Source organism: Carcharodon carcharias, chromosome 1 (genome assembly GCF_017639515.1).
Source record: "Carcharodon carcharias isolate sCarCar2 chromosome 1, sCarCar2.pri, whole genome shotgun sequence".
Taxonomy (NCBI): Eukaryota; Metazoa; Chordata; class Chondrichthyes; order Lamniformes; family Lamnidae; genus Carcharodon; species Carcharodon carcharias.
Genome location: NC_054467.1, coordinates 116,131,110 through 116,253,005, shown reverse-complemented (window position 1 = coordinate 116,253,005; position 121,896 = coordinate 116,131,110). Strand labels below are relative to the sequence as shown.

The 121,896-nt window shown below is 41.9% G+C and overlaps 1 protein-coding gene and 1 long non-coding RNA gene across 3 annotated transcripts; one reads left to right on the top strand and one right to left on the bottom strand.

The window, feature by feature from the left end:
- Nucleotides 1-15,769: 15,769 nt before the first annotated feature.
- ncapg (non-SMC condensin I complex, subunit G) lies at nucleotides 15,770-96,950 on the bottom strand. Its single transcript, XM_041197658.1, has 22 exons — nucleotides 96,863-96,950; nucleotides 95,725-95,852; nucleotides 85,479-85,685; nucleotides 84,327-84,555; nucleotides 82,281-82,426; nucleotides 80,482-80,566; nucleotides 76,060-76,252; nucleotides 72,847-72,996; nucleotides 71,621-71,761; nucleotides 62,704-62,827; nucleotides 60,088-60,177; nucleotides 47,514-47,693; nucleotides 46,021-46,131; nucleotides 39,239-39,358; nucleotides 36,779-37,018; nucleotides 34,635-34,816; nucleotides 31,804-31,978; nucleotides 27,168-27,335; nucleotides 26,093-26,219; nucleotides 18,287-18,394; nucleotides 17,942-18,023; nucleotides 15,770-16,372 (listed from the first exon to the last, which is right to left on the bottom strand). Exons 2-22 carry the CDS (start codon nucleotides 95,836-95,838, stop codon nucleotides 16,246-16,248), a joined length of 3,099 nt encoding a protein of 1,032 aa, XP_041053592.1. The 5' UTR covers nucleotides 95,839-95,852; nucleotides 96,863-96,950; the 3' UTR covers nucleotides 15,770-16,245.
- Nucleotides 96,951-97,030: 80 nt separating this feature from the next.
- LOC121283271 lies at nucleotides 97,031-102,475 on the top strand. Of its 2 annotated transcripts, none has more exons than XR_005944223.1 (3): nucleotides 97,031-97,153; nucleotides 99,303-99,448; nucleotides 101,908-102,475. It is a non-coding gene; the product is annotated as an uncharacterized LOC121283271 (long non-coding RNA). The 2 variants fall into 2 exon arrangements; XR_005944222.1 differs by having other exon boundaries at nucleotides 99,264-99,448.
- The last annotated feature ends 19,421 nt before the right edge of the window (nucleotides 102,476-121,896 follow it).

The following is a 121,896-nucleotide window of genomic DNA, read 5'->3' as shown; positions in this document are numbered from 1 at the left end:
AGTTGGTTAATAAGGTGGGTTACTTGGGTTTATAAGTACAGGAATAGAATAGAAATATCAAGAGAGCATGCTGGAATTTTATAAATCACTGTTAGAGGTCTCAGCTGAAGTATTGTGGACAGTTCTGGGCATCACATTTCATGAAAAACTTAAAGGCCTTATAGAAAGGACACAGAGGATGTTTACCAGGATATTACCAAGGATGAAAGGTTTTAATTATGAGGAGAGGTTGGAAAAGTTAGAACTGTTCTTGAAACAGAGGAGTTTACGAGAGGACTTAATAGAGGTTTTCAAGTATAGAAATTTGTACCAAGTAGATGGAGAAAGAACTATTTCCTCTGGAAAATGGGTCAGTAACCAGAGGTCTTAGGTTAAAAATCATTGATAAAAGGTCTAGAGAGGAGATGAGAAACTTTTTCAGTGGAGTTGTTGGGATCAAGAATTCTCTCCCTGAAAATGTGATGCAAGCTAATTCCATAAATAGGTTTAAAAGGGAATTGCACAAGTACTTGGCGATAAGTGGCTTACAGGGTTATGGACAAAACAAGGATGTGAGACTAAACAACCGTGGTCTTTCCAAGAGTCAGCACAGACATGACAGACCAAATGGTTTCATTCCATGCTTTTAAGTTTCTGTGACTCCACATGCCCTACTCTTTGCTGTGAGTCTACCCCGTACCTTTTTGAAGTCCGTTTGGAAATCCAAGCATATGACATCCACTGCATTACCCTTGTCTACTCTTTTTCCATTACTTCTGCAAAAAGTTCAATGAGGTTAGTTTAGTTTTATTTACCTTTTAGAATCCATGCTAACTTTTTTTTCTATCCCAAGATGCTGTTCTACTACTACTTTTAGTAGATTCCAGTATCTTCCCTATCATTGACATTAGGCTGATTGGTTCCCAGATTTTGTTCCTTTTCCTTTTTATATTTAGAAACAACATTAGCTATACACCAGTTCTCTGGCCAGTGCCTCTGCTATCTTCTCTCTAGTTTTCTCCTGTATTAGTTTTGCTAGTTTGTAAGTTATTTTCTCCATTTTTATCCTAACTGTGTTAATTCTGTCATTATCTGTGTTTATCTTTTGTTATCTGTGTGTTATGGAGAGTCTTATTCATATTCCTCGATCATTTTATTTTGTAATTTCTCTTTATCTTTCTAAGTTTTTAATTCTCTCCCAAGTCCCAACTACTTTCAGTAGTTCTTGTCTGTTTTTTAAAATTCAATTTTCTCTTTAGGCCTAATTCATCCACAAAGCCCTATAACTAACTTCCTTGTTTTTGGCTTTTAATGAAATGCATTTCTCTTGAATTTTGTTATCATTTTAAAGATTTTGTTGGTTTGCAATGTTTTCTCCCATTTTGCCTCCTTTGGTTCAACCTTCATTTCTTTTTGATTTGCTCTTTTCCAATCCGTTACCTTAGTCTTTGTCTTATGTCATTCAATCCTAATTTTGAACCTTACTATGCTGTGATCACCATATAGTAGTAAGCATCTTTAATGTAGCAAAGGTCTGCCAAGACACTTCACAGAAGTGTACACAGACAAAAAAAATGCTCATGCAAAGAAGGTGATACTAACAAGGCTTAAGTGAAGAAGTTAGTTTTAAGGAGGGCCTTAAAGGAGGAAGGCTTTAAAAGAAAGAGTTGAAGAGGTTTAGGAAAGATGGGCCTGGACAACCAATGGGGCAATTGCCAATGGTGGGGGATGCAAAGAGAGCAGAGTTGGAAGTACACTGTGTTCTTGGAGGATTGTAGGATTTTGAGAGAAGGAAGAGTGAAGCCATGAAGAGAAAAAATGTGAATAAGCCCATTCTGGCTTTGATTTATCATCTTTATTCTCACTAGTGTTCCAGAATATTAAAACTGCAGGATTGCCCTCAAAAGAAAATGCCATATTAACTGCCATATATATCCTAGGGTCAAAAGTCTGTAACTAATACTCAGTATTTCAACCCAAATAGGTTCATAAATTTAGCTTGGCATTCTTATTAATATTATAACTTATTAAAATTGCATTGTATAGATTATTGTAGCAAATACTGCGCATCAGAACATAAGTAATATACTGTGGATGCTGGAAATCCAAAACAAAATGCTGGAAGTATGCAGCAGATCTGGCAGCACCTGAGGAGAGTGAAACAGTTAACATTTCAAGTCAATGACTTTTCATCATAACTGTTGGTGAAAACAAGTTATGTGAAAACTAAGAATGGTGAATTAAGTTCTAAAGGCCTTTACATGTATTTCAACAGACTGATTGATTGTTTTAATAATGACGGTTGGTGAAATAGTAAATTAACGAAAAGTAAAAATTGGAAGAAAATATCAATTCAATCAAATGTAGAAAATAGATCCAAAGTGAACAATGGTTGAGTTTACCTTTCCTTATCATTGTTTAGTTTTAGTGCTTGCAAGGGGAGTGTTAATTTTTCTAGGGCAAGAAAAGAAATATAATTTTACTTGATTTGGAATCTTGTGCTGTGCTTTTTATGAATTTATTCTCCCTTCTGGTTCAGTTGAGTACATCTTTAAACTGTGAAAGCTTCTGAAAAAAAAATGCTACCCTGTTTATCTTGGTGCTACTTTCAGTGTACCTACTACTTTTACCAAAAAAAATTCCTAAAGTCAAGTATTTGAGGAATATGTATGTATGTGCACTGCAAAATATTTTATATTTTAGCAAACATCTTATTTTAAATGTCATTTTCTAAGATGTCTGACTCTGTAAATAATGTTTGATGAAATAAAACAGGCCTGAAACCTGAATTAGCTTTTTAAGTGGCTTATATTTGAGATGGAACATTTGCATAAGCCACTTTCACTCTGGGTGGATTTCACATTATGGCTCCAAATGTCAGAACTAATACTATTAAGGTTTTCTTTGTCAGTATTTATCACTGATTTTGATAATAGCTCAGGGTAATTTTTGGTACAGTTGTTTCAGTCAGGAATTTTATCTTTTCTTTATCCTATGCTAACTGAAAGTACATGTTTAATGCCAAAATATCAGATTTAGCTCTATATTTACCTGTTACTAGTTTCTGCTGACGAATTTAATATCCGAATTGGGTCTGTACTTGCCTGATTTCTTGAAGCAATAGATCATAAATCATTTCTGAATTTTTTGGGATCACCGGGTCTCTAAGGAACATCCTAGATTTCCTCTTGCAACTCCATGGGCTAACATAATTTCATCGGCTCTGATCAGTTTTGCTTGGACCGATCAAGAACTGTGCTGGCCAGTTTTACTTTACTACAACCCCTTATTGGTATTCCATTGCAACAAAAGTACAAGACTATGTATCCCTGAGAAGAAGTCTAGCAACTATGATAGGTGGATAAAAAGGATTTATTTTCAAGGCACTTTGCTAATAATAAACACTGTCCAATTAAATCCACTGGTCAACAAGTATTTATTATGAAGCTGGTTTGTTTTAATGTGCCTAAAAGCTGGAGATCCATTTTATTGAAGTGTTCTATTAAAATACAGACACCAGTACTTTTTGGAGGGTTCTCTCAATCTCCCACTGTAACTTTGGCAAAAATCCCAAATAAACTGGGTAAACTGCCATTTATGCCACCCTCCCATCTGCACTGAAGGCTGCTAAACCAGGAGAAAAGCAGGGAAAATCCTGCAAGTGAAGTTTAAATCCATTTTCACAAAAAATTGCACCTAATTGCAAGTTATTGATACTAACATTTCTTTTCTATCAACATAACAGTAGTGCCAAAAACAATTCTCCAAATCTCCACTTACATAAAATTCAGACAGCAATAATCACCACCTCCCTATGTAAATATGCTATTTTTTTTATTCAACCCAGTATCTGTCTGCCATTCCCTCAGCCTTATGGAGTACTGGTAGTTGTTCAAGTTTATCAAATTTTGCAAAGTCTTAAAAATACAATATTAATTGAGCTTCCATCATCCACCAACATTGTAGCATAACGACCTCTTAGAGATTGGGAAGCAATAGGACATGAGGAAATTTAATCACAAAGATGAAAATTTTAAGTTGGAGGACTAGGAGCCAGTGAAGCCAGCAAAGATAGAGTGATAGGTGGGTGGGACTTGGTGTGGGATAGGCAGAACCTGTGGAGAGAATGAGTTAATGTTTCAGGCCATCAGCCTTTCATCAGAACTGGAAGAAGTTAGAGATGTAACAGGGTTTTTTTTTTAAAAAAAGTACGAAGCTAGGAAAAGGGAGGAGGGATAAAAGGGAAAGTCGTTAAAAGGAAGGAAAGCAGAGTGATTAAATGGCAAAAATTCATAAACAAGAGAAGGAAAATGGAAAGCAATGAAACTGAACAAGGTGAAAGACATGAAAATCACCTTGGATGGTAAAGGAGGTAAGTGTTGAGGGCAGGCTCTGCACACTCATTGATTTCAGAATTTGTGTAAATTTTGGGACTATGGCGAACATGTTTCTACAAGGAAATTTAGATAGTGGATGAATGTGCCAAATTCTGACATAGTTACAGCACAGAAGGGAGGCCATTGGCCCATCATGGCTGTGTTGGCTCACCAAAGGAACAATTCACAGTGTGCTAAAACAAAATTAAAAATACCTGGAAAAACTCAGCAGGTGTGGCAGCATCTGCGGAGAGGAACATAGTTAATGTTCGAGTCCATATGACTTGTCAACAGAACTAAGTGAAAATAGAAAAGAGGTGAAATATAAGCTGGTTTAAGTCGGGGGGGGGGGGGGTGGGGGGAGACAGGTAGAGCTGGATAGAGGGCCAGTGATAGGTGGAGATAGACAAAAGGACAAAGAGGTGTTGACGGTGGTGATATTATCTAAGGAATGTGCTAATTAAGGGTAGAAAGCAGGATAAGCAAGGTACAGATAGCTCTTGTGGTGTGGGATGGGGTGAAGGGAAGGGATCGAAATAGGCTAAAAGGTAGAGATCAAATAATGGATGGAAATACATTTAAAAATAACGGAAATAGATGGGAAAAAGAAAAATATATAAATCATTGGAAAAAAAGGGGGTGGGGATGGAGGAGAGAGTTCATGATCTAAAATTGTTGAACTCAATATTCAGTCCAGGAGGCTGTAAAGTGCCTAGTCGGAAGATGAGGTGCTGTTCCTCCAGTTTGCGTTGAGCTTCACTGGAACAATGCAGCAGGCCAAGGATGGACATGTGGGCATGAGAGCAGGGTGGAGTGTTGAAATGGCAAGCAACAAGGTCTGGGTCATGCTTGCAGACAGACCGAAGGTGTTCTGCAAAGCGGTCACCCAGTCTGCATTTGGTCTCTCCAATGCAGAGGAAACCGCATTGGGAGCAACGAATGCAGTACACTAAATTGAGGGAAGTGCAAGTGAAATGCTGTTTCATTTGAAAGGAATGTTTGGATCCTTGGACGGCGAGGAGAGGGTAAGTAAAGGTTGCATGGGAAGCTGCTGTGGCAGGGGTTGAGGTGTAAGGGGTGATGGAGGAATGGACCAGGGTGTACCGGAGGGAATGATCCCTGCAGAATGCCACCGGGAGTGGGGGGGGGGTGGGGGGGGGGGGGGGGGGGGGGGGGGGGGGGGAGGTTGAAGACGTGTTTGGTGGTAGCATCATGCTGGATTTGACGGAGGATGATCCTTTGAATGCCGAGGCTGGTGGGGTGATAAGTGAGGACAAGGGGGACCCTATCATGTTTCTGGGAGGGAGAGGAAGGTGTGAGGACGGATGCGCGGGAGATGGGCCGGACATGGTTGAGGGCCCTGTCAACGACCATGGGTGGAAAACCTCGGTTAAGGAAGAAGGAAGACATGTCAGAGGAACTGTTTTTGAAAGTGGCATCATCAGAACAGATGCGACGGAGGCAAAGGAACTGAGAGAATGGGATGGAGTCCTTACAGGAAGTGGGATGTGAGGAGCTGTAATCGAGGTAGCTGTGGGAGTTGGTGGGCTTGTAATGAATATTGGTGGACAGTCTATCACCAGAAATTGAGACAGAGAGGTCAAGGAAGGGAAGGGAAGTGTCAGAAATGGACCATGTGAAAATGATGGAGGAGCAGAAATTGGAAGCAAAATTAATAAATTTTTCCAGGTCCAGATGAGAGCATGAAGCAGCACCAAAGCAGTCATCGATGTACTGAAGAAAGAGTTGTGGGAGGGACCCGGAGTAGGACTGGTACAAGGAGTGTTCCATATACGCCATAAAGAGATGGGCATAACTGGGGCCCATGCGCGTACCCATAGCCACACCTTTTTGGAGGAAGTGAGAGGAGTTTAAGGAGAAATTGTTCAGTGTGAGAACACATTCAGCCAGACGGAGGAGAGTAGTGGTGGATGGGGATTGTTTGGGCCTCTGAGGAAGAAGCGGAGAGCCATCAGACCATCCTGGTGGGGGGATGGAGGTGTAGAGGGATTGGACGTCCACGGTGAAGAGGAGGTGGTAGGGGCCAGGGAACTGGAAATTGTTGATATGATGTAGGGTGTCAGAGGAATCACGGATGTAGGTGGGAAGGAACTGGACAAGGGGAGAGAGAATGGAGTCAAGATAGCGAGAAATGAGTTCCGTGGGGAAGGAACAGGCGGACACGATCGGTTTGTGGATTTTGGGTAGGAGGTAGAAGCGGAGCGTCCGAGGTTGGGAGGCTATGAGGTTGGAAGCTGTGGAAGGAAGATTTCCAGAGGAGATGAGGTCAGTAGCAATCCTGGAAACAATGGCTTGATGTTCAGTGGTGGGGTCATGGTCCAGGGAGAGGTAAGAGGAAGTGTCTGAGTTGACGCTCAGCCTCTGCGAGGTAGAGGTCAGTGCGCCAGACAACAACAGCACCGCTCTTGTCAGCGGGTTTGATGACAATGTTGGGGTTAGACCTGAGAGAACGGAGTGCAGCAAGTTCAGAGAGAGACAAGTTAGAGTGGGTGAGAGGAGCAGAGAAATTGAGATTTCACTGAGTGCTATTCACCTGCTTCTCCCACATCTTTAGTTTTCAGATAATAATCCAATTCCCTCTTAAATGTTTCAATTGAACCTGTCTCCACTGCACTCAGGCAATGCATTCCAGATCTTAACCACTTACTGCATGAAAACCTTTGTCCTCATGTCTCCATTGCTTCTTTTGCCAATTACCTTAAATCTGTGCCCTCTTCTTGGTGCTTCCACCAATGGGGACAATTTTTCCTTATCTACCCTGCCTAGACCTCTCATGATTTTGAATGTCTCTATCAAATCTCCTCTCAACCTTATCTTCTCCAAGGAACAGTTCCAACTTGTTCAATCTACATAACTGAAGTTTCTCATCTCTGGAAGCAATCTCATGAATTTTTTCTGCACCCTTGCAAATGCCTTCATACCCTTCCTGAAGTATGGCCCCCAGAATTGGATGCAATACTCCAACTGAGGCCAAACCAGTGTCCTATACAAGTTTGATACAACTTTCTTGCTTTTGTACGCTGTGCCTATATTAGTAAAGCCTGGGATGCTGTATGCTTTATTAACCATTCTCTCAAGCTATCCTGCCCCTTCAATGATTTATGCACAATTACACCCAGGTCCCACTGGTGCTGCATCCCATTTAGAATTGTACCCATTATTTTATATCGTTTCTGTTCTTCCTACCAAAACAAATCACTTCAGACTTCTCTGAATTTTGTCTGCCCATTCCAACCTATGTCCTTTTGAATTTCTACACTATCTTCCTCAGAGTTCACAATACTTACAAGTTTTGTATTCTCTGCAAATTTTGAAATTGTGCCCTGTGCACCAAGACCTAGATCAGTAAAATATATTAGGAAGAGCAGGGGTCCTAACACCAATCCCTGGGGAACTGCACTATAAACATTCCTCTGTCCAAAAAACCTCCATTAAACACTACAGCCAATTTCATATATATGTTGCAACTGTTCCTTTTATTCCATGAGTGCTAACTTTGCCCATAAGTCTCTCGTGTGGGCTCTTTGTCAAATGCCTTTTGAAAATCCATGTACACCACATCAACAGCATTTTCCTCATCAACCCACTCTTTTGCCTCATTAACTAACTTGCTGGAGTTTTTTAAACAGTTTACCCCTAACAAATCCAAGCTGGCTTTCCTTAATTAACCCACATTTGCCCAAGTGACTATTAATTTTATCCTGAATCCTGAATTATTGTTTCTAGAAGCTCCCCCACCACCAGTTAAATTGACCGGCTTGTAGGTGCTGGGCTTATTTTTACACCCATTTTTGAAGAAGGATGTAACATTTGCAAATCTCCAGTTCTGTGGCATCACCCCTGAGCCTAAGGAAGATAGGAAATTATTATGGTAGTGGGCCTATGCAATTTTCTCTCTCAGTATCTTTGGATGCATCTCATCTGGTCCTGGTGCCTCATCAACTTTAAGGGTGGAATTTTACATTCCCCAGCCAGTGGGTTTGAAGGTGGGGGGGCTCATAAAATGTAGCATGTGGCTGCCTCCCACCAAGGTCTTGGGTGGCCTGCCTGTCCTTGGACCAATTGAGGCCCTTAAGTGGCCAATTGGTGAACATAAGTGCCTCATCCCACCACCACCAATCCTGTCACCCCCCACCCCCACCCACTATTTTACCCACAGCAAGGGGAGGCACACCCCAAGATATCAGGCAAGGAATTTACCTTTGGGTTCCCTGTGCCCATCGGAGGCAACCACCCCACCTCCCTCAGGTCATACCTCCCCTATAACATTTACCCCTGCCGGCCTCAAATCCAATTTCCCAAACCCTCTCACTGAGGTCAGCCAGCCAGGCCCTGCCAATACCCCGGACTTACCTTCAGTCCATCCTCCACCAGCTCCTGTTTGCTGGGACTACAGCTAGTCGCCAAGGATGACCACCGCATAGACTGGGCACTGTTAGGACTACAGAACTGCCAGCCATCTAATTATCCCGTCAACTCTCTAAGGCAGCACTTCCTCCCCAGATTAGGGTGGAAGGTTTGCCTTTAACATTTGGCAGGGTGTTAATTGGCTAAATAACTGCAGAGCAGCCGATATCAACAGGAATGTGTCCCCCACCGACCTCTTGCATTTTTATCTTCTGTCTGTTCTGATGAAAGGCCATTGACCTGAAACATTAACTCTGTTTCCCTCCACAGATACTGTCTGACCTGAGTATTTTCAGCACATTTTTGAGTGAATTGTAGATGCTCTATTCATGATTATCCAAAACACATTTAATTCAGGAATTGTACCCCCTGGATTGGAAAACCACTCTAGTATTTAATAAGTGTAGGGGAGATAAATGAATATAAGCCTACCGATCTAACATCCCAAAATGCTAATTAGGACAACACAGGTGTCATCAAAGGTAACGACCAAAATTACCCCTTTTTTAAATGTAGCACAAACAATAAACTCCAAATTATAATTAGAAGCAAACTTGTCAAATTAAATAAAGTATAGGTCCTGACATCAATGACACACTCCGGCCCTTCAGGTGCCTACAGGTTGTGGAAAACCTCAAGCGTACCAGATGACACCATGTGCTCCTCTCTCAGGACATCTAGCTGCAGACAGCCTTGAAAGAGGCAGGCATGGGGCAGGAGGACTCCCTCAGCTGTGCACTACCTGGACCTATCAATGGCTATATTAGCCAGGTGCAAGATTAGCCCCACCAAGAGGTCCTCTGACTCATTCACTCACCTCCACCCTGCATGCCCAAAGATCAGGAGTGTGGGACTAATATGCAGCCGTCAAATAGTGGAAGAGACAATGTAATAGTCTTAACATCACTGTGGGAAACTTAGTAGAATTTGTTGGTAGGGACAGACAGTTCTAGAAAATCTAGTTGAATATTTTGAGGCAATATCTAAAGTGGATATGGAGTTTGTGTATATTATTTATATAGACTTTCAGAAGCCCCAACCCCCCCATAACCCTTGACTCTTTCATTGATCAAAAATCTATCTAAACATCCTTTATGCATTGACACAGCTTCCGCTGCTCTCTGGGGCACAGAATTCCTCAGACTGAAGACCTGAGAGAAATGTATCCTCATCTCAGTCTTAAATGGGAAACCCTTAATTTTTAAACTGTCTTCTAATTCTAGACTCCCCTTCAAGGGGAAACAACCTTTCAGCATCCACCCTGTCAATTCCCTGCAGGATCTTATAAGTTTCAATAAGATCACCTCTGATTCTTCTAAACTCTGAGTATAGGCCCAACCTCTCCTTGTAAGATAACCCCCTTCATCCCATGAATCAGTTGAATGAACCTTCTCTGAACTGCCTGTAATGCAGTTCTTAAGAACCTTTCTTAAGAGACCAAAACTGTACTCAGATCCGGTCTAATTAAGGCCCTGTGCAGCTGTAGCAAAACTTCCCTACTTTTATACTCAATTCCCCCTTGCAATAACTGCCATTAAATTTCATTTTCACAAATTCCATTTGCCTTCCTAATTACTTTGTGCCTGCATACTAACTTTGTGATTCATGTACCAGGTCACCCAGTGAGACCATAAGACTTTAAGACCTAGGAGCAGAAATTAGGCCATTCGGCCCATCGAGTCTGATCCGCCATTCAATCATGGCTGATAAGTTTCTCAACCCCATTCTCCCGCCTTCTCCCCGTAACCTTTGATCCCCTTACCAATCAAGAACCTATCTATCTTGGTCTTAAATACACTCAATGACCTGGCCTCCACAGCCTTCTGTGGCAATGAATTCCATAGATTCACCATTCTCTGGCTAAAGAAGTTTCTCCTCACATAAGATAAAAACAAAAAACTGCGGATGCTGGAAATCCAAAACAAAAACAGAATTACCTGGAAAAACTCAGCAGGTCTGGCAACATCGGCGGAGAAGAAAAGAGTTGACGTTTTGAGTCCTCATGACCCTTCAACAGAACTGATTTCAGTTCTGTTGAAGGGTCATGAGGACTCGAAAGTCAACAAGTTTCTCCTCATCTGTTCTAAAAGGTCTTCCCTTTACTCTGAGGCTGTGCTAGTCTCTCCTACTAATGGAAATATCTTCCCCATGTCCACTCTAACCAGGCCTTTCCGTATTCTAAGTTTCAATCAGATCCCCCCTCATCCTTCTAAACTCCATTGAGTATAGACCCAGAGTCCTCAAATGTTCCTCATATGTAAAGCCTTTCATTCCTGGGATCATTCTCGTGAACCTCTTCTGGACCCTCTCCAGGGCCAGCACAACCTTCCTGAGATGCAGGGCCCAAAACTGCTCACAATATCCTAAATGTGGTCTGACCAGAGCCTTAAAAAGCCTCAGCAGCACATCCCTGCTTTTATATTCTAGTCCTCTCAAAATAAATGCCAACATTGCATTTGCCTTCCTAACTACCGACTCAACCTGCAAGTTAACCTTAAGAGAATCCTGGACTAGGACTCCCAAGTCCCTTTACACTCCAGATTTCTGAATTCTCTACCCATTTAGAAAATAGTCTATGCCTCTATTCTTCCTGCCAAAGTGCATGACCTCACACTTCCCCACCTTGTATTCCATCTACCACTTCTTTGCCCATTCTCCTAACCTGTCCAAATCTTTCTGCAGCCTCCCCGCCTCCTCAATTCTACCTGTCCCTCCACCTATCTTTGTATCATCTGCAAACTTAGCCAGGATGCCCTCAGCTCCTTCATCTCGGTCACTAAAGTATAATGTGAAAAGTTGTGGACCCACCACTGACCCCTGCGGAACTCCACTAGTCACCAGCCGCCATCCTGAGAAGGACCCCCTTATCCCCACTCTCTGCCTCCTGCCAGACAGCCAATCTTCTATCCATGCTAGTACCTTGCCTCTAACACCATGGGCTCTTATCTTATTGAGCAGCCTCTTGTGCGGCACCTTGTCAAAAGCCTTCTGGAAATCCAAGTAGATAACATCCATTGGCTCTCCTTTGTCTAACCTACTCATTACCTCCTCAAAGAATTCTAACAGATTTGTCAGGCATGACCTCCCCTTGATGAAACCATGCTGACTTTGCCCTATTTTACCATGCACTTCCAAGTATTCTGATATCTCATCCTTAATAATGGACTCTAAAATCTTACCAACGACCGAGGTCAGGCTAATTGGCCTGTAATTTCCCGTCTTTTGCCTCACTCCCTTCTTAAACGGGGGAGTTACATTAGCGATTTTCCAGTTCTCTGGGAGCCTCCCTGACTCTAGTGATACCTGAAAGATCACCACTAATGCCTCCACTGTCTCTTCAGCTATCTCCTTCAGAACTCTGGGGTGTAATCCATCTGGTCCAGGTGATTTATCCACCTTCAGACCTTTCAGTTTTCCTAGCATCTTCTCCTTGGTAATGGCCACCATATTCACCTCTGCCCTGCACCCCCCCCCCCCCCCCCCCCCCCCACCACCGACTCTCTTGAACTTTGGGGATGTCACTTGTGTCTTCCATTGTGAAGACTGACGCAAAGTACCTATTCAGTTCCTCCGCCATTTCTTTGTTCCCCACCACAACTTCTCCAGCGTCATTTCCCAGCGGTCCAATGTCCACTTTTGCCTTTCTCTTACCCTTTATATACCAAAAATACTTCTTACAATCTTCTTTTATATTACTGGCTAGTTTACCCTCATATTTAATCTTCTCCCTTATTTCTTTTTTTGTTGTCCTCTGTAGGCTTCCCAATCTCCTGGTTTCCCACTGGTCTTTGCTGCATTGTATGCTTTCTCTTTAGCATTTATGCTGTCCCTGACTTCCCCTTGTCAGCCATGGTTGTCTTGGCCTCCTTTTAGTATGCTTCTTCTTTCTAGGGATGAATTTTTGCTGTCTCCCCCAAATTACTCCCAGAAACTCCTTCCATTGCTGTTCCATTGTCTTTCCTGCTAGGCTCATCTCCCAGTCAATTCTGGCCAGCTCCTCCCTGATGCCTCTGTAGTTGCCTTTATTCAACTGTAATACCGTTACATCTGATTCCAGCTTTTTCCTCTCAAATTGCAGGGTAAATTCTATCATATTATGGTCATTTCCTCCTAAGGGATCCTTCACCTTAAGCTCCTTTATCAAAGCTGCCTCATTACATATCACTAAATCTAGAATTGTAAGTTCAACAGTCTCTTTCCATTCAAATATACTGTTTTTCTATTCTGCCAAAATGGAGAAGTTCATATTTTCCCAAATTATACAACATCTGCAATTTTTTTCCCACTCACTTAACTTATCTATAAATCTTTGCAGATTCTTTATAGCCTTGTGACAACTTATTTTCCTATCAGCAAATTTAGCAACCATATATTTGGTCCCTACAATCTATATGCCTGGCTTGGATGAAAATAGTTGAGGTCCCAGCACTATCCCTTGGCACTTCTTGAGTAACAGCTTGCCAATCCAAAACTGACTCATTTATCCTTACCCTGCTTCCTGTTAGCTAACCAATCCTCTACCCATGCTAATATGTTACCCCTTGCACAAGCTCTTATTTTGTGTAGTAACCTTCAACGTGGCACCTTATCAAATGCTTTTTGGAAATCCAAGTACACCACATCTACAGGTTCTCCTTTATTCACCGTACTTGTTACTTCCTCAAAGAACTGTACTAAATTAGTCAAACACAATTTGACTTTCACAAAATCATTTTAACACTGCCTGATTGTATTATGATTTGCTAAATGTCCGGCTATTATCCCCTTAATAATGAAGTCTAGCATTTTCCCTAAGACAGATATTAGACTAACTGGCCTGTAGTTTCCTGCTTTCTGTCTCCCTTTTGAATCGAGGTGTTTCATTTGCGCGGTTTTAATCTGCTGGGAACTTTCTCGAATCTAAGGAATTTTGGAAGATCACAACCAATGCATCCACTATCTTTGCAGCCACTTATTTTAAGACACTAGGATGCAAGTCATTAGGTCCAGGGGACCTGTCAGCCTTTAATTCTAAGTTTTCTCAGTACCTTTTCCCTCGTGATTTTGATTGTTTCAAGATCCTCCCCCACCTTTTACCCCATTTATCAAGTATTCTTAATTTTTTTTTTTGTCTTCCACCATGAAAACAGACAAAACTGTTCAATGCTTCCGCTCACCCTCAAAAGGGCCAATTCTTATTTAGTTACTCTTCCTTTTTAAATATTTGTAGAAACTTTTACTGTGTTTTTCTCTTTCCTTATTTCTTTGTCATTCTTTGCAGGTTTCTAAAAATCGTCCCATCTTCTGACCTACCCCTAATCTTCACAATATTGTATGCTTTATCTTTCAATTTTGTACTATCCTTACCGCCCTTGAATGGTGTATCCTTCTCAGTCTTTCTTTCTGAACAGAATGCATCTTTGCTGAAGTATGAAATATCTCTAATTGTCTGCCACTGCTTCTGTACTATCCTACCTTTACACCCATTCTCCTTAGTTCACTTTGACTAGCGTTGTCCTTATAAACTTAAATAAAGGAAATTACAAGGGTGACACTCATCTTAGACCCACATTTCTTACCCTCAAACTGAATGTGAAATTCTATCATGTTATGATCACTGTTGCCTAGCATCTTCCTTACTTCTGGAGGGGAGAAGATAAACCTGTGTCATTAGCTATGGGAAATTAAATTGCTCTAATTTGTAAACATTACATCCTTATTTAAATATTCTGATGAATCGTGTTCACAAAATGAGCAAATTACTTGGGTGTCAAGTTTGAGCAAAAAATTGAGAATGGCAAGATTCCAGCAGCAATGAGGAAGGCAAACTCTGCTGATGCTGAATTGTAATTGAACTATTCATTCATTCATTTCACTGCCAATGGTGTCCTGTGGAATGGGCCATGATATTTTACTTGATTCCCACTACAACGAAAGAAAAGTCCACTATAAAGGAATTCCAACCTTCCTTGGTTGTGTGCATGTAAACTGCAAGCTATCAACTATACAATGAAGTTATCTAATTGTAAATTATATCATTTTATTGTGAAAGGGTAATGTAAAAGGGTCCTTCAACTTTCTCCAATCATTACTCCCTGTATTAGCTCAATATTTTGAGTATTTACAACAGGAGAAAACAGCACTGTTACTTCAATACTCAAGTTAATCACACTTGATGTTGTTCTGCTCCTCATTTATCAGCATTTTATTCCAGTCAGAAGAGAGTTTTCATGAAGGTTGACTTCAAGGAAATGAGAAGTCTGAAGATTTGATAGGGCAATTATACATCATTAATATTAAGCTGTAGAGTACAAACTACTATTTTTACTTCCCTAAAATAAGCTTAAATAAATGTTTTTGGACATACTAAATGCATGTTTTTGACATTTCTTCTTACTAAATTGACAAGAGATGAAATAAAATCGTCACATGAATTTCTTCACCCAGCATGACTGCTGAATAAAAATGATGGTTTAGACTGGCTTATATAAAACAGGATGTGTGCCACTTGATCATGGGGTACAGCCTGTTTTAACAGAACAGGGAAGTTGTATTTAAAAGGCTCAAAAACATTTTGTAATTTTGCATATGCTAATAAAGATTAAAGTGCAAAAACCCCATTACAATTGTAAGTAAGAAAAATGTTGAAAGTTAATTTGTAACAACATTTTGAGAAAAAATTGCAAGTTGCAGACACTATTACATTATCAAACTTATCACCTATGATGAAGCCACTTACTATCATGGCTGTTTTCTAGTTATGTGGTAAGGAATTTATTTTAATTTTTTTTTAAAACTGGTAATATTCTGGTAGTTTTAGAATTTTTCATTCAAGCCTTAAGAACTTAAGGAAGAGAAATATTGGCCTTAAAATTAGAGGCCAGACAAGCCATAACTGACCTACTGCCCTAATATCAGAGTTTGATGTCACAGAAATTTCCTAGTTCTGGAGTACCCAAACAGTTGTAAGAACTGGATATTAAGTTGTCATAAATTACCAATATAGCTCAGATTAATATACCTTTATTGCTTTAATGGGTATCCAATGGAAAGATTTTTTTTCTTAAAGTTAAGTAACGTTATTTTAAAAATATACATTAGGATGCACCATTATCCATAGCCTAAACATGCACTAACATATCCAGTAATCATTCTTAGCTCCCAGATCAACTGAAGCATATACTTCACAAGAAGCACAACATTGCTACTGAATCTATTGCTATTATTATTTTAACTTGCTGCTCAAGGTATAAAATAAGTAGCATCTTCAGGATACACATCTGCATCAGCATAACAAAGATGTTCATGCCTTCCAAGAAATATTATCATGGTAAGCTACAAAGCTAAAAAGAATATGTTTCTAAATGTAGTAGCATCTCAGTTTTACACTATGATCTCACAAAACCTGAGAATTGAGAAATCACACAATAGTGCTTCTTGGAAACTATGTAATAGTACGAGTATTTGAAATATCGTTTTTGGACTAATCTTCTTCCTTGTTCAATAATCGAGAGAGATTCATTTTTGTTTTCTCCAGTGCTGCCGTTTTTGCTCTTCTTGAAGGTCTTGTCGGTACTGAAGGCGCTGGAGTTGCAAAGTCTTGGCTATCACTAACATAAAATCATGACATTAATTAAAATAAAGTTTAAATAGCAGCAAACTTATTGCACTTCAACACATGAGCCACTACACTTATTTGAGAAAGATTATGCACAAAACTCAGGATTTTCCATTTTCTTCATAAAAAAAGAATTATACAGCCAGCAATTAATTTTCTAAAATCCTAATGCATCTCCTGCACTGATGGATACAAACTGAAAAATAATTGAGTGCATGCATGGATAAATGTAATTGAGGTTAGAATTAACACACATGTTTAAGTTGCTCTTTGGGAGGGAGGGGCAAGGGGCAAGAGGCGCAGAGGTCTGTGAAATGGAACAAAGTGGAGACACCTGTCAACCAAGGTGGTGTGGGTGGGGGGGGTGGTTGATTCCTTGGGCAGGAAAAAAGGAAGGCATATTGGTAGAGCAGATACAACAAAGATGGAGAAACCGAGAGGGGGCCTTACAGGACATGGGATGGGAGGAAGTATGGTCAAGATTGCAGTGGGCTTAAAGTTAGTAGCCTATTGCCAGAACTGGAGACAGAGCAGTCAAGGCAGGGAAGAGTCAGAGTTGGATCATGTGAAGGCAAGGGAAGGGTGGAAATTTCTTCCCTTCCTCTGCTCTTTTCTCTATGATAAAGTTTCCTTTACCTAAACTTTCACCCTGCCAGCCCCCAGAGTCAACGGATTATCCACCATCATTTCAGCCAATACTAGCAAGATGTCACAACCAACAGATCTTCCCTTCTTTCCCCTTTTTCACTATTCCAAAGGGACTATTCTTTTCACAACACCCTGGTCCACTCCTCAATCACCCCAAATGTCCACTCCCATTCATGCAAGCACAGAAGATGCAACACTTGCCCTTTTACCTCCTCTCATTGTTGAATGCTCCAAACACTCCTATTGGTGAAATAGTAATTTACTTGTATTTCTTTCAATTTAATATAACGTATTCACTGCTCAGAATGGGATCACTCACGATATGGTCTCCTCTACATTGGGGAGAATAAACACAGATTGGGCAACAGCTTTCTGGAACACCTCAATTCACTGTGATCCTGAGCTTCCAATCACCTGCTGTTTTAATTCTCCACCCTACCTGACCTTTCTGTCCTCAGGCTCCAACAATGTTCCAATGAAGCTCAACGCAAGCTCAAGGAACCTCACCTCATCTTTCAATTAGGCACTTTACATAAGCATCAAGTTCAAAACAATTTCAGATCATAACCTCTGCTCCCAACATTTTTTTTGGACATGAAACCTCAGAACAGGAATTAGATTGCGAATGTTCCCTAAATGTCAGGTGCTGACCTGTGCTTCAGTGTACATCTGGACAAATCTTTGTTAATTCTTTCACAGCATGCTCCCTAACGTGTATTGTACATTTAAGGCTTACAGGATTTCTTGAGCGAGTGGGACGAAGGCTTGAAATACCAAACCCAGAAAGAAATGTCATTTCCATTTCTGGCTGAAATGTTTGAATTGCTTTCAGAGGGATCACAAATTACAGTATTTATGGATAGTATGTACGGTAAAATCATTCTGATAGACAATCCATTGATACTATACTTGCCTTTCATCAGAGGATTGTGCTGCTCTCCTAGTCCTTCTGCTTTTGGTTACAGACTTGGCAGTTGACAAACCTTTTCCTTGTTCTAAAAGAGAGCACAGTATACACAAGTCTCACTTCAGGTGGTTACAAGGCAACATCTGGATCGATAAAATCCACTCCAACATAAAATTCCATTGCAACATTCCAATAATACAGAATCTAAAAAAATCTGAAAAGTTGTTAACTTAGTTCTGCATTTATCAAAAGGCTGAATGGCCCCTTTCTGCACTGTATGATTCAATAATCCTACATGGGACTTGCTGCCTTCTAACATCCATGGCATTTCACAGAGTAAATAAAAATTACCCTTTCTGTTGGTCTTCTTCATTTCTTTCCCTCCTTTACCATTTACTGTTTCATTATTTTGTTGATCTGAAACATCTACATTCCCAATGATTTGGGATATATCTTCATCTGGAAAGAGAAAAGGCACAATATTTACAGAGCTCCTTTGATCCTTTCAATGCTGTAAACATTCAAAAATTATTCTTTTAAAGAAGTGAATTGCTTGTCAATGTAGAATTAAACATATTTTCAATAGCAGTTATTGACTAGAAGTGAAATTTTGCAAGATATCGAATTAGTGGTCTCTAAGTTTGCAGAAGACGCATTCATGCTTTCTGATTCTCAACATATAAAATTATAGATTTTTCTTAATAAACATTAACACTTTTAAATGAACAAAATATCAAATCATTTAGAAAATTAAGTAGCATTTTCACAAGGAACATGAGGGCCAACTTTAACTGTTTACACAGCAGAAACACAGTAATGGAGCAGTTAAATGGTATGAGCGATTTGCCAGTACCAATCTTGCTGCCTTCATACAGATCTCAGTACTGCCCCAGACCTCTTAAGAAAACATTATTCTCCTGCCTTGGGCTTCTTTCTTTCCAACCCTTCTCCCAATTACTTACCCACATACTACAAACTATTCCTTTGGGTCTCAGGAGACAGCCTCTTGCTGACGACAGAGCACATCCACACACTGGTCAGCTACCACTTCCTGCCAGGTTTGGACAAGAAACCAATCTCCCATGTTTCAATGTTGTGGAGATCTGATAAGTTTGTCATCTGCCTCAAACCCTGCCTGCACAACTTCCATTCCCGGAAAAAATCACCCCTTTATTTTTAAACTTGGTTTGTGTTTCAATTTCTAAAGAATATTGAGTGTACGTTGGATAAACGTCATGAATATTACAAAACAATCGTTTATTTTTGAAGCTACTATGGTGGCGTGGAAAGGAAGACTGGTTTGACAGACCATTGAGCTAAATAGTACAAAGGAACCACATTAATTGTATGAGAGACTCCCATATACTTCAATGAGTTTACCAGAAAGTAGCTGAGACTCTCAGACTAAGTGGTCACAGGTTCCACATCTGTGCTGAGTGAGTTAACCTCAGTCAAGGCAACAGAAGCAGTGCTACAAATGGCTTCAGCAACTTGCGTTTGCAAGGCATTCCTGATTGCAATCACATGATTACTGTAAAAGTGTATCAGGGACAACTGAGTTTATCTACTCGCCCTGCATGGTCAAAAAGCCAAATAACATTCACCAACATAGCCCACAGGAATAATAGCAACTTGGAGGCGGTATCAGAAGTCACTTGTTGCATGCTGAGCCAATGGAGAGCATAGGAGGGCTAAATGTTGAGAAAAGGCAAAGAAAGCAATATAATTTAATAATTACCAAAATAGAAAACAGGAATTACTGAAATAGGAACCTTTTAGCGTTATAATATCCCATGGATTTTTTTTCTTTCATGTGATGTGGGCATTTATTGCCCATCCCTAACTGCCCTTGTTCAAAGGGCATTTTTAGAAAATCAACCACATTGCTGGAGTCACATGTCGGTCAGCAGATTTCCTTCCCTAAAGGACATTTGTGAACCAGTTGAGTTTTTACAACAATTGGCAATGGTTTCATAATGATTAAACTTTTAATTCCAGATTTTTTATTGAATTCAAATTTCACCATCTGCTGTAGTGGGATTTGAACCCAGGTTCAACCCTGGGTCTCTGGAATACTGGTCCAGTGACAATACCACTTTGCCACCACCTCCTGCATCACAGAAGCATTAACAAACAAAATTTGACATAGCCACAAAAGGAGATATTAGGACAAATGAAGAGGTATGTCTTAAGGAGCATCTTAAAGGAGGAGAGAGAGGTATAAGCAGTCTTTAAGTATTTTTAAAGGCAGAGTAGATAGATTCTTGGTAAGCAACGAGTGAATGGTTATCGGGGGTAGGCAGGAATATGGAGTTAAGGTTACAGTCTGATCAGCCATGATCTTATTGAGTGGCGAGGCACGCTCGAAGGGCCAAGTGGCCTACTCCTGTTCCCAGTTTATATATTTATACGGAGAGGATTGGGGGGGAATGCCAGAGTTATCATAGGTGACTGAAAGCATGGCTGCTAATTGTGAAACAAGTGTAATCAAGTTTCAAAGAACATTTGACAAGATTTTGCAACAGCAATTATGGCGCTAAGCGAAAGTATGACACTGTATAACAATAACAGAGCAAAATCTGGTAATGACAATATGCAAACCAAAAAGAAAATAAATGATACTGTTATTATAGATACATTTAAATAGTGTTATATTCATGTGACTATGGTAAAGAGAAGGGGATTAGGCTTGATTAGAACATGGGATTAGTTGATATGTCGACTCTGATTGGCCGAGGCATTGCCATGGAGAAAGCAACAGGGAACAGTAGGCTCAAGCTCCGGGTAATTCAAAAAAGGTGCAAGGCTTGCCCATATTGCAGAAAGACATTCTGCCTCCCACAGAATTGAGCAACATTGCGTTTGAATTTAAGTGGGTGGTACGCCAGATATGTCAGCTGTACATCCCAACAATTAGCTGATCGAATCAAACAGCACGTTCTTTCGGTTGTTCATAATAGGCATAGTACAGACCGTACTGAACCAGCCCATGCTTGTAAATCCAAAGCAAAACATCAATTGTTAGGTTTGATTCTGCAATTTGACAACATTTGCCAAACAATCCTGGGTGCACTTATGGTAATACTAACAACTAATTTAAGATAATTAGTCGAGCTCATAACGTGGCACATTTATGCTTGCCAGAAGTGACATACATTCATTCATAGGAACCCATCCTCTGAAAACAAAAGGAATAGCAAAAACCATGAGTAGTCCTTACGTTGGCGCTACTGGAAATGAGGAAGGCATCAGCAGATTGGAAAACTGTGCCAGTTAAAAAAGGCACTAAATCAAAAAAGATCCCATTTGTCTTGCATGTGAACCAATGAAATGATGAACAGAAGACAATTAATTGGTCCCATAAGCCTTTTCTAGTCACAATGCAGTGTTCTTTCCCACCTGCAGACATGTATTCTTCCAGGAAAGGCAAATAAAAACACTAAGCCAACTGATTAAAAAATTTCTGGGCAATTCCTGTCTGACCTTAAAGGCAATCAAAAATGTTATCACAATGAACATGAGGTATATACCTTTTGCAGGTAATGAATTAGCTATTGCAAGAAACCCAACCAGCTCCTTCTTGAACTGCTGTAGCCAATCTGCACTCGACATGTGAGCCAACGCATTCCAAAAGTCAATAAATCTCTGTATGCCAAAAAAAAAATCCTGACATCTAATCTATTTTTATGCTAAAACGGTTAAGATGAATGAAACCTAATTTTCCCTAACCTATTTAATTCAATCAATCCAGATACAGTTTAGGCTCTTAATCATTTTAAATATTTCAATTAAAAAAAGAGGGGAGACTGTGGCTTGGTGATATGGTCACTGGATTGGTAATCCAAAGTAATGCTCTTGGGACCTGGATTCGAATCAGATGGTGGCCTGATTAAGAGTCTCATGATAACCATGAAACCACTGTCAATTGTCATAAAAACCCATCTGGATCACTAATGCCTAAGGAAATCTGCCATCCTTACCTGGTCTAGCCTATATGTCACTCCAGACCCACAATTTCTAGTTGACTCCTAAACATCCTCTGAAATGGCCTAGCAAGCCACTCAGTTGCATCAAACTGCTAAAAAGACTAAAAAGAATGGAACCACCCGGCATTGACTTAGGCACTGGAAACAACAACAGCAAACTCAGCCCCTGCAAAGTCCTCCTTACTAACATCTGGGGGCTTGTGCCAAAATCAGGAGAGCTGTCTCACAGACTAGTCAAGCAACAGCCTGACATAGGTCATCCTCATGAAATCATACCTTACAGATAATGTTCCAGATTCCACCATCCCTGGGTATGTCCTGTCCCACTGGCAGTACAGACCTAGCAAAGGTGGTGAGGTGGCGGCACAGTGGTATACATTCAGGAGGAAGTGCCCTGGGAGCCCTCAACATCGACTTCGGACCTCTTGAAGTCTCATCATACCAGCTCAAACATACACGTACCCCCCACCCCACTCATATTATGAGTCAGTACTCCACCAGTTGAACACCACTTGGAGGAAACACTGAGGGTGGCAAGGGCACAGAATGTACTCTGGGTGGGGGACTTCAATGTCCTTCACTAAGGATGACTCAGTAGTACCACTACAGACTGAGCCCTAAAGGACATAGCTGGGATACTGGGTCTGTGGCACGTGGTGAGGGAACCAACAAAAGGGAAAAACAGACTTGAACTCATCCTCACCAAACTGCCTGCCAAAGATGCATCTGTCCATGACAGTATCGGTAGGAGTGACCAATGCATAGTTGTTGTGGAGACAAAGTCCCAGCTTTACATTGAGGATACCCTCCATTGTATTTTGTGGCACACAACCGTGCTAAATGGGATAGAATTTGAACAGCTCTAGCAACTCAAGACTGGGCAACCATGAGGTGCTGTGGCCCATTATTAGCAGCAGAACTGTACTCAAACACAAACTGAAACCTCATGGCCTGGCATATCCCCAATTCTACCATTACCATCAAGCCAGAGGATCAAAGCTGGTTCAATGATGAGTACAGGAGGGCATGCCAGGAGCAGCACCAGGCATACCTAAAAATGGGGTGTCAACCTGGTGAAGCTACAAAACAGGACTACTTGTGTGCCAAACAGCATAAGCAGTAAGTGAGAGAGCTGAGCGATTCCACAACCAATGGACCAAATCCAAGCTCTGAAGTCCTGCCACATTCAGTTGTGAATGATGGTGGACGATTAAACAACTCACTAGAGGTGGGAGCTCCACAAATATCCCCATCCTGAATGATGATCCACGTCAGTGCAAAACATAAGACTGAAGTATTGGCTATAGTCTTCAGCCAGAAGTGCCGAGTGGATGATCCATCTTGTCCACCTCCAGAAATCCCCAGTCTTCAGTCAATTTGATTCACTCCACATGATATCAAGAAACGGCTGAAGAAACTACTGGATATGGAAAGGCTATGGGCCGTGACAATATTCTGGCAATAGCAGTGAAGACTTATGCTCCAGAACTTGCCATACCCCTAGCCAAGCTATTTGAATACAGCTACAACACTGGCATCTACCTGGCCATGTTGTAAATTGCCCAAAAATGCCCTGTACACAAAAAAGGACAAATCCAACCCGTCTAATTAACGCCCCATCAGTCAACTCTCCATCATCAGTAAAGTAATGGAAAGTAAAGTGCTATCAAGTGGCACTTGCTTAGCAATAACCTGCTCATTGACGCCTAGTTTGGGTTCCGCCAGGGTCACTCAGCTCCTGACCTCATTACAGCCTTGGTTCAAACATGGACATAAGAACTGAACTCCCAAGGTGAGGTGAGAGTGACAGCCCATGACATTAAGGCAACATTTGACTGAGTGTGGCATCAAGAAGCACCAGCAAAACTGGAGTCAATCGGATTCGGGGGAAAACTCTCTGCTTGTTGAAGTCATACCGAGCACAAAGGGAGATGGTTGTGGTTGTTGGGGATCAATCATCTCAGTTCCAGGACGTCACTGCTGGAGTTCCTCAGCAGAGTGTCCTCGGCCCAACCATTTTCAGTTGCTTCATAAATGACCTTCCTTCCATCATAAGGTCAGAAGTGGAGATGTTCGCTGATAATTGCACAATGTTCAGCACCATTCGCCGACGACTCAGAAATTGAAGCAGTCCATTCCAAATGCAGCAAGACCTGGACAAAATCCAGGCTTGAGCTGACAGTGGCAAGTAACATTTGTGGCACACAAGTTTTTTTTTATTCATTCACGGGATGTGGGCTTCGCTGGCTAGGCCAGCATTTATTAATATTCTTCAATATTCTCCATTCTTCCATCTTTTGCAACATTGCAGTCATAACACTTGGTTTCTTGATCCTTTTTTCTCATAAAAATCCTCTTCTATTTGCTCCTCCTCCCTTGACAGAGTCTTTAATCTGTTTCCGTTGCTGATTGGTATCCTTATCTTTTCTAGCTAGTGCTTTGTTTACTTCATTTACAACTTTCAGTCTCTCTAGATTCCACCGTTTTCTGCATATTCTACCTTGGGTCTTCTTCAATTGGAATACTGTTTCCATTTTCACAAGATTATAATTCAAATCTGCCCCAGCTCCCAGTTTAACTTTTGAGTTCTTAACACTCTTCCTGTATCTTTGCCTCACCATTATACAGTCCAGCTGAAATCTTCCTGTATAGCCAAACATTTTCCATGTATATCATCATCTTTTATGATGCTTAAACTATATATTTGTTAAGAGTCCTGTTCTTCTGTAAAAATTTACCAGTTTTTGGCCTCGCGTATCTTTATCCAAGTCCGTAGGATCCTACTTCTTTGTCATCTCTTCCTTCTCCAACAATATTGTTCCAATCTCCCATAACAGTCACATAGCTTTTTCCACTCTCCTGTTTGATTAGTTTTTCAATTCTCTCATATTTCATCAACTTCCACATCTGGGTGTTCTCTCTTGTGGGCGTATAGGCCTGAATGGTGGTAATGTCCACTGGTTGTTCCTTTAGTTTATCTAGCACCAGCCTATCTGAATCACATTTTACTTTACTCACACAGTTAGCATCTTCCTCATCTAGTACTAATGCTACTCCCTGTTCCCGCTTTTCTCCTCCTGCGTATATCATTCTCATTTCATCACTCAAAGTCGCCTTCTCCAGTCCACTGTACTTCACATAACCCTAGGATGTTTAATTTATGCTTTTCCATTTCTTGCTTTATGTTCTCTAGCTTTTCTTCCTCATTCGTTGTTTGTATACTCCACATTTATATTCTTCTGATACTTTCATTGCTCTTGTCTACGCTGTTGGTGTTGGTGTTTATTTGTGTTGATGCCTTCCAGAGCCGTTTTGACTGTTTTCATTGGTGATTTTCCATTGCCTTTCACTGTGGTGCCCGTTTGGTTGCCGACAACTCAAGCATTGTGACAGTAGTACTAGGTTACAATGATACCAGTAGCAGACCTCAAGACTGACCTGACTGAATGTCAACTAGAAAGGTGTAAATGTCTGCTACCTTTAACTTGGCACCTATTTTCTCATACATCATTGTTTTTCTACATCAAAGGTGCAACATAAATTAATGTTTTTATTGCCTCCATTTTGTCAACATCCTTTCTGTTGCCAATACATTTTATGCTACTTTCATTCATTTCTGAGGGAATCTTGGCATTGAAAACCATAGTACAACAGAATGATGTCTGCATGTTCAGACACAACTGTAACTGCGTCACAGCCAAATTGGGATGCCATGTGATACATGGAAGATTTGAGTAGCTGCTTCTCCATGCTTGTGCTTCGGGTTCATCACTTCCTTGGTACAGCTTTCAGTGACCTTATCATAGGCATCCATCGCCACAATCAACAAAGCAAACAATTTCATTAAGCTTTCCATGTCCTATAGTGCCACAACTCTCCAACCAAAATTATGAAGACACTTTGTTACACAGGTTTACAAGGAATTTTCTAAATTGTTGAACTTTACCATTTGGAATGAGGTTCTGAGTTAGACATCTAGTTCCAATCTTTGAACATGAACAGTCAACCCAAGCAGTGTGGAAACTTAAAATTTTGTTGCCTTAATTCACCTTAAGATGCTCATTGCATCATCATAGCTGTGAGGTGCATGGAAAGGAAATATAGAGGTTGGAAGTGATATCATTACCATGCACCATCAATAAAGACATTTTATTTGTGAAGTAAGCCATACCTTTGTCATTTTCATTTGTTCTCTCTGTTGCAGTGTCATATCTACTCTTCTCATTTTCTCCTGATCCTCCAATTAAATGGATCATAATTTTCTCAATGACTCGCTGATTTACTTTGTTTTTTAATTCCTACAAAGGAGATCAGTTCAAGATATAAATATTCAAGATATAAATTCAAAATGTAATTTCACATTATTCAAAGATCCTAATTGTAAACAAAGTTCTAATTCTAGTATATCAAAAATAAATAGTCCATTTACCAAAAGTCAATACATACATAATGCTTGAATGAGTTTTATTTTTTGAAACATGTGTGCTTAAGTTTAGAAAATAAAAATGTCTTCATATAAGTATTGTCAGATGGGATAAATAATGCTACTACATTTTTTAAAGTACTTTGGAAATGAGCAGAAATATTGACACCTAGCAGTTGCAGATTAATATTAATTTACTAATTTTTAAATAGGGTCATTGTTGGAAGGTGGGCAGGAGGAGAAAAAGAGGGAGTACTTTCAAGGAAAATGTTACCCTTTCCCTAGAAAGAAAATAGTGTTGCTAAAGTGAAGAGCCAATTCATTTTTTAAAAAATAAAACTATCTTCCCAGAGCAGATATTCCCAAGGAGCAGGTCTCAAAGCACTTTAAGAAGACTTCACAACATATTCATTTAAAGGAATACAACAAGCAAATATTGTGTGTTGCAAAACAGGCAAAGGAACAAGGTAACTAATCAGGATGAGGGTTTGAAAGTCAGTGGGCTAAAGGAAGCTCACCAAACATAAAATGTGAAAACTTAAGAGGCAATATCCTTGAGTGATTTTCTCTAATCACAGGGAGAAAATTCCTGCTTGCATTTACCAGTACTATGTTTAAGAATGGATGGCAATGTCAATTATTCTCCTTCATTGAAGATTTGAGCTAGTTCTTACACCAAAACACAGAAAAGAGCAATTTTACTAGTCTATATTCACTCATTCAGAATCACATTCCATCAAACTCCAAAACAAAATCAGCAAATACCAAGACAAACTATCCAATTCTTTCAGGTTATAATCATGCAAAAGATCATCAACATAACCTTAATGTTATCTAGGAGAACACACAACTCTTCTGTGCACGGTGATGTTCCTGTAGAAAGTTCAAGCAATCCCAGAGTTTTGACCAAAATACGGATGTCTGGTGAGTCTGGATCCTTCAATATTTCATTGCAGATCTTCACAGCCAGGCTGTCATGCACTGTAAACATCTATACAAATAAAGCAACATTTTGGGTAGCAATGGTACAAAGACAGGAGTTATACACATGTCCCGCATTTATTTTTATTCATTCACGGGATGTGGGCATTGTTGGCAAGGTCAGCATTTATTGCCAGTCCCTAATTTGCCCCCAAGGTGTTGATGGTGGTGAGTCCAAATTTACTTTTAGGTTCCCACATTATCTGTGTGCCTGTGTTTAATCTTGTGTAGTTAAATTAACTGCTGATAGAACATGCACAACAGCAATATGGTTCAACTTTCTCACATTTTCACCTGTTGTAGTGAACAATATGTTTATTCCACCCGTGGTGCCCCTACATCGATTCAACTATTCCTTTCCACATATCCTGGAGGAATATGTATACACTCGCAAATAAGGTCTTGCCATCCATAAACTTATGCAAGAGTGTACTGACATTGGCATTTTCTCTCCCTGTCTGCAGCTTATGACACTGTTGACCACAACCATTCTTTTCTAACTCCTCTCCTCTGTTGTCCAGCTCAGTGAGGTTTTCTTCCTTAGTCTCATTTTCATCTATCAAATTATGGTCAGCAATAACCCCCAAGCTCTCAGCATTACCTTCAGGGTCCCCCAAAAACATATCCTTGGTCCTCTACTCTTCATCTACATGCTGCCCAATTAGTGGCACCGAGCACCTTCAAGAAGTAAGAATTGTCTGTCTGACACCACAGCAAAGGCAGGCAGCAGTCATGTAGAGGCCTGCCACTTCTTTGCCAAAGACAGCAGGCAGCTCCTCAAAGGGATAGCAGGCGAAATGCATGAGACTGTGGGTGACTGGGCCAAACTGAGGTAATGGGTGCAGTCCAGCGCAGATTACTCAAGGGCCCAATAATTTTCAACATTTAATGAAAACTTTCCTTTGCCCCAAAGCAAACCTGACAGCTGTGCAACAACATGCAGCAGACTGTTTCGGTACACCATATCACCAATCAAAATCGTGGTGCCGATCTCCCCAGCCCATTAACACACTCCTGCAGAAGCTTAATGGGCTGTTAATTGCACTTTGAAAATTCCAGATTGTCCGAGAGGCGTTGAGATCCCAAGACAACGTCAAAGATTGCGATTTTTAACATTGAGCCTGCACTGAGTCCAGACTCTGCCAGCATTTGAAAATCCAGCCCCTGATATCAGTTTCTTCACATACACTCCTGACAACTAGCTCCACTCCTCCCTTTGTTTTCAGAGTGTTGGCCCTCCAGATAAACATTGGGAAGACTGAAGCCAACAACTTCAGCTCCCACTACAAGCTCTATTCTTCTGTCAATATCCCAATGATCGAGTCCTCTACATTGAAGAATTTCTTTGGGCTCTTCACAACACTTGCACACTGCTAACAAGGTGGAGGTGCTCAGAGAGAGGATCAATGGGTTTGTTAAACATGACCACTTTTCCACAAAAGGCGCAGACTCCCCTTCAGGATATCCTCTAATATATGTTTCCTACCTCGGGTGTCAGGCTCATTGGCTGCCATGCAAAGCACTATCTTAGAATTATTTTTAAACTTTGGTGCCATCTTTGTTGTTCCCAACTCCAGGAGCAATATTCCTGTTACCAAGTGTTCACGAAAAAGAACCTTGGTTTTAAATGGAAAAATACAAAAGCAAGTAGAGTAGTTTGACAGCAACATATATTTTTTCATTCTCTGAAACAATTGCATAATTTGCTAAACATTATTTCTTTTATATCTTCACATATTGATGTGAGTCAAACAGATTAAACCAAGTTTATTTATAGCTTGAAAAACTCAGCAGGTCTCACAGCATCTGCAGAGAGGAGCACAGTTAACGTTTCGAGTCCGTATGACTCTTCAACAGAACTAGGGAAAAATAGAAAACAGGTGAAATATAAGCTGGTTTAAGGGGGTGGTGGGACAAGTAGAGCTGGATAGAGGGCCAGTGATAGGTGGAGATTGCCAAAAGATGTTATAGACAAAAGGACAAAGAGGTGTTGACGGTGGCGATATTATCTAAGGAATGTGTTAACAGGTGACATTAAGGGTAGAAAGCAGGATGAACAAGGTACAGATAGCCCTAGTGGGGGTGGGGTGGGGGGAAGGGGTCGAAATAGGCTAAAAGGTAGAGATAAAACAATGGATGGAAATACATTTAAAAATAATGGAAATAGATGGGAAAAGAAAAATCTCTATAAAAATTATTGGAAAAAAGGGGAATCGGAAAGGGGGTGGGGATGGAGGAGAGAGTTCATGATCTAAAATTGTTGAACGCAATATTCAGTCTAGAAGCCTGTAAAGTGCCTAGTCAGAAGATGAGGTGCTGTTCCTCCAGTTTGCGTTGAGCTTCACTGGAACATTGCATTATATTTCACCTCTTTTCTATTTTTCCTTAGTTCTGTTAAAGAGTCATATGCACTCGAAACCTTAACTGTGTTCCTCGCCGCAGATGCTGTCGGACCTGCTGAGATTTTCCAGGTTTTTTTTGTTTTGGATTTCCAGCATCCGCAGTTTTTTGCTTTTATTTATAGCTTGTTCTTTGTCAAGGAATTTAGAGACTCAGTATTGTATGACAGAAATGTAATCCTCTTGTCACTGACAGGATGCAACTTGTCCAGTTATTTGATTTTTTAAATTTATTTAAAGAGGCAAATTGTTTCAAGGTTTGATTATAACTGTGTGCAGCAGTGTTAGAAACAGAACAAGACATATACGATACAATGAATGCTCACTGCAAAAAACACAACATAAGCCTATCAAACTCTAGAAGTTAGAAACATGTCAAAAATTACAATGATTAATCCAGCAACTATTAAAGGAGTGAAAGGTAACAAAATCCCCAAAAATAAAATAAACAAAAGTTACATTCTAAAATATGCATCATAAAAATCAAAACAATATGGAAAGTAAGAGAGAACCAAAAGAAGATTCAGAAGCATGATTGAATTACAGCTAGTGACCAAAAGCTACAAGTCAAACCCTGATGGCAAGCCTAACTCCAGAACATCAAATACAAATTACATTCAACACAGAGGATAAGGCTACTGCAGAGAGAGAGAGAGAGAGAGAGCACTGTCCAAACCTGCTTTGGCAATCTCATAATAGTTTATTTTGCAATATGGGCAGACCAAGTTTCTAATACATATTAGAACAGATTTTTTCTAAAGTTGCAATAACTCATCTTTACAAGAGTGTCCTATAACGGCACTAACCATAAGCACTACAGTAAAAGTCTCTCATTAAATATAGATGATTTTTAAGAGGGGAAAGAAAACATTAGCATCCTATTTTAATTAACTTTGACGAGACACTTAAGCCTAAATTATATCCAAAACAACTCTTATAAAAACTTTAGACACTAATATTAAGTCATTCCACTGTACATATGAACAACTTCTGTAAGCAAACACATAATGGAAATAGTAATGGTTAACAGTCCCGACTGAGTTCAAATCCCAACATTGGAAGCTGTGCGATTGAGTTCAATAATTCTGCTTGTGTGTGTTTTGGTATCAGAAAGCTGCTGGAACCATGTTAAAAACCCAACTGTTTCACTAGTATCATTCATGTAAAGGAACTCGAGGCCCATATGCAACCAGTCCACATTATGTGGTTGAGTTTTAATGGCCTCTTGAAGTACAAACCATTCAGCTACACAAACAACTGCTTTAGCAAATAAGGACAGTTAACTTAGCCTTGTCAGTACTGCCCACATTCTGAGAACAGAAGTTACAGACTAAAAAGTTACAAGCTCTAAGTGGAATTAATAGAAAGTCAGTTCACCACAAATCCAAAAATCTCAAATTTGAATATGTTTCCAATTTCCTAATGACAGGAATTATATTACGTGCTCTTCAACACTTGTTAAAAGCATGCCTGTGTTTCCTCTGACCTGATGTATAGAAAGAATGTACTGCCCCTCATGGCTAACAATTTACCATTCATTGCTACAGAATATATGGAGTAATTCAGATTACCATTATGCACACATGATCTTTGGGAGGGACAGAACACTCCACCTGCAAACCTGTAATTCAATGCTCAAATTTGAGACACACTAAATTATAAACACACAAAAATAAATCAATAGATAAAATAGCAACAATTCAAATTAAGTACACCCAGTACTTAGTCTGGTACTTTAAACAGTTTTCATATCAAAATACCTAAACAATTCAGAATTCTAGTATCTTTTTGTTTCCCTTTTTCCCACTCTCTGGAGTGCTTTTCCTGTTATATTAATGCACACCTGTTAATTTTGACACCACTGTGTTGGAGGCAGGGTAGGATTTACAGTAGAGTTTATATGCTCAGCAAACAGTCTATGTAAACAGATTCACTACAAACTACAGCAAACGTAACTCATGATCAAAACCACAAATTGTTCAAGAATGGAGGAATAGAAATACATTTTGCTCTAAGTAAACCAAGTACTATTTTGTTTGGAAGAATTGCCCAATCTACATAAAATTTGGTGTTGCATACCTGATAGTCCTGTATCTGTTTGTTTTGGTGATTAACTTCACTGGCTCGGGTCAAATCCACAAAAAGCTCTGCTACATTAAGTGCATTAACTTCAGCTAAAGGAGAAGAAGCTGGTGCATGGAACAGGGTCCTCAAAGTAGGCAGGAACGCTTCCTGAAAACATTCTTGATTTCTCCTATGAGAGAGGTTTTGCACAATATTAAACATCAATTCAATTTTGTTTGTTCAACAACACTTGCTTTCTCAATCATTACTTTCAACAGGTTTTAAGCAAACAGGTTTTTAAAGGCAGGGAAAGGGTAGAAGCTGCGAGGAAATAACAAAGAAGGTTTATAAAAGGGTGGAAGGCAAAAATGATTAAATGAACAGCAGAATCATTATCAGAAGCTGCTGTATGAAAAAAATGGGAGCTGTGGATATCATCTGAAATTATTGAACTCAATGTCAAGTCGAGAAAATTGTAAAGTGTCTAATTGAAAGGTGAGGTGGCTGTTACTTGAGCTTCACTGGGATAATGTAAGAGGCAGGGTACAGAATGGTAACAGTAGAAGTAGACGAAAAATTAAAATACGGCAACCAACCAGAATCTCTCAGTCATGCTTGTGAAATGAACAGAGGTATTCAGCAAAATGATCAACCAATCTGTATTTGGTCTCTTATTGTTAGCAACGAATACTGTATAATAACTTTAGAAGAAGTAGCTTTAAATGGACATTTTATTTGGAAGGAGTGTACGGGGCCTTGGATAGTGGGAGGGGTGGAAATGAAGTAGCAGGCTTTGCATCTCCTGTGCTTGCATGAGAAGATGCTGTGGTAAGGCGAGCAGGTGTTGGGGGTGCTAGAAGAGTGGAGGTAATAGAAGAATGGACTAGTGTCACAGAGGGAAAGTTCATTTGGAATGCTGACAGGGGAGAGGAAGAGGTGTATGGTGGTGGCATCCCGCTAAGAAACGATGGAAGATGATGTGTTGAATGTGGAGGCACTGGTGAAGGTGAAGACAAGGGGAACACTATTATTGCTCTAGCAATAAGGGTAAGAGGTGAGAATAGACATGTGCAAAGTGAGATGGACACTGTTGAGGACCCCGTCAACCATAGTGGAGGAAAATTCTCAGGTGAGGGAAAAGACAGACATATTGGATGCATTGGTGTCAAAGGTGACATTGTCAGAACAAATGCAACAGAGATGAAGAAACTGGGGGAATGGAAAAGATTCTTTACAGAAAGCAGATGGATGAAGAGCAATCGGGTAATCAGTGGGCTTATAAGTAGACAGCCTATTGCCAGAAATGTAGAAAGAAAAGTTGAAGAAGGGAAGGGAACAGTGCAAATGGGCCATGTGAAGGCCTGTCAGTACATTCCTGTTTGAGGATCTTGGGATGGAGGTAGGACTGGGCTTTTTGTGGTTGAAGGACTAAGAGGGTGAAGGCAGGAGGGGTATGGGAGGAGTTGTAAGTGGTGAAGATCGCCAGAGGAGATGAGCTCAGAGATAGTTTGGAAAATGAAGAAACAAAAATAGAAAATGCTGGAAAAACTTAGCAGGTCTAACAGCATCTGTAGAGAGAAAATCAGAGTTAACGTTTCAGGACTGTATGACTCTTCCTCAGAGCTATAGAGAAGTAAGAATATGATGAAATTTATACTGTTTAAGGGGGGGGTAGAGGTGAAGCCAGATAGAAGGCCAGCGATAGGTGGGGGCAAAGGAGAGATTGACAAAGATGTCATGAACAAAAGGACAAAGGGGTGTTAATGGTAATGGTATTGGCTAAAGGAGGTGCTGATGGTGGCATTAAGGTAAGAAAGCAGAATGTGTTAATAGCAGGGCAAGGGTAAGCACTCTGGAAAGAACAACATGAACAAATGACAAATGGCCCTTGTGGGGGTGGGGTGGGGGGAGGGAATGGTGTGGCGAGGGGGAGAGAGAGAATCAAAAATAGGGTAAAAGGCGGAGATAAAACAATGAATAAAAATGAAATAAAAATAAGTGGATTAAAAATAAAAAATAATATTGAAAAAAGGGGATAAAAAAAAAAGAGGTGAGGATGGAGGAGTGTTCATGGTCTGAAGTTGTTGAATTCAATTTTAAGTCTGGAAGGCTGTGAAATGCCTAATGGGAAGATGAGGTGCTGTTCCTCCAGTTTGCGTTGGGCTTCACTGGAACATTGCAGCAGGCCAAGGACGGACATGTGGACATGAGAGCAGGATGGTGTGTTGAAATGGTAAGCGACAGGAAGGTCTGGTCATGCTTGCGGACAAACCAAAGGTGTTCCGCAAAGTGATCACCAAGTCTGCATTTGGTCTCTCCATTGTAAAGGGGGCCACATTGGGAGCAGCGAAAATGATGACTTGACATTCAGTGGTAGAGCAGGTAGAGGTGGTGGTGTTGGAGATTAGCGTTCAGCCTCCATGAGGTAGCAATCAGTTCACCAAACAATGGCATTGCCCTTGTCAACAGGTTTAATGACAATTTTAGGGTTGGACCAAAAAGAATAGCATGCTGCAAGTTCAAGTACAGTTAGGTTGAGTGAATGAGGCGAGTAGACAAATTGAGACAGGTGATGCTACACTGAGTTCCAAATGAGAAATATATCTAGAGGACGGTAAAAGGCCAGAAAGAGAAGACTAGGTAGAATGAGAATAGTGAAGTTGAGAGAAAGGGTCCACTGTGCAGGGGAGGAAGATTCCTGACCAAAGCAGTGAGCACGAGGCATGGGTGACAGAAGAAAGTTCAACATAATGCCATGTTCAGAATACATTCAGGTGAGGGCTTTTAGCTTTGGCAACTATGGCAAAACCTGTATTTTCAACTTATAGAGCAGATAAAGTACAAACCTGTTCATAAATGCATACAGAGGAAAGAAAACGCCTAGGCAATGTCGAAGGAAAGTGTCCTCTTCAGTCACAGGATTGTACCATAACAAAATAAGCCTGGTAAGAATTTTGGGACTAGAAAGTCTTCCAGAAAAAAGCAGTTTAGCAAGGCCTTCAGCAGCTACAGTCCTGAGGTCCATTATCTGAAAATAAGTAAATTTTATTAGCATATAAAAATTATAAACACTAGCGAGAGGGGACAAGAGGCAAATGAGGGGGGATTTGCCAGAGAGAGGTAGAGAGGGTATACAGAAGAGAAGAATAGGGAAGGGGAGGAGCAATGCTGCCTTTTTGAGTTGTGACCTTGGGTTGTTCTGCCAGGCAATGAAGTTCAGAATTCCTGTTTCAGGTCACATATTTGAGTGTCATATTTGTCGAGCCAGTCCTGGTGACAATGATTCTACCCAATGGTCTGGGCAGGTGAGTCGAGTACAGCTGACTTTATTTGATCCCTCTCTGCTCTGGAATTGAGTTGGATGTATGAAGATTTATATACCATATCAACTCACACCTGAACAACCAAATATTCTACCTCCCATATAGCTTGGAGGAAAGGCTGAAATAGGTGCTTCCCATACCTTGGCAGCCATCTCTCTCAAAAAGCCACCAATGAGATCCAACTGGATCAGCTGCGCCAGCTCAACCTTATACAAACTATTGCAGCAAGTGTTCGACGACAAAGATTTCCAAGTCAACAAAAGTCCAGGTGAACAGAACAATTGCCATCAACACACTCCTATACTGCAGTGAGATCTGGACACATCACTGACACAAAAGTGCACTAGAGGAGTTTCATCAACAGTGTCTCTGTCACATCCTCTGGATTCAATGGGAGGATCTTCAATCAAACATTAGTATCCTTCTTGAAGCCAGCTCCACATGCATTTAGGCAAAACTCCTGCAAAATCAACTTTGATGGACTGGACTCTGTCCAGATGATTCTCACCTGCCAGGTCCTGTTTTCTCAACTCTCAAATGGTTACCACTCAGGGGAGGACAAAGAAAATGCTTCAAAGACAATCTGAAGCTCTCTTTGAAGCATGGCAGCATTGACCTTAATGATTGATTGGTAGCAAGTTCCTCCCATTCAGAATGGCAACAACTTCGCCATCAAGCTGCCTCGCCCCTTTTTTGTCCCAACATCTTATCGATGAGGCAGAGCAGCAACAGAGAAGGAAAGAAAAGAAAGTAAATCTTGCACTCCACATAGAAGTCATCCTCTGATGATGACGAGACTTGACTGTTCCAATTCTCTCCTGGCAGACCTCTCTTCCTTCACTCTCCACAAATTTCAGTACAATACTGCTTCACACATTCTATCTCATGCTAAGTCTCACTCGCCTATTGCCTTGTCTCTGCTGACTACATTATCCCAGCCCCTTAAATTTAATTCTTCAATTTAAACATTCTTATCCTGTTATAAATCCCATCTCTATAATATCCTTCAGCCCTCAACCCCCTTCTCCAAACACTTCACTTCATTCCTCTTACTCTAGCATTTTAAGCACTCACTATCACCTATTCTTCATTCTACCACTGGTGGCCACCTAGGCGCCACATTCTATAGCTCCCTTCCTAAACATTCCTCTCTGCCTCCACCACTGATCCTTCTTTAAAACACACTGTTTTAGCCAAGCTTTTAGACACAAAAGGTGTGTCAAAAATGTGACAGCAAGAAGAGGCTCAGTTGAGGAGTGCACACAGAAGTTATATTTTGTATGTATATAAGAACATAAAAAATAGGAACAGTAGACAACCATTTGGCCCCTCGAGCCTGCTCTGCCGTTCAATAAGATCATGGCTTGTCCTGTGTATCGATTTCCACGTTCCCATTTAACCCAGAAAATCTTTGATTCTCTTGCCTAATAAGAATGTATCTACCTCTGCCTCCATCACCTTCTGAGGCAGGGAATTCCAAAGTTGCACAACTCAGAGAAAAAAGTCCTCCTCAGCTCTGTCCTAGAAGGGCAATCTCTAATTTTAAAATAAAAAATTTCACTCCACCATGATTAGCAACACACCACCTCTCCTGCCACTATGACAATCCCACGCCAAATACACAGAGGTGACCAAAGGGACTTCAAAAAGCCACTAGTAATTCATACCTCATTGTCTAAGTATCCCAACAGCAGTGTAAGGATACTGTTGACCGTATCAGTTTCCAGAACAGGCTCCTTTAGTTCCTCATCTTTTGATTTCTCAAGCTCACTCTCCAATTCTTCATTTTGTATTTCCTGGGATTTATGAGGACTGGGTTTAAAAGCCTCAATCCCAAACACCTGCAGAATGTCAAATATTGCCCGCAATGCACTGATTTTCACATTGACCATATCAAGTTGAGCAATCTATAATACAAAGGAAAGTAACATCATTATTTGTTCAGATCATTTGGACAGATTGTCCTGTCCCAACATGCAGCAAAACCACATCGGGTGAGCAGAAAAAGAGGCAGGACCGGATTCTGGAATTTCCATCCCTATTTACATCGCTGGAAACTTTTAGCAGCACGGGAAACAGGGCAGGTTGTGAGCCCTCACACCAGCATTCTCGACCTTGCTGGCTCCATTGCCAGGAGGACGTTTTAGAACCCCGATATTTTTGATGGAATTGGGCTGGCTTCTGCAGGCAACATGGTTTACATCAGCTCAGGGGTGTCATGAACCATGGGAGAATTCTAGTCTGCAATAGGGAACGGTTCAAAAGATGTCCACAATTTCACATACCATAATGTAACGCTATTGTATGATAAGTTAAACATGTTTTTAATTTAGTGATTGATGATAGTGCTACGTTCTTATAAGACAAGTGACCATTAAGTTCTCCAGCATTGTGAAAGTGGAGAAGTGTTCAAATGCATTAGGGTACACTATTGAAAGGATAAAGTGCTCTTCTGAGTTGAAGAGTAGTGATATTTAGATTTAACTAGCCCTCTGTGATTTAATATTTTCATCGAATGACAGCTCAGACATCTGTTCCATTCCTTTAAAGCTTTAACAGATGGCTGAGCTTGCAATTGAATCCCATTATGAATGCTTGTCTGAGCTCCAAACCCTTCTAATGGATTCAGCTCAGCAAGGGTTGTTGACACAGCTGTCAAGGGGGCTCTCAGTTTGTTTATCTTGACAGTTAATGACCACTTAATAAGATTATGTTTTTTGAAATGGTTTGTGTATCTTATTTATAAACATCCCAAATACTTCCCAATGTTATGATTGGGATCAAGAGTTCTTTATGATAGTGGGTGAGCGGGCTTGGGCTGAGAGTCTGGGAATGGGAAGATATGCAGGGGAAATGGGGAGGGGGTGAGGGGAGGTTGAGGAGTTGAGGATTGGTGGGCCTCACTACTGAACTGGACTGATGTCCCAGCAAACAGAGGTGGGCCTTCTCATCCGTTCACCTCAGCATCCGCCTCTGCTCTGCCTGGTGAGGTGGCAGCCCCAACTCCAGCCCGCCTCTGACTCTGTGTGGTGAAAACAAGGTGGACAGGCAGGTACACTCAGCAGGCTCAATCATAATGGCAGGAAATGACCCAACTCTCAATTTCCACCTCAAAGGGGAAAATCCAGTCCAATATCTTTAAATTCAAATCTGTCCTTTGATCATGACCTAGCCAGTGGTCATGATATGAGTTTCAATTATCTTCTTCCTGATTATTTAGGCAAGAATTTTCACTTTGGGCATAATCGTCTATCAGAGTGTAATTTGCAATAGTTTTGAAAACCATTTTTTCAGTTTCTCCTCAAACCTACTTGCATTTAAGCAAACAAATCACTCCCCACTCCCCCGTCCACTGCTGACATGCTCACGGGTCTGAATCTTAAAGCACCACCAGGGACAAGAATGAAAGGGCCCAAAAATACTGGCACTGGCTGGCATGCTGATTTCCTAATGCCAACCATTTTAGCAAAAGCAGGATTGGATCTGCAGGGCAACATGTCCCATGCAGAGGGTAGCCAATAAGGTTCGTCAAGAGCAATTAAGTGCAAATAAATGAGGCCAAATGCAGGAACCATTTTTTAATTGAAGTTCTAAAAAATGTTGGTGAGAGGGTGTCTACATATTGAAGCACCCGCTCTGTTACTTATCTGCCATCCCAGCCTGCTGCTCCTCTAGCTGGAAGACCTCTGATTGACCCTCCAGCTCCGAGAGCCCCCGGGTTCCTTGTCCATTTAAGCGTGACCAGTCTCCATAGCAATTAAAAGGGCCTCAAATTCAAAGGAAGCCATGCGTCGCTTTATAACCACCAGTACCTTCCCACAGAGTTTTTTTTCGGGTAAACCAAAATGCCACCATCAACAGATGACCCTGCTACCCCCAAACCTCATCCCATTTTTCTCTAAGACCTGTCTCCACCACAGTAACAGCAACATCCCAGAAATCCACAAGTGTCAATGCATATTCCTTTTTATTAAAAGTCTTTTCCAAAGTTAAAATGGAAGAACATACAGTACCTAATGGGACAATCTTATCTGTTGATCCACATTACATTGGATGAAATTCAGGAAATCACAAACAGAAAATTGAAGTGTAAGGTTGATTCAATTATAGACCAGTCTACTAATTACCTGTAACAACAGTGGCAGATGCTGAATCGCAAAATCTTTGTTGTGCAATGCAGATGAACCCAAACACAAGACTGCCATGTTTCTTACTGCAGGATTAACACTTGCAATGCTTGGTAGTATCTAAAATTGTAGAAGGGCATATTTTAGAAAGAAAATAGAAGCGAAATACAATCTTACAAAATAATAAGTTACATTATGCAAAGTATCTACATAGGACTAAGGAGCAGGAGTAGGCCATTCAGCCCTTTGAGCCTACCCCACCATTCAATAAGATCATGGCTGATCTGGTTGTGGTCTCAACTCCACCTTCCTGTCTGCACCCATAACCTTGACTTCCTGTCTAACAAAATTGTAAAGACTCAGCCTCCACTACCAGAGAAGAGAATTCCGCATTTAATCTCTATCTAAAGAGAAAGACCTCTTATTCTTAAACTATGTTCCTGAGTTCTAGTTTCCCCCAGAAGAGGAAATATCCTCCCGATATCCACCCTCAAGATCTTGTATATTTCAATGCCTCTCATTCTTCTAATCGCCAATGGGTCTAGGCCTAACCTGTTCAACCTTTCCTCATAAGATAAGCCCTTCATCCCAGGAATGAGTCGACTAAACCTTCTATAAAAAACTGCTTCTAAAGCAAATAGATCTTTTTTCAAATAAGGTGACCAAAACTGTACACAGTACTCCAGAAGTGGTCTCACCAAGGCCCTGTACAGCTGCAGTAGCCTCATCCACATCCTGAGCTCATCCTCACCAACCTGCCTGCTGCAGATGCATCTGTCTCTGACAGTATCGGTAGGAGTGACCACCGCACAGTCGTTATGGAGATGAAGTCCCGCCTTTACATTGAGGATATCCTCTATCGTGTTATGTGGCACCACCACTGTGCTAAATGGGATAGATTTTGAACAGATCTAGAAACTCAAGAATGGGCATCCATGAGGCACTGTGGGCCATCAGCAGAATTATACTCAAACACAATCTGTAACCTCATGGCTCTGCATATTCCCAACTCTACCATTACCATCAAGTCAGGGTATCAACCCTGGTTCAATGAAGAGTGCAGGAGGGCACCAGGAGCAGCATCAGGCATACCTAAAAATGAGGTGTCAACCTGGTGAAGCTATAACGCAGGACTACTTGCGTGCCAAACAGCATAAGCAGCAAGTGATAGACATGGCTAAACGATCCCAAAACCAACGGATCAGATCTAAGCTTTGCAGTCGTGCCACATCCAGTCGTGAATGGTGGTGGACAATTAAACAACTCACTGGAGGAGGCTGCTCCACAATATCCCCATCCTCAACAATGGAGGAGCCCAGCACATCAGTGCAAAAGATAAAACTGAAGCATTTGGAGCCGAAGGGGAAAGATCCAGCTGTCGTGCTTCACGTGAGTAACAACAACATAGGTAGGACTAAGATAGAGATTCTATTAAAGAAGTGTGAGCAGCTATGAGCTAAATTAAAAAGCAGAATCACAAAAGTAATAATCTCTGGATTACTACCAGTGCCAGTAGAAAATTGGCACAGAGGGTAAATAAGATCATAGAGTGAATAAGATCAGAGAATTGAATGAGTGGCTCAAAAATTGGCGTGGAAAAAATGGGTTTCGATTCATGGGGCAGCTGCAACAGCATTGGGAAAATAGGAGCTGTATTGTTGGGACACGTTTCATCTGAACCACACTGAGACCAGTGTCCTGGCAAATCATTTAACTAGGCTGTAGAGAGAGAGTTTTAAACTAAATAGTGGGAGGGCTCACATGAGAGGAAATTTAATAAGTTAAAGAGAAAAGACAAGGCAATAGTGCAGGATAATGTTACAGGTAATGATTGTCATCGTGTTGTAGGAAGGGACAGAGAGTACAGACATAAGAGTGCACTAGCAAATAAAAGTCAGAGTGGACCAAGGCAGTAAATAGACAAAATTGAAGGCTCTTTATCTGAATGCTCACAGCATTTGTAACAAAATGGATGAACTGATAGCAGAAATAGAAATAAATAAGATATGATAGCCATTACAGAGACAGGGTTGCAAGGTGGCAAAGGCTGAGGCCTTAATATTCATTTTGGAAGGACAAGGAGAAATCAAAAGAAAGTGGGGTCACTCTGTTAATAAAGGATGAGATCAGTACAATAGTGAGAAATGACCATGGTTCAGAAGATCAAGATGTAGAATCAGTTTGGGTGGAGATGAGAAATAGCAAAGGAAAGAAGTCACTAGTGGGAGTAGTTTATAGGTGCCCTAACAGTAGTTACACAATAGGTCAGAGTATACAACAAGAAATAATGGGGGCTTCCAAGGAAGGTACTGCAATAATCTTCAAACAATATGTTCTGAAACTCACCAGGGACCAGGCTATTTTGGATCTGGTAATGTATAACGAGACTGGATTAATTAACTACCTCATAGTAAAGGGTCTTCTAGACAAGAGTGGTCATAACATGGCAGAATTTCACATTCAGTTTGACAGTAAGAAATGTGCATCCATAACTAGTGTTTAAAGTTAAATAAAGGCAATCACAAGCGTACAAAGACTGAGTTGGCTAAAGTGGACTGAGTAAATAGGTTAAAAGCCAAGGCAGTAGAGAAGTGGCCACAACATTTAGGGAGATATTTCATAATTCTAAACAAAGATATATTCCACTGAGGAAGACAGACCAACAGAAAGATGCACCATCGGCAGCTAACTGAGGAGGTTAAGGGTGTTATCAAATCTTAAAATGTGTACGATGCTGTGAAGATTATTAGTAGGCCAGGAGATTGGGAAAGTTTTAGAAGCCAGAAAAGGGTGATGACAAAAAAAGGGAGAATTTGGAGTATGAATGAAAATTAGCAAGAAATACAAAGACAGACAGTAAAAGCTTCCACAGGTATAGAAGAAAAAGAGTAGCTAAAGTGAGCATTGGTCCCCTAGGAGGGTGAGATTGTGGGATTAATAATGGGAAACAAGGAAATGGCAGAAGCTTTGAACAAGTATGCTGTATCTGTCTTCACAGTAGAACATACAAAAAGCATCCCACGAATACTTGAAAATCAAGAGGCAAAAGGGAGGGACGCCCTTCAATCACTCACTAAAGAAAATATAATAGGAATACTAATGGGACTAATGGCTGAGACGTCCCTTTGACCAGATGGCCTGCATCCAAGTGTTTTAAAAGAAGTGGCTGCAAAGATAGTTGATACATTAGTTGTAATCTTCCAGAATTTTCGGAAAATCACAAATGTAACACCTCTGTTTACGACAGACAACAGCTAGAATGCAGGAAACTATAGGCTAGTTAACCTAATGTCTGTCATTGGGAAAATGCTAGAATCCATTCTTAAAGAGGTAGGAACAGGACATTTAGAAAATCATAATACAATCAGATAAAGTCAACGTGGCTTTGAAAAAGGGAAATAGTGATCAACAAATTTATTAGGTGGTCTTAGAGGATGTAACAAACACAGTAGATAAAGAGGAACCAGTAGATAGTGTATTTGGGTTTCTAAAAGGCATCCAATAAGGCGTCACATAAAAGATTATTACAAAATTTATGGACTTTGGTGTGTTGGAAGTGATAACTGAGCATGGATAGAGGATTGGCTAACTAACATGAAAGCAGAGAGTCAGGCCAACTGGATCATTTTCAGGAGGGTAAACTATAACCAGTGGAGCACCACAAGGATCAGTGCCAGGGCCTTAACTATGATCAATGTTAATGACTTAGATGAAGGGATATTGTATCATCAGCAAGTTTGCCTGCAATACAAAGATAGTTTTGAGGAGGATACAGAGTCGGCAAAAGGATTGAGCAGGTAAAAAATTGGCAGATGGAGCATAATGTGGGAAAATGTGAACTTGTCCACTTCAGCAGGAAGAATAGAAAACAGAATATTATTTAAATGAAGAGAGACTGAAGAATGCTGCTGTATAGAGGGATCGGGATGTCCTTGTGCATTAATCAGAAAACGTTAGCATGAAGGTACAACAAGTAATTAGGAAGGCAAACAGAATGTTGGCCTTTATTGCAAGGAGGATGGTGTATAAAAGTAGGAAAGTTTTGTTACAGCTGTAAAGGGCATTGGATAGACCACACCTAGAGTATTTTGTGCAGTTTCGGTCACCTTACTTAAGGAGGAAAATGCTTACATCGGAGACAGTTCAGAGAAGGTTCGTGAGGCTGATTCCTGGCTTGAAGGGTTGTGTTATGAGGAAAGACTGAGCAGATTAGGCCTATACTCATTGGAGTTTAGAAGAATGAAGGTGCTTTTGTTGAAACATACAAGATTCTGAGGGGGTTTGACAGGTTAGATGATGAGAGGTTGTTTCCCCTCGTGGGGGAATCTAGACCAAGAGGGCTCAGTTTCAGAATATGGGATCTCCCATTTAAGATGGAGACGAGGAAGAATTTCTTCTTGAAGGTCCTTCGCATTTAGAATTCTTTTCTCCAGAAAGCAGTGAAGGCTGGGTCATTGAATATATTCAAGGCTGAGTTAGACATATTTTTGATTGACAAGAGTCAAAGGCTATGGGGAACAGGAAGAAAAGTGGAGTCAAGGCCACAATCAGATCTTGTTGAATGGCAGATCAGACTCGAGGGGCCTAATGGCCTATTCCTGCTCCTCTTTATGTCCTTTTGGCATGTGACTACTCAAGTGCAAGGATGGGATAAGCTTCTTTTCATAGCAGCAACGAAAATCCAAAGTTGACATTTTTTTGGAAGATAAGGGCCTATGGAGAGGTGCCAGGAAATAGGATTGCATGAAAGATGCTCCGTGTGCACCCACTTTCACACACGACTGCACACAGGTAAAAGTAGCTCTGCTGCAGCTACAACAACAGGCCTCAATGGCTTAACTAACTTGTGAATGCTTGTCGCATCATATGCTGAATGGTGTTTCAGAAGCATCATCTCAAGTATCATCCAGCTGGGCCTGTCATCGCAGCAAGTCATGCTTTGCATGGTCTTTTTTTAAAAAAGAAACCATGCCAGAGTGATCAAAACTAGTATTGGCTGCAGCTAACAAGAAACAGGATATCACCAATCATTTCTTAAAAACTCCAGGAAACCTGAAGGACTAAAGAACTTGTATTTATACATCTCAGAACATCCCAAAGCATTCCACAGATAATACTTTTAAATGTATTTGTTCCGTAGGCTATTGCAGCAAACAATTTCCAAACAGCAAGGTCCCACAAACAAAGATAAAGATTAATGACCAGCTGATGTGTTTTATTCTTGGTGTTAGTTAAGGGAAAATATTAACAATGACTATGAGAAAACTCCCGGCTCTTCTTTAAAAGAGAAAAAAAAAACTTGCATTTATCCACCATTTCATGAAAAACTGAGCTAAGAACGAAACTCAGAAAAGTGTTATAGGATGTTTTACACCCACGGGCATCAGTTTAACATCCAATCCAACATGCAGCACTATTTCAGCACTGTAATGAAGAGTCCATACCACATATATTCTAAGTACTGAAGCTGGACCTTCTGATTCAAGTGGGTAAGAGGAGCAAGGCCTGTCTGGCAAAGATCTTGATCTTCTCACTCAAAAAGAAAGTAGCCATTGCTGAAGTCTGGAATCTGTCACAACTTCCAATGCTTTTGGAGCTTTTAAAACTAATGGGGCAAAACTTTATACTTTACTGGTCTGATGAATAATTTACTATAATCGAAGTAAATGAAAATTTATTTAACTCAGGTGGTTCCCAAACCGTGCGTCGCGATCCCAAATGGAGTCACAGAAACAGTGAATAGGGTCAGGAGAAATAAAATCACAGTTATCTCCCAACCCCTTGTATTGACCTGGCAATGGGAAGTAACCAAACACAAGACAAACTTCTGATTGGCTGTGGCATCTCTAATCAGAGTATGGTGTGATATAACTGCATGTTTACATAAATACATCGAAGGTTTCCCAGAGCATTGGCGATGGAGGTGGACACTGATCTAGTGACTGGCAGCAGCCTGGAGAGCCCAGGAATTTCATCACATAGTCATTTAAATATGAAAATTTATGTTGGTGTATAATACATGAATAATTACAGAGTGAATATTACAATGCTGCTTTATTTATGTGTTACTTCAATAATACCTCATCTGGGCCACCGATGAAATTTGATGCCACTCAAACACTCCAGAGTTCTCAGTTGCCAGATCACTATTACATTTTTGTGCATACCTTGGAGAATTCCTTTTAAAAGGAATGAGCTTCTGAATTGTAAAAAAAAGTTGAGCAAACATAGCAAAAATAATCCCAAAATTGTGACAAACTCTTACCAGAGAACTGTGATTGCTACTGATGGAGGTCACAAGCATCAAGGAACTAAATACAGCCATGTAGGGGGCTCTGATGGGAAGAGGAAGGTAAAGCAATGGTACTTCTGGATGAAATTTCAAAAAAAGACAGATGTCTTGCTGGCAATGCAGTCTTTGAAGTCTAGGCAGTCTAGTGACTAGGTTTTCTTGTTTAAATTTTCAGATTTGAAAAGTGCTATTGCTGAATAAATTCTAAACCAGATACCAAGATACCAAAAGTTGCTGGTATCAATAATTTAGAAGATTAATGGGAACATGGAGGCAAGTTTTGCATATGCCCCCAACGCCCTCCCACCAAACTCCCAGTCTCCATGCAGTATACAATGTGGCTCACAAAGACAAACGGTTGGGCACCTCAAAGAAAACAAAATATGCTTCCTATTATGTAATTGAAATCTTAGCTATTTCATTTACATAGACATAAGTTTATAAACTAGGTTACAGTAAAGAAGCCAAGTAGTAAATGTGAAAGCCATACCAAAGCTTCTGTTATTCCATTCAGAGTTGGGCTCATTCCCTTTGTAATAGCCATCTGTTTGAGAAGCTCAGAGCACATGATCAGACATTTTAACATAGTTTCAGGATCATCCTTTTATATTGAAAAGAGAAAATGCAAGAGAAAATATATTATTCACTGAAAAGTCAAAAGATAAGCCAACAAATCAAATTTGATGGGAAACTGTCACCGTACTGTAAATATTAATAAACTTATTCACCTCTATTTTCACTGTATTTAGGGGAGACTGTGGCATAGTGGTAACGTCACCAGACTAGAAATCTAGAGGCCCAAATTAATGTGCTGGGGACAGGTTGAAATCCCACCACTGTATTTGGGGGAAATTTAAAATTCAATTAATAAATCTGGAATTGAAAGTATTGACTGTGACCTTGAAACTAGAATCAGTTGTTGTAAAAACACATTTGGTTCCTTCAGGAGGAAATCTGCTATCCTTCTCTGGTCTGACCTACATTTGACTCCAGACCCACAACAATGTGGTTGACTCTTAACTGCCCTCTAAAATCTCCTAGCAAGCACTCAGTTATACCAAACCACCACAGAAAAGTCATACCAGATGAACTGCAGTGATTCAAGGCAGCAGCACACCAACAGCACCTTCTCAAGGGCGGTTAGCATTGGTCAACAAATGCTGCCCATCCCAGCAACATCCATACCCCATGAAAGAATGAAAAAATTGTCAAACATATAACTTAGCTTAACTAGTTGAACACTATTTTTATAAGCCATTCATTATTATGACTATGTTTTGGTCCTTTTAGAAAAATAAGATGATTTTTTCAATGGTCATAAAACAGCTTTACAGAACTTGACAATGTAGCAGATCACAAGGTTTTCACCTATGAAATCTGACTTTCAAACTAGCCCAGTGATAGGATGGAAGTACCTCTCTGCTGACTGCAAGAGTGGAAAATGCTTGGGTTTGATACCACAAAACAAAAACTGCTCAATGTAGTATTAAGTTTGTAGTTCCTTTTATAATGGCCAGAAATAGCTGGTGCAGAAACTGGAAAGTTCATGTTAGTGCAATGATTGGTGGTGCAGTGAGGGGTAGGAAGAGCACATTAACAATGGGGTACAGTAGCAGTTTTACTCTGTAAACAGCTAGTTCTACATCCGACCTTAAAATGCTTAACACAAGGCACCTGAAATGCAAAAGTGTTCCATTCTAAGCACTGGCATGATCACAGCCCTAAAGAGTATTTTTTTTTTCAATTAACAAATTGTAGATAGTTTTAGGATTAAATATAATGCAGAAATTTATTCCCAACCATATTTGAATATGTGGGTTGGGGTAAGCACGATAAAAATATAGTGTAGTTTACTATATAATTAGACAGTAACTCATGCTAAAGTATTCAAAACTATATTGTATACTGGTATTTATACCTACTTAATCTTCACAATTATTATAGTTCATTACTAAAATTTTCTTTACCTTTAAAAATAATTACCTTTTCAGTGCAAACTTCTTTGAATTCTGGTTGTTCAGTTGTTTTTATCATCTCAATTTTGCAATTTTCTAATTCTTCAATTTTCTGCTTCAGTTCTGAAGCATGAATGAAGTCCTGCCGAGCTATACTTTCCTCCAGTGCTTGCTTTGCTTCAATCAGTCGAACTTTGATACTGGCAAGCTACAAAGCAAAAAAGGTAGAACAGAAAATGCTTGTATGCAATTCAATAATCCCTCAGTATTCACATTACTGTAGTGAGAGCTAATAAGTATTTCTCTCGACAAAACTCTTTTAACTACTCTGTTTAATGTAAAGTACCCCTTTAGCCTTCAATTCCAATGTGCTGAAATTGCAATAGTATTTAAAGGAGGCCTAATAATTATTAAGTTTGTAATATGAAAATCAGGTGAAGTTAAAATATTATAAACATTGAGAGAAATACATTCCGAAGCAAACTTGATTATACAGAATTTAATCAGCATACAGAACCATAAAAGTAAAAGCTACCATATACAAGATGCAGTAACTCTCCAAAACTTCTTAGAAAGCACCTTCCACTTCTATCACCCAGGAGGACATGGGGACACCAGCTGCATATTCCCCTTCAAGGCACACACCATCCCGACTTTCATCTCACCATTACTTCACTGATCCTGGTTCAAAATCCTGAAACTCCCTAATACTGTAGATGTACCTGCACCAGATGGACTGCAGAAATTCAAGGCGACAGCTCACCATCTCATGCAACAAATGTTGGCACTGCCAGTGACGCCCACATCTCATGAATGAATTAAAAAATGATTCAGCCCATATTTGTAATGAAACTTTGCTGGAACAAACCAAAACTAATCTCATTGTTTTGTTCTCTCTTCTCAACCTCTTATTTACCTCCACTTCAAATCTTTATCCTCTTCTTTTAAAAGACACAATAGTCTCTGCCCCAGTCACTCCTTGCAAAGCATTCAATGTTATAACAACCCCAAGTAAAGACATTTCTCCTACTCGCTTAGTGACCATTTTAAATTGATGCTCTGAAATTCACTGACATTCCAAAAGAAACAGTCTTTCCCTGCTCATCTTATAAAATAGTTTATCGCTTTACAAACTTCTATCCTCTTCATCTTTTCTGCTCAGTTGAAATAATCCAGCATCTTAAGTCTACCTTCATATAGTTTTCCATCTCTAGAATCATCTGATAAATCAACGTTGTACATTCTCTGTGATTTTAATGTCCTTTCTATACTGAGTCACAAAACTGTATACAGTACTCTACTGTGGACTAACCTCATCATGATTTCTTTATTTTTATACACACCCATTTATTAAAACCGTAAGGCCTTTCTTGTGACTTCATCTCTTTGCTTACCTTTACTTGCAGCATCGTTCTATTAAGTGCATACTCCATTTCTCTTTATTAAATTGTATCTGCCACCTGCCTGCCCATTTGTTAACCTGATTAAATCCTCCCGAATCTTTCTCGAACCACTTAGACAAACCATCTATTTTTGTCTTGTGAGAAAATTTCAACTGTTCTCCCTACGCAAAGTCCAAATCATGTACATAAACATCAAGAACAAAAGTGGATCAAGCATCAACCCAAGTTACACTACTTCCAATTCTTCTCCAATCTAGACAATACCTATTCACTCCCTTTGTTTCCTGTCCAACCAGCTGTTCATCAATGTTTCCAGAATTGCTCTTACACTATGCACCAGAATTTTTGTAAATAAGTCAGTTGAGAGATAGATCATGAAATGCCGTTGGAAAAATCCACTGTCTAAAGGATACAAATAGTCATTCGGTAGTACAGAACTTGAGTATTGCTGAAAAAAAGACATGTCTAAACTGTTAGGCTTGCACTTATCAGGACACTTGCAAGAATACCAATATAAGGGGGAAAACGATTTATACTATGTGTGAAGAGACTGCTGATTGGTTGGCAAGTGACATTATCACTGGTGCTTTCTCCATGGCAATGACTGACAGTTAACTGCCAAGCATTGTTTGAAACTTAAACCAGGCAGTTTGACCCTGGTTGGTCAAGGCATTGCTCTGAGGAATCCATCAGCAATTGGCTATCACTTATTGTGTTTAGCTGAAACAGGTGCAACGTATGACACATTCTTTCTGTCTGCAAGAACAGGGCCCTGTGTATTAATATATGTAGCTTCCAGCACATGCAAATGCACCACACTGCGAGCCTGACTGACAATCTTAAATTGGTTGTCTGAGTAATTCTTAGCACATTGAGGTTTATTTAGCAAATGTTGACCAATGGTGGAATCACATCTAATGTTGGACACTGTTTTGAGTTTTGCAAGCATGGGCTGGTTGGGTATGGTCTGTATCCTGCCCATTACAAACAGCGGCTGGGACATGCTGTTTGATACGACCCTCCAGTTTTTGGAACATACAGCCTGCATACCTAGCATCACACTGGCACTGAAATTCATATACCACGTTACTCATTTGTGTGATAGGCAGAAGGTCCTTTTGGCTCGACGGCAGCATCCCGTTAATGGCGAATACCACTTGCGTTGCTAATCTTTTCACATGCAGTATAAATTGTTGTTTCCCCCCTTATATTGGTATCGTTGCAATAAGTGCAAGATGAAAAGCTTAGACATGTCTCTTTTTTCAGCAATACTCAAGTTCTGTACTACCAACAACTATAAGACAGAAGTACAACAAAGACCAAACAACATAGTTCAACTTATAGGTAAATTAAGAACAGGTAAGCTATTTTTGAATTTCTCCAAGTATGTATTAAACCCAACATTGTGCCAGTTTTCATTTCCAAATGTTTCGATAATGCTAAACTGAGACACAGTCCCAAGATCGAGCTAGTGTTTACGTGAGATGATTGAACAGATTGGTAATAGAGTTGCTAAATTTACACTGTGACCTACATTGCGCTTGGTCTGAGAAGAGCAAATTTCTTTCATTTTTTTGATTTGATCCGTTTATGCCTCTATATTGCTTCAATACGTAACCGCACCATAATAGTCCCGTTTAAAACATGTCCACACCATAAACTCACTTAAGCAGCAGTTTGGCAACACAATTAATGAGGCCACCAGACAGGTAATAAATCTCTCTGACCATGTACTCTCAGTAAGCAAGGAGTTTATTGTTGCGCATGCTTTCAATTTTGGTGTGCCTTCATCCCAAGTCAAACAGGAAGAGGTATTAGCTAAGTTTGACCTCTTCTACTCCCAACTATTCCCCCACAAACCAGAGTCCACTGAAGATGCTGAATCGTTGAAAGTGCACCTAGCCGATGTAGAGCATGCATATTACAAGATTCTGAACGACCTGTTCGACTTTCACATGCAACTCAAATGTCATACCTCATTGAGAGGCCTTAAGACCAACTCAGACATACACATCAGTAAACCTGACAAAGGTTCGAGAATAGTCATCCTTAACAAGTGTGACTATATCAACAAAATGCATTTAATGACTGGTCCAAATTTGTATCCATTGGACCTGCCGCTCCACATGATTGGACACACTTGTTTGAAAGCAAGCTTTAAAAAAACGCTTGCTGGACTTGTACAAGAACCATGAGCTACCCCGTGATATATATGACAGGGTTAGTCCTCACAGTTCGCTACGTCTGCATATGTATGAGCTACTCAAGACACACAAAACTGATGCCCGTCTACACTCCAATTTGCCTATGCCCAGTTCTGCACACTATGAATTGGCCAAATGGTTGGGCAAATTGTTACAACCAGTTTTGACAAAGTTTTGCACATACATGATGAAGAACTCTTTCACATTTGCGAAGGCCATACAGGACTAGCATATCGACAGCAATGCTGTGTCCATGTGCTCATTTGATATTTCTAGCCTATTCACCAATGTTCTACTTAAGGAAGCCATAGGCAGTTGCGCTGCAGCTCTATATATATATCATGGCGATCTAGGCCTGCCACCATTGTGTCAATCAGTATTCAATGAACTTATGAACTCGTCAACTCGTTCAGTTTTAATGACATCATGTATGCCCAAATAGATGGTGTTGCCATGGGATCCCCTCTAGGCCCAATTCTCGCCAACATTTTTGTGGAGTTCCATGAGAAACATGTCTTCAATGGAATGACACCTAACCTCCTACCCCTCGCATATTTCCGACATATGGATGAAACATTTGCTATATTTAAATCTGGAGCCTCATGTAACAATTTCCTTACACGTGAAATGGAGCATTCAAATGAAATCCCCTTCTTTGATATACTAGTTGAGAAATCTGCCAGGGGTTCTCTACCACGATCTACCACAAGCCTACCTTCATTGGTCAATAAACGCATTGGAATTCTTACTGTTCCATACGCTATAAGATTGGTCTTATCGGCAACCTTGTAAATAGGGCCCGAAGCTATTTGCTCGCCATGCAAGCCTGATGCTGAAATAGAGCACGTCAAAGACATCCTGCAGGATAATAACTACCCTGATCAGATCATTTCATGTTGTATATCATGCGAACTCATGAATGAGCCTAAGGCCGCCACTTTTGGCCCTGAAAAGTGTCCAGTCTATCTCAGATTATCCTAGAAGGGCAAAGTATCTCAAAAATTTGAACAGGTGAACTGTTTCATGCTGCTACTATGCAGTAGCAACACGAGTGATATTCGCCACTAATAGGATGCTGCCATCAAGCCAAAAAGTCATCCTGCCTATCACGCAAATGAGTAATGTGGTTATATGAATTTTAGTGCCAGTGTGATGCTAGGTATTTAGCCGTACATCCCAAAGACTGGCAGATTGTATCAAATGGCATGTCCCAACTGCGACCTAACCAGCCCGTGCTTGCAAAACTCAAAACACAGTGTCCAACATTAGATGTGATTCCGTGATTGAGGATTATTTAAAAAATGTTGACCAATGTGTTAAGAATTATGCTGACAACCAATTTAAGATTGTCAGACGAACTCGCAGTGTAGCACACTTGCATGTTCTGGAAGCTACATATATTCACACACAGGGCCCTGTTCTTTGCAGACATAAAGAACATGTACAGATATTGCATCTTTGTTAGCTAAACAAAAAAAGTGACTCATTCTTCAGGGCAATGCCTTGACCAGTCAATCTCCCTGGTTTAAGTTTCAAACAATTCTTGGCAGTTAACTGTCAGTCACCATCACTGGTGCCATGGCAACGCCACTTGCCAACCAATCATCACTCTTTGACATAGAGTATAAATTGTTGCTACCCCCTTCTACTGGTATTCTTGCAAGAGCCCTGGTGAGTGCAAGACGAAAAGCTTAGACATGTCACTTTTTCCAGCAAAATCCATATCCGTTACACTTGCTATATTACGGGCAGAATTTTCCTGTTGGCATGCAAGGTCAGGCCCTGCACGCACGTGTGTAAAATGATACGCGGTGATGTTGGGCGTGTGTCCCGACGTCACCGCGTGCCATCACAACATTTTGTTATTAATGGGCCACTTAAGGCCCTTGACGCGCCAATCAACCGCGATTTTTCAGTGCCCGTGCAATCTAAGGGTTGGCACACAGGTGCAACGGGCAGGCAGGTAGGGCACATTTGTATAAAACTCATCCACGGGCGGGATAAGAGGGCTTAGTGAGGTCGCAAGTGTGCTTTGTCAAATATTGATGTTTCAAAGTTTCTGATACTTGCCTGGGTGATCTGCAAGACTTGAAAACTCATACCAGCTGCTTGGTCTGGACTCACAACATTCAGGTCAGCACTCTGCAGTGAGGGATCTTTTTTGGGCCTGCATGTTTCAGGAAGCCTTCCCTTAGCCTGGGAATGGGAGCTGAACTCTCCACTGGAGGCACCTCCTCTGAGGAAGGGAGGGCTAGAAGGGGGTGGAGGCCAGGAGTGCAATGCAGCCTCCAGGGGAGCCACCATTGGGAGGTCAGGCACAGGCACAAGGAGTGCAGGGCCAGGGCCAAGAGGTAGTCCAAGGCAGAAGGGGCTGCAGAAGACGCCACTATCCTGCTGCCAGGGTATACAGGCGGCGAAGCAGCTATCTCAATATGTCTGAGGTGCAGTGCCAAAGGAGGCTCCGTCTCTCAAGGGAGACAGTCAACTATATTTGTCAGATGATTGGGCCTGATATCTCTGCGAATTTTGTGGTGCACACCCCATGCCAGTGGGTCTAAAGGTCACAGCTGCCCTCAACTTCTATGCCTCTGGCTCCTTCCAGGGCTCGGTGGGTGATCTTTGCGGTGTCTCCCAATCAGCTTTCCACACTTGTGTCAAGCAGGTTACAGACGCTCTATTCAGGCATGCAATGACCTTCATCCTCTACTGTTGGGACCAGGCAAGCCAGACACAGCGAGCCTGAGGCTTCGTGGCTATTGCTGGCTTACCACATGTCCAAGGTGCAATAGACTGCACACGTGTGGCCATCAAGACGCCAGCAGGTGAGCCTGGTGCCTTCATCAACAGGTAGGGCTTCCACTCTACGAACGTGCAGATAGTATGTGATCACAGGATGGCGATTCTACAAGTCTGTGCAAGGTACTCAGGCAGTCCCACGATGCCTATGCCCTCAGACACTACCAGGCACCAGGGTTCTTCAGTGCCCCAACCCGGCTTGATGGATGGCTGCTGGGTGACAAGGGCTATCTCCTCAGAAGGTGGCTCATGACGCCTCTCCGCCATCCAAGAACAGAAGCTGAGCAGCGGTACAATAGGAGCCATGCCTCCACGAGGGCTGTGGTGGAGAGAGCCATCGGTCTTCTCAAGATGCGCTTCCAATGCATGGACCGCTCAGGTGGCGCCCTCAGTACCCCCCAGACACCCCCCAGTGTGTCACTGATAGTGGTTGCACGCTGCGCTCTCCACAATCTTGTGTTGGAAAGGGGGGGACACTGTGGGCAATGAAGACGTAGATGCGTTGACTGCAGATGCACACGATGAGTCCAGCAGTGAGTCCGAGGATCAGCATGCACAGGGAAATGCTGAGGGGGTAGGTGCTGACCCGGGCATTCTCCAGGGAGGTAGGGGCACCCGGGAGGCTTTAATCCAATGAGCCTTCAGCTAGCGCACCACATATGGACCTCCAGCACAAGCCTGGGCTGTATGCTCCATATTCGAAACGTAAGTGCCTGGTTAGGAACATTAATTGAGGTCTCTGTTAATAAAGCTGAATGTCCCACAAACACACATTACATTATTGGAAATCATCCGCCTGCAAAACAAAAGAAGCAACCTCAGCCATGGTGACATGTCTGAATTTATTTTTGCAACCTAAGAAGCTTAATGAAATAAAATGGAAAAGGTGTTAAAAATCACAGCAACTTAAAAACCTCATTGCTGGCCAGTACAAAAGCACCAGTGATAAACCTGTGGTGTGCCTAAGGTCCCTTATGTTTATGCTATCGGGTGCTACATCTTGGTGTTGACGCCTCGCTGGGAGTGGCATCTACGACAGCCTGCTGACTCTGCTGTCCTGTTGGTCTCGATGATCTTGGTGGTCATCCTCTGGCCCGTGGAACCTGTGCTGGCCCCACCTGGGAGGGAGCTGCCAGTTCCACAGCAGGCATCTCCCCAGTCATCGCCACCTGACCGGAATGAACAGTCACTGGCAGAGGGGCGGAGGAGCTGCCTGCCTTGTCTGGAGCACCCTGGGAGGAGCCCGCAGAAATGACAGGCAACTGCTGCGCCGTGAGGGTGCTTCAGACCTCTCTGCTCACCGTGGATGGATGGGCACCGAGCTGGGAAACTTGGTGCCCAGACCATCTCCCATGCTAGCACTGACCAGCTGAGGTCAATGCCGTTGTGAGGGCTTTCTGGTCCGAGCGCATCCCCAGGAAGCCCTGATGGGTCTCCTGGAGAAGCCTTTCCACAAGAGTCGGCACTCTTTCCACAGAGGGCGCATGGTGCTCGGACATAAGGCTCATTGTTTCAGCGATAGTCCGGGTAGACTCCTCCACCATGGACATCAAGCCAAGCATAGCCTCATGTATCTCTCTCAGATAATCCCGCACGCCCGGCCACATTTCCTGTGCTTTCTGCGTCACGGACGACTCCAAAGGCACACCATCAGGCACCGACTGAGCATGTGCCTGGTTCCCTGCAGTCCTCCAACTGCTGGTGCCATGGCCACTCCCTGTCTCTGCCAGCTCCTCCAGCGACTGTGAAGTGCCCTCACCGCTGTGCCCCGGGACACTAGCCGATGTTCTAATTCCCACCAAGGTGCTAGTATCTACGCTGGTGCCTGCCTGGCAGAGATGGTGTGATGCTAGTGAGATGTCAGGGCCCTCAGGTGTGAGAGGGGGCCTCTGCTGCTCCTCCTCCCAGCCCTGCTCCGCTGATGCTGAAAGGAAGAACAAGGACATTGGATCAGTTAACATAGAGATAAGGTCAACGTGCATCCCTGTCCCACGGATCATTATGCACTCATCCTTCCATAAGCAATGGTCAAGTCATGTTGCAAACTTCAATCACTGAACATTCAGCACTGCCATGGCTGCTCGGAGAACACTGGTGACCTCACTGCTGGGCAAACATACCTGCCCGTGGCACCCAGCCTTACCGACACTGGTGGACCTGGGCGCAAAGCCTCCTGCTCAAAACAGCTGAGAACAGCTAACTGTACCAGCCTTTCGCCAGTCCTCACCTACTCGACTGCAGCTTGTGCATTCTTCTTCTGAAAAAGAGAGAAGAGCATTGATTAGTGCTAATTGTACCTGGTCTCTCCTCACGGCCGGCCCACCCCAACCAGTGTGGTTCATTACAGGGCTCCAGTGTCTTCTCACCCCGCTGCTCTTGAATACTCACACAAAGATGCTAGGTCTGTCCCCACCACCCTGGCCAAATACTACCTACATCACATCAGGCACTACACGGTCTAACCTTCCATAGCAAAGAGTGCAAGCACATGGAGCGCAGAGGACAACAGATCGATCAGTGCCACACCACCTTGAAGCTCCCCTCCCATATCATCACCCTGACTTTGAAATGCCCTGGAGTTGTAGCTCTGCGCCTAGGTGCAGCTCCTCCAGGTTGCCCCAAAAACAGTAATGTGGGTCACAGTGTACCACTTGTTGCGGGGGCAGAATCCATCTCTTCACCACCCTCTCAGGGTGACCTCGGCATGGGCAATATCTGCTGGCCCATGCATTGAAGGACAGATGCCGTCAATGATTCAATGCAGTCACTACACTCAGACTTTGTTTGGGGTGGGGGGGGGGCCTACCTGCTGGGTTAAGTGACCAATGCCATCATAGTACTCACCCTTCTTGAGCGCAACAGGTCGTTGAAGCACTTGCGACACTGGATCCAGGTGCACCGCACCACGTCGCAGGAGCTCACCACCTCCAATACCTTCTCCCAGGCACGTTTGGTCATGTGGGGGGGGCCTCCTCCTCCCGTCCTGGGGTACCAGGACCTCCCGCCATGCTGCCACCTCTTCAAGGAGGACATGAAGGCAATCTTCGGAAAAACAAGGGATACAGTGCCCCCCTGCCCTACCCTCCTGTCCGGCCTGCTCACCAGCAATGGAAGCCTTTCCACTGGCCATAATTCGCAGCCTTAGAAAGGTTGCAACAACTTTTTAAAACAAACTGCCAGGTCGCCATTGGACCCGGCGGTCATTGCAAATCTGCTGTCGCCCGCTGCGATTCACGCTGGGTGGGCCTTAATTGGCTCGCTCGAGTAAAATGGCAGCTCGGACCCGATCGCAGACGGCGATCGGGTCTGCGCGCGCTCCGCTACCCCCTCCCAGCCAGCCAGAAAATTCAGCCCTATATATCTAACAATAAAAATAGAAAATGCTAGAAATACTCAGCAGGTCTGGCAATATCTGTGGCATGAGAAACTGAGATAATGTTTAGATCTGTAACCTTTTATCAGCTGATACTCATTACCTCAAATTATTGCGGATTCTAAAAGCTTGCCCACAACCAACAGGTCTATAGTTTAGCCTTTGTGAGATTTTAACTTTATAGGGAGCTCAGCTCAGTGTCATTTGACAAGTCTTTTCTACCCCAAGTTTAATACTTGCGTGCAGCAGGAGGTTTTTGTTTCCTGTAAGAGTCTAGTGCTAGTTGGAGTCTGGGCTAATACAATCTACATTTATACTTTCCAGAATATGATCACCTAAGAGGCAATGCTAAACAGTCCATGACATGGGAATCATGCAGAAAGAGACAATATGATAATATCAAGATGCAGCAATGGGAGCTAGGATTTATAGGTGCAAAGAACCAGAGTTGTTGGAACTATTCAATTGATATTCAACATTGGACAAGTATCAGGTGGACAGTGACTCAGAGCAGGATAGTTTGGGGCAACTGTGCCAGGAGGAAGCAGGGAACTTTCCAAAAGGGCAATAGGATGGAGCAGAAGAATAGGAGGGAGTCACAGTATTGAGGGAATCTATAATCAGGTGTACAGATCATCTTTTTACCTCCACCATTGAATGAGGGGAGGTTATGTCTTTACCCAGGTTAGTCGATAAACAATATCTAAAAGAAAATGGACAAGTTTCATTGAAACTGGATAGGGTATATACCAAGGAAGAACTGATTAATTATTGGCCAAGATGTGGGTTGGATGCTGGAATTGTTTTAAAGGATCCATTAACATTGGGAGATAGGGTGAGTTGACCTTTTTTTAAAGAATGTTGTGGATTGTTTTTATTTGGAATATTGTTAATTATTTTGGAATGTTGTGGTTTGTCTCAGCTGCTCTGATACATTTTGACAGCCGTGATGAATTGTAAGCAGAGTTTTCAGAGCACATTATTGGTTGCTGATTGGCCTGAAGGCTCCTCAGTGACATGGAAACTCTTAATAAAAATATTTCTTTTTTCAGCTTTGTAGTTACAGAGCATCAGCCAAGCAGGATATAGCCTCAAAGAAAAGTTGTGTAATTGTAATAACATTAACACAGCATGGTAGAGATATGCACTCTACTAAGTTCCCTCTTCACTTGTTGCAGATGTAACCAGAAGTCCCAAATGCTGTCTCGATGGTGCCAGGGTGAAGGGAGTTACAGAATAGGAAGAAACCCTTCTGGAAAGAGAGGAGGAATAATGTCAGATCGTGGTCCGCACAGAAAGTAGTGACACTGACAGAACTTGAGCTTGTGTAGAGGGAGTTTAAGAAGTTGGGCATTAGACTGAAAAGCAAGATCTCAAAAACTGGTCATCTCAGGATGGCTTCTTGTGCCATGTATTAAGCTGATTAAGGTAATAAAGATTGAGAACATGTGGTGACAGGGCTGGAGTCAAACAAAATAGTTTACATTCCTGGGACACTGCAGTGACTTCTGGGAAAAGGATAGGTTGTACCAAACAGACAGCATTCAACAGAAATGAAATTGCACCAATGTCCTTGCAAAAAGGGTAAATAATGCAGTCGTAGAAGCATTTAACTTGATAATACAGGGTGCAGGGAAAGTCTGGGTTTTCAACAGGTGACAGAAAGCAGGAACAACAAAGCTATTGGGAAGAGTAGACAGTAGTTTAGCAAAATGAAATAATTAGGAAATACTAATCAAAGAAGAAAGGGAAAGAAACAGCCATGAGGTAGTGCAATTTTAAAGTAACAGGTCAACCAATCAACAGTGGAAAATCTTCAACAAGATGCATAGAGTATAGAATAGGGCGAAAAGGGTCGCAAAGAATAAATTTCCATTGATAGAGACTAAAACTTGAAAAACAAAGTATATAATAAACTAAGTGTAAACAATAATAAAATCAAAAGGTCATCAACTTGAAGCATTACTGCCATTACTGAGCAATTACAGCATTTTCTGCTTTTATTTTATACACCAAAGTTGTTTGCTGAAAAAACCTTCCCCTCAAAACCCTGTAGTTACTATGGCAATGATGCTTCCAAATAGCAATATGGTAGACAATTATTATTGTTCTGTTTTTGAATTGAGTGACCTTCTAGACCACCTTGTAAGGACAGAGTCAATTACATCTTGTGATTGCAGGATTGACTGGATGGGAGCGCAGCTTGAAATTTCGGCAGTTCATAATCATTTTCTTTTACCAAGTCACAACTGCAAGATTTAACGAATTCAATTTCACAAGTTGTCATCAAGGGATCTGAACTCATGGCTAGATTGGCATCATAACCATTAAGCTACAGTACCCAATCTTTATTTCTCTGCTCTTATACAATTACTTAGACAAATACTGTTGAATCAGAAATAATTTCGCTCAAATTAAGTTTTACTTTGCCCTTTTGCAGCCGACCACCACTAGCCTAATTCTTCATTATCATTTCCTAACCATTATGGACTTAACCATAATGTGAGGACTGTTCTAAACCCTCTTCCTGGTTCAAAATCGATTTCCCTTATGTCTATTTGATTAAGTGTCTTGGGATATTTCGTTACAATTAAAAGGCATGATACAAGCGGTCGTTTCAAAAGCAATTAAAACAAACTAATCCTCCAAAAATTATAACTAGCAAATAAATCAGTTCTTATCCAGCTTTCAAATCTTGCACATCATTATTTAATTTGTAACTAAGTGGAGTCTAGTGCATAAAAATCTTCAAGGTTCTTGCTCTGGTTTTTAAATAATAATTCATGTCACCAAATCATGTATAGCCATAATCATAAATATTTATACCTCAACTTGTCTCTTCCTTTGTTCATCAGCATTTTTTGGTACTTCAACGTGAACAATTGGCTCTCGGACATCTGATATTATTTCTGCAACCTGCGGTATTAAATCAAATAACAATTTAAACTCAATTGTATATAGTCGCACAATAGTCAGGTTTAATTCTGAATGTCTGTATATACTATCTTGATGAGAGATTTTACCACACACATCTCTGTAATTGACAGGTTACTCCTCTATCATTGGCATTCACCAAATGGCTACTTAAAAGTGTGCAAGAGCAGCCTGGGATCACTCCCTCTGAATTTCCATCTTTCCCATTGGGCTAATTTACTTCCTGCGGCTCTGGAATTCACCACTTAGACCAAGAACTCACTGTTTATCCAAATCAACAAAACAGGTAAGAGGTATTACAAATTATCTGGGATAACACTGGAAGCTGTAGCCATTCAAAACTGTCCATTTTACAACAATCTTTACCAAGTATCTTAGGTGATAAAACTGATTTTTAGAATCCCCACTCAAATATATTTGTTCATGATCTTAGTTGTCATCTTAACATTCCAGTCCATAAATTGAAAATTTTGTAGCTTCATAAATATAACAAATTGCCTAAACCTACACAATTTGGCTTCAGTATACTCTTCATTTGTTGAATGCAATTTTGTCCTCACATACAAATACACAAGCTATTATCCAAGTAGGAAAAATTGCTTGAGCCTTGTGTAATTCTTACAAAACAAATCTTATAAGTGGGGAGTTCTTTCAAATCTATTATTTTCATGTTTGTGTATATAGTAGAGTCCACAAAAGTAGTGAGCCTTTAAATCCTCAACTTTTTTCACCAGAGATTCATTGGTCTGTTCTTGGCTGGAAAATTCTCAGAGTTGCCACTTGAAAGTCATTGTAACTGCTCTAGATACCCCCCACATATGTGGTTTCTAATGCACTTCCAAAGCTTTGTCATCCCAGGAAATTGGAGCTGCTGTGTTCATGCAAGCAGTGAGCCTTCAGCATCATGAGGATACCTGGGATACTGACCTCAGAAGACGTATTATAGATAAGCAATGGAATGCAAACTGCTGTTCTGTCACATAGACATAAGGAAAGATAGCACTCAGCTGCACATCTATTACCACTCATTTTTTTGTCTCACTACACTGCCTGTCCAAATCATTCCAACATTTACCACCGAATAAAGAAGCTCTAATAAATCTGATTTAAATTTACTTTTTGTTATTTAAGTCTGATTCTACTTTCCCATAGTTTTATTTATAAACTTCTGATCACTTTCTAAAAAGAGATTTACTCATTCTCATGACATGGTTTCCTACAGTGTACTTACTATAGTACAATTTCACAATACCTGAAGATAAATGCAGTGAGGATCATAAAGCTGCAATAGGTTACAGCAGTAATAGGAACTAATGGAGACTATCTCCTCAACAGTTAGCCATTGGGCTGGGTCATAGGAAAAGCCCCTAGAACTACTGGGTATTTCCCAGTTCCAATGTATTCAAGCCATACTCTAACGGCCAGATATCATATATAAGGGTAGACTTCAGCTTAATTGTCAAAAGTGCTAGAACAGGTAGATAAGATAATCTTCTTGTTGCCGAAGCAAGGTGACTTTTAAGTGCAAGGAGTTCCTTGCCCTCATAATGGTAGATTGTGGACTGCTTAGTTGGGCCTGAGATTCCTTCACTGGCCTCCAAAGGACCTGTCCAGAGGAATGGAAATTTGGGCAATATCAGGAACAACATTTGGGCAATATCAACAGTGTGCCCCTATTGACAGGTCTGCAGTACTGACCTGCCATGGTTGGCTGGAATTTTCTAAAGTTTTGCACAGTATTATGCACGATGCAGGAGTCTGAGCTGAGTCTGAACCTCTCATTCAGCTATAGATGAAAGCAGTGAACATAGATTATAGTCTAAAAGTGGATTTTCAAAGTTGTATGCTCAGGAGCCACACTTTTGAAGGTTGACAGTATTGAGTTGTGAGCTGCAGCGTGTCTCTGGGGCGACCTGTAGAAGGCCACTTCTAACAAGGTTGCTTTGCATTGGAATTTCCAGAGCGCGGGGTTTTGTATGAAGTGACAGGCATGGAGATAGCAGAAGTAATCATAGAATGGGATCAGAAATTTGTCAGTCAAAGCTACAATCCAGCTGTATGGAGCAGCTTGCCCAGCCCTGTGATGTCCCTATCATTTCGCAGGCTAGGGCAGAACCAGAGTGTGCCTTTGTGGCCACATTTCTTCCAGTACTCATCAATCCAGCCTAGTGATGCTCCAGTGGGTTACTACTTTGCCACAGTGGGAAGAGCGCAGACAGGCCAATTGGCACCTTCGGTGTTGCACACACTTTCTTACTGACAATCTGACTGGCACCCAAGACACTTGATTACAGTCTTTACATGTGTTTTGAAATTAGGCAATTACGCTGGCTGGTCTCACAACTCACAAAAGGTCCAAGACAAAACAAAGGGAGCTGCCCAGGTTGAAAATGTGTGGTAGAATTTTTTTTTAAACTAATAGAGACAAACTCATGACAAAACTCACCATGTTAAAAGAGGCATTCATTTTGACAATTAAAAACCATCATAGCAAAACTGCACACTTACCAGCCGAATCCTTCGTTCATCATCCTTCTGGATGCACAGCAATTGTTCCATCAGTAATGCAATAAGGGAACTTGGAGTGTTGGGCAAGATCAGAATTTCTTGCAACACTGAGACCAAGCACTTCCTAATAAATTGGACCACATAATTAGAATAAATAATAATAAGTACCAAAGTGGAGACCACCACCTCAGTTGGGTTGCCTTTTCTCTTTTGCTGCTTCAATTATTTCATTGATGGTAAGAGTCGTGATACAGCTCCACAGGCCATGACTTCAGATTGTGTGTTTGACAACGTACCACATAACGGGCACGTTAGCAAAATTGAAGCCCGTGGGATTAAAGAGGCATTGGTAATGTGGGTATACAATTAGCCAAGGGACAGAAAGCAGAGAACTTTGCTGATGGTTGTTTATCAAATTGGAGGCAAGTTATAATGCAGTCTGCGGGGAGCATTTGCTCCACTGTTCTTTTTGATATATATTAACAACCTGGACGTGAGTATACAGGGCATAATTTCAAAGCTTGTCAATGACACTAAACTCTGAAATATAGGTTAGTGAAATACACATACACATGGCATACATACTTGAGAAATTTGCAGTGATAATTCTTTGGACCAAAGAATTAAAGGCAGTAAATGGTACAATTTTAAACGGGAACAGAGAAAGGGGGATGTCTGCATTCTAATCTTTGAAGGGTGCAGGACAAGTTGCGACGGCTATTAAAAAGGCTTATGGAATCCTTGGATTTACGAATAGAGGAATAGAGTACAGAAGCAAAAAAGTTGTGCTAAATCTTTATAAAACCCTGTTTAGTCCAGGATTGGAGCATTGTAGCCAATTCTAGGCACCGCTCTTTAGGAAAGGCCTTGGAAAGGGTGCAGAGATGATTTAATAGAAGGGTACCATGGATGAGAATTTCAGCTATGTAGGGAGACAAGAGAAACTGGTATTGTTATTCTTGAAACACAGAAAAAGTTAAGGGGAGATTTTCTAGAGGTGTTCAAAATCATAAGGGTTTTGACAAGAGTAAAGAAGGAGAGTCAATAACTAGAGAACATAGATATACTTGAATATTGCTGAAAAAAAGACATGCTGTTGAAGCTTTTCATCTCGCATTCATCAGGATAGAAGCAAGAATGCCAAATTTCAAAGGGAACAATTTATACTGCATGAGAAAAATGTACTGATTGGTTTACAAGTCGGCTGATTGGTTGAGACATTGCCATGGCGAATGCATCAAGCAGCTATTGTTCCTCATGCTTCTGCTTAATCAAAAAAGTCTGGACATATTCCTTTTGCATGCAAAAGACAGGTCCATGCATACGAATATGGGGCTTCTAGCAAGCATAAGTGAGCTACATTGCAAGCCTCACAGATAATCTTAAATGGTTGCTGGTGTAATTCTTAGCATAGTCAAGATTTGTTCAGCAAGTGTTGCCCAATTGTGAAATCACATCTAATGTCAGGCATTATGTTCCGAATTTTACAAGCACAAGTTGGTCAAGTACGATCGGTGCTCTGCCTATCGTGACCAGCTGAAGGGATGTGCTGTTTGATATGATCCGTTGGGTTGTACGGCCTATGTATCTGGCATTGCACTAGCACTGAAATTCATATACCACTGTACTCATTTGTGTGGGTGACAGAACGTCTTTTTGGCCTGATGGCAGCACCCTATTAGTGGAAAACCCCACTTGTGTTGTCACTGCATAGTAGCAGTGTCAAACATCTGGCTTCACCTGTTGCTCACATTTTTGAGATACTTTACCCTTCCAGAGGTAAGCGACTGGCAGATTGTATCAAACAGCACATCTCTTCAGCTGTTCACAACAGGCAGAGTACTGACTGTACTCAACCAACCCATGTTTGCAAAATTCATAACAATGTCCAACAGGTACAAAAACTCAACAGAGGTCGAGTGAACCAAACATGGCAAAGAGAGAAGTTAGACAAGAGAAGTTAAACATTGTATTAGATCAAAGGAAAAGGCTTATAAAGTTGCCAAAAAAAGTAGTAAGCCTGAGGATTGGGAGCATTTTAGAATTCAGCAAAGGAGGACCAAGAAACTCAGAATAAGAGGTAGGTCATTTGGGACTGAGATGAGGAGGAATTTCTTCACTCAGAAGGTGGTGAATCTTTGGAATTCTCTATCCCAGGGGGCCATGGAGGTTCAGTCATTGAATATATGAAAGGCAGAAATCGATAAATTTCGAGATGTAAAAAATAAGAGCAGGAATTGGTCATTTGATTCTGAGTCTGCTCCGCCATTCAATATGATCATGGCTGATCCTCTATCTTGATGCCATTCTCTCATTTTCTCTTCATACCCCTTGATACCTTTAGAGTCTAGAAATCTATTTCCTTCTTAAATATACTCAGTGACTTGGCCTCCACAGACTTCGGTGGTAGAGAATTCCACAGGTTCACCACCTCCCCAAGTGAAGATATTTCTCCTCATCTCAGTCCTAAATGGCCTACCCTTATCCTGAGACTGTGACCCCTTATTCTAGACACCACTTACAGCCAGAGGAAACAGCATCCCTGCATCCAGTCTGTCCAGCCCTGTCAGAATTTTATATATCCCAATGAGGTCCCCTCGCATTCTTCTAAATCCCATCGAAAAAAGGCCTAGTTGACCCAATCTCTCTTCATATGACAATCCTTCTATTCCAGGAATCAGTCTGGTGAACATTCGCTGCACTCCCTCTATGGCAAGTATATCCTTTTTAGGCAGGGAGACCAAAGCTGCACACAATGTTCCAGGTGTGGTCTCACCAAGGCCCTGCATAGTAATGCAGTAAGACATCTTTGCTCCTGTATACAAATCCTCCTGTAATGAAGGCCAACAAAGCATTTGCCTTCCTAAGTTCTTGTTGCACCTGCATGCTTGCTTTCAGGGACTGGTATACAAGGACACCCAGGTCCCTTTGTACATCAACATTTCCCAATATATCACCATTTAAATAATACTCTGCCATTCTGTTTTTCCTGCCAAAGTGGATAACTTCACACTTATCCATGTTGTACTGCATCTGCCATGTATTTGCCCATCAGTCAACTTGTCTAAATCACCTTGAAGCTTCTTTACATCCTCCTCACCGCTCACATTCCCACCTAGTTTTGTGTCGTCAACAAACTGGGAAATATTACATTTGGTTCCCATATCCAAATCATTGATGTATATTGTGAATAGCTGGGGCCCAAGTACTGATCCCTGCGGTACCCCACTAGTCATTGCCTGCCACTCCAAAGAAGACCCATTTATTCCTACTCTCTGTTTCCTGTCTGTTAACCAATTCTCAAACCATGCCAATATATTAGCCCCGATCCCATGTGCTTTAATTTTGCACACTAACCTTTTATGTGGGACTTTATCCTTCTGAAAATCCAAATACACCAATTCCACTGCTTTTCCCTTATCTATTCTACTAGTTATGTCCTCAAAAAACTCCAGCAGGTTTGTCAAACATGATTTCCATTTCATAAATCCATGCTGGCTTATTCTAATCCCGTTGATATTTTCTAAGTGTCCTGATATCACATCCTTTATAATAGGCTCTAGCATTTTCCGTACTACTGATGTTAGGCTAATTGGTCTGTAATTCCTCGTTCTCTCTCTCCCTCCCTCCTTTTATAAATGGTGAGGTTACGTTTGCCAGCCTCTAATCTGCAAGTACTGTTCCAGAATCTACAGAATATTGGAGGATGACAACCAACACATCAACTATTTGCATGGCTGCCTCCTTTAGTACCCTGGGATGTGGATTATCAGGCACTGGGGATTTATCGACTTTCAGTCCCATTAATTTCTCCAGCACTATTGTTTTACTAATGCTAATTTCCTTCAATTCCTCCTTCTCATTAGACTCTTGGTTCCCTAGCATTTCTAGGAAGTTATTTGTGTCTTCTTCTGTGAAGACAGAACTAAAGTAGTTCTTTAATTGCCTGCCATTTCCTCGTTCGCCATTATAAATTCTCCCGTTTTGGACTTTAAAGGAACCTACATTTGCCTTCACTAATCCTTTTCTTTTTACACACTTTATTAAAAATATCAAGGGACATGGAGATAGTGCGGGGAAACAGCATTGGAGGTAGAACATCAGCCATGATCTAGTTGGGTGGCAAAGCAGGCTCAAGGGGCCGAATGGAATACTCCTGCTTCTATTTCCTATGTCCCTAACATTAGATGCAATTTCACGATTGTTCAGCAAGTGCTGCCCAATCCTAAGTGTGCTAAAAATTTCACTAATAACCAATTTATGGTTATCAGCCAGGCTCGCAATTTGGCTCACTTACGCTTGTTAGAAGTTCTATATATCTATGCGCAAGGACCTGTCCCCTGCAGATAAAAGAAATATGTCCAGACATTGCACTTTTTTTTGAATAAACAAAAGCGTGAATGACATTGGCCCCCGATGCATTCATCATGGCAATGTCTCAAATAATATCAACTGAATGCATGCAGCATTTGTAATAAGATAGATGAGTTGACGGCACAAATAGAAATAAAAAAATTTGACTCGATAGCTATTACAGAGATGTGGTTGCAGGGTGACCAAGACCGGGGACTCGATATTCAGGGGTATTCGACATTCCAGAAAAAGAGGCAAAAAGGAGAAGGAGGTGGGGTAGCTTTATAAAGGAAGCTATCAGTGCAGTGGTGGGTAGTGATATAGGTACAATAGATCATGATGTGTAATCAGTTTGGGTGGAAATAAGGAATAGCAAGGGGAAGAAGTCACAGGTGGAAGTCGTCTATAGACCCCCAAAGAGTTGCCTCACTGTAGGACAAAGTATAAATCAGGAAACAATGGAGGTGTATAAGAAGGGTACTACAATTGTCATGGGTGATTTTAATCTGCATATTGATTGGACAAATCAGCTTGGCAGGGGTAACATGGAAGACGAATTTGTACAGTGCATCAGGGATTGTTCCTTAGAGCAATACGTTGCAGAACATACCCAGGAACAGGCTATTTTAGACCTAGTAATGTGTAATGAGGTGGCATTGAGAGATATTGTAGTTAAGGATCCTCTAGGGGATCGCGATCACAATATGGTAGAATTTCAAATTCAGCTTGAGGGCAAGCAACTCAGGTCTCAAACCAGTGTCCTCAACTTAAATAAGGGCAATTACAGAGGTATGAAGAAAGAGTTGTCTAAAGCAGGCTAGGAAAATAGACTAACGGGAAGGTGAGCGGATGAGCAGTGGCAGACATTTAAGCAGAAATTTCATAATGCTCAACAAAATTTTATCCCAGTTAAAAAGGACTCGACGAGAAGGATGAACTACTCATGGTTAACAAAAGGTGGTCAAGGAGAGTATCCAATCAAAAACGAAGTCATATAAAGCAGTGAAAACTAGTGGTAGGCCGGAGGATTGGGAATTTTTTTTTTTAAACAAACCAGCAGCAGATGACTAAAAAACTAATAAAGAGGGAGAAAATTGATTACAAATGTAAATTGGCAAGAAATATAAAAACAAACAGCAAGAGTTTCCACGGGTGTATAAAAAGAGAATAGCTAACGTGAGCGTGGGACCCTTGAAGGATGCAACTGGAGAATTGATAATGAAGAACAGGGAAATGGCAGATAATTTAAACCAATATTTTGCATTGGTCTTCACAGTAGGGGACACTATAAACATCTCAAAGATATCAGATAAGCAAGGAGATAATGGGAGGAAAGATCTTGTAACAGTCTCTATCACAAGGGACAAAGTATTTGACAAACTAATGGGACTAAAGGCAGACAAGTTGCCAGGACCTGACAGCCAGCATACAAGGGTATTAAAGGAAATGGCTGCAGAGATAGTGGAGGCATTGGTCAAAATATTCCAGAACTCACTAGATTCTGGGAGGGTCTCATTGGACTGGTAAAACGCTAATGTGCCACCCCTGTTCAAGAAGGGAGGGAAACAAAAAACAGAAAACTATAGGCCAGTCAGCCTAACATCTGTTGTTTGGAATATGCTAGAGTTCATTATTAAGGAAGAAATAGCAGGACATTTGGAAAAGTTCAATGTAATCAAACAGTGTCAACATGGTTTTGTGAAAGGGAAATCATGTTCGACAAATCTGCTAGAGTTCTTTGAGGATAAGCAGAGTTGACAAAGGGGAACTAGTAGATGTGGTGTATTTGGATTTCCAGAAGGCATTCAATAAGGTACCACATAAAAGGTTATTGCATAAGATAGGAGCTCATGGTATTAGCATGGATTGAGGATTGGTTAACATACAGAAGACGGAGAGTCGGGATAAAGGGGTCTTTTTTCAGGTTGGAAAGACGTAACTAATGGAGTGCCACAATGAGCAGTCCTAGGGTCTCAATTATTTACTATTTATATTAATGACTTGGTAGAGGGGGAACAGTGTAATGTATCCAAATTTACTGACGTACAAAAACAGATGGGAATGCATGTTGTGATGAGGACATAAGGAATCTGCAAAGGGATATAAGTAGGTTGAGAGAGTGGACAAAAGCTTGGCAGATGGAGTTTAATGTGGAAATGTGCGAGATCATGCACTTTGGTAGCAAGAATCAAAGGGCAGACTATTATTTAAATGGAGAGAGACTCCAAAAAAGTGCACCATAGAGGGATCTGGGTGTTTTTGTGCATGAAACACAAAAAGTTAGCATGCAGGTGCAGCAAGTAATTAAGGCGGCAAATGGAATTTTAGCCTGTATTGCTAAGGGGTTGGAGTTTAAAAATAGGGAAGTCTTGTTACAAGAGAATAGGATGTTGGTGAGGCCGCATCTGGAGTACTATGTAGAGTTTTGGTCCCCGTATTTAAGAAAGGATAACTGGCATTGGAGGCAGTTTCAAAGAGATTCACTAGCTGATTCCTGGGACCAAGGGGTTGACTTATCAAGAATGGCTAACAGGTTAGCCCTTTATTCACTAGAATTTAGAAGAATGATGGGTGATCTTATTGAAACATACAAGATTCTGAGGGGGCTTGACAGGGTAGATGTTGACAACATGTTTCCACTAGTGGGGAAATCTCGAACTAGAGGACTTAGTTACAGAATAAGGGGACACTTTTAAAACTGAGATGTGAAGGAATTTCTTCTCTCAGAGGGTTATGAATGTCTGGAATTCTCTACTCCAGAGAGCTGTGGAGGCTAGATCACAAAGTATTTAAAGAGGAAGCAGATAGATTTTTGAAATAGCGGAGAGTTGAGGGCTATGAGGAGCTGGCATGAAAGAGGAATTGAAGCCTGGGGCAGATTAGCCATGATCTCATTGAATGGCAGGGCAGGTTTGCGGGGGCCAAATGCCCCACTCCTGCTATTTCTTATGTTCTTAAGTAATCAGCCAACTTGCCAACTAATCAGCATCCTTTTCTCATGCACTATAAATTGTTGTTCCCTTTCAAATTTGGCACCTTGCTTCTGTCCTGATGAATGCAGCATGAAAAGCTTCAACATGTCTCTTTTTCCTCAGCAATACTCAAGTTCTGTCATTCCAAACCACACAGATATACAATATGACTTAAGAATCAGCAGTAACATGAAGAAACCTTTTCTTTAAAAATGTAGTGAGTTGTTAGCATCTGGAATGCATTGCATGAAAGGGTGGTCAAAGTAGATTCAATAATAACTTTCAAAAGGAAGTTGGATAAACATTTGAATTAAGTTTCTGCTCCATTCTATTTCCAATGCTGAAGTAAAATTATTGAAACACAAACTGTATAAATGAAAATACTTCACAGGCATGCATCCAACTTTGATTAAAGCAAAAAACTGCGGATGCTGGAAATCCAAAACAAAAATAATAAAAATACTTGGAAAAACTCAGCAGGTCTGGCAGCATCTGCGGAGAGGAACACAGTTAACATGGTCCATCACCCCTTACACCTCAACCCCCTCCCACAGCATCTTCCCATGCAACCGCAGAAGGTGTAACACCTGCCCCTTTACTTCCCCTCTCCTCACCGTCCAAGGGCTCAAACACTCCTTTCAAGTGAAGCAGAATTTCACTTGTACTTCCCTCAATTTAGTCTACTGCATTCGTTGCTCCCAATGTGGTTTCCTCTACATTGGAGAGACCAAACGTAGACTGGGTGACCGCTTTGCAGAACACCTTTGGTCTGTCCGCAAGCATGACCCAGACCTCCCTGTCGCTTGCAATTTCAACACTCCACCCTGCTCTCATGCCCACATGTCTGTCCTTGGCCTGCTGCATTGCTCCAGTAAAGCTCAACGCAAACTGGAGGAACAGCACCTGATCTTCCGACTAGGCACCTTACAGCCTTCCGGACTGAATATTGTGTTCAACAATTTTAGATTGTGAACTCACTCCTCCATTCCCTCCCCCTTTCCAACCCCTCCCTTTTTTTCCCAATAATTTGTATTGATTTTTCTTTTCCCACCTATTTAAATTATTTTTAAATGTATTTCCATCCATTGTTTTATCTCTACCTTTTAGCCTATTTCGATTCCTTCACCCCACCCCCACTAGAGTTATCTGTACCTTGCTTGTCCTGCTTTCTACCCTTAATTAGCACATTCCTTAGATAATATCACCACCTTCAACCCTCCTTGTCCTTTTGTCTATGACATCTTTTGGCTATCTCCACCTATCACTGACCCTCTATCCAGCTCTACTTGTCCCACCCCCCCCCACTTAACCCAGCTTATATTTCATCTCTCTTCTATTTTTGCTTAGTTCTGATGAAGAGTCATACGGACTCGAAACGTTAACTGTGTTCCTCTCCGCAGATGCAGCCAGACCTGCTGAGTTTTTCCAGGTATTTTTATTTTTGTTATCCAACTTTGATTGGTTAATAGTTCTAGAAGTTATTTGAAGTTATTTCACGACATATTTAATCAGTTACATAGCAAAACTTTCAACTTAACTATCAAGTGATCCATACGTCTTTATCTGGAAACTCAAATGATAACAAAATTTACCTGCCACCCTCTTCTGACATATCCAGGCAACCAACAAGAATGACCAGCTGCTGGCCTATGAATTCTTTCTTCATTACTTCCTCAATTTGCGTAAAGTCAGCTCTCTGTGATTCTTTCAGAATAGGAAGGTTTTTCAAGTAACTAATTGCAGAAGGAATGACATTGTAAGGTAACTGTAGATTTTAGCTTTGTCTTCCCTCCAATTACTAAAATAATAAAAATGTTCTACATATAGGCATTGCTAGACAGTGGATGATCTAATTCATCTTCTCCATTCCTGCTAGTTGCATAATTGTGTTGCTGACAAAGCAGACAATCTCTATCAATTAGTCCACAATACAGCCAAAGATGAGACAAGTAGATTTCCCAGTGGAAGAAAGCTTGGGGAACCATTTATTCAAAATCACCTGTTCCTCCCAGCTTATTACATTTACTTCTCAAAATACTCATGTACTATATCCTAAACTATTATTTTCTGAAAGAAATCTATCAAACTTGAATTTGAATGAATCAAGACTATCTCATTTCATTGTCTGTCTAGACAGCCGACTCATAGATTGACCACTCATTGAAATAACATTTCCACAAATTAGTTTTGAATTTATCTCCTTTCAAGCCCAGGTTGCATCCTCTACTTCTGCTGCTCTGAATAAGGAGAAACAACTCATCATAGTCTACATTATGAAATCTCTTTAGGATAATGGACAGCATATCACTTTGCAATATTCTTTTGCAGTGAGAACCTTCCCAATTTATGATAGTTTCTCATAATTCAATCCCTCCATCCTCTCAAATCATCGTTTACTTTCTTCTGTATTGTTTCAATAGTTACAATAGCTTTTTGTACTGTGGCAACCAGAACTGTACAATATCCCAAGTTCCAAGAGACCAATATTTTATAAATTAGGATTACTTTACTTCAGCTCAATATTGACATCTCAACGTCTGATTTACTTTAATCACCGTCATCGAATGTTGTTGTGGTAAACGCCTAAATTTCTTGCTTTCCACGTACATTATTTTCTATAAAAACCGCCCAAGTAAAATGTTTTGCTTGTTTAAACAACTGTGGTTATAGGACAACTAAGTAGTGAGAAAGATGGCAGCATAAATCAGATCAGACATGGGATAATTTTAAGAAAACTTTACACAAGACAAAATAGTTTATAAATTATTGAAGGCCGACAGTACCTTAGTTAAAATTTACAGTGAATTCTAACAGGTACCTCAAGAGATATTCAGCATAAATGGCTGTTTCCGGTAAAAGTTTTTCCAAGGCTTCTTCCCTTTCATCTCCCATTGATTTTATGTATTTGCAGAGACATCTCCAGTACAGAGCATTCTCACAAGTTAGATTTTCAACTGATATCACCTTTCTGAAAGATAGTGCAAGATTTTCATAAGCCAGCTCAATACATGGCATTAAAAAGTTAGAATTGTGTCTCATTTGTTAACATAGGCCATTACAGTCATTTAGCACACAGCCTATCAGACTTCATCTGAGTGTTAAGTTCAGATCTGGCCTTGGAAGAGGTACAGCACAGATTTACCAAAATTATACTGGGACTTAATAGGTTAAATTGAGAGAACCGGTTGCATAAACTTAGCTTGTATTCCCTCAAGTTTACATGGTTGAAGGTTGATTGAGTTGAGACGTTTATAACAATAGGATTTGATACAGTAGCTACAGGAAAGCTAATTCCTCTTAATGGGAGAATCAATTTTAAAATAAGCAGAGCTAGGTCATTAGGAGTGAAATCAGGAAACACATTTTTCCACACACAGAGGAACAGAAAGGTGAAATTCTCTCCCCAAAACGCTGTGAATGCAGGTCAAGTACAATTTACAAGGCCAAGATCAGCATGCAAGGGTATCAAGGGTTATGGATCAAAGGCAGGCTAAGTGGAGCCAAGATACATATCAACCATGATCTCATTGAATGATAGAAAAGCACGAGGGGCTGATGGCCCCATTAGCTTCCTAAGTACAGCACAGTTTCACAGTAGTGAGATAAATGGCTGCATGAGCCGTTTTTGGTGAGGTTGGTTGAAGGAGGACCCTATTCCTCTTTAAATAGTGACAAGATATATAACATTCAAATGAATGGCTGACAGGGTCTCAGTTTAATCTCTCATTCGAAGGGGAGTTCCACCTGCAACACAGCGCTCCCTCATTACTGGAGTGTTAGTGTAGAAAATACACTGAAGTCCTGCAGCGGCTGAAATTAACTATCTTCTGACTCAGTGGAGTTCAATTCTTTTGTCCATGCTTGAACCAAGGGTTTAATGAGGTCAGGAGCTGAGTGACCCTGGTGGAACCCAAACTGAGAGTCAGCGAGCAGGTTATTGCTAATTAGGTGCCGCTTAATGGCACTGTTGATGACTCCTTCCATCACTTTATTGATGATGGAGAGTAGACTGATGGTACGGGAATTGGTTGAGTTGGATTTGTCCTGCTTTTTGTGTAGAGGACATACCAGGGCAATTTTCCACATGGCCGGGTAGAAGCCGGTGTTATTGCTGCACTGGAACAGCTTGGCTAGGGGTGCAGCAAGTTCTGGAGCACAGGTCTTCAGTACTATTTCTAGAATATTGTCAGGGCCCATAGCCTTACAATATCCAGTGCCATCAGCAGTTTCGTGATATCACGTGGAGTGAACTGAATTGGCTAAAGACTGGCATGTGTGACGCTGGGGACCTCTGGAGGTGGCCGAGATGGATCATCCACTCGGCACTTCTGGATGAAGATTGTTGTGAATGTTTCAGCCTTATCTTTTGCATTGATGTGCTGGGCTTCTCCATCATTGAGAATGGGAATATTTGTGGAGCTTCCTCCTCCAATGAGTTGTTTAATTGTCCACTACCATTCACGACAGGACTGGCAGGACTGCAGAGTTTAGATTTGATCCGTTGGTTGTGGAATCACTTAGCTCTGTCTATCATTTACTACTTATGCTGTTTGGCATGCAAGTAGCCCTCTGTTGTAGCTTCACCAAGTTGACACCTCATTTTTAGGTGTGCCTGATGCTGCTCCTGGCATCCACTCCTGCACTCTTCATTGAAGCAGGGTTGATACCATTACCACCAAGCAAGGAATAGTGGGGAATATGCCGGGCCATGAGCTTACAGATTGTGGTCAAGTACAATTCTGCTGTTGCTGATGGATGACCAGTGTTGAGTTGCTAGGTCTGTTCGAAATCTATCCCATTTAGCACAGTGGTAGTGCCACACACCACAATGGAGGAAATCTTCAATGTGAAAATGGGACTTCGTCTCCACAAGGTCTATGCAGTGGTCACTCCTACCGATACTGTCATGGACAGATACAACTGCGACAGGCAGGTTGATGAGGTGAGGTCAAGTATATTTTTCCCTCTTGTTGGTTCCCTCACCAAGTCTAGCAGCTATGTCCTTTAGGACTTGGCCAGCTTGCTCTGTGGCGGTGCTACCGAGCCACTCTTGGTGATGGACATTGAAGTCCCCCATCCAGAGTACATGCTGTAACTTTGCCACCCTCAGTGCTGCCTCTGTGGTGTTCAGCATGGAGGAATACCGATTCATCAGCTGAAGTGGGGCGGTAGGTGACAATCAGCAGGTTTCCTTGCCCATGTTTGACCTGATGCCATGAGACTTCATGGGGTCTAGAGTCGTTGCTGAGGACTCCCAGGGCAACTACCTCCCAACTGTATAACACTGTGCTGCCATTTCTGCTGGGTTTGTCCTGTTCCACAAGGATGGTGATGGTGGTGTCTGGGACGTTGTCTGTAAGGTTCGATTCCATGAGATGACTATGTCAGGCGGTTGCTTGACTAGCCTGTGAGGCAGCTGTCCCAATTTTGGCACAAGTTCCCAGGTGTTAGTAGGGAGGACTTTGCAAGGTCGACAGGGCTGGGTTTGCCATTGTCATTTCCAGTGCCTAGGTTGATGTCAAGTGGTCTGTCTGGTTTCATTCCTTTTTATTGACTTTTTAGAGTCAACCACATTACTGCGGATCTGGAGTCATATGTAGGTGAGGATAGCAGATTTCCTTTCCTAAAGGACATTAGAAAATTGAGTTCAAATTCCACATTATTGAATTCAGATTCCACCATCTGCCATGGTGGGATTCAAACCCGGATCCCAAGACCATTACCCAGAGTCTCTGGGTTACCAGTCCAGTGACAATACTACTATGCCACCGCCTCCCCCATGTACTCCAGGTGAAACTAAACAAGGTTCAAGTTTAGCATAACTTCTCTATTTTCAAGTTCTATCTCTCAAGAAATAAACCTTCATGGTTGGCTTGCTTTTGTTATGGCTATATTGGCATGGGTTGTAACATTTAGTGATTTGTGTAATTGTATTTCCAGATCTGTTTGTTCAACAACAGTCAGCAGCCCTCAAAAATTAGGAAGAATTAAACTATTTTCAGTAGCTATCAAAGCAAAAAGACTAACATACCCATTATTTAGATTTTGACAGTTTTCAACCAGGTCTTCAACAGGGGTTTGGGCAAACAAGGCGTTAAGTGCAGATTCGGCCACAGTAACACAATTTTCCACATCCAAACGATGAAGCAAGTCTAAAACATTGCCCTCCATTACGCGAAGCCAAGCTTGCAACAACTTTTTCTGTACCACTTCTTTTACAGAATCTATAAATTAAAAGTAGCAAGAATAAAACCACCACATTATTGAAAAGTACATAAACTCTATTATACATCGCTCTGCACAAGAATAAAATAAGCCAACATGGCACCAAAAATCAAATATGTAGGTAGTTGCTAAATAAGCTTATTCTCAAAGGTAAAAATAACAATAAACTTGCATTTATATATGACCCTTTAAGCTGGTAAAATGTCCTAAGGCACTCCAGGAACGTTGCCAAACAAAATTTGTCACTAAGCCACATAAATAGATACTAGGACAAGAAAAGTAAGTTTTAAGAGGAGTCCTAAAGGAGGTGGCAGTGTGATTTAGGGAAGAACTCCAGAGGTTAGAACCGAGACAGCTGTTTGGCAATGAAGCAGCATCTAAAATCAGTTATGTGCAAGAGGGCAGAATTGGAGAGCACACAGTACTACATTGAATCCTGGTTCCTCAAAGCCTTAGACTTAAAATTCTCATTCCATTGCTGAAATCTTTCCAGGGTCTCACACCACCCTATCTTTGTAACCTCCTGGGGCTGCTACTGTTTCTGTTTTACTTTTTTTAAATGTTCCTGCCTTGCTGCTCTTCTCCCAAGCCCTCGCTGGTGAGAGCACTTGGGAAAAAAAACATGATTGTAGCAGCCCCAGCTTGGCACTTCTGCATCATCGGGACTCACACTTCCACAACTTTGGAGCTCCAGCTTTGGATCAGATCTGGATCTTCGAACACAGGTCCAGGAGAGGGAAGCAACAAGAGGGTGAGTCAGGTGGTGGGAGCTTTCACCAGAGGGTGGGTTTGGGAGGGAGGGCGGGGGTGTAGGCAAATGTGGAAGGATGCAACTCTTAGACTGGGACAAGGTGAGGATCTGCAGAGACCAGGAGGATCGGGGAGCAGGAGGTTCAGGAGCAGGAGTTCTGTAAGTAGAAAGTTACATTTTTTTTTGTATTTTTAAACTTATTTTAGAAGTTATTTTATTTACCAATAATTTAGCAATGTAAAACATTCCAACCTAAGAGGGAGTATAATGTTTTAATATTTGATTTTTTTTTGCTGATAAGGAAGGTTCTACAGAACATAACTACAGTTTTAACACTAGTTTCTAAGGGAACCAATACTTTACTTAAAAGTTGTGATTTTCAGGAACACAACCGCAACTTTAATTGAGAGCTTTCTATATCAGATTCAAATTCTCCATATTCTCTCTCAAACTCTATACAGTAGTATGTGAATCATCAGAAAGATTGTCTTTCCAATCATCTGGGTAGTTGTTCCGTTCCATTGATGGTCGTCTTCTCAGATACTAGTGCACTTCTGTTTCTTCTCACTATTCAATTTTCAGCCTTGACCAGATAAGATCACAAATGTGGCCTTCGCAATTCTGGTCACAAATCCATACTGATTCACCTGGCTGGAGTTCTGGTAAATCATACACTCTTATGGTGTTGATTGTAGTTTCTGGTTTGATACCTATCCTTCTTCTCCCTTAATGTCTCTATATCTGCTGCTCTGAGACATAACATAGCGTGTATGGAAGAACATGAAGCTAAGTCTGTAGTCATCTTCCCACTAGAAGTTCAGACAAAGCCAAACCATTCTGGAGAGGTGAGGAATGATAGCTCAACAGTGCTAAGTTGATAAAGTCATTTTTCTTCAAAGCTTTTCCCTTCCGTACTTCTCTTTCAGTCTCTCCATTAGCTTGTGGGTATCTGGGTGAACTAGTCAGGTGAACAAATCCAAAGGCTACTGTGAACTGCTCAAAACAATTGTTTGCAAACTGGGGCAGTTGTCTGAAATGACTAGATCTGGAATGCCATGTGTGCCTAAAGTTTTTTTAAAAATAATTTAATGACAGCTACCAAGGTGGGACCATGAAGGCATTTAATCTCAATCCATCTGGAATAATAGTCAACAACTGAGGAATGTCTTCCCCTGGAGCTCAAAAAGATCCATTCCGAGACATTCCCACAGTCTGGACAGAAAAGAGGATACCATCAGTTCCTTTGCTCCTGGCAATGGATTGCACAGGTGATGTAGCTCAATCATTTCCTCTAATGATTTTGAGATCCCTAGCCACCAAACTGAATTTTGTGCTCTAGCACGGCACTTTGTAACTCCCAAGTTTCCCTGGTGTATTATCTGAAGGATCTCAAGCCTGAGTTCTCTTGGTATGACCAATCTCTCATCATAAATCAGCAAGTCATCCACAAAGCTGGGATGCCTTTGTTATTCAAAGTATTGCTTCAGGATGAGATTATTTGGAACATATTCTGGCCATCTACTTTAGCAGCATTCCCAAATTTTAGCACATTCGTCTGCTTTTTGTACATGTTGAATTTCACCTAGCCTGTGTGTTATTGCTGGTAGGAATTTTATAGTCAATGAAGTATAGGACTCTACATCTTCAACAAAATTTAGGAGGTATTCTCGTTCAGGCTTTTCAACAGGAATATGTGAAAATACATCTGCTGTTGTTTGTTATTTTCCTCATTCAAGTTTGTCCATCCGTTTCTCGCTTGATGCAAGTTGCCCTTACAGGTAATGAACTTGTGGTTCCTTCATCTGCAGTTCATGGGAAATATAAGGTTCTGGTGCTCCCACTTCATAGCCCTTGTTTTAGCTTTCTCAAGACCTCAGAATAATTTTGGAAATTCTGTCCTGAATTCGGTTTTCCTTGGCTTCCAAATTCATCTACTTTACAGACAAGTTGTAGATCTGTGCAAGCTTTTCAGCTTAACAGTGAACACTCTTGGTTTTGGATCACATACAAAAGTTTGTGTGATTTCTCTTCCTTTGTACTGAAGTTTAGCAGTCAACCGTCCCTTCACCTTCAGTCGAATCCTTCCTAGTCCGTGGAGCCATACGGTCGATGGCTGGAGGAAGTCTGTTCTCTGTCTTCCTAAATCAGTTTCTCCATTTTGGTCAGTCACAAGCCAGGGTCTCCCAGGCAGGGATATTCGACCTCTTCAGGGATGCTTTAATGGACATCCCTAAAACATTTCTGCTGTCCTCCTGGGAGTCTCCTGCAGTGACCAAGTTCAGGGTAGAGCAACTGCTTCAGGAGTCTGGTGTCAGAGATATGAACGACACCTCCTGCCCAGCAGAAGTGGTTTTGAGTGATTAACTCCACTATATTGGGCAAATTGGCTTGGGAGAGGATGCTGCTGTTGGACTGCCTTTGTTGATACTGGACTGAAGATTTTGCAAAGGCATCATTGGTGGCACTACTCCACTGCTTTGATGTGCCTGCTGTAGGTTGTCCAAGTCTCTGAAGCACATAGGAGCATGGATATCATTGCTGCAGTCAACCATGACCTTAGTCTCAGGTTTGAGTTCCTGGTCCTCAAATACTCTTCCTCAGTTGTTGAAGGCTGCACATTAGGGATGATGATGGATTTTGTCATCTTTGCCCGTCTTCATTGAGAGGAGCCTCAGGGTACTGAGGTCGGCCACATTTTCCAGGATCTTGCTGCTGATTTTAATTTACAAGAGGAGATGTTTTGCCATAGGAGCTAGTTGGAAGAGGATCTTAGTCTTCTGGGTTTTTAGTGAAAGGCCCATTTTCTCATATGCTTCTGGAGGAATCATCGACAATGACCTGGAGCTCAGTTCCTGAGCAAGTGCACATACAAGGGTCATTTGCATTCTGAATCTCTGTAAATGAGGTTGGCATATTTTGGTTTTGAATTGAAGGCAGCATAGTTTGAGCAGTTTCCCATTATCTTCACACATTTGGGTAATTTGCTGGAGGTGAAGTGCAGTATTGCAGCGAGGAAAATGGAGATGAGATGGTGCAATGACACAGCCTTGTTTGACCCCAGTTTCTACTGAGATAGGGTTCATGGTGTTTCTCTTGATTAGTTTGCATCTTATCAATTCTGAGGAAAGCAATCATAATGCATAGCAAAAAAAAAAACATAGCCCTCTTTCTCACTACAAACATTTCCTCGGCTGATGAGGGTATCTCAAGTTGAGCTACAGCACCTCCTGATTAAGGACATTGTAGATACAAGAAGCTGACAAAATTAAAATTAGTAAAATTGGATTACCACCTTCATTTGAATATTTCCAGGTTGGAGGCACTTCTGTTAGAATGCTATGGACTTTGGATAGCAATTTTCTTTTGGCAAGACATAAAATGAGCATTGATCCAAATTGTTCATGACTATACAAATTCAAATTGCATAGGCTTTGGTGTCAGCCCTGTTACTAGCAATGCTACATGTACATAACTTACCTGAACGGTCAGTCAAGCCTTGCGTAAGAAGGATCACCCTCTGTGCAATGGAAAATGCTTTTATATGTATCTTTTCTGCTAAAACCTAAAAGGGCAGATAATTGGTAACTTTAATGAATCACCTAGCAAGTTTAAATATGAATATTAAAAAAAAAATCACAAATTGTTTCAATACAAAACTAAAAACAAAAAAATTGCTAAAATATATAAAAACCTATTTTCTGTTGATTTTAATTTACAATAAAAACAAATTCCGCCTCTAACATTTCAAAACTTGAGGTATATATTTTTTAAATAAACAGAGCAAAAGGTGGTATTCTGAGTAACCAAATAATTGTCAAAGAAAGGAGTTTCGAGAAAGACCTTAAAAGGAGAGGGAAATGGAGGGATAGAGGGGTTTACAGATGGAATACTAGAGTTTGGTGTCTAGATTTTTAAAGCACAACTGCCAATGATGGGAAAAGGAGGTTGTGATGCACATTTAAGATATAGAATTCAATACAGAAGAATAAAAGCAAAATACTGCGGATGCCATAAAACCCAAAATAAAACAACGTGCAGGAAAAGCTCAGCAGTTCTGGTAATATCTGTGCAAAGAGAAGCAGAGTTAATGTTTTGAGCCCAATATAACTCTTATTCATTCCTAAGTCATATTGGACTCAAAACATTAACTCTGCTTCTCTCTGCACAGATGCTGCCAGGCCAGCTGAGTTTTTCCTGCACTTCCTTTTCATTGAAATAAAAACAAATGCAGCTTTTCATTCTTAAGTATTATCTGTATAATGAAAGGAATATTGCAGCATTCCCATCAATAAACAGATAAGGCAATTAATTTAAAGATATATTGGAGGTAAATATTGCATTTAGTTTTTCCTCAAAGTGAGAAGTGCTGCTATTTTTGTTCATGGGAATTGGGCATTATTGGCAAACCTGACATTTATTGCTAATTCCCCAGTTGCCCTCAAGAAGGTGGTGGTGAGCTGCCTTTTTGAGCTGAATACCAGATGGTGTAGGAACACAAGAGCTGTTAGGAAAAGTGTTACAAATTCTGAAACAGCGACAGTGAAGATACGGCATATATTTCCCAATCAGTTGTGACTTGGACAGGATCTTGCAGACGATGGTGTTCCTCTTGTTCTTCTAGGTGGTAGAGGCCATGGATTTGGAAGACGCTGTCAAAGGAATCTTGGCAAGTCGCTGGCAGTAGAGAATTTTAGAATTTTCTATTTGTGGCAAAGTTGGCATGATGGACCCCACTAAAATTTGCGGTTCTTTTAAAGCAAGAATGACTTGAGGGAAGTCTAAGTTTCCTACATTAAAAGATTTCTCTAACACTGTGAAATTCTAGCTGGCATATTTCAAGAGAAAAGAAAATCCAGTAAAACTTTGTGCATATTAAAATGGAGAAAATATGCTAGATTATGGCCTAGCCTGGTCAATGGCTATTAAATTATAAAGACTGCAGTAACTATGAAAAATTCCCTAAAGAAAGAAATTACAAAATAAACGAAATCAAAATCAAAAGAGCAAAGTTTTCATTTTCCTCACAAATCACACTTATTTGGATCATTTAGGCTGCCATATTGTACTGCAGCCATATTTTTAAGAGCTTTAAATACTGGAGCTTATAAGGAAACCAATGGGGTATCTAATGGAAGGATCACATGTTTTCTATAAAGTATGGTCTATGGGATTTCATTTTTAGCATTAAATTTGATGGCGGAGAGGGAAAGAACAGAGTGGGATTTAGCATAAGGTCCAGCACACACAAATATTCACACACATGCTTTATCACCCACCTCAAAGGCTAACTTTCTGACATTCTCTTTAACATCCATAGTACGCCCAATTATCTTGGGAAGAGTTTTCGCTGACGGCCCTATACAGGACAATACTGCTCGTCTCACCTCTGGATTGGTGTCACATTCAATTAAACGCAAGTAAGCTAAAATAACAAATTGTTTATTAGTGTATTTTAAATTTTAAAATCAAAGTTTAGTAGTTGCCTTTTTACTGCACTACATTTCAACAAGATATAAAGACAACATATTCGCTTCTAGTCACCAGCAACAAATAACATCAATGGTCCAGATTTTGCAGTGGTCATGACAGCAAAATGTCAGTGTTCAATATCATCAGTCCACTGAAATTGACAGCAACTTCAGGGGGAGAATTTTCTCCTTGTTGAGGGGTTGTGTGGGGGCGGGCGCGCAGCCGATCGGTACCCCCGATCGGCTGGGCCCCGCCATTTTCCTTGGTGGGCTAATTAAGGCCCACCCAGCGTGACACATGCCCAGAAGTGCTGGGCGCTCCCTGTGCAGGCGGGGCAGTAGGCTGAGTCTGGAGTGCACTCTTTCACGCATATGCGCAAAAGAGCGTAGAAATCTCCCTGAAACACAAAGGTGCCTCAGGGAGTTTCATTTCACATATAAAACATTGAATAAAAGGGCGAAAAAACTTTTAAGGGCATGTCCCCTCATGTGAAACTGTCACATGTGCTGGGACATGTCCATTAATGTTAATAAAAATTTTTCCAACACTTTAAAAACGTTCATGAAACCTCGTCCCACCTGTGGATGAGGTTCCATGAAAAATGTGAAGGCTGCCTTGGCTCTTTGCCTTTCTGCCAACCTTAAGGTTGGATAGGCAGCTCAGGTCAATGATTTAATTGATTGTTAAATGGCCTTAATAGGCCTTTGACAGTTCGGCAGCCGTGCAGCTGAGTTGGTTGTGCGCCCGCCGAACTGAAAATCTGAATGGTGCACGGTGACATAGGGACACACGCCCGACATCACCTCATGTCATTTTATGCCTCAGCGATCGAGCCCCGCCCCCTCTTGCCGAGCCGAAGATTTTACCCCAGGAGTTTGAACATGCACACAATAATGCAGAAATCCAGATGTTGCTATCAGTAAATCTATACTCCTCCATAGAATGCACTGTAGAGGCTCTTAGACTGCTATCTCCCTTGCAATTGTGGCTTGGCAAGAACTTCCATTCTAAAAACCCTAGTAAAAGTTATCCGTTGCTAAATGAGGTGAAAAATGTGATTTTACTAACTTCATAGTTACTGCCAAACACCCTTTGTGGCAGCAAAAAGCTAACTTTATATCAGTGGAATGTCAAATTTCTCCACAATTATTAAAAATTCACATTTTTAAAACTTATTTATGTCTATCTACATTTTATTTACTATCTTAATACAGTCATATATAATTTAAATCAAAAGTGAAGGATTTTAAGTGCTCTTCACTTCCTGGTTCGCTGACATCAGCACTGCTGCATCCCAAGACATCTCCTTCATTGATGCCAGATTTAAACTGCTATTGGGAAAAATGGAAATCCCAGCCAGAGATCATTAGATGTTCACGGGAAAGGACAGCAGCACGCGCCCTTGCTTTGCTTATGACAGCAAAATCCAAGCCAATATATTTCACAAAACAGCACATTTTGCTGAAAAGGCTTTTTGCAATAGCACATGTACATATTTAAAGACACATTTAAAGAATGCTAAGTTCCAAAAAGGTTTCAAAAACCAGAACAGATGACCCACTTATGGCCATGCCCCTTTGCTATTATAAACCAATAATGAAAACAAGGGCCCCACAATCTTCACACAGTCCAGGCCAAGAGACAGAACCATGCAAAAATAAAATCTGCATCAAGCATATTTTAAAAATACCCTAAAAATGTTGATATCTTCATAATTTGAAATTTAAAAATGTTAAATGGATATTCATAAAGCACTGAATACTCAATTTACATAATATATAACAGATTTAAAAAGTTAAACTCTCAGTGTACAATGGCAAGCATTCACATAGACTGGATATACCAATACTTACCATCAATGACTGGGCAATTTTCATCAGTGGGGTCTTGAAGTCGGGACAAGGCAAGCACAGCCTGTATTCGCACATTTGGAAACTTGTCCTTTATTCTCACCAGCATGGCTTCATATATCCGGTCATATAGCTCATCATCAATCTGTGCATTTTCTGACATGCTACCCAGAAGTTTGTTGATTAGCTGGCAGGCACGGAATCGAACAGAATGGCTACATGCACCGTGAGACTGTTAGGAGAAGGTTAAAAAATTAAAATCAATGATCCCAGTCAAAGACCAGTGAGATTTATGTTGAATTCATAACATTTCTTTCATCAAGTTTCAAGATTAGTCAGTAATTTCTATATATCAATTTGTCAAAAATTACAAAAGCTACTGTCTTCATTAAAATCTTTTGTACACATTAGAATTTAGCTGTGATGCAATTGTATCTGTGTCAACTTCACCTAGCACAAATCAGGACATTAATCTCTCACTGCATAAATCCTCCAAGATTCGGGGGAAAATTATTAAGTAGTGCTTTAAACATTAAAATACCAAACAAAAACAATGCAAGATTTATTTCCACTAGTGTGTTGAGTTTTTAAAAACACATTATCATTTGTCCCAGAATGACCAAAAGCATTTTCATCATTTTGTAGTGCAGTTACAGTCCTGTAGGTAAATGTGACAACTAAGTTGAGTGCAAATGTTTATTAATGATAAAAAGATATTAAAGATGATTAGAACAATTCAATGAGAATGATATTTGGGAACAGGAACAAGCACAATCCCACCCTCTTAAAAGTAGCAATTTTGGTTTTACATATTTTGATTCCTTTTAATTAAAATAACCTCCAAAACTCCACTCTTACCAGCACATTCTTTTACCAACACTTTAATTAAAAGGTTGTCACTTTTTTAATGTTAGTTCTTAGTATACCAGATCAAAGTTAGTTATTTCTTGGACAACATAAGCCAAATTTCAGTAAAAGTACAAAAGGACTGATGTTGGTTTTGCTGTTAGATCTCTACATGCAATTTAAAAAGATTTCCATGAAGAAAATTATCTACTGGTGGGGGGAAATCCATTATCAACCATTTTAAAGTAAATTGAAATAGCAACAAAAATGCATGGTACTGTGTGTTTTTGAATGGAAATAATACTGCACCTTAAGCAGAAAGTGAAATAAGAACAGCATGAAACAATTTTCTTCATCTTCACTTTCCTCATCTACTGGTTCTTCAAACGAAGTAGCAAATTTTGCAACAAACTCAATCATCCTTTCTACTGCTGGCTCTCGCTTATAAATGGTCATGGGATACTTCAACAATTTGATAAATTCTTCATGAAATGTATTTTTATCTTCATCCTGCAACTTTGAAGTAAAAATTATAGTATTAATAATAGATACAGCATAAACAGATATTTCCTAGAAACATTGTGGAAAAAAAAAGAGCAAAAAAGCCTTTCAGCCCATTCAACCCTCTACTTCCACCAGACCTTACACGAATTGCTTTGTCGTGAATACTCATGAGCTTATTCAATGCCTTCAGGGAAGTGATTAAAAGTAGGTAAAACATCTGAGAAAAGAAAACTCAATCAAGTGAACATTTTATTAATTCAGCATTAAAATCTGCATCATTAACTGATCAGTTGGATTTCACATGGAGAACTGGAAACATTGCAGTCAAGGTGTCTGCTCCTGATTACTGCCCAATGACCATTGCTGTGTGCATACATTTGATGAGGACGGAATTAGTCTTGGTTTAACAATCTTTCAAGGTCAAGCAGCCTGCGGCTTGGCCTAAATAGCCAAGTGGTTATGGTACTGGGTTTGTAACCCCAAGATCAAGAGGTCAAGCAGCCTGCTGACTTTCATTAGTTTGGCTCATGAATCAGGTGGTTGCTGCTGACCTCGGAATCTCAACCCAGCACTTGTCAATGCCTTAATGAGTGAAACACGATGAATGGAGAAAGCTCAAATTGATTCAGCAGAGTGCTTAACAATTCAGACAAGGCATTTAGGATATAAAGTACTGTTTTGTATGTTGAATACATAATCAAGATGGGCAAGCATTTTCTAAACAAACATAAAGATAAAAACAAAAAAAACTGCGGATGCTGGAAATCCAAAACAAAAACGAAAACAGAATTACCTGGAAAAACTCAGCAGGTCTGGCAGCATTGGCGGAGAAGAAGAGTTGATGTTTCGAGTCCTCATGACCCTTCGACAGAACTTGAGTTCGAGTCCAAGAAAGAGTTGAAATATAAGCTGGTTTAAGGTGTGTGTGTGGGGGGCAGAGAGAGAGAGAGAGAAAGAGGTGGAGTGGGGGTGTGGTTGTAGGGACAAACAAGCAGTGATAGAAGCAGATCATCAAAAGAAGTCAACAACAATAATACAAAAGAACACATAGGTGTTAAAGTTAAAGTTGGTGATATTATCTAAACGAATGTGCTAATTAAGAATGGATGGTAGGGCACTCAAGGTATAGCTCTAGTGGGGGTGGGGAGAGCATAAAAGATGTAAAAAAAAAAATAAATAAATAAATAAATATTCTTTTTTTTCTCTTTTTATAATGGAAATAGGTGGGAAAAGGAAAATCTATATAATTCATTGGAAAAAAAAGAAAAGGAAGGGGGAAACAGAAAGGGGGTGGGGATGGGGGAGGGTGCTCACGACCTAAAGTTGTTGAATTCAATATTCAGTCCGGATGGCTGTAAAGTGCCTAGTCGGAAGATGAGGTGTTGTTCCTCCAGTTTGCGTTGGGCTTCACTGGAACAATGCAGCAAGCCAAGGACAGACAATGTGGGCAAGAGAGCAGGGTGGAGTGTTAAAATGGCAAGCGACAGGGAGGTTTGGGTCATTCTTGCGGACAGACCGCAGGTGTTCTGCAAAGCGGTCGCCCAGTTTACATTTGGTCTCTCCAATGTAGAGGAGACCACATTGGGAGCAACGAATGCAGTAGACTAAGTTGGGGGAAATGCAAGTGAAATGCTGCTTCACTTGAAAGGAGTGTTTGGGTCCTTGGACGGTGAGGAGAGAGGAAGTGAAGGAGCAGGTATTGCATCTTTTGCGTGGGCATGGGGTGGTGCCATAGGAGGGGGTTGAGGAGTAGGGGGTGATGGAGGAGTGGACCAGGGTGTCCCGGAGGGAGCGATCCCTACGGAATGCTGATGGGGGGGTGAAGGGAAGATGTGTTTGGTGGTGGCATCATGCTGGAGTTGGCGGAAATGGCGGAGGATGATCCTTTGAATGCGGAGGCTGGTGGGGTGATAAGTGAGGACAAGGGGGACCCTATCATGTTTCTGGGAGGGAGGAGAAGGCGTGAGGGCAGATGCGCGGGAGATGGGCCGGACACGGTTGAGGGCCCTGTCAACGACCGTGGGTGGAAAACCTCGGTTAAGGAAGAAGGAGGACATGTCAGAGGAACTGTTTTTGAAGGTAGCATCATCGGAACAGATGCGACGGAGGCGAAGGAACTGAGAGAATGGGATGGAGTCCTTACAGGAAGCGGGGTGTGAGGATTCTTAATTGTACATATACAACACTCACCACTTGCCCGGTTTCTCCCTTCCTGCACCTCTTTAAAATTGCATCATTTAGTTCATATTGCCTCTCCTGATTTTTTTTCTACCAAAATATATCACTACACACTTCTCAATGCATTAAATTTCACCTATGTCTCAACTCATTTCAGCAGTCCTCTAAGTCTACTGCCTATTTACTAAAATCCTCAGTCTCTCTGCCTCTTTTCTCCTTCAAGACATTCCTTAAAATCTACCTCTTCAACCGAGCTTTTGGTTACCTGCTCTTGCACTTTTTTGTGCGGCTTGGTGTCAAATACTGTTTTATAATGCTCCTACTAAGCAACTTAGAATGTTTTATTACATTAAAGGCACTAGTTGTATATTTCCAAGCTTCATATCATCTGCAAACTTTGAAATTAAGCCCTGTATGCCCAAGGTCATTGATATCAAAAAGAGCAGTGGTCCTAACACTGACACCCCAGAGAATACCATTGTTTTTCAGTTTGGAGGACAGCACACAATCATTCACTACTACTTTCTCCTTTCTGCCCCTTTAATCCCATGAGCTTTAACTCGGCTATCATGTCTATTATGTGGGTCAATGGTAAATGCCTTTTGAAAGGTAATTTATACTTCAACCACACTCCCCTCATCAAACCTTTTCATTACTTCAAAGAACGCAATCAAGTTATTAAAATACAATTTGTCCTTAACAAATCCACATCAACTTTTATTTATTATCTCATACTTCTCTAAATGCCAATTAATTTTGCTCCAGGTTGCTGTTTCTAAAGACTTCGACCATCGACATTAGACTTGTCATTGCCGGGTTTATCCCTTTCAGTTTTTAAACCAGGTATTAGCATTTCCAATCTTCCAGTCCTCTGGAACCACCTCCAAATTCAAGCAGGATTGGAAGATCCAGAGTTCAACAATTTCCATCCTTACTCCCCTCAGTAACTTAGGATGCTTCCCATCCAGACTGGGTGACTTTTCTAATTTGAGAACTGTCAACCTTTTAAATGCATCTTCTTTATGTTTATCCTATCCAATATTGTTTCTGCATGCTCCTTTCTACTGAAGACCAATACGAAGCACTCCATTTAGTACCTCAGCCATGCCCTCTGCCTCCACAAGATCGTCATCTTTTCAGTCCCTAATCAACCCACCTTTCCTCTGACTACCCTTTCAATATTTATGCATATATAGAAAACTTTTGTGATCCCTTTTATGTTAACCGCTAATCTATTCTCATACTCTATCTTTGCACACCTTATCGGCTTTTTTTTAAAACATCTCCCTTGTACATTCTACATACAGCATGGCTTTCTTTTGTATTACAAACCTTATGATTGTCATAGTCCCTCCTGCTGTCTCATTTTAATCTCTTTTATCTTTAAGTCAATCAGGAAACTCTGGCTTTGGATGCCTGTCCCTTCCTCCTTGTAGGAATGCATCAACTCCATACCCAAACCATCCCCTCTTTGAAGATCACCATTGTTCAATTATTGTTTTACATTCCAATTTTTATTCCAATCCACCTGGGCTGTTTCAAATCACTCCAGTCAAGTATTTTTACCACTGAACACAGGTCAAATATCCATTATCAGAAATCCACAGGCCGATTGCATTTCGGATTTCAGATAATTTCGGTTTTCGGATAGTGCATATAGGCCTACTTACATTACAATGGCCAAAGCTAAGGCTAGCTAAAGTAAATAAAATTGCTAGAAAAGCAAGATGTACCACTGAATAATAAACACAAGGAACCTGTAATAAGTTCCCTGCCATGGCATCATCTGCGATTCTGCCTGTAGAAGCATTGATGTACTCTGCCGGGAGACTTCCCGCACTAAAGATTGGATGTGGTCATCAAGGTTCATGCTGGATCGGGGTCACAGGCATCCTACGCTAAAGGTTGATGAGGTACATAACAAATGCGGTTTTTGGATGCGTTCGATTTTCAGATTTATGGATAAAGGATTTGACTGTATTGCCTTGTCATATTCCGTAACTATTCTAAACTTGTTGATATTATGATCACTGTTCCCCAAATGTTCTGCCACTGAAAAATGGTTCAATTGTCATAGTTCATTCCCCACAACTAGATCCAGCACTGCTTCCTTCCTGATTGGGGCTGGAAGCACACTGATGAAAAAAATTATTTTGTACACATTTCAGGATTACCCTCTCCCACCGCTCCCCCTCACCACAAACTTACTTTCCTAATCTATATTAGAGTAATTCAAGTCCTCCCCAGCCCCTTATCAAAATATTCTATAGTTCTTCCATCTTTCTACAATTTGCCTGCAAATCTGCTCCTCTATCTGGGACCCAGGAGCTCCTTGTTATGGACAGGAGCGATATGGGCAACGTGCACTGGGTTTCTTCTCACCACCTGTCCATAAGCAGAAGGTGTTTTGAATTGTATTCACGTAACAATTAACTAAAAGGTTAGTTTATTTCACACCTTAAAAAAAAATGGCAGGGGTGGGGGTGGAGAGGAATGTCCACAACATGTGCACAGGGGCGCATGCACACACACAGACACATGTGCACACACAGTATAAGGGGAAAATAGAAAAAAGGAGTTTTACAGTATAAGAATCGGAGAAATGAATATTATTTCATGTGATTTCTAGAGTCCAAAAAGTCAAAGTCCAGAGGAGGTTTCCTTCATGCCAGGGCTCAGTTCCAATGAATTTCTGGTTGGAGATAACAGTATAAAAATCCTTGAAAAGAACGATGCTGCAGATCAATGGGCTTTCTGTGCTTCAGCAAGCGTTGATCAGAGACTTTTAAATCAAGCAGTCTTCGCGGAGTTGAGAGGTAGTAACCGATTGCTTGCTCAGTCAGGCTGCTGGAGTCCTTTCCAGTTGATGTTAAAACAGCAGTCTGAGAATTTTCTCAGTTCTCAAAGGCATAGAGATTTCAAAATGGTCACACAAGTCATGTCACCTTCTTTCTCCACAATGAGTTTCAAAAGGGATGTTTATCCAGTGGCTGCAACTGGCTTTGATTTAAGACCGATAATGTCCCAGTCATTAGTTGTTGAAAGAGTTACTATTCATATTGGAGGGTCTGGTGTTAGGAAGCCATTGTCTAGGTAGACCCACTAACTCCACGAGCAATGTGAGATTATCAGATGCAAATTACATCCCTTTGGTTCCTTTTTGAAATGGGCCTGGAGAATCCCAGGTGTGATGAGGCTAATAGCAGCTGTGCAAGCATAGTGAGTTTCAATGCGTAAGTCTCCTGGTTTTCATGATTACAAGGGGCCTGTACAATGTGTGTGAAATATCTTGGGCTGAGAAAAGAATTCTTCTTGTACTCCTGGGGGCAGTTGCCAGACAAAGGACTATCCCTGTGATCATATGACTTGTAGCAGCCATTTTTTTATTCAGCAGGAAATCCGTTTTTTTTTAAATAGCATGAAGTATAAAGTTCTGGATTTCTTTTCATGTCCCAGGGACCCAACAGTTATTATTCCATAATTTTAACTACATTGATTCTGTCTATAGGCTCTTAACTACATCAGCCCTCTCCAGTGTTACTATGGTTTTTTGGATCAATAATCTCTTCCTTATCTTTCTTGAATATCTTATAGCTAGGTATATTAAGTTGTTAATCCTCCCCTTCTTCAAGCCAGGTCTCCGTTATTGCCACTATATCATATCATAGCAACTTGTGCTGTAGCTCACAACCTAAATTACCATGCTCCATAAGAACATAGGAACAGGAGAAGGCTATTCAGCCCATCAAGCCAGCTCCATCATTCAATACGATCAAGGCTAATCAAAGACGTCAATGCCTTTTTTTTCATTCACGGGATTTGGGATTCGCTGGCTGGGCCAGTATTTATTGCCCATCCCTAGTTGCCCTTGAGAAAGACATAGTGAGCTGCCTTCTTGAACCGCTGCAGTCCATGTGCTGTAGGTACACCCAGTGCTGTCAGAGAGGGAGTTCCAGGATTTTGACCCAGCGACAGTGAAGGAATGGCGATATATTTCCAAGTCAGGACGGTGTGTGACTTGGAGGGAAACTTCCAGATGTGGGTGTTCCCATCTATCTGCTACCCTTGTCCTTCTAGGTGGTAGTGGCCGTAGGTTTTGATGGTGCTGTTGAAGGAGCCTTGGTGAATTCCTGCAGTGCATCTTGTAGATGGTACACACTGCTGCTATTGTGCGTTGTTGGTAGAGAGAGTGAATGTTTGTGGATGGCGGTGCCAATCAAGCAGGCTGCTTTGTCCTGGATGGTGTCCAGCTTTTTGAGTGTTGTGGTAACTGCACTCATCCAGGCAAGTGGGGAGTATTCCATCACACTCCTGACTTTCATCTTATAGATGGTGGACAGGCTTTGGGGAGTCAAGAGGTGAGTTACTCGTCACACTATTCCTAGCCACTGACCTGTTCTTGTAGCCACAGTATTTATACGGTTAGTCCAATTCAGTCATTGATGAGGCAGCTGGTTGGACCGAGGACACTACTCTGAGGAACTCCTGCAGTGAAGTTCTGGAGCTGAGATAACTGACCTTTATCAACTACAACCATCTTCCTTTGTGCCAGGTATGACTCCAACAAGCGGAGAGTTTTTCCCCTGATTGCCATTGACTCCAGTTTTGCAAAGGCTCCTTGATGGAGCCTTTACTCGGTCAAATGCTGCCTTGATGTCAGGGGCAGTCACTCTCACCTCACCTCAGTAGTTTAGCTCTTTTGTCTATGTTTAAACCAAGGCTGTAATGAGGTCAGTTGCCTTGGCGGAACCCAAACCGGGCATCAGTGAACAGGATATTGCCAAGCAAGGGCTGCTTGATAGCACTGTTGATGAACCCTTCCATTACTTTGCTGATGACGGAGAGTAGACTGTTGGGCAGTAATTGGCTGGGTTGGATTTGTCCTGCTTTTTGAATACAGGACATACCTGGGTAATTTTCCACATAGCCAGGTAGATGCTAGTGTTGTAGCTGTACTGGAGCAGCTTGGCTAAGGAACACGGCTAGTTCTGGAGCACAAGTCTTCAGTACTATTGCCAGAATATCGTCAGGGCCCATAGTCTTTGTAGCATTCAGTGCTTTCAGCCGTTTCTTGTAATCATGTGGAGTGAATCGAATTGGGTGAAGACTGGCATCTGTGATGCTGGGGACCTCCAGCGGAGGCAGAGATGTATCATCCACTCGGCATTTCTGGCATTCACGACTGGATGTGGCAGGGCTGCAGAGCTTAGATCTGATCCACTGGTTGTGGGATCATTTAGTTCTGTCTATCACTTGCTGCTTATGCTGTTTAGCACGCAAGTAGCCCTGTGTTGTAGCTTCACCAGGCTGACACCTCATTTTTAGGTTAGCCTGGTGTTGCTCCAGGTATGCCCTCCTGCAGACTTCATCAAACCATGGTTGATCTCTTAGCTTGATGATAATGGTAGAGTGGGGGATATGCCAGGCCATGAGGTTACAGATCACGTCCGAGTACAATTCTGCTGCTGCTGTTGGCCCACAGCGCTTCATGGATGCCCAGTCTTGGGTTACTAGATCTGTTTGAAATCTATCCCATTTAGCACAGTAGCAGTGCCACACAACTCTATTCCCATAACCCTTTATTGTTCATCAGAAATCTATCAATCTCTACCTTAAACATACTCAATGACTGAGCTTCCATGGTGCTCTGGGGTAGAGAATTCCAAAGATTCACAACACTGAGTGAAGAAATTTCTCCTCATCTCAGTCCTAAGTGGCTTTCCCCTTATTTTGAAATTGTGTCCCCGGTTCTAGACTTCCCAACCAGGGAAACATCTTATCTGCATCTATTGTCTATTCCTTAAAGTATTTTGTAGATTTCAATGAGATCACCTCTCATTCTTCGAAACGCAAGAGAATACAGGCCCAGTTTCCCCAATTTTGCTTCATAAGACAGCTCTGCCATCCCCAGAACAAGTCTGGGGAACCTTCGTTACACTCCATCTCTGGCAATAATATCCTTTCTGAGGTAAGGGGACCAAAACTGCACATAGTGCTCCAGGTACAGTCTAAGCAAGCTTTTATACAATTGAAGCAAGACTTCACCATGTAGTTGCATATGTGCATTCCAACTCCATCTTAGACTGCTTCACATTTGTCCTCTATCTAATCCCTCCTATATCTAAAGTGTTCTTCATTCTAATACTATATGCCTCTCCCAGTCCTCTGCGCCTTGCTTCTCCACTCTCATGTTTCATCCTGGTGTCCATCCTCCACCAAATAAGTTTAAGCCCTCTCTCATAGTATTAGTTAACCTTCCTGCAAGGACATTTGGCTCAGCTCTGTGAGTTGCAACCTATCTACCTTGTAAAAGTCCTTTCTGTCCCAGAATTGGCTCAATGCACTAGGAATCCAAAGTCCTCAATCCTACACCATTTCTTTGATCACAGGTCAACCAGTGTTTTCTTACAACTCTTATACTCATTAGCATTTGGCACCAAGTGTAATACAAAGATGACTAACTTTGAGGTCCTGCTTTATAACTTCCCTCTCTAGCTCCTGAAACTGACTGTAAGACCTCAACCCTTTTCCTACCCATGTCATTGTCTCCCACATGACCCACAAATTCTGGCTGTTTTCCTTCCCATCTCACCCTGTCAGTTCTGTCCTTTACCCTGTCACCATGGACACAACACACCAAAAAGGAGTCACATCAAAAGTTGCTACACGGCACAGGAATTGAGGTAACGAGTCTCAGCTGTCCAATCATTCTGTTTAAAAACTTAAAGGCAATTGTCAGAAATGCATGGTATTTATCCTATGCATTAGGAGATGGTGTGTGTGGAAGTTGACAGCTATTACAATTGAGTCCAGGAACAATGCAAGAACTCTACTAGACTGGAAATAAGAATTTTCAGGAACCCTTGGCAAAAAAATGGTAGCAAAACAGGTCAACGGGTAAAATGTAATTCAAAGATATACACGAGGATCACCTATAAATTAAATGCACCTTATAACATCCTTGGGGTGTCCCAAAGGACCAGATTTATGCACTCAAATCTGTAATGGGGCTGGAACTCACAACCTTCTGACTTGGACCACAATGCTACCTACTGAGCCAAGCTGAAACTGCCTGACAAGAACCCAATAAATAGCAGCCAGTACTGATTCAGTAGCAGAAAAGTCTGACTGATCAGCTGACTTCCCCTTTGAAGATGTCACATCTCAAGCAGTGTTAAAGATCTCCTAATATGTCATTTCTAAACTTCCAAAATGAAGTTCCATACAAAAGGCTATTACTTAAGCCTAAAATGTTGGGAATTTGAGGTAAAAAAAAATAAGGGAACATATTAATAATAAAAATAAGTGAAGGATAGGAAGTATCAGGTAATAAGGTCCAGTATCCTTTATCCCTTTATCCAAAACCCTTGGTCGATTGCATTTCGGTATTCAATTATTTTCGGTTTTTGGATGTGATATAACAATAGGGTTTAGAGTGTCAATCTTGAATAGTTCTCCCAGCTTCAGCCGCCCCATCAAATTTGGTTTTGTTTCATAAGCTTTTATTTTGTCAGCTCGGGTCACAGACTTCCCATGCAAAAGGTGGGTGAAGTTCATGTTGGCTCATGTTAGTGTCCATTCAAAAAAAAAATTGACTTCTGGATGTACAGGTAAAGGATACTCGACCTATAGTTAGGGGGGTGATGTCAGAATAAAGGGAAGTGTTCTATGCCGTTCCCTGGACCTTACTGTCTCTGATTTACATTAAAATTCAAATTCAAAAGTCTAATACAAACTGGGGCTGGAACTCACAACCTTCTGACTTGGACCACAATGCTAAAACGTACTTTGAAGTGATCAATCCAGACTCAAAATACAATAAATAGTATTTGATTACCACAATATTGTCCAGAGACAATGCAATGCACTGTACCTTATTATATATTTGTTTAAGACCTGTCACCAGCTTTGCCAGGTTTTGATGTCCCTTCTGAGCCTTTTCAAAGGCTTGTTGTATTTGAAGCAGTTGATCTTTTTGTGTCCCCATTTATATAAAAGAATCTGAAATAAAAATAGATTAATAAATCATAACGTATTACTGTTCAATAGAATTTTAAGCTGCAATAATTGCACTTGTTAAAAAAATCTTTATGCAGTTTTGAAAGTTATGGGGCAAGGAATGTATAAGATAATACATTTTATCCTAAGGACTCCGGCAATTTAGAAAAAAATATTAGCTTGGGGAAAATTCAGATCTTCCAGCTAGTAGTGCGGTGGCAAGCATGGGATCAGATTAGTGTGGGTGCCCCAATCTTCGACAGCCTAGATGAATGGAGATCTGTTAGTCAGTATTGGTGCTGAGAGAGGGCGGATAGCTCCAAGTTCTCAGGCCCCCAATGTCGCAAAGGCAGAGAGGGTCACAAATTCCTTTAAACTCCCAAGTGTTGCTCTTCATTGAATCCTGACAGAAAACACAATAAGTAACAACATCCTGGGTAACTCTCACCATTAATGATCCCACCTCCCCATCTCCTTCAGCACTGAAGTTATCACACACCTTCACTGGTTACTTGGGTTACTGCATACCCCTGACTAAATACACAGGTTCTCATACCCTTTTGCCCCTCCACTCATCCGCACCCCAACACTGGTCCCATGAGTCAGAATGTTCCCTTTCCTTCCAGATTACCATGCTTGTCCCCCCTCTACTAGTTACCCAGATCAGCAAACTCTATTTCTCCAACCTCCTCCTCAGATTCCACCCCATTACCATCCCCTCCTTCACCCCAGTGTATCCAGGTTACCAACTACATTCTCTTGCCCACCTCGCAAATTACCTGGGTTATCATCTTCCTTCCCCCAAATTATTTACCTGCATTACTTCACTTTCTTTCCTCTCCCCACCACCGCCACCGCCGCCGCCGCCGTCGGTATCACTCTCTCTCGACCCCATCACCACACCTCCCTCCGTTACCAAACCCTCTCCGTCTCCCCTCACTACCGCACACACTCGCTTCAACATTAACCCCTCCCCTCCCCTGGCTCCGGCTCCGCTCCCAGAGATTCCTCACCGTCAGATTCAGAATTTCTGTTTTCAAACGATTCAAATTCAGCGCGAGCCGCCAACAACCGCCCGAAATTTCAAATCGGATCTCGCGAGATGAAGTCCGACCGCCGGAAATGACGGAGACTCTGGGAGGGACGGGGCTCAGGTTGTGTTATTGAGGATCTGTTCTTATCTTTGTGGCTTTTTGACAGTTTGATAGTCAGCGGGATCTCCTTTAATAAATACGGACAATGTTGGAAATACGCAGCTGAATAGCCAGCGCGGGTGAAGAGAAATTAAATGAAAGTGAATTTAGGTAAGGACTGCCTCAGAGCTATAGCTGCTGGCATCAAAGCAGCTGCTGAAACAAAAAATGTTGGAAAAACTCAGCAGGTCTAACAGCATCTGTGGAGAGAGAATCAGAGTTAACGTTTCAAATCCGTATGACTCTTCTTCAGAGCTAAAGAGAAGTAAAAATGTGATGAAATTTGTACTATTTAAGGGGGGTGGAGCAGGTGAAGCTGGATAAAACTGCAGCGATAGGTGGGGGCAAAGGAGAGGATTGGCAAAGATGTCAGGAGCTAAAGGACAAAGGGATGTTAATAGTAGTGGTATTGGCTAAAGGAGGTGTTGACAGTGGCATTAAAATCAGAAAGCAGAATGTGATAATAGCAGGACCAGGATAAGCGCTCTGAAAAGAACAACATGAACAAGTAATAGATGGCCCTTGTGGGGGTGGGGAGGGGAGAGTGGACATTGGTTGGGGAAATAAGATTGAAAATAGGATAAAAGGTGGAGATAAAACAATGAATAAAAATGAATATTGAAAAGGGGGAGTAAAGGGGGTGGGGGCTGTGAGATAGAGGAAAGAGTTTCACGATGTGAAGTTGTTGAACTCAATATTCAGTCTGGAAGGCTGTAAAATGCCTAATCAGAAAATGAGGTGCTGTTGCTCCAGTTTTCATTGGTCTTCACTGGAACATTGCAGCAGGCCAAGGACAGACATGTGGGCATGAGAGCAGGATGGTGTGTTGAAATGGCAAGTAACGGGAAGGTCTGGGTCAAGCTTGTGGACAGACCGCAAGTGTCCCGCAAAGCGGTCACCCAGTCTGCGTTTGGCCTCTCCAATGTAGAGGAGACCGCATTGGGAACAGCGAATGCAGTAGACCAAATTGAAGGAGGTGCAAGTGAAGTGCTGCTCCACCTGAAAGGAGTGTTTGGACCCTTGGATGGTGAAGAGGGAGGAGATAAAGGGGCAGGTGTTGCACCTTCTGCAATTGCAGGGGAAGGTGCCATGGGAGGGGCATGAGGTGTTGTGGGTGATGGAGGAGTGGACCAGGGTGTCCCAGAGGGTAAGGGGAAGATGTGTTTGGCAGTGGCATCACCCTCAGCCATTTCTGCCAACTCCAGCATGATGCCACCACCAAACACATCTTCCCCTCACCCTCCCATTGGATTCCTAGAGACCGTTCCTTCCAGGACACCCTGGTCCACTCCACTATCTCCCCCAATACCTCATCCCCTCCCCCCCCCCCAGCACCTTCCCATGCAATTGCAGAAGGTGCAACACCTGCCCCTTTACCTCCTCACCGTCCAAGGGCCCAAACACTCCTTCAGGTGAAGTAGGTCTCCTCTACATTGGAGAGACCAAACGCAGACTGGGTGACCACTTTGCGGAACACCTTTGGTCTGTGTGCAAGCATGATAGAGGCCTTCCTGTTGCTTGCCATTTCAACACACCATCCGGTTCTCATGCCCACATGTGCGTACTTAGCCTGCTACAATGTTCCAGTGAAGCCCAACACAAACTGGAGGAACAGCACCTCATCTTTCAACTAGGCACTTTACAGCCTTCCAGACTTAACATTGAGTTCAGCAACTTCAGACCATGAACTTTCTCCTCTATCCTCACCCTTTTTTATCCCCTTTTTTCAATATTTATTTTTATTTTTTATCCACTTATTTTTATTTATTTATATTTTTATTCATTGTTTTATCCCCACCTTTCATCCTATTTTCGATCTTTTTCCCCACTACCATCCCCCCATCTCGCCACCCCCACAAACGCCTTCTCTTACTTGTTCATGTTGTTCTTTTCAGACTGCCTACTCTTGCCCTGCTATTATCACATCCTGCTTTCTTACATTAATGCCACCATCAGCACCTCCTTTAGCCCTTACAACTACCATTAACATCCCTGTTGTCCTTTTCTTCATTACATCTTTGTCAATATCTTTTTCCCCACCTATCGCTGGTCTTCTACCCAGCTTCAACTACTCCACCACCCCCCCCTTAAACAGTATAAATTTCATCACATTTTTACTTCTCTTTAGCTCTGAAGAAGAATCATACAGACTTGAAACGTTCACTGTTTTTCTCTCCGCAGATGCCGCTAGTTTTTCCAGCATTTTCTGTTTTTGTTTCAGATTTCCAGCATCCACAGTGTTTTGCTTTTATCAAAACAGCTCCTACTTGCTGTGGATTCAGAAACTCATTGCAAACTGGTCCCAGTTACAAATGATTTCAAACTAGAAAGGGCAATGGATCAGCTCAGAAAATATGTTATACACCACATTACTGTGGGTTTGGAGTCACATCTAAGCCAGACCAGGTAAGGACAGCAGATTTTTTTTTTCCCTAAAGGACATTAGTGAACCAGATGGGTTTTTACAACAATAGTTTCATAGTCATCATTAGACTTTTAATTCCAAATTTTTTTCTTAATTGAATTCAAATTCCATCATCTAACGTGGCAGGATTCAAACCTAGGTCCCAAAATATTACTCGGGATTACTAGTCCAGCAACAATACCACTACACCATCATCTCCCCCATATGAAGTGCTCTTCACAATCTCCAAATGTCCCAAAGCACTTAACAGCCAATGAAGTACTTTTGAAGTGTAGTTGCTATAGGAACAGGAGTAGGCCATTTAGCCCTCCAACCTGTTCCATCATACAATGAGATCATGGCTGATCTGCAACCTAACTCCATATGTCTGCTGTTACATAGTGAGAGGCACTTGCAAAGAAAGACAGACACTGGCTAGTTCACATGTTTAATGACATTGTTGGGCACTGTGTTGCTCATAATGTATGAATACATTACACTGCTCCCTTTTTAAAAAGTTGCTACCTTTTTGCTTCATGAAATTCTGAACATTGCAGAACAAAGTTGAGGACCATTATCTGAGACAAGCTCAGTAATCCATGAAAAGCAAAAATGGACCCTAACTCATCTTTTGTTCAGCGTTGACCCACGTCCTTTACTTTGATCCACTTCAGGTGGTTATTGATGAGCACCAAGAGAGTGTCATTTTCCTTTCACAAAGGTCTACATGAATTCTTTGAAATGGATGACTTGGCTATGACCATGACTGTAAAGAAATTTTTAGCGGTTTATTGCTATAATTCTGTATATAGTACATTTGATTACCACTGATTCTAGGTCACCATCCAAACCACACCAAAAAACAAATCCTCTTACTATGAATTTCATACTGACCATTCCTGTGTGTTCAGTATGAAGTTCTGCCAGAATCCTATCAAGAACAAGGTTCAACCATTCTGTGTTCCCAGCTGATGCAGCCCCGTTCACATGGCTAGTCATTGCATCAATTGTGGAACGGTTTCAGTACACTGGTCAACAAACTTTGTCTAACAATTCAATGTCTGTCCATAGATTCTTCCAGTTGCAATTTTAGTTGCTGTGATTAGAAAATCATCATCTGCTACTTCTATTATGAAGATTGCACCTTCACAACCTACATCTGAGTTCTCATGTGGCAAATGAGACAGTGCTTTAATGACAGTATTCTCTTTTCAAATTGCAGTATTCAACGTTGTAGTCATACTGTGAGAGAAGTGCAGCCCACCACTGCATCCTTGACACTGCCATTGCACACTTTGGTCCCAGAATAGCTATTGGGGTTTATGATCTGCTAATCATGTGAACTTTCTACCCAGCCAAAACTGGTGAAACTTTTTGATTCTGCTATGAACCCCTCGTTCGAGAGCACGAATGTCAGGAACTTTAACTCCCGATGGGCCTTGGAGTTCTTGCGCTTGCGCAGATCAGCATTTTTACATTTTTTTTTAGGCCTAGTGCACTTGTGCATAAGGAAACTCTGGATCAGATAACCAGAGGGGAGTGCAATCGAGAAGAAGTCCCCCAGAGATGGGGCAAAGAAAGCAGACCGGGAGAGGTTCCAAAGGGTGAGGGAATAGTGAGAGGTCCCAAAAGAAGAGTCCTAGAGCGGGGACAAGGACAGAAAGAGATCACAGTTAAGTAAAAAAGAGAGGAGTAAATGAAAAATGCTCTAAATGAGGAAAAGGGCTGTGAATAGCAGACTTTAAGTGGAGAGGGCTCAGGAGAAGCCCTGAAGTTCAAAGAACGCAGCCAAAGATTGGTGACTCCATGCTGTGCGCCGTTGGGGCAAAAGTACCTCTTTGGAGCGGCAGTGCTCTGCTCGGTGCGGCCGAGGATCTAAAATTGTGCTTGTCTGGTGGTGCTTGAGTGTATACTCGGGAATCTAGGGGAACAGAATCTTGGTGAGAGTACACAAAGCAAATGCTATGCGCTTCTCTTGACTGTCATCCATGACATGATTGATTACTGCTCCAACTCCGTAGTTTGAAGCAGCAGATGGTAGCTTCAGGTTGTGATTTATGTTTTAATGAATGAATAATGAATCACTAGTCAATCTTCTCTGGCATGCATCATAACATTTTGTTGAGATTTTGACCATTATCATTTCACATCTTTCCTTAACAACTCATGTAGTGGAACTAACACAGATTCAAGCTGAGGCAGAAATCATGGGTGGGATTTTCTGGCCCCTCCCGCTGGTAGAATTTTCTGGTCCTGCTGAAGTCAATGGATCTTTGAACAGCTCATCGCATTTTATGATCCGATCCCCGCCGCGACAAGGCCATAAAATTGCACCCCATGAATAATATTGGACCATGCCTGGAAAAGGGCTAAGCTCAAATACAACTTTTGGCTTTGGAACATTAACTATAGCCTCTATCACCTCTTTCACTAACTTTAACTCCTTTTAATTTATTTTCAGGGCAGGTACATTACCTCGGATTTCATAAAACCACAATTGCTTCATTAAAACTTCTAATTATGATCGTTAAACTTTTTCAACACTTCATTTGAAGATTCTCTTCTGCTGTTATCACCACAATCAACACGATATCCTGATTGCACAAGCAATGCGGTACTCCTTGCAAAATTTTATCCATCGTATCTTGAAGACTTTTGAAGAGGACTTCAAACTTAGGGAGTTACCATATGTGTGTGTTTATCGTGTGATACTGTTGACTCTCTTGAACCACATCAAACTCTGCATAAGCGTGAGACAAATCCAACTTTATGAAGATTTTCCACCCTGCTAACTCCGCATACAAATCTTGGCATGTTGGTTATGGATACTGCTCATCATACACTGCCTAGTTAATATGGCTTTGTAATCTCCACGTAGTCTTAACAGTTTTATCTGATTTGGGTACTACCATGATGATGGTTGCCCAATCACTATGATCAGTTTTCAATAGCACACCATTTCTCTCTAGCTCCAATAGTTCCTCTTCTGCCTAGGTTTTGAGAGTGTAAGTAACCAGGCTAGTCTTGCAACAGAAACAGAAAATGCTAGAAAAACTCAGCAGGTCTCACAGCATCTGTGGTGAGAAAAACAGAGTTAATGTTTCAAGTCCACATGACTCTTCTTCAGAGCTAAGAGAAGTAAAAATGTGATGAAAATTATACTCTTTAAGGGGGGTGGAGCAGGTGAATCTGGATAGAAGGTCAGCAATAGGTGGGGCAAAGGAGAGGTTGACAAAGATGTCATGAACCAAAGGACAAAGGGCTGCTAATGGTAGTGGTACTGGCTAAAGGAGATGCTGATGGTGACATGAAGGTAAGAAAGCAAAATGGGATAATAGCAGGACAAGGGTAAGCACTATGGAAAGGATAACATGAACAAATCACAGCTGGCCCTTGTCGGGGTGAGGTGGAGAGAGGTGACAGTGCCCAATCTCAAAGCTATCCTTGTCCCCAGTTTCATTTTATTCTTTGTCTCATCCGATGCCTTAATAAGAAACTTTGTCTCTTCCTTTCAGGTGCTAAGGAACACAAGCTCCAACAACTCATTGATACTGATGCCCTGACTAGATCCTCCACCCCTTCCCGTCCCTCTGACCCATCCCATCTTCTAATCCCAGCCCTTGCTGTGTATTCACCATACCCTCTGACCTTCCCCTCATTGATGCTGAACCTTCAGTACTCAGCAAAGGACTCAGTTTCAGACCCTTATGCTCTCACCTCAATGAATTCCGGGCTCGGCACAATGCTGAAATCTTCTTCTGCTGCCTTCGTCTCCATTATCGCTTCTTTGGGCAGGAGTCCTCCCCCGTTCAACTGATCCTTTCACCCATCTCCAGTATTCTCCATCCACCTGGACTCTTCCCTCTAGCTTCATACCTGCTCTCGATCTTTTCATTGAGAACTGTCAGTGTGACATCAACCGTCTCAATTTCTCTGCTCCTCTCACACACTCTAACCTGTCTCCTTCTGAACTCACCACACTCCATTCTCTCAGGTCCAACCCTGACTTTGTTGTCAAACCTACCGCCAAGGGTGGTGCTGTTGTTATCTGGCATACTGACCTCTACCCTGCAGAGGCTGAGCGCCAATTCTCAAACACTTCCTCCTACCTCTCTATGGACCACAACCCCAACACCAAACATCGAGCCATTGTTTCCAGGACTGTCTCTGACTTCATCTCCTCTGGAGATCTTCTCTCCACAGCTTCCAACATCATAGTCTCCCAACCTTGGACAGCCCGCTTCTACCTCCTCCCCAAAATCCACAAACAGGACTGTCCCAGTAGACCGATTGTGTCAGCCTGTTCCTGCCCCACAGAACTCATTTCTTCCTATCTTGACTCTGTTCTCTCTCCCCTTGTCCATTATCTTCCCACCTACATCCGCGATTCCCCTGATGCCCTATGTTATATCAACAATTTCCAGTTCCCTAGCCCTAACTGCCTCCTCTTCACTATGGACGTCCAATCCCTCTACACCTCCACCCCCCACCAGGATGGTCTGGGGGCTCCCCGCTTCTTCCCTGAGCAGAGGTCTGAACAATTCCCATCCACCACCACTCTCCTCCTTCTGGTTGAAGTTGTTCTCTCACTGAACAATTTCTCCTTAAACTTGTCTCACTTCCTCCAAATAAAAGGTGTGGCTATGGGTGCCCGCATGGTCCCCAGTTATGCCTGTCTCTTTATGGAGTATGTGGAACATTCCTTGTTCCAGTCCTACTCAGGCCCCCTCCCACGACTCTTCTCTCTGTACATCAATGACTGTTTCTGTGCTGTTTCATGCTCACATTTGGACCTGGAAAAATTTACCAATTTTGCTTCCAATTGCCACTCCTCCATCCCTTTCACACGTCCCATCATCGACATTTCCTTTTCCTTCTCTTCCTTGACCTCTCTGTCTCAATTTCTGGTGATAGACTGTCCACCAATATTAATAACAAGCCCACCGACTCCCACAGCTACCTTGACTACAGCTCCTCAAACCCTCCTTCCTGTAAGGACTCCATCCCATTCTCTCAGTTCCTTCACCTCCATCACATCTGTTCTGATGATGCCACTTTCAAAACCATGCTTCTGACATGTCTTCCTTCTTCCTTAACCGAGGTTTCCCACCCACTGTGGTTGACAGGGCCCTCAACCATGTCCGACCCATCTCCCGCGCCTCTGCCCTCACACCTTCCTCTCCCTCCCAGAATCATGATAGGGTCCCCATTGTCCTCACTTTTCACCCCACCAGCCTCCACATACAAAGGATCATACTCGGTTATTTCTGCCAACTCCAGCATGATGCCACCAACAAGCACATCTTCCCTTCACCCCTTCCTTGTCAGCATTCCATAGGGATCGTTGCCTCCGGGACACTCTGGTCCACACTTCCATCACCCCCAACACCTCGTCCCTCTCCCACAGCATCTTCCTATGCAATCACAGAAGTGCACCACCTATCCCTTTACCTCCTCCCTCCTCACTGTCCACGGGCCCAAACACTCCTTTCAGGTGAATCAGCACTTCACTTGCACCTCCTTTAATTTGGTCTACTGCATTTGCTGCTCCCAATGCGGTCTCCTCTACATTGGAGAGACCAAATGCAGACTGGGTCACCACTTTGCGGAATACTTATGGTCTGTCCGCAAGCATGACCCAGACCTTCCTGTCACTAGCCATTTCAACACACCATCCTGTTCTCATGCTCACATGTCCGTCCTTGGCCTGCTGCAATGTTCCAGTGAAGCCCAATGCAAACTAGAGGAACAGCACTTCATCTTTCGATTAGACACTTTACAGCCTTCCGGACTTAACATTGAGTTCAACAACTTCAGACTATGGACTCTCTCCTCCATCCTCACCCCCTTTCCGATCCCCCTTTTTCCAATAATTTATAATTTTTTGAATATATTTTTCTTTTCCTACCTATTTTTAAATTTATTTCGATCTATCATTTTATCTCCACCTTTTGGCCCATTTCAATCCCTTCCCCCCACCCCACCCCCACTAGAGCCGTCTGTCACTTGCTTGTCCTGCTTTCCATCTTTAATGTCACCATTAGCACATTCCTTAGGTAATATCACCACTGTCAACACTCCTTTGTTCTTTTGTCTATGACATCTTTGGCAATCTTTTCTTTGCCTCCACCCATCACTGGCCCTCTATCCAGCTCTACCTATCCCACCCCCTCAACCAGCTTATATTTCACCACATTTCTATATTTCTTTAGTTCTGATGAAGAGTCATATGGACTCGGAACGTTAACTGTGTTCCTCTCCGCAGATGCTGTCAGACCTGCTGAGTTTTTCCAGCTATTTTTGTTTTTGCCTCATATTAATTTTGGTTTGTTGACAAAGCTCACTCCAACAATGAGCAACTTGAGCAATTTGCCCTTATATTGAACATTGCACTTCATTTGTCCACATTTTTCTAACATTTCACCACAGTAGGTTTCCAACTGACATGTGTTCATGGTTAGAGGTACATCACTGAATTTGCTCTCGTGCATGTCTCCATTCATGATAGAACAATCTGCAGCCTTATAGATGTGCATGTTGATGTGCTGTTGATTTACCAAATCTTTGTACAAATGTCTTTGTTATCTGAGTGACTGCTGGTGGTAAAAATGCTGTACAGCCCAAGACCCTCTGGGTTCACTTCAAGATTGTGAACTCCATCCTTGAGATGTCGCTGTTTCCTATTACCACTGGAATGAGTTCTCTTTTCTGCTTTGGCTTTCATGTTGCAAGTATTGTAATGTGACCTTTTTGCATTTAAAGCATTTGGCATTCTATACTGACATGCCAGTGTGGTTGCTATTACAGCAATAATAAGTCACTAGACCACTATCACCAGCACTCTTCTGAACAGATCTCCCGACTTTAGGCTTGTTGGAGGTCTTCTGATGCTGGATAGAGCAATACTAGTCATTTGCATAGGAAGAAATTTGTGAGTATTCTTTGATGCTATCTCCATGGTAAAAACAATCATACATTCTAGCCCAAATGTAAGATTTTATGGGGCGCCATAGCCCCTGACCACCCAGCTATAAAGAATACCGTAATGATAACTCTCAGCAATTTAATGCTGGGATCAGTGTTAGTTGCTTTGAGATGAGATTTCCACCCCATCTCAGGAGGAGGTCCCACCTTAGAGAGCTCCCAAACACTCAGATGACGGGCAGCTCTATAGTCCCAGCAATGTCAGGTGGGAGCCGTGGCCACTGCTGGGACTACAACCACTCCCATCAAAGAGGGGTCCGGACGTAAGGTAAGTCCAGGGTATTGCCAAGGCAAAGCTGGTAGGCCCCGGCACGGGGCATGTGTCGGGTTGGGGGCCGGATCTAAGAGGCTAGAGGGGAAGGGAAAAGGGGGAAGGATGACCTTGGAGGGAAAAGCCTCCGATTTGCATAGGGAACCTACATAGGAGGTGCTGCCCACGCCCCTTGCCAGACACCAGCCAGTGCAGCGAAAGCTGCCAGGCGCCCCACAAGGCATGAGCCATCCCCTGCAGTTTTTTTATTCATTCACAAGATGTGGGCTTCGCTGGCTGGGCCAACATTTGTTGCCCATCCTTATTTGCCCTTGAGAAGGTGGTTGTGGGCTGCCATCTTGAACTGCTGCAGTTCATGTGGCGTAGGTGCACCCACAGTGCTGTTAGGAAGGGAATTCCAGGATTTTGACCCAACGACAGTGAAGGAATGGTGAGTGACTTGAAGGGGAACTTCCAGGTAGTGGTGTTTCCATCTATCTGCTGCCCCTGTCCTTCTAGACGGTAGTGGTCGTGGGTTTGGAAGGTGCTGTCTAAGGACCCTTGGTGAAATCCTGCAGTGCATCTTGTAGATAGTACACACTGCTGCTACTGTGTGTCGGTGGTGGAGGGAGTGAGTGTTTGGGGATGTGTTAATTAAGCAGGCTGCTTTATCCTGGACCGTGTCAAGCTTCTTGAGTTTTGCTGGAGCTGCACACATCCAGGCAAGTGGGGGGTATTCCATCACACTCCAGACTTGTGCCTTGCAGAGAGTGGACAGATTTTGGGGAGTCAAGAGGTGAGTTACTCGTCACAGGATTCCTAGCCTCTGACCTGATCTTGTAGCCACAGCATTTATATGCTCATCCTCACCAACCTGCCTGCCGCAGATGCATCTGTCCATGACAGTATCGGTAGGAGTGACCACTGCACAGTCCTTGTGGAGACAAAGTCCCATCTTCTCGTTGAGGATACCCTCCATTGTGTTGTGTGGCACTACCACCATGCTAAATGGGATAGATTTTGAACAGATCTAGCAACTCAAGACTGGACATCCATGAGGCACTGTGAGCCATCAGCAGCAGAATTGTACTCAAACACAATCTAGAACCTCGTGGCCCTGCATATCCCCCCCTCTACCATTACCATCAAGCCAGGGGAACAACCCTGCTTCAATGAAGAGTGCAGGAGGGCGTGCCAGGAGCAGCACCAGGCATACCAAAAAATGAGGTATCAACCTGGTGAGCTATAACACAGGACTACTTGCATGCCAAACAGCATAAGCAGCAAGTGATAGACAGGGCTGAGCGATCCCACAACTAACAGATCAGAGCTAAGCTCAGCCACATCCAGTCGTGAATGGTGGTGGACAATTAAATAACTCACTGGAGGAGGCTTCACAAATATCCCCATCCTCAATGATGGAGGAGCCCAGCACATCAGTGCAAAAGATAAGGCTGATGAAGCATTTGCTGCAATCTTAGCCAGAAGTGCCATCTTGGCCTCCTCTGGAGGTCCCCAGCATCACAGGTGCCAGTCTTCAGCCAATTCGATTCACTCCACATGATATCAAGAAACTGCCGAAGGCACTGGATACTGGAAAGGCAATGGGCCGTGAAAATATTCCAGCAATAGTACTGAGGACTAGTGCTCCAGAACTTGCTGCACCCCTAGCCACGCTGTTCCAGTACAGCTACAACACTGGGATCTACCCGGCTATGTGGAAAATTGCCCAGGTATGTCCTGTACACAAAAAGAAGGGCAAATCCAATTTGGCCAATTATCTCCCCATCAGTCTACATTCCATCAATAAAGCAATGAAAGGGATTAATCAACAGTGCTATTAAGTGGCACTTGCTCACTGATGCCCAGTTTGGATTCTGCCAGGGCCACTCAGCTTCTGACCTCATTACAGCCTTGGTTCAGACATGGACAAAAGAGCTGAACTCTCGAGGTGAGGTTAGAGTGACTGCCCTTAACATCAAGGCAGCATTTGACCGAATGTGGCATCAAGGAGCATGAGCAAAATTGGAGGCGATGGGAATCGGTGGGGGGGGGGAATCTCTCTGCTGGTTGGAGTCATACCTAGCACAAAGGAAGATGGTTGTAGTTGTTGGTCAGTCATCTCAGCTCCAGGGCATCACTGCAGGAGTTCCTCAGGGTGATGTACTCGGCCCAACCATCTTCAGCTGCTTCATCAATAACCTTCCTTCATCATAAGGTCAGAAGTGGGGATGTTCACTGATAATTGCGCCATTCACGACTCCTCAGATGCTAAAGCAGTCCATGTACAAATCCAGCAAGACCTGGACAATATCCAGCCTTGGGCTCACAAGTGGCGAGTAACATTCGTGCCATATGAGCATCAGGCAATGACCGTCTCCAACAAGAGAGAATCCAAACATCGCCATTTGATGCATAATGGCATTACCATCACTGAATCCGCAACTATTAACATCCTGGGGGTTACCGTTGACTAGACATATAAATACTGTGGCTACAAGAGCAGGTCAGAGGCTCAGAATCTTATGACGAGTAACCCAACTCCTGACTCCGCAAAGTCTGTCCACCATCTACTAGGCACAGGAGTGTGATGGAATACTCCCTACTTGCCTGGATGAGTGCAGCTCCCACAACACTCAAGAAGCTTGACACCATCCAAGACAAAGCAGCCCGTTTGATTAACATCACATCCACAAACATTCACTCCCTCCACCACCGATGCCCAGTAGCAGCAGTGTGTACCATCTACAAGATGCACTGCAGGAATTCACCAAGGCTCCTTAGGCAGCACCTTCCAAACCCACGACCACTACCATCTAGAATGGGAAGAGTGTCCTGCAGTCAGCATCGCTGTGAAGCAACCTGGAAAGAGTGTCCTGCAGTCAGCATCAGGTGAAGCAGTCTGGGAACAGTGTCTGGCAGTCAGCATTGCAGTGAAGCAGTCTGGGAAGAGTGCCCTGCAATCAGTTTTTGTTGAAAATAACAAAAGTGACATCACAAGACAGCGCAAGAGAGCGGCAGAGAGATCAGAACCAGCACGAGTCCGGGGAAGCTTCAAAAAGTGACATCAGCACAAAGGTGAGAGCTGATTGGTGAGTAATGGGTAAGTGTTTTTCTCCAGTTTTTTTTCTCAAGTTTAAAATAGATTAAGCTAAGGAAAGGTAAGGGTTCCGTTTTTATTTAAAGTACATAAATAGTTTAACTTTTTTTACTGTATTTAACTTAAAGTAAGGGTTTTATTTTCAACTAGAGGCATGGCAGGGCAGCACAGTCTTGTGTTATGTATCACCTGCAACATGTGGGAAGTCCTAGATGCTCCTTGCGCACTAACCGACCAGGAAGTGCCACCAGCTGCAGCTACTTGAGCTCTGAGTTTCAGAGCTTGAGCGGCAGCTGGAATCACTGAAGTGCATCTGTGAGGCTGGGAGTTTCGTGGATAGCACATTTTTAGACATGGTTACCCCACAGCTTATGGAAGTGCAGACAGAGAGGGAATGGGTGACCATCAGTCAGAAGAAAGGTGTCAGGCAGGTAGTCAGGAAATCCACAGGGTGCATCTTGCTTGAAAACTGTTTTTCTGTGTTGGAAAACGGTAAGAGTAACAGTTCCTCTGGGGAATGCAACCATGCTCATGGCACTGTGAGTGGCTCAGCTGCACAGGGGGGGATGAAAAAGAGGGGAAGAGCAATAGTGGTAGGAGACTCGATAGTAAAGGGGACAGACAGGTGTTTCTGTGGCCATAGAAGTGACTCCAGGATAGTATGTTGCCTCCCTCCCTGGTGCCAGGGTCAAGGATGTCACTGAACGGATGCAGGGCATTCTAAAGGGGGAGAGCAAACAGACAGAGATCGTGATACATATTGGTACCAATGATATAGGTAGAAAGAGGGATGAGGTCCTGCAAGCAGAATTTAGGGAGTTAGGAAACAGATTAAAAAACAGGACCTCAAAGGTAGTAATCTCTGGATTACTTCTGGTGCCACGCGCGAGTGAGTATAAAATTAGGAGGTTAGTCCAGATGAATGTGTGGCTGGAGAGATGGTGCAGGAGGGAGAGCTTTAGAATTCTGGGACATTGGGACTGTTTCTGGGGGCGGTGGGACCTGTACAAGCGGACGTGTTGCACCTGAACAGGAATGGGACTAACATCCTTGCGGGAGGTTTGCTAGTGCTGTTGGGGAGGATTTAAACTAACTTGACAGGGGAATGGGATCCTGAGAGGAGGTTCAGCATGGGAGATGCACAGCCAAAATTAGAAGAGAGAGCAAGTAAGTCTGGAAGGCATAGAAATTATAGGCCAGTTAAGGCACAAGGTTGGATGGTATTTATTTTAACGTAAGGAGTCTGCCAAATAAGGCAGATGAGTTGAGGGCACAAATTAACACTTGGCAGTATGATGTCATTGCTGTCACAGAGAAATGGTTGAGAGAGGGACAGGATTGGCAGCTCAATATTCCAGGATATAGGGTCTTCAGGCGAGACAGGGAAGAAGGTAAAAGAGGAGGGGGTATTGCAATATTGATCAAGGAATTGATCAGCAATTACAGCACTAAGCAGGGATGACATCTTAGAAGGCTCCTCAAATGAAACCATGCGGGTAGAACTCAAGAACAAAAAAGGAGCAGTCACATTGCTGGGAGTGTACTTTAGGCCCCAAACAGTCAGAGAGAAATAGAAGAGCAGATATGTAGGCAAATTTCAGAGAAATGTAAAAATAATAGGGTAGTAATAATGGGGGATTTTAACTTCCCCAACATTAACTGGATTAGTCATAGTGTGATAGGTTTAGAGGGAGCAATATTCTTAAAATGCACCAGGAGAGCATTTTAAGCCAGTACGTAGAAGGTCCTACAAGAGAGAGGGCGGTCCTGGACTTAATTTTAGGAAATGAAGCCGGGCAAGTGGTAGAGGTGTCAGTGGGGAAGCATTTTGCAGATAGTGATCATAACACCATTAAATTCAAGGTTGTTATGGAAAAGGACAAGGATGGGCCAGAAATCAGAGTTCTAAATTGGGGCAAGGCAGATTTTAATAAGATCAGATATGATTTGGCCAGAGTGGACTGGGAGCAGCTAATTTTAGGTGAATCTGCGTCAGAGCAGTGGGACTCATTCAAGAAGGAAAAGGGGAGAGTACAGGGCCAACATATTCCAGTAAAGACAAAGGGTGGTACCAACAAATCCAGGGAACCCTGGATGTCAAGGGATATACAGGTTTGGATAAAGTGAAAAAGGGAGGCTTATGGCAGATACAGAGGGTTCAAAACAGCAGAAGCCCGAGAGGAATACTGAATGTGTAGGGGACAACTTAAAAAGGAAATTAGGAGAGCATAAAGAGAGCATGAAAAAACATTGGCAGGTAAAATAAAGGAAAATCCTATATTATAAGTACATTAAGAGTAAGAGGATAACTAGGGAAAGAGTAGGGCCCATTAAGGACCATAGTGGTAATTTGTGTGTGGAGTCAGAAGACATAGGTAGGGTTCTAAATGGATACTTTGTGTCGGTGTTCACAAGTGAGAGGGGCGATGTGGTTATGGAAATCAGGCAGAAGGACTGTGATATAGTTAAAGAACTTAGCATAGAAAGAGAGGAGGTTCTAAGTGGTCTGGCAGGCTTAAAAGTAGATAAATCTCCAGGCCCACATGAAATGTATCCCAGGCTGTTGAGTGAGGCAAGGGAGGAGATAGCAGGGGTGCTGGCAATAATTTTCAATACTTCTCTGGCTACAGGAGAGGTGCTTAGGACTGAAGGACAGCCAATGTGGAACCATTGTTCAAGAAGGGAAGAAGGGATAAACCAGGGGAATACAGGCCAGTTAGTCTAACCTCAGTGGTGGGGAAACTATTGGAAGCAATTCTGAGGGACAGAATTAATCTACACTTGGAGAGGCAGGGATCAATCAAGGACAGTCAGCATGGTTTTGTTAAGGGGAGGTCATGTCTGACCAATTTGAATTTTTCGAAGAGGTGACCAGGTGTGTAGATGAGGGCAAGGCATTTGACGTAGTCTACTTGGACTTCAGCAAGACTTTTGATAAGGTCCTGCATGGGAGACTGATAACGAAGATAAGAGCCCATGGGATCCAAGGCAATTTGGCAAATTGGATCCAGAATTGTGAGTGGCAGGAAGCAGAGGGTGATGGTCGAGGGGTGTTTTGTGACTGGATGCCCTTGTCCAGTGGGGTTCCATAGGAATTGGTGTTGGGTCCCTTGCTGTTTGTGGTATGTATAAACGATTTAGACTTGAATTTAGGAGGGTTGATCAGTAAGTTCATGGATGACATGAAAATTGGTGGGGTAGTAAATAGTGGGGAGGATAGCCTTAGATTACAGGAGGATATAGACGGGCTGGTCAGATGGGCTGATCAGTAGCAAATGGGCATGACAAACAGGGCACGGGAATACATGATGAATGGTAGGACCCTGGGAAGTACCGAGGATCCGGGACCTTAGTGTGCATGTCCACCGGTCCCTTAAGGTAGCAGGACAGGTAGATAAGGTGGTTAAGAAGACATTTGGGATACTTGTCTTTATTAGTCGAGGCATAGAAAATAAGAGCAGGGGGTTATGCTGGAACAGTATAAAACGCTGGTTCGGTCACAACTAGAGTCTTACGTGCAGTTCTGGAATCCGCATTATAGGAAGGATGTGATTGCACTAGAGAGAGTGCATAGGAGATTAACCAGGATGTTGCCTGGGCTGGAGAGTTTTAGTTATGAGGAAAGATTGGATAGACTGGGGTTATTTTCCCTGGAGCAGAGGATATTGAGGGGGGACATGATTGAGGTATATAAAATTATGAGGGGGATAGATAGGGTAAACAGGAAGTAACTTTTCCCCTTGTTGGAGGGATCAATAACCAGGGGCCATAGATTTAAGGTAAGGGGCAGGAGGTTTAGAGGAGATGCAAGGAAGAATTTTTTCACCCAGAAGGTGGTGGGAATCTGGAACTCACTGCCTGAAAGGGTGGTGGAGGCAGATACCCTCATAACATTTAAGAAGTATTTGGATGTGCACTTGCGATGCCATGGCATACAAGGCTATGGGCCTAGTGCTGGAAAATGGGATTAGAATAATTAGGTTTGACCGGCGCAGATTCCAAGGGCCGAAGGGCCTTTTTCTATGTCGTAGACCTCTAAGACTCTAGAAGGACAAGGGCATCAGATAGATGGGAACACCACTAGCTGGAAGTTCCCCTCCAAGACACTTACCAACCTGACTTGGAAATATATCACCGTTCCTTCACTGTCAATGGGTCAAAATCCTGAAACTGCCTCCCTAACAACACTGTGGGTGTACCTACACCACATGGTCTACAGTGGTTCAAGAAAGCAGCCCACCACTACCTTCTCAAGGGCAATTAGGGATGGGCAATAAATGCTGGCCCACATCCCGTGAATGAATAAAAAAAATTGGCTCCTTAACAGCCTCAATGGACCCAAGGGTGTGAGAGCCAGCTGACGTTTCCACTCACCTCCCTGTAAAATTTGAGACAGGTCTGGGACAGGCAGGTATAGGAGGCAGGCAGGCCATACGTTGGATTTTACAAATCCCCTGCCCCCCCGCCTTCAAACCCACCAGCAGAGGAGTGTTGAAATCTTGCCCTCTGTGTTCAGTAATGTCAATTGAATTATTTCATCCAGCAATCCACACACAAATCTCTCTCATAGTGCACTATCTAGGAATGTGCCAAAGTTGCAATGTAATGAACTGATTTGCTTTTCTGGTTTGTGATTTCAAATTTGTAGCTTTCCATTATCTCTAGGGGCTTAGGGTTGAAATGTTCCAACAACTTGGTGATAAAGTTTGGAATGGCAAATCTTTTGACCTGTTGGGAGCAAGAAGATTTGTTTGCTTGTCAACACTTCCCAGCCAATTGCTTTCTGGCATTCAAGAATTGCCTTATCCCGAGTCTGGACCACTTCACTTTCATCTTTGCGTTCTAAAATATTATTAACTCTGAAGCAGCTTGTCCATTCTTTAAATATATGAACTGAATGGTTCCCGAAGTCTCTGCTATGTTCCTAGCCTTTTGATGTATCCATGCGAACATATGAATTAGGAGCAAGAGTAGGCTAGCCTCCTCTTGAGCCTGCTTTTCCATTCAATAAGATTATGGCTGATCTGATTTAACCTCATATTCCTGCCTACCCCGATAACCTTTCACTCCCTTGCTTATCAAGAATCTATTCACTTCTGCCTTAAAAATATTCAAGGACTCAGCCTCCACCTTTTTAGGAAGAGAATTTCAAAGTCTCACAACCCTGTAAGAGAAAAAGAAACTCCTCATCTCTATTCTATATTTTTGAACAGTGACCCAGAGTTCTAGATTCTCTCACAAGAGGAAACATCCTTTCCACATCCGCCCTGTTAAGTGCCCTTAGTATCTTATATGTTTCAATCAAGTCGCCTCTTACTCTTCTAAACTCAGTAGCCAGAATATTTCCGTCGGCGAGTTGGGGGCGGGGCCCGCTCACCAACACAAAAATGACGTGAGATGATGTCAGGAGAAATCCCCAACGTCATCCCGCCCCATTTAAATATTCAGGAAGGCACACGGACAGCGTAATCAGCTGTCCTCCCGCTGACCTATCAATAGCCGATTGAGGCCATTGACAGGATAATTAAGCCACTTAAAGGACCTGCCCGTCCAACCTTAAGGCTGGCGGGCAGGCCAGGAGCCCCAGCAGACTTCTGAAAAAACATGAAACCTCATCCACTGGCGGAATGAGGTTTCATGTCTGTTTAAAAAATCTTTAATAAAGTTTTTGTCATATTTATTAACATGTCCCATCTCGTGTGACATTGTCACATGAGGGGGACATGTTAATAATTTTGTTTTTCTATTATTGAAGTTAATAAATCTTTCACCGATCTCCCTGAGACAGCACTTAGTCTCAGGGAAATGTGTAAAAACAAAAAACTGCGGATGCTGGAAATCCAAAACCAAAACAGAAATACCTGGAAAAACTCAGCAGGTCTGGCAGCATCGGCGGAGAAGAACAAAGTTGATGTTTTGAGTCCTCATGACCCTTCAACAGAACTAAGTAGAAACAGGAAAGGGGTGAAATATAAGCTGGTCCAAGGGGGATGTGGGGGTGGGGGGAAGAAGGGTGGGGGGGCGGGGGGTTGTTGGGACAAGCAAGCAGTGGTAGGAGCAGATAACCAAAAGATGTCACAGACAAAAGAACAAAGAGGTGTTGAAGGTGGTGATGTTTTCAAAAAGAATGTGCTACTTAAGATTGGAGAGCAGGACGAGCAAGGTAGCTCTAGAGGAGGTGGGGTGAAATAAACCATGGGTGGAATACATTTAAAAATAATAGAAATAGGTGGGAAAAGAAAAATCTATATAAATTATTGGAAAAAACAAAAGGGAGGGGGAAGAAACGGAAAGTGGGTGGGGATGGAGGAAAGAGTTCAAGATCTAAAGCTGTTGAACTCAATATTCAGTCCGGAAGGCTGTAAAGTGCCTAGTCGGAAGTTAATTGCTTGTCCCAATAATCACCACCCCCCCCCCCCCCAACTTCTTCCACCCCCCTCCCCCTTGGACCAACTTATATTTCATCCCTTTCCTGTTTCTACTTAGTTCTGTTGAAGGGTCATGAGGACTTGAAATGTCAATTTTGTTCTTCTCCGCCGATGCTGCCAGACCTGCTGAGTTTTTCCAGGTATTTCTGTTTTTGTTCAGGGAGATGTGTGCTCTTTCGTGCACATGCATGAAATAACGCACTTTGACAGTTGGGGAATCCCTCCCCCCCCACACAGGAAATGCATAGCGCTTCCCGTCGGGCGGGCCTTAATTGGCCCGTCCACTCAAATGGCAGCTGGGCCCGTTTCAGCGGCGGTGGTCAACTGCACGCCCGCCCATCAAGAGCAAAATTCTGCCCAGTGGATATAAGCCTAGTCTGCCCAACCTTTCCTCATAAGACAACCCATCCATTCCAGGTATTAATCTAGGAAACCTTCTCTGAACTGCTTACAATGCATTTATATCTTTCCTTAAGTAGGGAGATAATACTGTAGACAGTACTTCAGATGTGGTCTCACCAGTGCCCTTTATAACTGAAGCATAACCTTCCTACTCTTGTATTCAATTCCCCTTGCAATGAACGATAACATTCTCTTAGCTTTGCTCATTACTGGCTGCACTTGCACACTAATCTTATGCGATTCATGCTCTAGGGCACCCTTTATCCACAGCACCTGTAAGAACTCCAATAAATTGGTTAAACATGATTTCCCTTTCCCATGTGGATAGCGATATTGTCCCATTTGAAATGCATGGTGATCGAGTAAACGTTTTAACAGTGATATGGCTAAATCAGCTGAGGTAGAACAAAGTCACCACAAACCAATCTAGTCAGTGGTTGAATCAGATGGACATTAGGCCCCTGCAGCCACCCATTCAACTGAGTATGACCATACAATGTTAAGAATGGTGAGGCTGAGCACAATCCAGTGGAAATCCCTGCCATCCAAGCAAGTAGGTCGCTGGGAGCTTGCTGATATAGTTCATCACAGTGCCTACTGCCATTTTCTGCCAATACTTTTGTACTTTGATCACATTCTGTTTGCCAAAACCGGTTATGTATTGGGAAACACTTGCAATAAAAAGACAGCTGCCAAGATGGTCAATTCGCATAGTTAATGGCATCATTGCACACTGCGCATGCTCATAACATAACATTACTTTGCCCCATTTCCTTTGATACCTTTGGCTCAATTAAGTCTATATTTTTTTTTAATCAAGCATCAACTGTCATTTGCAGAAGAGAGTTTCAAACTTTGTGTGAAGATCTTCTTCCTATTATCACTCCCTAAAAGGTCTGGCTCTAATTTTTAGACCAAGTCCCTTTTTTCTAGCTTCCCCAACAAGCAGAAGTATTTTCTCCCAGTCTACTGTCTGTCTCTCTTCATGTCTGGAATAGTCCCATCCGACAGTATCCCATAGGTTCTGTTGATTGATGTTAAATACCCAGTAGTTTAAGGTTATAAGGTGAACAGGTTTTGGGGATTAATTAGTTAATTATACTCCGATGTGGATTTTTAAAAAAGTCAGCCAATACTGTGGTGAGTGTGCTGGAGTGGAGAAGTAAGCTTTGTGGTGAGCAATAAATTGTCTCTACCAAAGAATCCTAGTCTCAGTGTCTTCTTCACAACCAGGCTTGGGAATATTCTGACATCATCAAATCATACCTTACCCTAAATTCCAGGGAATACTTTAGTTTGTTTAATCTCTTGTAAGAACATAAGAAACAGGACATAGAGTAGGCCATTTGGCCCTTTGAGCCTGCCCAATGTTTCAATAAGACCACAGTTGATCTATCTCAACTCCACTATCCCCATATACTTTAATTCCTTAAGTATCAAAAAATCTATTGAACTCTGTCTTGAATATACTCAAAGATTTGGCTCCCTGGGTTTAGAGAATTCCAAAAATTCACTACAATAAAAAATGGCTGACCTTTTATTCTGATATGAGCACTCTGTTCTCAATGCCTCAGCCTGAGGAAACATTTTCTTAGCATTGACCCTGAAAGCCTTTTAAGAATTTTATGTGTTTCAATTAGATTATCTCTCATGCTTCTAATGTCCAGGGAACATAGGCCTAGTGTATTCAAACTATCCTTGAAGAAGGTGATGGTGTGGTGGTACAGTGGTAATATCACTGGACTAGCAATCCAGAGCCTAGGCTAATGCGATGGGGGCATGGGTTCAAAGCCCACCACAACAGCTGGTGTGATTTAAATTCAATTAATAATTCTGGAATCAAAAGCTAGTCTTGGTAATAGTGATGAAAACAATTGTCATGTTCACTAACATCCTTTAGAGAAGGAAAGCTAAACTGGTCTCCAGACCCACTGCAATGTGGTTCACTCTTAAATGGCCTAGCATGCCACTCAGTTGTATCAAAAGGAATGAAACTGACAGACCACCCAGCATTAGCATTAGCCCAGGAACAACAATGGTACACCCAGCCCTGTCAATTACCTCACTAACATCTGGCGGCTTGTGCCAAAATTGTGTTATGATACAGCAGATGGTAAATTCCGAGCTGCTTAAATCCCAGAGGGAAACTTGAAGCACAAATTAAGGTCTGCCCAGTGTGAAACACAAGTGGGGGTAGAGGAGGGCAAGCATGAGCTTCATGCATGCGTGTGAATGCGCCCTTGAAAATCTCCCTGACGTACAGAGCTGCTTCAGGGGGATGAACAGTTTTCGAAATAAAAAATAAAGATCTTAAAAATGTTATAAAATGTTCCCTCATGTGGATCTGTCACATGGGCAGGGACATGTCAATAAATACGTTTTAAATGTTTTATTTTATTTTTATTTAATGTTGGAAACCTCATCCCGCCTGTGGATGAGGTTTCCAAAAAAATGCAAAGGCCTCTTGGCCTTTTCGCCTGCCCGCCAACCATACGGTTGGATGGGAAGTGAAAAATTTATTTTAATTACCTCTTTAATGGTCTTAATAGGCCTTTTAGTTGTCGGTGGGCGCATTGCCATCTCTGGTGCGCACCCGCCGACTGAAATATCACGTGAGTGCGCAATGATGTCGGGACCCTAGCCCGATGTCATCACGTGTCATTTTACGCTCGGTTAGGTTGGCCATGTGCCCACCCACCCACCAAGCTAAAAATTCAGCCCATAGGTCTACAAAGTCCTACTATAATAATAGAGTTATTAATTCCTCTAATTAATCTACTCCCAGTTACACCTCTGTTAAGGCAACAGTAAAACAAAATAGATTTCAACAGACCCAGGCAAAGCACACAATACCCTGGACAGTGATACTCACAATGAATTTTCTTAGCTTCGGTTCCTGTAGACAGCAACTTGATACCTAGAGGCTTGAGGCTTTTCACACTTGAGTTAGATCATAGAATTCCTTCTCCCTTACACATAACCTCATCTCTTTCATACATTTTCTCCCTTCTTAATGTAAATTCAATTGTTCAATTATGTCTTTGCAACTTTACTTTTTCCATAATATAAATCTTTCATAGTACTCATATTTTCTGTTACCTTTGGGAAAAATAAACATAAAAATAAGCCTTAGCTTCATATGGTTAGGTGAAACATCTCATCATCTCTTTGGAAATTCAAACTACTCTGGTTTATCTAAAAATGCAAATATTCCTCACACCTCACATTTTAAAGCTTCAGCCATGTTTACGTATTTACCATTTCAAACCTAGTTTCCCTTTTGATCACTCAACAGCTCCAAATTAGCTGTCTCTAATACAATTAAATCTCCCTTCCCCACACATCCACACACAGATATCAATCCAAACTCCACTATTAACCGACCATTACAATAAATCACAATAATATTATGAAAATTATTATATTTCCATGACAACTGGGGGAGCTGTCACACAGACTAGTCAACTGGACTAGCAATCTAAACTCAATAGCTACAAAAGCAGGTCAGAGGCTAGGAATCCTGCTACAAGTAACTCACATCCTGACTCCCCAAAGCCTGTCCACCATCTACAAGGCACAAGTCAGGAGTGTGATGGAATACTCCCCGCTTGCCTGGTTGCGTGCAGCTCCCACAACACCCAAGAAGCTTGTCACAGTCGAGGACAAAGCAGCCCACTTGATTGACACCACATTCACAAACATTCACTCCCTCCACCACCGGCACACAGTAGCAGCAGTATGTACCATCTACAAGATGCACTGCAGGAATTCAGCAAGGCTCCTCAGACAGCACCTTCCAAATCCATGACCTCTACTATCTAGAAGAACAAGGGCAGCAGATAGATGCGAACACCACGAACTGGAAGTTCCCCTCCAAGTCACTTACCATCCTGACTTGGAAATATATCGCTGTTCCTTCACTGTCCCTGGCTCAAATTCCTGGAAATTCCTTCTTAACTGCACTGTGGGTGTAACTGCACCACATGGACTGCAGTAATTGAAGAAGGCGATTCCCCACCACCTTCTGGGGACACTTAGGGATGGGCAATAAATGCTGGCCCAGTCAGTGAAGCTCACATCCTGTGAACAAATAAAAAAAATTAGGCCTGATCAATAACTCCTTTACTATTGTACTCTAATCCCTTCATGATAAAGGTTAACATACCATTTGCCTTCCTAATTGCTTGTTGTACGCACATTAACACCCGCTAGGTGTCCTTGAATGCAAACATTTCCTAATGTCGCACTGTTAAAAAATATTGGGTTTTTAGGTTTTTTACATCAAAGTGGATATCCTCACACTTCACCACATTGTATTCCATCTGCCATGTTCATGCATGTGCTTGTGTGTCAGCCATGGTTCAGTCGGTAGCACTTTCACCTCTGAGTCACAAGATTCTGGATTCAAATTCCACTCCAGGGCTTGAGCAGAAATATCAAGGCTGACACTCCGGTATAGCACTGAGGGAGAGGATGCCAACTCTGGCTGGGCATGATCTGGGAGATGTCAGCAGAAGTGACATCACAGAGAACCGGTGGTGTGGCATGAATGGGTTCTAAGGGAGTGTGAGAGAAGGAAACACGCCAAGGCCTCTGTTGAACCCACTGCAAAAGCCCATTTCATACCAGCTAAAACTTCCTGTATAAATTCTCATCCATTTGCAGAATAGTTTCATTTTTTAAAATATCGCTAGGACTCAATCCATTTCTACAACTCTCTCCATTTACCCCTTCAAGTCGCTTGGCGGGAGGCACAGCCCACCGCGCCCACCCCTTTTACTTCCCCAAGGCACAGCATCAGCGGGAAAACAGGCAACAATGTTCATAAGCACAGTATCCATACGCATCAGTACCAATTTACATGAGTAAGTTTCATGTCATCATGCTGCCTAGTAAGCAATCAGATCACTGTTTTGATGAGCTTGAAGCACTGACAGAACTTCTATATGAATAATGTGACTCATTTGCTTAATACATCACTTTAAAATCTCCCAGATTGCTTTTAATAGCTGCCAGAAGATTGATGGCAATTCCAGTAGAATCCCAGTCATTCCAGGAGAGTTGGAAACCCTATTGAGGGAGTACTGCGCTGTCAGAGATGCTGTCTTTCAGATGAGATGTTAAAACAAGGCCCCATCTGCCTGCTTGGGTGGATGTAAAAGATCCCATGGCATTAATTCGAAGAAGAGCAAGAGAGTTATCCCCATTGCCCTGGCCAATATTTATCCCTCAATCAACATCACAAAAAACAGATTATCTGGTCATTATCAAATTGTTGTTCATAAG

Bases quoted from the DNA above. Each gene is read 5' to 3' on its own strand.
- ncapg (XM_041197658.1), bottom strand. From the start codon at position 95,838: ATGGGGACACAAAAAGATCAACTGCTTCAAATACAACAAGCCTTTGAA. The intron at 82,427-84,326 runs GTAAGTATTGGT...TTGTTATTTTAG, and splicing joins AAATTGCCCAGTCATTGATG to CTTACTTGCGTTTAATTGAA. The intron at 34,817-36,778 runs GTATGAATTACT...ACTTATTTTCAG, and splicing joins TGGGATACTTAGACAATGAG to ATAATGGACCTCAGGACTGT.